At 46.7% G+C, this 143,540-nt stretch overlaps 11 protein-coding genes across 11 annotated transcripts in view; 9 read left to right on the top strand and 2 right to left on the bottom strand.

Moving 5' to 3' along the window:
• The window catches only part of LOC135829953 (alanine--glyoxylate aminotransferase-like), a 16,592-nt gene extending 10,577 nt beyond the window's left edge, over window positions 1–6,015 (bottom strand). The window contains exons 1-3 of the mRNA XM_065342346.1: window positions 5,560–6,015; window positions 2,704–2,878; window positions 157–221 (exon numbers count right to left, since the gene is read on the bottom strand). Of these exons, the coding sequence (XP_065198418.1) occupies window positions 157–221; window positions 2,704–2,878; window positions 5,560–5,736 (417 nt within the window). The 5' untranslated portion in view covers window positions 5,737–6,015. The remainder of the gene's footprint in view (window positions 1–156; window positions 222–2,703; window positions 2,879–5,559) is intronic.
• A 1,035-nt stretch (window positions 6,016–7,050) lies between these two features.
• On the top strand, window positions 7,051–10,361 carry LOC135829429 (protein kinase C-like 1B). The gene has a single exon (XM_065341840.1). It carries the CDS (start codon window positions 7,343–7,345, stop codon window positions 9,248–9,250), a length of 1,908 nt encoding a protein of 635 aa, XP_065197912.1. The 5' UTR covers window positions 7,051–7,342; the 3' UTR covers window positions 9,251–10,361.
• An 11,281-nt stretch (window positions 10,362–21,642) lies between these two features.
• On the top strand, window positions 21,643–22,797 carry LOC135829242 (calcium-independent protein kinase C-like). The gene has a single exon (XM_065341646.1). The coding sequence runs from the start codon at window positions 21,643–21,645 to the stop codon at window positions 22,795–22,797; it is 1,155 nt and encodes a 384-aa protein (XP_065197718.1).
• A 9,607-nt stretch (window positions 22,798–32,404) lies between these two features.
• LOC135829241 (protein kinase C epsilon type-like) lies at window positions 32,405–33,511 on the top strand. The gene has a single exon (XM_065341645.1). It carries the CDS (start codon window positions 32,405–32,407, stop codon window positions 33,509–33,511), a length of 1,107 nt encoding a protein of 368 aa, XP_065197717.1.
• Window positions 33,512–41,766: 8,255 nt separating this feature from the next.
• Window positions 41,767–43,867, top strand: LOC135829948 (calcium-independent protein kinase C-like). Its single transcript, XM_065342339.1, has one exon. The coding sequence runs from the start codon at window positions 41,848–41,850 to the stop codon at window positions 42,952–42,954; it is 1,107 nt and encodes a 368-aa protein (XP_065198411.1). The 5' UTR covers window positions 41,767–41,847; the 3' UTR covers window positions 42,955–43,867.
• A 17,220-nt stretch (window positions 43,868–61,087) lies between these two features.
• LOC135829795 (protein kinase C epsilon type-like) lies at window positions 61,088–64,417 on the top strand. The gene has a single exon (XM_065342180.1). It carries the CDS (start codon window positions 61,228–61,230, stop codon window positions 62,332–62,334), a length of 1,107 nt encoding a protein of 368 aa, XP_065198252.1. The 5' UTR covers window positions 61,088–61,227; the 3' UTR covers window positions 62,335–64,417.
• A 16,240-nt stretch (window positions 64,418–80,657) lies between these two features.
• LOC135829240 (calcium-independent protein kinase C-like) lies at window positions 80,658–81,984 on the top strand. Its single transcript, XM_065341644.1, has one exon. The coding sequence runs from the start codon at window positions 80,854–80,856 to the stop codon at window positions 81,982–81,984; it is 1,131 nt and encodes a 376-aa protein (XP_065197716.1). The 5' UTR covers window positions 80,658–80,853.
• A 1,354-nt stretch (window positions 81,985–83,338) lies between these two features.
• On the top strand, window positions 83,339–94,018 carry LOC135829239 (calcium-independent protein kinase C-like). The gene is made up of 2 exons (XM_065341643.1): window positions 83,339–83,759; window positions 92,358–94,018. The coding sequence occupies exons 1-2, from the start codon at window positions 83,339–83,341 to the stop codon at window positions 93,329–93,331; spliced, it is 1,395 nt and encodes a 464-aa protein (XP_065197715.1). The 3' UTR covers window positions 93,332–94,018.
• Window positions 94,019–110,926: 16,908 nt separating this feature from the next.
• Window positions 110,927–112,963, bottom strand: LOC135829615 (uncharacterized). Its single transcript, XM_065342014.1, has 2 exons — window positions 111,505–112,963; window positions 110,927–111,303 (listed from the first exon to the last, which is right to left on the bottom strand). Exons 1-2 carry the CDS (start codon window positions 112,886–112,888, stop codon window positions 111,041–111,043), a joined length of 1,647 nt encoding a protein of 548 aa, XP_065198086.1. The 5' UTR covers window positions 112,889–112,963; the 3' UTR covers window positions 110,927–111,040.
• A 10,078-nt stretch (window positions 112,964–123,041) lies between these two features.
• Window positions 123,042–124,614, top strand: LOC135829238 (calcium-independent protein kinase C-like). Its single transcript, XM_065341642.1, has 2 exons — window positions 123,042–123,249; window positions 124,010–124,614. Exons 1-2 carry the CDS (start codon window positions 123,042–123,044, stop codon window positions 124,612–124,614), a joined length of 813 nt encoding a protein of 270 aa, XP_065197714.1.
• An 8,135-nt stretch (window positions 124,615–132,749) lies between these two features.
• LOC135829237 (protein kinase C epsilon type-like) lies at window positions 132,750–133,745 on the top strand. Its single transcript, XM_065341641.1, has one exon. It carries the CDS (start codon window positions 132,819–132,821, stop codon window positions 133,743–133,745), a length of 927 nt encoding a protein of 308 aa, XP_065197713.1. The 5' UTR covers window positions 132,750–132,818.
• The last annotated feature ends 9,795 nt before the right edge of the window (window positions 133,746–143,540 follow it).

Raw genomic sequence — 143,540 nt, 5'->3', positions numbered from 1 at the left:
GAATAATGTATATCTACCAAAAAGTAGGGTAAATGTGCTTCACACTGAACTGTTTTACTGTACTGGGCAGAATAACAACACCAAAACACCATAACATCACAACACTACAATGCTGCAATACCACACGCTTGCAATCATCTCAAGTCAACAACATACCGTCTCGACCTCGTCCGCACTAAAAACTTCGCCGACGGGCTTGGTAAGTTGCTTCGGAACGCCTCCTGAAAGACGCACACACATGTCCCCAAACACACACACACACACACACACACACACACACCTGTCCTGTCCTGTCCTGTAGAGTCACTGCCGCAAAAGGGTCACGTGATCCCATCACTGGGAAACTTGAGAAGAGAGAGAGAGAGGACACGACGCTCGATGACGCTCCAGGTGCACGGGTAGTCGCATCCGCTTGCCGCATATGCACACGTGCTGGAAGGCTGAGCGCTCCGCTGCTGTTGGTCTATGAGCCACCCTTGAACAGCGATGCCTTCCCCGTCCCCGGACACCGCGAAAGCAGCGACCACACCTGTCACAATGCGCGGCACAACATCCCTCCGCCGGTGCCGACGCTCCGGTAGTTCCAGGTGGCACTGCGGCATCCACCGTTGAGGCACACACATGCCGGACCAAGCCACCGCGGCTTCTCAGCCACCGCCCACACCGCCCGCACTGACTGGCGCCCCGCTGCTCAGACACAGGCCGCGCACGCTCCTCCAGACACTTATGCCGAGCCATGTCTCCTTTCCGTGCAAAATCCCGTCCGCATACCGTACATACCACTCGGGGCGGAGGCTCAGGCACATTGTCAGGCTCTTGGTAGGTGCTGCGCCACTCCGCGCGAGACTCACATGCAACATCATACCATGATGCCTCCACGCCACGGGCACGTAGATCTCGGACAGCACAGTCCTTCCATCTGCGGCGTGGGCCATGTGCTGGGCGACGCTGCAAGAAGGAGCCAAACAGTACCTGTTTTGGGATGCGGTTGTCCGGCATCCGCGCCACATGCCCCAACCACTCCAACCGCCGATGTGCAATTTTGTCTTTAATCGTCTCGGAGTCTCCCCAGCGCACCAGTAGCTCTTCATTGGTGATGTGTTCGTCCCACATCCGGCTTCGAGAGACCCCGAGGATGGATCGGATGCACCTCATGCTGAAGGTTGAGAGCTTCTGTAGGTCATGCTGAAGGGGCGTCCAGCACTCAGAGCCATACAACAGCAGGGACAGAACGCAAGCATTGAATACGCACCGCTTGGTGTGCATCAGCAGATGTGGATTGGAGAATACAGACCTCCGAAGAGCACCGCAGGCCCTGGAGGCTTGGGCAATCCTTGCGGCGATGTCCCGAGACGAACGGCAACCGCTGTCCACTACAGAACCGAGGTATTTGAAATGCGGTACGCATTCCACCTCCGCTTGACCAAGTTGGAGGGGAGCGCGGTCAGTAAGCGTGATGCCGGGGCCAACAACTACAAACTGAGTCTTCGTTGCACTGATGGTCAAGCCGAATCCCGACGCCACCTCGTGAAGACAGCACAATGCTGCCCCCGCTCCAGACCGAGTCGTAGCGAATAAACAAGAGTCGTCAGCAAACTGGGAATCTGTTAGGCAATGGTGTTGGTCGTCACGGCGGGGTTTACGGTATAAATCGCTGCTGTATGCTGAGCGGAGCTCGAAGCCAACCCCGTCAACTCTCTTGACGCGGTGTTGCCACTGGGTCATCACGGCCCACATAAAGATATTAAAAAGGACCGGCGCCATAGAGCACCCCTGGCGAAGACCATTGCCAATGCTGAACGGGTCTGATAATATGTTGTTGAACTGCACCGATGCTGACATGGGGTCGTGGAACGACCGGATGATGTTGACAAGCTTTTCTGGTACTCCCGCACGGCCGAGGACCTGCCACAGACACCCCCTGGGCACTGAATCATAGGCCTTCTTCAGGTCGATAAACACAAAAAATCCCTTGGCCTGATGTTCGATTGACTTTTCCATGAGCTGTCGGACGGTGAAGATCATGTCAGAGCAGCCACGCCCTCGCCGGAACCCGCACTGGGACTCAGGGAGAAATTCCTCTGCGAATACCTGCAGTCTTCTCTGAAGGACACTCGCCAAGACCTTGCCGACCACATCCAGCAACGCAATGCCCCGCCAATTGTCGCACTGCGACAAATCTCCCTTCTTTGGAATGGGGATGAGGGTAGCATCCGCCCACTCCCGCGGAACGCAGCCATCTCGCCACACATCTCCAAACAGCTCCATGAGCTTGTTGTTGAGCTCCTCGCCACCGAACTTTAGCAACTCTGGCTGTATCCTCGATGAACCAGCAGCGGTGCCATTGCGAAGTCGAGAAACACACACACACACACACACACACACACAACCACGAGTAGGCAGGGAGGCAGGCGTACACAAGCACGCAAACAAGAACAAACAGTATGTAACAAAAGCCTGTCACGCCTTTTCGTCAGGTGGAGCATTCGACCATTGGCTATTTCCACTGCAGACCCAAGCACCAAGGAGTTCTTGCTGAAGATGCCAAAACTCCACAACAGACACAGAGATGAAAGTGTACAGACAAGAAGACGAACACACAGACAGACAGACAGACAGAGGGGCGGACAGACAGACCGACATACGCTAACGCACTAGCACACCCACACACAGACACACACACACAAAGGCTCATCCCCTCACCCAATCTAGTCACCAGGTTGCTGGCGCGCTGTCCCCACAAGCCGTTCGTCGCCACCAGCACGACATCCCCGACATCCACCAGGTTACCAAGTGTCACCTCCATCCCGGCATGTCCAGAGCCGTCCACAACGAACGTGATCTCATTCTGAGTCTGGAAAGCGTAGCGCAGACCAGCCTGCAGCAACAACATCCATACCTGCTCATCTCACTATTACATTCCCTCGTCCTGATTTGTTTGACCTTTCTTTCTGGTTAGTGCCAAAGGTGCTGTAGCGGACAGAGAAATCCGTAGGGAAGTCAAGGGGGCCACGGGGTGCTGGCCTTGCAGCCGCGAGCACTGCTGGTCCATTTTTACAATGTGTTTTTGTGAACTACAGTGCATGTACGCGCTAAAAGCAGTAAGGCCCCGGCCGCGGTCATTCCATTGGATTTCAATCTCTACGACAGTATCTATCTGCCTTAGTGCGAATCCCGCTGTGTTTCGTTTCTCGCTACCAGAGCACGCGACTTTGAAGGTACGAGCCAGTTTCAAAACGCTTTGTTGTTCACTACATGTAGAGTGCAGTGTGAGGTCAGTCACCCTGAGCTAAGCTGATGAGACCTGACAAGGTCGCAACGGCTACGCGTTGCTGTACGGAAACCGAGCGCACCTCCATCATACTGTTGGCGGTCTCTGAGCTAGCCGCACACATACTCTTTAACACTCTTCAAACGGTCTCTGGGCTATACCAATAAAAAAAATCGGTTAACTTAATTTTTCAGTGATTGCTGTTGCCCAGAGACCGCTTGCAGAGTGTTGTGTGTGCTTACAATGGATGGGCACAGTGGAGTCTGCGCACGTTGAAAAAGGTCTCTGGGCTACACCAATCAAAGGAAACATACTACACTGTACTGTAAAACATGTCATTTTAGGTGTATTAAAATTTCCGGTGTCGGGAACCTGCCAGGTTTCAGGTGTAATTTAAAATTAGGTGACCAGCATTCCCTGCGCATACAGTGCATACTCTGGTGCCTTTTAGGTGTAATCTAAATGTACAGTCCATTTCAAAACTATAGACGCGTAGGGTTTTGAAATATTTCAAATTTGGCTGGACCTTTTTTGAGAATAGTTTTCGGAATATTGCTCAGGACCGCTCCACAATTACTCTCATATAGTTTCTAAACGATTGGATAACAGACGCCCAATTTGGAAAAAATTATGCACAAAGTGATCACAGATTTTAATGTGGTATAGATGCTGGCATAACGGTTTTTGCCTAGGTACGCGTCTCTAGTTTTGAAATGGACTGTAGGTGCTTGTTTTCTCTGCCGAAATCACCGAAATTAAAGTTACACCGAAAATATCGTATTTTACAGTATTCGTATGTTTAGGCCCGTCAGGCCCAATACATTGGTGTGGTCCACAAACCGTCAAAGAGTGTGATGAAGATGCAGCATGGATATAACGTAAGGCTGCAGTGGAGTCTCGGCATCTTGAGATATACACCAAAACCATGAGCACATTGGATGGCAGTACATATCTGAAGTATGCAGATGCGAGCATGTACACCCCCCCCCCCCGGGACGGACAGTAGCCCAATGTGCCCGAGAGAGTCAATGCTGATTCGATGCAGTGCGCGATGCCGACCTTAATTAATTTGCACCAACTGCTGAGGGTACTGGAGGGATGACAAAAATTTTCTCAATCATATAGTTACAATAATAGAGAGGTTCTGCAAAACGAAAATGTGTACGAATTTTCGCTCTACGTCACGAAGTGAGAAACTTCGCACGAACTTTCGCAACTTTGGACGCGAAACTTGCAGGGAACGCGAAATGAACTTTCGTAGGATGTTTCGTGAGATTGGGTCATGTCGTACGTGCACTTGGCGCGTGCAAACTACGAAAATGTGCAGAACACAAAGTTCGTGCGAAAATTCGTACACATTTTCGCAAGGCCTGTCGCGAGACTTCGTTCGAATTTTCGTTGTGCAGAACCTCTCTAATGACACTGTAGCTTGCCAAAAACTTAAGCAAGCACACGCATACCATCCTCGCATGATTAGTGCCCGTGGGGCACTATTTTTTTCAATATCCATCACAGATGAGACACTATTCAAGAGAGGGCACAAATCAAGAGAGGGCACTATTTTTTTCAATGCTGGTACATTTTACTTCATCCAGCATAAAAACAAAGAAGAGAAAACAGAGCCTACAGTTTGCTGTAAACTATCATGACTCAACATAAACGGCAACATAAACTGCCATTGTGATCTTGAAATCACCAGTGCAATGAGATGGCCAAGTACATTCGCAGAAGAACACCAAACGTGCACATGTAAGGCTTGGCTACAACCGGGGGGGGGGGGGGGGGGGGGGGGGCACTATTCAAGAGAGGGCTTTATTTTCATTGGCTCTTAGAGACCGGCACTATTCAAGAGAGGGCTCTTATCGCGCGCGTACGGTATGGGTACACTCGCGCACGCACATACAGACACAGCAAAAGTCCCCAGCTCCAGACGACCTAAAATCCTGGCAACAAAAATCTTTTCAACGAAAAACGGTCCCAGAAACGTTTCATTGGCATACCGTATTTTCCCAAGTAAAAGGCACACTTCTAAACACACGCAATTCATTCCAAAAAGTCAATGTGGCCTAAGCTAGTCAAATGAATGGTGTGATATACAGGGTGGATGTGGATGTCTATATATATTCCGTGCCAAAAAAACCTGGGCGCGGCTTATTCTCCAGTGCGGCTCATATTCCGGAAAATACGGTAACAAGTGTATTAAATTCCTAGTTGCGGGGAGACCAGTGCCCGATTCCAACCTGCCCAGACAAGGGTGTTTCTACTGTACAGCGTTCTAGTACACCTACCTGCACATCGGACATCACTGTCACGAATTCTCCGTGCAAATGCCCCAGCACGGGGCGAGCGGATGCAGCCAGAACTCTAGGTGGACAGTTAGATGGTCCAGGCCCGAGCAGGGTCTTCTGCGGAATTTCCAGCGGGCGCAGGAGTGCTGGATCCGGCGGACGACAAGAGGAAGACATTTTCGTATTCGTAGTCTTCTTCTGGGCCAAACGTACGTTAGTTATAAAATTCTCAGCGAAAAAAAGGAAATAAAAATTAATAATACCGACAAGCAGAGACAATTGAAGCAATGCTTATCCAACAATCAAGAATCAGCTTGACTGCAACTACACATCAGCTGGCTATGGGCAATTATCACAACACGTTCTTCTTTTTGTTCTTGAGAGCTAGATACAGTAGCTGTTTCAAATACGACTCCCGATCCCTGCAGCTGGTCGCCACGAAAGATAGAAACATTTTTTGACAGGACTCTTTTTGAATCTGGCGGTACCATGCCCATGGCATCAAGAGTACATAACCCCCCAGAGTGTGCAACGGCGATCCAGCTCTGTGTAGGGTCTTGGTCGAGCGGAATCGGATCTTCTGATGTCATGCGTACACTTCACACCCGCGCAAGGCCGGTCTCGAGGCAGGGCACCATTGTTTTTGATCCAAGAGTACCCGCGACTCCCCGGGTTCCCCTCAGATGTGTACGGTATTATGACGCAAAGATCCGATTCCGCTCGACCAAGACCCTATGCAGAGCTGGATCAGGCGTTGCACACTCTGGGGAGTCTGGGGGGTTATGTACTCTTGATGGCATGTATGTGCGTTGATGAATGCAAAGTGTACAGGGAGTCGTCAAATACCGACTCCATGATTTCCAGACGTTCCGCCGCCCAGCAGCAGCCCTTCACAACCCCGAATGCGCACCTGGTAGATCCACCAAGCGCACGATCGATAGTACGTAGAGTCTACGACTCGTACTCGAACCCGAAAGAAATGCTGCAATTTTTGGTTATGTGTATGATGTCGTAGATATCTACGCTCATGTACGTACTTGATCTGTGACCTATTTCATCCGTACCCGTATCGTGACTTTTTTTGGCCAACACGCACTTCTTCTTTGACTTGGTGCTGCAGCAGGTAGAAGGTTACCCGGTAGTTTGCTGCTGGTGTCAACCTTTCGGAATTCGGAAAGATCGGAGCTTTTCTGGATTTTGCGAACCAGGGCAGAGAAGTTTTTCTTGGTTTTTCTGAGTCCGAATCCGAGTCTTTTCAGCGTAGGCGCTATATTTGCACCATGCGGGCTTGAATGATGGCCCTTTTTGAGTTTCGTGGCTATGGCACTCACATATGGGCACGATGTAGCTCCCGCAATGTACCACCGGTGCAAATGAGCGAGCGCTCCCACGTGTTAGCGCTGGTGCGTACGGTACGCATGCACTTGTCTGATGACGTCGAGGAGATACGCGAGCTCGAGCTAGCTCTTGGAAACTCCTGCTGCAATCTTCTTCCTACAACCGTGACAACCGACCCCAAATGCTTGTGTGCGAAGTTTTGCTGCTGGAAGGCCAAAGGTCTGACTCTTTGTTGGAAGGCGCTCATGTGGGCTACCTGTTTGCCAATGCGTGTGCCGTTTTCTTTCGCAGTGTTTCGAGACTAACCTCGTAAGGTTGTAGACTAGAGTTATCTTTTGCCAAGTCCCGAGTCCTGATCCCCTCTTTGTAGCAGAGGCAGTGGTGGATTTTGTTAGTTTCCTTTTCTGCACTGCTTGTCGGAGTACGGGAGCAAAAAGGAACAACAATGGCGAGCAGTGGAGTGTTGAAAGTAAAGATCTGTGAATTGGACGTGTCTGCATCGTCGCCCGCTCTTGGTGTGGTTGTCACGGTCGACGGGCAGTATGTGTCCCAAACTGGCCAGGTTCCGGCCAACAGTGAGGGAAAGTTCATCTTCCAAGAAGAATTCGAGGAAATCATCGACGGCGCCAGTAAGATCGCCTTCCGTGTGATCACGAAATGTGAGAGCTCTCAGTCGGGTGGTGTGGCTGAGGGCAATGCAGAGATCGCCTCGGTCGCGGGAAAGACCACCAAGGTCTCCCTGCAGCCGTCCGGATCGCTGACCATCACGGTGAATCTGGGCCAAATTGAAGGCAGCGTATCGAGAAATTTCAAGGAGCGTGGAGCTGAGCTGGAACGGCGGCGCGGAGCCGTCCGCCGTAAGGTCCACCAGGTCAACGGGCACAAATTCGTGGCTCGGTTTTTCCGCCAGCCCACATACTGCTCGCACTGCCATGAGTTCATCTGGGGTCTTGGAAAGCAGGGTTACCAGTGTGATGTTTGCCTGCAAGCTGTGCACAAGAAGTGCCATGACCAAGTACACACCGTCTGCAAGGAACTCAAGGAGGAGGAGAACGACCCCAGCATGATCAAGGAGCATTCGTTCGTTGCGCACACGTACAAGAGCCCGACGTTCTGCGACCACTGCGGCTCGCTGCTGTACGGCCTGATGAAGCAGGGCGTCAAATGCAAGTTGTGCAAGATCAACATCCACCACCGCTGCATCGAGATCACGCCACAGAACTGCGGCATCAAGCAGGCCGATATCCTGTCCATGCGATCGGACGACGCAGCATCCGTCATGACAGCGGCAACGACAGACTCCGGCGTTGTCGCCTCGCCAACCACCGGCCGCAAGAGCTGCAAATACGGCATCGACGCCTTTAATCTGCTGAAGACTCTGGGCAAGGGCAGTTTCGGCAAGGTGATGCTTGCTGAGATGAAGGGCACCAATGAAGTGTACGCCATCAAGGTGCTGAAAAAGGACGTGGTGATCAACGACGACGACGTCGAGTGCACCATGATCGAGAAACGGGTGCTGGCCATGGCCGGTAACCATCCGTTCTGCACGAAACTGCACAGCTGCTTCCAGAACGCCAGCAGCCTGTTCTTCGTCATGGAGTACATCAACGGTGGCGACCTCATGTTCCACATGCAGCGCTCGCACCGCTTTGACGAGCCGCGCGCCCGCTACTACTCGGCGGAGATCGTGTGCGCGCTGCTGTACCTGCACACGGCGGGCATCATCTACCGCGACCTCAAGCTGGACAACGTCATGCTGAGCTGCGAGGGACACATCAAGATCGCCGACTTTGGCATGTGCAAGGAGAACATCATCGACGGTGCCACCACATCCACGTTCTGCGGCACTCCCGACTACATTGCGCCGGAGATCATTGAGGAGATGGACTACAACGCGTCCGTGGACTGGTGGGCCCTGGGCGTCCTGATGTACGAGATGCTGGCCGGCCAGGCGCCGTTCGAGGGCGACGACGACGACGAGCTCTTCAACAACATCCTGCACGAGCAGGTCCTCTACCCGTCCTGGATCAGCAAGGGGGCCGTGAGCATCCTGCGCGGCTTCCTGACGCGGCCGGTCCACAAGCGTCTCGGCTGCACGCCCGCAGGTGGTGCTGCCATCAAGTCCCATCCGTTCTTCAGCGCCATCAGCTGGGAGCGGCTCGAGAAGGGCGAGATTAAGCCGCCGTTCGTGCCACAGCTCAAGTCCAAGGCCGACACTGGCAACTTCGACACTGATTTCACCAACGAGGCCGCCGCTATCAGCCCCATTGATCAGAGCATCATCGCCTCGATCAACCAGAATGAGTTCAATGGCTTCACCTTCACCAATGCTGATGTCATACTGTCGCAGTAGAGCTGCACTCGTTTATTGAGCCTGCCAGCACTACACACGGTATCCGTGTTTGATTCTGCGGCAGTGCTCTGCGGCCAAGTACTAGTAGTCATTGTGTGAGCCTCACCTTGCCTATCGGTGTGTGTGTGTGCGTATTGGTCTACATGACGGTGGTGTATCTTTGCACCGGTGTGCCGCAGTGAGCTTCAGGTTGCTGAGCAAACATACAGCTGTATCGTAGCAACTTCCTCTCTGTCTGCCTTGCTCTCTGTCGCTGTTTCGTTGTGGTTGTTGTTGTTGTTATTGTTGTTGTTGTTGTTGTTTGTCGGTGTCCTTTTCTCAGCTACTTGTTTTCATACCTCCAATCCTATGCTTGCACAGCTTGTAGATTTGCTGTATTTCTCCTGCCGTTGAGATAATAGAGCCTGGTTTATCGCACTCCATTGCAGGTTGGTTTGTGTATTCTATTTTTTTTAATTCGTTGACCGGTGCTTGCCTGTCAGAACCCTCTGCTGCTTATAGTGGCTGCAGCTCCCCCCCCCCCCCCCCCCCCCCGGTTTGTAGCTCTTTGTAAACGCTGATTTTGAATGCCAGACGTTTGTTCTCCAGCGGCAACTGTCGTCCCGCTCGAGCGTTCCCAGTCTGCCCAGCGGTGATGTTGATCGTATTGCCGCTTCCATGTGCAAGCTACTTTGTCAGCAAAACCTTCTGCTCCACACATCGCTGTGTGCCACATGCGCACACACACTCTCTCTCTCTCTATCTCTCTCTCTCTCTCTCTCTCTCTCTCTCTCTCTCTCTCTCTTCACACTCACACTCATGATAGAAATTTAGTGCCATAACATTATCTCTTTGCTTGATCAATTCCAACTCTCTCCTCCCTCTGTCTATTAAGTATTATACTGCTAATGATGATGTAGCAAGATGACCATTGATTCTGTTAATTTTGTATTTTGAAAGCATTCCATAGATTCTAGAATCACCGACTGAGCATTATTTATTTTGTGAATTCGTCATAGAGTATGTAATTGTAATAATTCAGTATTTTCAAGACTTATCACTTGCACTAGTTCTTGTCCTTTCTATCCGGTATATCCCTGTCAGACGTTACCAGTGTATTTTTTCAACCTGACAGTGACACTTGCCCAGTAATGCTGCATGTTGCACATGGGCGTGCGTCTGTGTGTGTGCGTTTGTGTGTCCGTTTCCAATCGAGAGGTTGCGGACGATCATGGTCCCACACGTCTTCTTCTCTTTCTCAAATTCTCCCTGACTTTTCTTTCATTCTCCTGGGTGGTTACCGGTACCAACAGCCAGTGCATGCCAGAGTACTGTAAAACCCATTATTCTAACGAGGCGCATACGGTATACCGTAACGTCTTGTATAAAAGCCGAACTTGAATAGAAGCCGCAATTTTGGGCCCATCAAATCACACATAAGCCTGGTTTTAGTGTTGACATACATAGAAATACCTGTCTTGTATAGAAGCCTGTCCCATATGGAAGCCTGCAAAATTTCACCAAGAAAGTCATAGAAGCCGCGGCTTTTATACAAGACTTTACGGTATAATTTATAACGATTTCCTAAAATTGACCAGTTTACGTGTACCAAAAGTAACGATTCTCACTCGTTCTCTTATCGACAGAATTCTGCTCGTTAAATTGTTAGAATTAGCACTTTGTTATATCAACGGCTTTTACAGTATGTGGTGTGTGTGTGTCAAAAAAATGAAAAAATGATCTATGAAAAATAGGGATTCACTGGACAGTAAAAGCTGCTTCAATCAGCCGTGTGGGATTTCTTGGGCCACGACTGTACGAGTCTACGGACACACACCTCAGACATCAGCTTCTTTTTGCCCATCGCGGAAGCGATGATGGCGAACAGCTATGTTAGACATAGCGACTTGTGCTGGGATTACACCATTCAACAGCTTGCAAGGCTGATGAATTGACCGCCATTTTAATAATTATTAGCCTGGTCTACACCACAACACGTTTGCTGTTGCCATGTTACACATGTATGCATGCCACTGTCCCCTTGGAAAAACGCGATTCCGCGGCCGCGGCAATTTTCGCAGGAATTGCCATCATCCGCGGAAATTACGGAATCCACACTTTTGCCCGCGGAATCTTAATTTTTTAGGGTAAATTACTAAAATTAATACTCAGAAAGCAGCAGAAAAACTACTTTGCGATCTGTTTGAGCACATTGCTCTTGCCAGTGTAGTTGAGGGCAGGTCTCTCCAAAATTCTTCACTCTAATTCGGTTTGCGAACGCAAAGGATAGTGTGAAAAGTACTCCTCCATGCAACTAGTTGTCATATCCTCTACAAGGACTTGAAGGAGGGTGAAAAACTTGCAGAAAGTGCCGCAGATTTTTAATTTTACTTCAGAAAATGCCGCAGGAAACCCCCCTTTTTCGCCGCGGAATTTGCCGCAGAATTTGGAATTCTTGGCCGTGTTTTGCAAAGGGACAGGATTGCCAGCTGTACTACTGTAGTACAGTGCTCTCTTCAGTCTTTATACTCAGGTAAACTCGGGTGTCAGAAACAAATCCGAGGAGGCCAGAGACCAAGAGTACATAACCCCCAAGAGTGTGCAACTCGACTATGGGTGCTGTCCCGAAAGATTATCAAGCTGACGTCATCTATACGAAGCAATATTGCGCACTGCACAAGGATTATCAGACGAATCCGGAACCTGGACCAAAGGCGGCGGCGGCCCAGGCCCGGCGGAAGCAGCTTTTGATTGGCCCGGCCATGCCATAGTCTTTCATACAGTTTGTGTACATGTATGATATGGAGGGTAGTCACATGACCTCCTCAGCTGTAAACACACGTTGGTGGCCGAAAAAGTTGGTCCGGCCATGGCCTGACCAAACGGACTGGTTCCGCCGCGCCCGAAAGCCCATCTGATCCTGTTCTAATTATTGCAAAGAAAATCGTGCGAGGCGTCGACACCTGTACGCATATTGTAAATCACTGGTGCAAGGAGCATTGCATCATAAAATGATGACGTCAACTTGAAATTCTGTCGGGACAGCAGGGTACTACTGGAACTGAACCATGTAATTTTAGGTGCCTTAAAATTTCGGTGTCAGGGACCTGCAAGGTTTCAGGTGTCATGTAGAATTAGGTGACCAGCATTCCTTTCTCATACAGTGTATACTCTGGTGCCTTTCAGGTGTAATCCAAATTTAGATGCTGGTTTTCTCTACCGAAATCACTGAAATTAAAGTAGTTATACCGAAAATATCGTGTTTTACAGTATGTGGGAGTTACACACTCCTGTGTGTGTGGGGGGGGGGGGGGGGGGGGGGGGTATGTACTGCTACCGACACCAACCAGCGGGGAATGCAGATAGAGAAGAAGAGAATATGTGAATGTGTATTCGTGCTACGCACATTCTGCTGGATTATAAGGCTGTGGTTACATGAGAATTTTCAACCCGGATCGAAAGTCTGCACGATGGAAAAAAAATAGGTGGGTGTTTACATGAAGACAGTTGACCCGGGGAAATTACTGATATGCCGTCAAAAGTCAACTTCTAGAGTCCCTGGTCACGTGAATACTTTCGTGTGAAATTTTCCATGTGCGCTGCTGTTCAAACCTGGCTCAAGTTTCTGCTTCTGCGGAAGCCCACAGTGCAGGCATCCCGTCAGTTGCGATTCTGTGGCACTGTGGTTCAACAATCACCTTGTGCTAAGTAACTTAGCATCATTATTTATTTATTTATGACATTCCGTCAGCAAGTTGGTGCACTCCGGGAGAAGGTGAGTGGAAAGGTGAACGCATTTCGGCGTGGCCCCACCATCTCGACCAATGCAGCCAGGCGCACATTTTATCTCTCTTTTGTCCAGGCTACACTGGAATATGCAAGCAATGCTTATGTACACAGTCTGCAACAACATGAATATGATCCTGTCATCCGCATCTCTCGCCGTTCATTACGTACTTTATTTGGCTACCCGCCCACCGCAGAGGTTCAGTGCATTCTGTCTCGAAACAACCTGACTGCCAGCGCACTTCTATGCCGCCTTTTTTCTCTTGGACTTGCATTGCCACGAGCCTCCGCTCGATTTGGTTCTTCCTCTCTTTCTTTTGTAGGCTCTGACCGCTGGAACTCAGTTCCGGCATCGGTCTTCCGCCTTGCTGCTTCACCAAGCGAGTCCATTTCGTATCGCAACCCTACACTAGTTAGTGTGCCCCGTAAGGAGACCATAGGTCTGTGGATACTGCCCTAGAGAGATATGAATAAATAATAACGAGAGAGAGAGCTTGAAAGCTCAGTGCCCAACGCTATGCTTTTTTGTAGACCTCATCATGCATGTTATTCGAACTGATGAAAGCGTCTTTGGGCTGATGTTAAGGAGGAGAAGTATGCGTTAGAACTGTAGAGGGTGTCAGGTAGAATGAGAGCGAGTCACATTATCTGCCAGAGACGGCGTCTCGTCCGGGCCTGACTCGTCTTCTCCCTCGAACATCCGGACACCCACGGATTGGCCTGCTCGACAAATGCCTGATCGAATCGGGACATAAAACGCTCGAAGGAAGCAAATATCTGGCCTACGGATAACTCTAACTTCTGTAAACGCTCTAACGAAACAGATCTGGATCTACTGGCCGATCTGCGGGCGGATTTCCTACTAACACTTGACTTGGATCCGATATCCGACGCCGCTATACTCAACTCGTTGTCCGTCGCCTGCACAGGATCAGAGAACCCGAAGACATTTCGACGCTGAACAAAGAGACCCTGAATGAAAACATGGACTGAAAATTACTAGCGCCAAGAAAAAAACTTAACACCACTAGAATTTGTGCATGACATCTCACCAAAACCTTTGTGAAATGAAGCTTCTTTTTCATTTCTGCTATTTTTCAAGGCATAACAAGGGATTCAAACCGAAACTATCGCCCTGCATGCCTTCCCCCGATATACTTCGCATACACACACATTCTTCCAAGTTGCTTCAAGTTATGATCGTGCAGTAGAAAGCCCTATTTGAATAAGATGACCAGCTGTCTTTGATTGCACGGTACGGGACGCGTACGGGATACCGCCAGGCATGCCCGATGATGCAGGAAACATTTACGGAATTAAAGCTGTGTGGACCCTGGCTAGCATCAGACGTTACTTTAAGAGTAACGTCTTTTGCATAACTACGGGAATAGTAGAATAGGATACGCACAGAAGTACGATAGACGATTTTAACCCGGGGAGAAATTTCATATTGGGTCAAGGGCAATGCGTCATGCAAACGCGCCAGTCAGTCTGTGTTCATGGCGGGTAGAAACGCCTCATGTAAACTGAGGCTGTGTTTACACAAGAATTTTCAACCCACGTGGTGTTCAGCCCGGGTTGAAAGTCTGTACGCTGAAGAAATGGGTGGGTGTTCACATGAAGACAGTTTACCCGGGGCAATTACTGATATGCCGTCAAAAGTCAACTTCTAGAGTCCTGTACGGTAGGCACCGGCGGATTATGCCGGCATAATTATTGCAGGGATCGATTCACTTTGATTTTTTTGCATAGCAGTCACTGCTACACAGTTTTACAATTGACTAGCAACTCCCAGTATTGATTAGCAGTTTTCCTTCATCAAAAGTTTACATGTATAGCTGTACAATAGCAGGATTTCGTACAGAAGAGGACAATAGCTGCAGTTGCTATTTGCTTTTCCAAGCGAATGTTCGACCTGAATATTTACGTTAGAGTTTTCGCTTGGGCACGTTACATGTTCAGCGTCCATCCGTCTTCGAGTTCTTCACAACACAATGTCTTTCAACAGGGCAGTTCCACTGATTCCTTCGACAAAGAAACCTCAGGAAAGCGCTCAAACGATCGTGACATTTCGTGCAAAGCGCATCGAATTTCGCTTTTCTCCTTTTCTTCATCGAAACGAATCGACATTCCTGGCGCGTCCAGTTCTTTGTCCCTCTTCTGGACAGTGAATCACTGATCAGATTCACTGACATGTTGGCTACATGAGACTAAGAACCATCTACTTCAACTGTGCCTTGTCGAACAGCCTAAAAAACTGAGCTTGACAGTGAAAGAAGAAAGGAGAACATCATGAAAAGTCACCGCCGTGTACAACTTCAGAAGACTGCAGTCATGACTCATGTACGACCAGTGCTAGTGCAGTGTCCAAAATCGAAAGAGCGTGATCCGCGAGTCCGCGACCCGCGCGGACTGAGCAGGACAGGCCAGTTGGTTGGAGTAGTAAAACACTACTCCCTAAATCAGCAGTGTGTACAACAGTCGCATGTAGACTGCACACAACTGGTCTTTGTAGTGCATCGCAGTTTTGGGCGATAAAAAACGAAAAGCGAATCGCAGCCAGTGAATTTTGATTCGCAAACTGCGATGCGAACCCGGATAAATCGATCCCTGTTATTGGCATAATTTGGTGGTTGAAAATTTGGAGCATAAATTGGCATCCTTTCGGAGGTAGGAGCATAACTTCATGATTGTACCACAGTTCTAGTATGTAGGCTACACAATTGTGTACCACAGTTCTAGTATGTAGGCTACACAATTGTGTACCATGCACCTGATCAGTGCTGGTGGTCTGCATGGTAAAGGGTTTGGAAGTCATGGAGATAGTGTTTTCAATGAAAAGCAGTGTAGAAATCATGGCAATGCATTATTTTATGCTCGAACTCCTCTTCCTCAAAGTTCTTTCTCACACTGAACATGTAGCAGAAGATGGAGTGAATCAGCCTTTATCAGGTATCCTGGGGCGGACGAGATAGTGACGATTAGTCCGCAAAACTCTCTGTACATGTACATTACGCATGTTTCGAAGTCACGGCCTCTGGATTTTAGCAGCCATGACTGTGCAGGCTATGGACATTGCTCTAATAATTCAAAAAAGAGGTATACGTGATATTCGGTCATGACTCATGATGGAAGGAGAGGTTGAGACACGGGGGAGATGAGCTGATTATTCACAGGGTGAGGGTGACATCGGCTGTACGAGTATGACGACTACGAAGACAGTTGAAAGGTGCCTATTTAAACTCAAACTAATGTGGCAATTAAATATCATATTAAAAAAGAAGTCAACTAATGCGGAATAGAAGAAATAAGGCTTTCTTTTCCATGGTGATCTCCAGTAGGGTCCAGCGGATAATGCTCCGAAAATGTTCGTATAATGCTAATCATAATGCTCCAAAAACTACCCTGTAATGCTGATTATAATGCTTCAACAAGGGCTATAATGCTCTTGGTTTGAAACAAAAATGGAAGAAATGCTGCACATTGTCAAACTTAATTCCAGAAAAAGGATGCATTTAGCCGATCTGCCTCTGAAGCTGCTACAATATGTCTCACGAACTCCACCACTTCTTAGCACTATAAGACATGATCGCGTCTCCATTGGCTGCTCTCCATTGCAACTTTGATGCAGGGCTGTGGCTGAACAGTTGGTTTATCAAATCTTTCCCCTTGCTTATCCATGTAGTGAGAGGTGAAACCATTATTGCTGGTGATCATTTGCATGCTAGAAGCCTATCATGGGAAGTGGTATTCATGCCTGCAGACAAGCTGTCACTGCTTCCACTCTGTGAAAATGTCTTCATCTGAAACAGCTCACGTGAGGCCAGTTCCTGAGAGCCGGACGATCTCAGATCCAGATCCTCCCATTTGCGGAAATCCTGAAAACACGTGGTCAGAAATTATTTTGCCGCTCTACATCCTCTGCTTGCGCTGTCTTCTTCTCCTGCGGTTCCGTGGAGACAAATGGTTGGCCATAATACTCTTCTTTTCTGATAGCACTTGACTGTACTTGTAGGCCTTGCATTACAATCGTCCACGACAAACTGTATGTGCTTCACCAGGAAAGTAAGACACGCGCTCCTGAGCACTCAAATCGACTTGGTACCGCGTCCATGAGAAATTCTAGTTCTTTTCGAGCCTGCTGAGCTGGACTCGGCAAAGGCAATTGTTTGGAACAAGTTCTTTCTGTTTATAGCCGCTCCTTCATCCAGGTCCAAATTTATCAATGGATCAGTGTTTACTTCAGTATCGCTAGAGAATAGTAGAAATGAGTTTAATAATAATAATAATAAAAATGCTTTGGCCAGAGCCTATGGCATAACAGGAAATCTCGTCTTCGTCTGTTTGATATTTACTTCGCGTACGTCTAGTCTCCTCCATGGCTCTCCACGATTTCTAAAAAGAGAACTCCTCGAAAATCATCGTTACGGATTCTGTTTAACAGCCTCAGTTGCAATTTCGGCATGCTACATCGCCTGTACATTTACCTGACCACATTGCTACATAAAGACTTCATGTAGCAATGGCATTACATGTACCGGTATGTCGTCAGGTAAATGTAGCATTGGTGCCAAAGATGTTACGTGTCTACACAATCACAAAGTCATGTGCCGGTACAATACATGGCGTTGCACCTCATGACTTTAGCCGATTGTTGTCAAAAACCTGATATTTTCCGACATTATCCACTAAGAAACTCGTTATGCCGCTCAAACCTCACATAATGCTCGTCTTGTTCCTTTCTAATGCTCCATAATGCTCTGATGCTCGGATACTCTCATAATGCCGAATATAATGCCGGCATTATCCGCTGGACCCTAATCTCCAGCATGAATGGACACCTTTGCATGGGGATACCGGTACTCATGTATTTTGTTGTACTTATAGCCACTTGCCAGTGCGAAAAAGGCACAATTTTCCGAACTTTGAGGCTCCATAAGTACAAGAAAGTGAATATGTATCACCGCGTGCCGAAGCATTATGAGGATTTTGCGAGCATAATGCGAGAATCCATGAAAGCATAATTCCATGATTTCGCGAGCATAATCCGCCGGAGCCTACTGTATGGTCACGTGAATACTTTTGCGCGGAATTTGCCTCTGCAGTGCTGTTCATGGCGCGAGATACGCACAGACGTACGATAGTACGATTTCAACCCTACCCCTAAGTGGAGTGTTGAAATCAACCCGGGGCGAAATTTCAACCCGGGCGCCATGCGTCATGCAAACGCGCAAGTCTTTTAAAACAACGAAGCTTCGCGATGTTCAAACTTTGCCTGGGCTTATGCGCGAGCATAGGTTTATACGCGAGATTCTACGGTAGTTCTTCTGAGAAAGCTCAGGAGGCAGATTTGTTTGGCCCTCGACTCTTTGGGCGATCAAATGTTCGTTGGAATCTGCAAGAAAAGGAACGCGGGACACGCCGTTGCTGATGCTGGAGTTCACGAAATGAAAACGCATGATGTTCGACTGGCAAAACAAACGTTTTTTTTCAAAAATTCGACATTTGGTGTTCGACAAATGACCGAAGAAGGCCGAACCGAAATTCGGAATGCAAAACCTCACTAATAATAAGGTTCGGACTGTGGCTTAGGACAAGACTAACTTCATACAACAGTATCATCGTTCCAACTCACTTGACCGCGTACCGGACGGATATGCCCCGATATGATGACATATGTTGTACTCGTGTTTCTTCTGACATTTTCATGTTGAGTCTCACGTAGGACTCATCTAACATACTCCTCAGATGATCATCACTGTCGACTAGGAGAACGGTCTTGGGTCCGTAGCGGCTAGCGAAACTCTCTTCATTTCGCCGCGCAACTGCCGACAGAAGCCGATTTCACGAGACGAAACTACCACGCACTCCTCCATGGTCCAGCCGCTGTCTTCCGCCGGTCCGCGGTACATGAAGTAGTAGATCTACCATGCATGCGGAATAGATATCGGCGGGCCTTCAGGTCGACCTTCGTGCCATGCAGCCGCAAGTTTGACTCTGGGATCAAGACGTGGCAACACAGCTCGACTTTCGAGGCCGCCGCATCGCTGGTGTCCTCGCACTTTCGACTGCTCGACGGGCGAGCACTGCTCCCCACAGTTCCGACTTGCGACCGCCTCGCTCTGTTCATTGTTGGGACAGTACCTATTGTTGTTACGTCGTAACGAAAACACACTGAATACTTTGTGTGGAAGCACTCCACAACAACACTCAACAGTTTCAGGTTGAAACCCAACAAGGAAAATAAAAAATGCAGGGTCCAAAGACAAGACTAGACTGTGTGTGTACTAGTGCTATCACTTATCAGGTTCGGCCTCTGTGCTGTGCTGATGTCGTGATCATGGTGACGAGTCCAGAAAGGACAAAACAGTTCTGTACGCAGGTTCAACCGTTGAGTACTACTGTAAGAGTGTAAATGTACATGACTGTATTCCGTATCATTGCTGTTGTTTTAGCTTGTACTGTGTAGCGGGTATGCTGTCAACGACGTGCTGAGAAGTGAGATGCGCCGTTGGTGTTCTCTTCACAGTTTGAACCTAGGCTAAAGTAAAGTACCTACTGTTGTTACGTCGTAAAGAAAACACCGTACTAAGTTAGTCTTGGCCGCGGTCGAGTCCGGTCACACATGAAAAGCTTGCACCGCTTTTGCGGAGGCGGAAAGCGGAACTACCGCAGCCGCTTTGGCGAACCACACGATGCAGCGGTCACACATACATGTAGACTACTGTGCTCCTCAACGCTCCGCTTTGGCGGAGAGAATGCAAATGCAGCACGTCCTATGAAATTTTAGATGTTCTTGTCCGAGTTGAAGCGACCTTCGCTTGTACAAGTAGAGCTATCGTTGATCGCTGACAGGCTAGGCTGCTGAATGTCTCCTGTCAAGTACACTCGTGGATTTGGGGCGCATTCACTGCGGCCCGGTACAGGTGTATTTGAATATTACTAGTTTGGTTTACATCAATATCAAATTCAAATAGTTGTATAGCAGGGTGTCGTTGCCTCCTTCTCGTCCGAGTTGAAGCGACCTTCGCTTGTACAAGTAGAGCTATCGTGGATCGCTGACAGGCTGCTGAATGTCTCCTGTCAAGTACACTCGTGGATTTGGGGCACATTCACTGCGGCCCAGCACGGGTGTATTATTAGTTTAGTTTACATCAATATCAAATTCAAATTGTTTTATAGCAGGGTGTCGTTGCCTCCTCCATGATCCATCATCGACCCAGCGACTGCGTGGATGCCTGCAGTTGCAGTGAGGGTGTGGCAGAGTACTCTACTACTCCCTGGTTGCAGTCCTAGTGTTGCATACTCTGGTGGACGTATTGCTTGGAGAGAGAAAGAGAGAAGGAGAGAGTTCGAGATCGTCCGCGATCGGGGCCAATGAGTTAGAGAGAAAGAGAGAAGGAGAGAGTTCGAGATCGTCCGCGATCGGGGCCAATGAGTTGGGAGACGGATTCCCTCACCAATTATCCACTCATAACGATGCAGTATTGTTTGCGAGATCTCCAGAACGTACAGTTCATTGGCAAAGAAGAACAATATGAAAACTGAATACCAAACGGCAACCAAACAACACCAGAACTCAGTGCAGAAGTAGCACACCAAACTCCAAAGCCATTACCATGCAGGTTCCGCCAAAGCGGATCCGCGAAAGCGGAGGGTCCGCTCGCATTTTTTTGGGGTAGCGAAATCCAAACTTTCCGCCAAAGCGTAACTACTTACGCCTCCGCCGTTGCTGAGGCAACGGCGGAAGCGTAAGTTACGCTTTGGCGGAACCGCCAAAAAAAGTGCATGTGTGACCGGGGCCTTGTTAGTAGATCTACTTCTTTGTGTGGAAGCACTCAACAACAGATGAGTAATCGCACGCTCGCCGATGTATGGAATCGAGCATGAGTACGAGGACGAAAGTGCGGAATCGGAGCCCGACGCGCGCTAGCGCGGAGGGCTCCGATTCTAGCACTTGAGTCCGAGTACGAATGCTTTGATACCATTTCTGACATGCATTGCACGAACTACTTCGTACTACTAGTACTACTACATGTAGTACTTCACACATACCTAGTACCTACTCAAGGCACGCACACTAGACCAGACAAGGAACACAACTACTAGTCGCCAGTTTAGTACTTCAGACATGTTACATAATGACTAATGTAAAAAAAAAGCGGCCTCTGATGGCTGAATCGGAGCACGCCTAGGCGTGCTCCGATTCAATCGGAGCACGCCTGGGCGTGCTCCGATTGGAAAATCGGAGACCTGCAAGCGCTCACAGGTCTTCAGTGGCTGATTCAAAGCACGGCAAGTCGCGCTAGGATTCGCTGTTGCCATGTCGATTGTCATGTGACATGTCAGAAAGAATGTTTGAGCTAGCACTGCAGGATTTATAAAAGCCTGCGACATGGATTTGAGACGAGTTTCCACAGATGCTTGAGATAAGATTCACCGATGTTTAGACCAGGAAGTGTTGACGGAAGCAAGACTTAGGATAATTTTCGTACTGATTGTTATACCGTTTGGCAGTATTGATACAAAACACTGAACAGTGTCAGACGAGAGAGACTGTTTCCCAGAAGATTGTTTACCTTGCAAAGGAAACGCCGTCTGCCACTTTTGCAGTTTCGAAAGGCGCAATGAGCTCAGTAAGAAATCTTGTTACGTTCCCAGCGCTAAGTGAAGTCACAGATGCAGAGTCCGTCCGGTCTCCGATGGAGCGAGATGGTTCTACCTCACAAAAGGCAAGCGGTGGCGACGAATCACACAGGAACGGCATCGAAGCATTCAGTCTGCTGAAGACTCTCGGTAAGGGCAAATACGGCACTGTATATCTCGCTGAGAAGAAGAAGAACAAGGACCAAGTGTACGCTATCAAGGTACTACAGAAGCATACGGCTATCCAGAAGAACACTGTAAGGAGAACAATCAGTGAGAAGAAAGTTCTGGCTATTGCGGGTCGCCATATGTTCTGTGCGAAAATGTTTGAGTGTTTTCAAACCGCCAGCAGGCTTTTCTTCGTCATGGAGTATATCGGCGGCGGAGATCTAAGGTTTCACTTGGAAAAAGAAGGAAGTGGCCGTTTCGGTGAGTCCAAAACTCGCTTCTACTCCGCTCAGATAGTGTGCGCCCTACTTCATCTGCACCGTTCAGGAATCATTCACCGTGATCTGAAACTTGAAAACGTCATGCTGAGCAGTGAGGGACATATAAAAATAACAGACTTCGGTTTGAGCAAAATGAACATGACCCTAGGGGCCACTACAAGAACATTCTGCGGCACGACTGAATACACGGCCCCGGAAATGGTCAGACTGAACGCTTACAACGCGTCTGTTGACTGGTGGGCTCTTGGCGTTCTGATGTTTGAGATGATGTTTGGGTGTCTGCCCTTTAGAGGCGAAACAAAAGAGGCGATGTTCCGAAACATCGAAGCCCAGCCGGTGATATTCCCAGACACCAACTGCAGTAAACATTGCGAAAGCGTGTTGCTGAGTTTGATGCACAAAACTGTTAAGCAGCGTCTGGGATGCACGGCTGGGTCGCAGGTACAAACGCATCCGTTTTTCGAGTCAATACGGTGGGAGGCGCTAGAAAGGGGCGACATCAATCCGCCCTTCATCCCACCGTTTGACTCGAAGACGGACACATCAAACTTTGACACGGAATTTACGGACGAGGTCGCCGTTCTCCGGCCAATTGACGAAAAGATAGTGGCCCGGATCGACAAGTCCAAATTCAAACACTTTGACTTTAAAAACAGATCAGGATTGCATTCAGTGGAGCCAACTTAGGTTGGCCAACTCACGGTTTCGTTACTCAACAGTTCCAGTTGTTATGCAAACTGTGCTTTCTACTGCCTTTTCCTCTGAAAATCTCCGCTGTGTTTGCTATATTCATTGACTGAGAAATATTTGCTGTGTGCCACAGGCTGCCAGGGTGCGATTGGTGTCTTTGCCATTTTAGCGAAGCCACATCTTAATTTGTTGTTGTTGTTGTTGTTGTTGTTGTTGTTGTTGTTGTTGTTGTTGTTGTTGTTGTTGTTGTTGTTGTTGTTGTTGTTGTTGTTGTTGTTGTTGTTGTTGTTGTTGTTGTTGTTGTTGTTGTTGTTGTTGTTGTTGTTGTTGTTGTTGTTGTTGTTGTTTTTTTAAATTATTTATTCTCACGATAGCACCATCACCAATAGGATTGTTGTTATGGTTGTTGTTGTCATCGTCGTCGTCGTCGTTGTCGTTGTTGTTACAAATTATATTGACAATCCAATGTTTTATAATTTTAATAGTATTGTTTCGTTTCATGTCTTTCTTAGTCATTCTTTGAATCTTTGTATAGGCTATTAGTACCGCTGGACTACAACTGTTCATTTCTGTGCACCTTGATCCTGTATTTTTTTTCAAATTAGCTACGGTGCTCATTTCTATGCTTCCACAATGCCATCATGTCATTGGTGACAAGCAACTGATTTTTTCCTTGCTACTACGTCCGCCTGCACGATGATGTTTTCCGTGGCGGGCTGGGTCTAGGGAAATTAATGTCAAAATAGAATCAGTAGCTGTGGTGAGGCTGCCAGCCTGAGCTTCATTCATAGGAAAGGTTTCAGAGTAGACCCGCTCTCTTCCCTTTTACGAGTTCGAGTTTGCAGAGTGAATGGAAAATGATGCCGCCACACTGTGGTGTCCAGTTGAGAAGGTCCCGCGGCGCCCTTTATGGACCTGATTTTGGCACGAACACCGGAACGAGCGATGGATGGCTCTAAAAAGGACAACGAAGAGGTGCTGCAGTGGTACCGTGGGATTTAGAGTGGAAGAGGCGGAGTTGTAGAGTCGAAGCTCGCAATTCTAAGTGGAAATTCCGTACAACCCGGTGTAAGCGACCTCTGGGTTTAGCGACCACCTGATTTTAATGACCCTTTCCCCATGCATGGACAGTTGTACACAGAAACTGTGGGACCTGGTTCTAAAAACCATGCAGGTTTTACTGTATATACGCCATGAATAGTCGCAGTGCGTGAAACTGGGCTTTCATCACGTCTCGGATCGTACGTCTGGCGATCGTAGGTCTATTACGAGTATGAACGAGTTGCACTGCATGTAGTCTTGTCCGCGCACTGTAGCGCGCAAAGTATGGTACACCCATCCAGCGATGAAATGTCTTCGTAGAACTACGCCAGACCGTATTCCACTTACTAGTTCTAGTACTACCTGAGGTGTTCAAAACGTTCTTCAAGAGTTCAAGGGCATAAAACCTACCATCCCATTATGCTTGATTTCACATACGACAAAACAACACACATTAGAGTAATTCAATGTTTGTACCGTGTTCCGGAATTCCAGATTCAATTGTTGAGTTCTGTCGCCTGCCCTGTAATTTACGTACCCGTGTAAGAAACTGATTGGAGCTTCGTTGGATGTCAACAATGCCGAAACCTCTAGTTCACCCTCATGCCACACAAGAGAGACGAGCCCATGGGGTGTCGCAGGTGTTTAAACCAGCATGAATAATCATGAGCCTGTGATCCGTAATAAAGTATGTCGTATATGTACTCAGTATGAGGTCATGATTATTATGATGTACACATATACCCAACGCATATGGCCGATTGGTTTGCAGGCCTGCCTGCGAATCATGAGGTCCCGAGTTCGAGACCCGCGCTGGCAGCAGGGAGCGTGTAAAAAGACTTTTTACGCGTGTTGAACTGCGCCGAAACCCACGGTCAACTGGGTACTCACAGCTCGAGTGAGGATAACAAGGATGCAGTTTACAGGGTTATGGGCCGTTACACGCCCGATTGGTTGAGAGACTCACCTCCTCTCGCCTGACTCACTTGTGAGGTCTGCATTCGCCACTAAGGTGTAAAGGCATAGTGGTGGCCTGCGGAAGCGAAGGCTATAGCTTGTGTGTTTCTGAACATTCAAGTGATGCTAACGCGGATCCCGCGAATATTATTATTATTATTACACATATCACGCATCAGAGAGGCAAGGACAGCAGAAGTGACCCCGCGCCGTCTGAACGGCTGCGTGTACTGCTATGGCAGCGGAACGCTAAATCCTAATACTGAAGTACACATGAATAGTTCAATGGTGCCGATGTGCGTTGCACTATGCGATGCCCATCGGCAGGCAGCACCCGTGCCTACAATAAATGTACCGAGTGGCTTGGGACACGCAGGCTCTAGTAGTGCTGTGGCATGCCTGCGGGCCTACGGATGTGCGTGCGATATGCCCCGCTAGACCAGCGGCCTGCCGCCATCAGGGCATATTCTGGGGCGCCTCGATCCGCTATGTGTGTGGCTCCCCCGGCGCGTAAGGAATGGCTGATGATTCTTGGAGCCAGGACCTAGCACTTTGTGTAGGACAGCATTATGTCGTTTGGCGTAAGATAGCGACCGTCCTGAAACTTGAAGTGGGGAATGGCCCCGGGTTGCTTGCCATTGCTCCATGTGCTGGGAAAAACGTAAGGCTGCAGGGCTCGGACGGGACATAGTGCGGGGTCAGCGTAGCGATTCAGCGCTACCTCTCCTGCCTGTTGTTAGTTGAGACATCTTCATCCTCTGGAGCTGCAGAGAGGCCTCCTGCTGGGCTAGTTCGGGCCTCAGCGTCTTGAGGGCGCCGGGACCGTGGGGTGACAGCGACGTGTACTCACTGACACGTAGTAGGCTGTGGAAGGCTGTCGTCAGAGCAGCCCATTGCATTGGTCTGTCTGCCAGGGAGTACAAGGACAGAACCAAGAACTGGCTGAGAGCCTTAAGCAGGTGGACGGTGATCGCTTGGGGCTGAGTTCGTGCGGACGGGTGACTGGGAAGCAACGCTCTCTCCCTCTCTAATCCCTTGACCAGGGCTGTGATGCGGCTTGAGGATGTAGCCCCGGCCGTGCCTCCCATGCTGAGGAGGTGGTATATGACCGCGGCCAGGTAGACTCTCAGAGTGCTGACGCTGACTGAGTGCGGCATTGCGGCAGCAAACAGCAGAACGTCGTTCTGATCTGGGCGATGTGCGTTGCGGCGCATGCGACCCATGAACTTCAGGAATGCACACCACCCTGGGGCGTATGTGCGCTGTGTGCCAGTGGCTACCGAGTTGGTGATCCGGTGCTCTGCTCTTGCTGAGCGAGCGTCGGCTAGCGAGCCTAGGAGGACACAGGCACAAGCGCATGCAACACAAACGCAGACATGCATAAGCCCGCACAAGCGCACATTCACTAGATGGGCAGCATGGCAAGGCGACCAGACTGCGATGTATGCAGCGCCGGGTCACTGAACGGCAGCCCGCTTCCCGGAACACTTTGGCCTTGCGGTGTGGTTGCGGATTATAAGTAGGGGACCCGTGGGTTCTGCTAGTGGGAGATTTCGCCCCTGACCTCGACCGGTCGTTTCTGTGCTGGGTTGAGGAGGTTCCTCCTCATCCCTGGGGCTAATGCAAATACGACCCGGGAGCCCCCCCCCCCCCCCCCCAGCCCTGCAGGGTGTAAGCCTAGCCAGGTTCCGACAGGGGTGACCCCCATATGTTGCTCTGCTATTGGCCTAAACCATAGGTACTTAGCCTTGCGGATGGACGTATGGGGGTGGCACGTAAGCGTTGGCTCGTGTAGGTGTTGCTGGCATCGGTAGCGTCGGTAAGCGATCCTCCGGCAGGAGGTGGACATCCGGCAGGATGTTATGCGCGCAGCTAGCGAGCCTGGATATACATGCAGAGACCAAGACAGCGAGCACGTCAGGCTCGCGGAGCCGTGCCTTTAGTGCCCTTAGTAGACAAGAACTACCTGCTAGGTAGATTAAACGCCCTCTACAATTTGCCTCGGTAGTAGGGCAACACGGTGCCTGGCCCTTATTTTGTTTGTGCCATGCGGGCCACGCGTGTCGCGTACATATGGAGCGCCCCTGGCACAGGAAAAGTGCGAGCAGGTAGCCCTTTTTTGGCCGGCCCACACATTGATCGAACACCGATGTTCGATGGGGTAGGCATTTTCAAATTATCGAAATTTGGTCCAACCTATAAACCCAAGCATCCAATCTAGTGCAAGATGGCCCAGATTAGGCCAGAACATTCTCTTGTGCTGGGCAGCTAGTGCACGCCAGTCTCACATGCGGTCCCTCGTCCATTCCCGTGTTTCGGCACCACAAAGTTGTTGGAGAACTGTTACTGTCTATTCTCTCTACCACCCCTCTTAGCCCAACACAACACAACAGCGCAACCGGCAGCCTCTTGGTGGAAATGTATAAATACGAAAATGCAAGTTGGCAATGGAGAGAGAACAAGAAAAGAACAGAATATAGAACAAGGATAATGGAAACGGACTACGGATGAAGCTACAATGAGGTAAGAGGCAATGACAGATGGCACCAAAAAAATTACATATTCGTAATGTTTGTATACACATACATTGTATCGTCACATTACACACATTTATCATATAGTTCAAAATAGTTCAAGAATTCTTTCAGGTTGCTATGAGCCCAAGTACTTCCGGTGCATGCGCGGTTACAAGCCATGGCACTCTACTTCAATCCACCGAACACAGCCAAGCCAGGAAGACCTCTGACTACTTTAGTCACCCAGATCCAGCAAGACTGCGTCCACAGACAAACGCCACTCAAGAGGAGCCCGCATCTGCAGAGCCTCCGGCAGAAGGCATCCGACAGGCAAGTGTGAAAGGCCTTCGTAAAAAACGCACAGTGAACACTGACGAAACAGAAGTTGCCCATCCTTCTCAGTGCTATTTGCTTATTGTCGATTTGTAAACCGTACCTTGCAGTCCATGTCTTCCCTTGTAATCATCATAATAGTATAGTTTTGTCTCTCTCCTTCTATTGCTCAGGAACACAGAGGCGGAAAGAGGCTGGTCCTCAAGTACGCGAAACTGTTCATAATAATAATAATAATGCGCGGTTACATCATTCATTTTTCAGGAGCCGGAGGGCCGCAGCTGTACCCCAGAGAGAACCTTTTTTCAATTCTTGATGTTCCAAATGCAATGCATACCTGAAACCCTCGAGTGCCCAATTGCTACATTGTGATTTTCTACTACTACAACAAGGCATCGATGCACATGTGAAACTCACGTGCACTAGCTGCTGTTATGAGCTGCTATGTTAGGTGCCTTATGACTCTTGTTTCACAATGTATTTTGCTATGCATGCTGTGTACACGCTCACCCATGCGCGCGCGTCCGCTTTATGTGTACACCTCTCATGCCGTGCATGTGTCTAGCCACGTGCTTAGCTGCGCTGCATAATTATAATGTCATGTCGGCGGAAAGGCGCGACTGGTCCGCGATCTGCAGTGATGCGTACCTTCCATTGTTTTTGTCACCTTTCAGTTTTTCTTAGTTTTTGTCAGCTGTGTAGCTGCACTTCTTTCTCAGATTGCATGCCCGTCTTTCTGTAGTTCAGTCGATCTTTAGTTCAGTGTGCTTCAGTCTGGTTCTAATAACTTCTATGGCTCTCCCAACTCTCTTGTAAATATAACTCATTCCCTAATCCGAAGTGTTGCGTTAGTGCTGGCTGGTCGAACGTGGGTTCCACTACACTGCCAAGTACAAGAGAAAATTTTGGAACATCTCGCGCTACTGTTGTAGTCCTTGCTGATTTGTTGTTCTGCAGCTGGTTTTCTTTCTCGTCTTGTTGGGCTGTTCTTCAGCAGGTGAAGCTTCGTGGCGGCTTCATTCGAATTTCTGGCTGAGTCATCGATTCGTTCGAGGGACTCGCACGTCTCTAGTCGAAAGTTGGATGGCCAAGCATTATTAGGCAACTTGGATTGGAATGGGGACATAGTCTTGGGTCTGTAGCGGTTAGCGAAACTCTCTTCATTTCGCCGGGCAACTGCCGACATAAGTCGATTTCACGAGACGAAACTACCGCGCATTCCTCCATGGTCCAGCCGCTGTCTTCCACCGTCGGTACATGAAGTACCTAGTAGATCTACCATGCATGCGGAATATCGGCGGACCTTCAGGTCAACCTTCTTGCCATGCAGCGGCAAGTCTGACTCTGGGATCAAACGGCGACACACCTCGACTTTCTAGGCCGTCCGCATCGCTGATGTCCTCGCCCTTTCGACTGCTCGACAGGCGAGTACTGCTCCCCATTCTAGCTTGCGACGGTCTTGCTCGGTTCATTGCTGGTATAGTAACTGTTATTACGTCGTACCCAACACACAACGAATACTCTGTGTGGAAGCAGCCATCTATTCGCAACAGTTTCACCCCGAAATCGAACAAACAAAATGAAAAGTCAAAACAATATTCAGTAAAAAATAAATGTGAAATATGGCCGAAAGCTCTGTCGCAATATTTAATATTCAGTAAAGCAAAAAAAATGCAGTTTGCGCAGACAGGACTAGTCGACTGTGTGTACCATTGCCTTGGAGTACTACTACTAGTAGGTTCTACTAGTGCAAACTGTGTCGACAATTATGCATGTTGGTGCCCGTTTCGCGGTCGCGCTCCCGGTTCCCTTCTACTACTTCTGTTCTACTGCGTGCATCAACACCGGTTACGTCTGTAGAACTAGAAGTTCTAGTTCTACAGTAGTTCTATCTACTACGGTCCACGGACGTTACTGTCTTGGTGTTGATGCATGCAGTGCACTGTAGTCTGTACTGTATGTAGGGCTCAAACGGTCACGGTTTTACCCCTGACGGTTAACTGCTAAGCTAACGGTCGGTTAACCGGTTATAACCTATAAGCCACGGCAATCCTGAGGACTCTTTTTTAACCGTATATTTGACTATACTCATTCAAAAAATGTACCCTATTCAGTACAACGCACACATGTACATTCTCTTGCATGCTCATTCATACATACTCTCACACCAAGAGACTAGATATGACCGAGTTGACAGCCCAGAAATTGCGTACGCGTGCGACAGCCCGCGAAAGTGCACATTTTGCAACGACCTGATACTTGAAAAATTGACTGAAAAGTTACTGCGTAACCGTTATCTTTATCGGTTAACCGTTAATTCTTCGTAACCGGTCTGCAACCGGTTAATCGGACTAATCGTTTGAGCCCTAACTGTATGCCAGTGCAGTTGACTGCAAAGACTTAGTGCTCCTGACCGTTTCGCGGTCACGCTCCCTTCTACTACTTCTATGGACCAGTATGCTCAATAACAGTAATGCGAATACCAGAGAGAGACAAGGAAGAATAGAAGAAGAGCAATCAGCACACGAAGCACAGAAGCCATATAATATTATAATTATTTCGACTAGGCCTTTCATTCCATTACTCTTCAGGTCGGATACAATGTTGATTAACAAGGTAGTAAGCAAGTCCTTATACCCGGCACTTTTGGCGGGCAGAGCAATGAGCATTGACAAACATTAAAAAAAAAAAGTAAATTATCGTGTCCGTTCCCAAAGGGAACTCACGACGGCCGCTAACACCCGATAAACCCTACCCAGGCAGGCACAGTGGGTTGGTCAAAGACCATGATTGAGATACGAGAGGTACCTGGTTCAAGTCCTGCCTGGGAGCGGTTTTTCCAGCCGTGCTGCTACCCACAGTCAACTGGGAACTTGTGGCCAGGCACAAGGGGTACATGGATGCAGCTAATGGGATCGTTTTCGGCACTTGTGCCAGTGGTTGTGAGACTTATCCACTCACCCCCACTGTTAGGCGCTGCATCTGCCGCTAGGGTTTATAGGGTTTATTGACAAAAATAGCACTTGAAAAATAGCGCTAGTGTATTCCACCTGAAGAGTAATGGAATGAAAGGCCTAGTCGAAAAAATTATAATTTAATAATTATGGCTTCTGTGCTTCGTGTGCTGATTTGCTTTCCTCCAACCAAACATCTAAGAAGAGTAATAGGGCTATAGCGGTGAGAGCGCACGTTTCGAGGAAATCAAAGATGAATACTAGTGGGTAGTAGCAGGGAGTGTTAAAATTAGTGCTGAAACAATTATATCGAGAGAGGGGCGCAGGTCGGTCACTGCACTCGAATGACATCCGTGGACAGGCGTGCACGTTCGCAGTTTGGAGCTTTGAGAAGCAAATAAGTAAGTCGTCATCCCATTGTTTACTTTGTCCCTTTGCCTCTGGGTGCATGCTGAGTGATTTTTACGACAATGTTCCTTTTCTCTTTCGTCCACGTGTGGTTCACGCATGCATCACCGCATTTGTTAGCACAGTTCACGCTCCCTGCTGCCAGTGCGGGTCTCGAACTCCTGATTAAAACGTCACCGGCAGGGGTATAATGCACCAACAATGGGATGTCAATTAAAGGGGAAGTCCGGTGAAAAATTTAAATTTCACAGCCTGTAGAGCTCAGTTTGATTTTGATTTTCTCCGATAACCATGGATTCCTGGAGTGGAGGTGCCTCAAGAGCGTAGATTGTTGGAGCTGTGGTTCGAGACCAAGACAAGGCACCAAACTCACGACTCAATTCATTAAGAAAGGTACGAAGAAGAGAGTGGATTGCGAGAGAGTTGAAAAACAGAAACCGGCGGAGTAGAAAGCTCAACATCAGGAGACACCATCACCCGAATCATCGCGTCCATGCACACAGAAGAAATAAAAAGAGCACGAAGTCGCAATTCAGGATCCGGGCTTCCTTTGCTTGTTGTTGTTGTTGTTCTTGTTGTTGTTGTTGTTGTTGTTGTTGTTGTTGATTTTTACTTCTTCATCAAAACTGAACACAAGTTGTAGATCGCCATTGTTCTGCTTTCCGATATCTTGCAAACGGTGTGTTTGGAGATATTCAAAATTTGGCGGGCAAAAAACAAGTCGTTCAGGCTTTGCACTCGATGTCTGGTGTGACCGCTCGACAGGGAGCACAAAAGCCAGCTGAGCGCCAGCGAAACACTCACTCACGTAACCCTCACTCCGAGTCACCCTCACTCCGAGTAACCCTCACCCACGTAACCCTCCCTCCGATCCGAGTAACCCTCACTCGCGTAACCCTCACTCCGATCCGAGTAAGCCTCACTCCGAGTACATGACGATTGTACTACACGTAGTGGTGAGTACCCAGCTGACTATGACGTGATTGTCCGCGCGCAGTTCCTTGTATCTGGTTCACGCATGCATCACCGCATGTGTTAGCACAGTTCACGCTCCCTGCTGCGAGCGCGGGTCTCGAACTCGCGACCTTGTGATTCGCATGCAAGCTTATAACCCCTCGGCTAGGCTAGTACGTGTACTGTAGGGTTTATAAAAGCCTGCGACATAGATTTGAGACCAGTTTCAACTAATGCCTGAGACAAGATTCACCCTTGTTTAAACCGGTGAGTGTCGCTGTACGCTAGCCTTAGGATAAATTTCGTACTGATTGTTATACCGTTTGTCAGTATTGATAATTATAGTGAACAGTATCAGACGAGAGAGACAGCTTCCCGAAGATTGTTTACCCTGCAAGAGAAACGCCGTCTGCTACTCCTGCAGTAGTATCAAAAGGCGCAATGAGTTCAGTAAAAAATCTTGTTACGTTCCCAGCGCTAAGTGAAGTCACAGATGCAGCGGTCCGGTCTCCGATGGAGCGAGATACACAAAAGGCAAGCGATGGCGACGAATCACACGGGAACGGCATCGAAGCATTCAATCTGCTGAAGACTCTCGGTAAGGGCAGTTACGGCACTGTATATCTCGCTGAGAAGAAGAAGAACAAGGACCAAGTGTACGCTATCAAGGTGCTGCAGAAGCATACGGCTATCCAGAAGAACATTGTAAGCAGAACCATCAGTGAGAAGAAAGTTCTGGCTATTGCGGGTCGCCATATGTTTTGTGCGAAAATGTTTGAGTGTTTTCAAACTGCCAGCAGGCTTTTCTTCGTTATGGAGTATATCGGCGGCGGAGATCTATGGTTTCACTCGGGAAAAGAAAGAAGTCGCCGTTTTGGTGAGTCCACAACTCGCTTCTACTCCGCTCAGATAGCGTGCGCCCTACTTCATCTGCACCGTTCAGGAATCATTCACCGTGATCTGAAACTTGAAAACGTCATGCTGAGCAGTGATGGACATATCAAAATAACAGACTTCGGTGGAAGCAAAGTAACCCTGGGAGCCACAACATCAACATTCGTCGGCACGACTGAATATATGGCCCCGGAAATGGTCAGAAGGACAGCTTACAACGCGTCTGTTGACTGGTGGGCTCTTGGCGTTCTGATGTTTGAGATGATGTTTGGCTGTGTGCCCTTTAGAGGCGCAACAAAAAAGGTGATATTCCGAAACATTAAAGCCCAGCCGGTGATATTCCCAGACACCAACTGCAGTAAACATTGCGAAAGCGTGTTGCTGAGTTTGATGCGCAAAACTGTTAAGCAGCGTCTGGGATGCACGGCTGGGTTGCAGGTACAAACGCATCCGTTTTTCGAGTCAATACGGTGGGAGGCGCTAGAAAGGGGCGACATCAATCCGCCCTTTATCCCACCGTTTGACTCGAAGACGGACACATCAAACTTTCACACGGAATTTACGGACGAGGTCGCCGTTCTCGAGCCCATTGACGAAAGGATTGTGGCCCGGATCGACCAGTCTAAATTCAGAGACTTTGACTTAACAGATTAGCATTGCATTCCGTGGAGCCAAATTAGGTTAGCCGACACACGGTTTCGTTACTTAACAGCTCCAGTTGTTATTCAAACTGTGCTCTTTACCGCCTTACCTCGGAAAATCTCCGCTGCATGTGTTTGCTATATTCATTGACTGAGAAATATTTGCTGTGTGCCACAGGCTTCCAGGGTGCGATTGGTGGAAAGTTTGCCATTTTAGCCTGGCCATTTCTTAATCTGTTGCTGATGTTGTTGTTGTTGTCGTCGTCGTCGTCGTCGTCGTCGTTGGTTTTGTTGTTGGTTTTGTTGTCGTTGTTGTTGGTTTTGTTGTCGTTGTTGTTTTTATCGTTTTTGAAGTATTAATTCTCACGATGGCACCATCGCCAATAGGATTTTTGGTATTGTTGTTGTTGTTGTTGTTGTTGTCTTCGTCGCCGTTATGGTAACAAAGATTGGGCATTGGGCATTGGTTTTTTCATTTATCATTGTTTCGATTCATGTCTTTTTCGTTCATTCTTTGATTCTTAGTACTGTATAGGTTAGTATTTTCGCTGGTCTACAGCTCTTCATTTTTGGCCACCTTGATCCTGCTTTTCAACTTAGCTCCGCTGTTCATTTTTATGCTTCCACAATGCCATCTTGTCATTGGTGACAATAAACTGGTTTTCCCCCTGCTACTGCGTCTGCCTGTGCGAGCTATATTTTTTCTAGTCGGTCTGGGTCCAGGGGCATATTTATTCATTAATGTCAAACCAGATTTTGTAGCGGCGGTGAGGATTCCTGCAGCTTCATTCATAAAAAAAGGTTTCAGAGCAGACCCGCTCGCTTCCCTTTTACGAGTTCGAGTTTGCAGAGTTACAGGGAAGAAAGCGGGTCTGCTCTGAAACCTTTTTTTCCTAAATTAAACCTAGCCATAAATAAAAATAAAGCGTCTCCGTGTTGTACTGTATGCTGCCTTGGAACAACTACTGGTAGAGTCAATTAATGTGCAATCAGCTGCTGCAAAGGAACGTCTATTGAGATTTTCAATTGGCTAGTCAGTAATCAATGCGTTCAAGGCGTTGCTAACCTTCCTTATTAATCTTTGGCGTGCTTTGATTTCATTGACCCTTTTTACTAGTAGGCTTTACCCAAGTCAGCCGGCCGAAAACGAGACCGATTGAAAAATGGCTAAGCTTTATATCGCTGATTTTGGAGGATTGCTTTGAGACCCGCCGAAAATCTACCAAATGTTGCAAATTGTGTTTTCGAACGAATGTTGCTTCCAAAATCTCAACTATTTTGAACTCAATATGCCAACAATTCAGTCAGTTTTGAGTCTCACCTGTGTCCCTGCCCTCCCACCCTTCATTTCTGTGCATAATTAATATCTCAACAATCGACGTAATATTGCCGTACTAATTCCATGGAGAACGAGCAGACTAATCTAGTTCCCCTCTCGGAGGCAAGGAGACACAGGAGGAAGCACAAGCACGGCACAGAACAAATCAAGGAGAGGGAAGCGGTGTCGCGAGGAGATGGAGACTGATGATAACGAATACGAGGACGATGGGATGGACGGCGGCATTGGAGTGGAGGTGGAGGATGAGAGTAGTGATGAGGAGGAGTTTGATGTTGACAAGAGGAAGTCTGCAGTGTACAAGCATTTGGTGTCCAGTCCAGAATGTCGTAAGGTGTTTGACGATTCAAGGTTTAGTGTTATTCGAAGCTGTGTATATTCGTACTCGTGACCCTGTGCTATGTAAACAGAAAGAAAACGTTGTATCACTCACACTCTTCAAGTAGTACACAAGCACCATTACATTCATTCACACAGTATCCATTCATCTGCCACTACCTTTCTCACACACACTATATTCACACATTGCAAAGATGCAAACTTCGCTTTTTGTACTTGCTGGCTGCTGTATTTTTACCTGAAACCATATTAGCTACATGCACAAAGTATATAAGTGTGCGTTTTAGTTATTACATTTTATGTGACGGCGTTCCACTGATGACAGTCACAAGAAAACGTTATGGAACTTGACTTTCTTCATTTTTTGCTGTTGTTATGAATGCACAAGTTATCTTATTTATTGCCATATTTAATATCATTGCTTTTTTATCACTTTGTGCCGTGATGTGATTGCCATGCCTACAGGATGCCTAATCGCCATTGGGGATATACACCCGGTTTTTTCCCTCACAACTGCGTCCGTCGGCGCGAGGGTTTTTTCCCGGCTGGCTCGGTCCAGGGAAATTAATCTGACGGTCCCAAGTGGTTCTGCATTATGGCCTATTTCTGCTATCCACTGGCACGCCTATTCTATCTTAGACACTCCGTTCTCAGTCCTTGCTTCCATACCTCACTCTTTATCTGGTTCAAATCTGGCTGAGGCCAACAACCCTTCACTTTGTGTGTTGTCGCTATTGCTGTCTATGTCTCTGTGTGTGCCAGTATATGTGGAGCAAGAAGCTCTGTCGCAATATTTAGTTATTTCACCCATTAGCGCTATATTGATTGCTTATATTTGACTGCTTATGGGTTGCGCAGTTGAACAGTGCCTAGTGCAGCACGATCACTGTATGAGTAGGTGATGGTGCAACGGTTGTGCAATCATGAAACTGGGATTCATGAGGCAATCGCTCTGCAATTTGAAATACCGACTGTTTGTCGTGATAAATCTAATATTGACTTCGTATTTCGTCAGTATAGAAAATAAAAGCCTCGTAAAAAGCCTCGGCTTCGCCTCGGTCTTCTACTCGGCTTTTATTTCCTATATAGACTTCGTAATCAGTCAATATTAGATCCGTAATCTACTCTTGATTTTAGCTATCTTCTTCTTTGCGCTGTTTCATCACGTCGCTACTGTACTTAATCCACTGTTCTTGTTACTTTCCCTTTGCCTGTATTTCACCTGACGAGAAGCCTTGAAAGTATACTTTGTCAAGCTGAACACTTTCAAGATGTTCGTACATGTATTTCGAAGTATGCTCATTGGTATTGACAGTGTCATTGTGTGCTGGCAGCAGTGGCATATTCTGTCAATGAATTGATTGCAATCTCTTATTGGCGATGGTGCCATCGTGAGAATAAATACTTCGAAATAATTCAAGCAAACAAACGAACAATAACGCAAAGTAGTGATAAAAGCGAAGAAAGAGGAAAGATAACGTGAGGTTGTTTGCTATTAATGCTGGATTTCTTTTTCTTCATAGCCTCAACAGTGCAATGTACAATTCCCAAATTTAACGTTGAGAATGGCGGAGAACTCCGTTGCAACATACAAATGTGAAACTCAATAACCTACTGGCTTGGTGGAAAGATGAAATCGGGAAAAGTCTGAAGAAAACATTTACTGTCACCACCAGGACTGAAAAAGGGACCTTCACTTGAAGCCAGCGGTGCTCTAACCACTGAGCTATGGTGTAGCTGTTATCCAAGCAGAGACGGTATCCTCTCTCAATAACTGAACAATGAACACATCATAGTCCTGTGTCTGACTCCTCGAGTATACCCACCATGTGCATGGGGTTGGCTATAATAATTAGGTTGGGCAAAGAGTGCAAATTGCATTGCCAATAATGATGGATAGGTAACTGAATGAATCCTCCGTTGAAAACTATTGTTCTAAGTGTGTTGGTGGATGGTAACCGCCTTCAGAAAACAACTTGAGTTTTCACTATTCACTGGCCATGGTGTGGATAATTACGCAGCAGGGAGTTGTTTCAAATTTTACAGTGAGATCGATAGTAATTTTCTAACGCCCAGGTTTAATAGTAATAAACAGAGTTCGCCATGTAGCCCAAATGAAACATATGGGGTTATCGCACCTGTCTGCAGGACAACGTTTGGTGCAACATTCGAATCTGACGTAAAATTGATAGTAGTCCACATGCCTCTTCGTAGGGCTGTGTTCCCAATAAAAAATTAAAAATAATAAAAAGTAGCTAGTATGGGCTACCTGGACAGATTCACAATTTCTTTGGACCACAATAAATTTGTGAGCCCACTTGGATTTGATCATTTGAAATATTCAACGACTTTCAATGCTAATAACTACGCCATTCCGTGTCAAATCCCGCATATTGCACCCTCAGTTTGCCAGAACAGCGCATGAATCTTTCCGCATGACAACCTCTTCACCAGTACTGTATTCAGTTCTGAAGATGGTTGTTCCCACGAGCTCTAAGTTCGTGTATTCAGTTCATTACTTTTTAAATTGTCTCTGACTTTTACCTATCGACTTCACTGCAATGCGGCGTAGATTCCTCCAAATTTCTACCAAGTGATAATATCCTACAGATTGTTCAGAATGTCTTTACCACACCAAAAATAGGCTATACTAGTATTCATGACTCCTCTACATCATATTATATTAATTTTATTTATTATTATGTACTTTAACATGAAACTCGGGTATTGAGCCAATAATAAAAGTAGAAAGGAAAAGGACATATGGAAACGAGTTAAGAGTAACTCACCACCACTGTGTGTCTAGATACTATATACAGTCAGAAAGTGCAACAACTAGGCACAAAACTGACAGAGTACTGAGACATTCGACGTCCTGACACCTAGCTTCAACACATCTCCGTAGCGCTAACCGACGTACTCTGTCAGTTTTGTGCCTAGTTGTTGCACTTTCTGACTGTATATAGTATCTAGTTACAGTGGTGGAGAGTTACTTTTAACTCGTTTCCATATGTCCTTTTCCTTTCTACTTTAACATGGTTGATAAATATGGTGGTAAAGACACACCTGGCAATATGGCGGTAAACACACGCCTGCCCACACACGCTCTCTAGGCTGCAAAGTTCTGGCACAGAGCTCTCCTTCTCACCACCACCACCATCAGTTCGCTTACCGCCATATTGCCAGGTGTGTCTTTACCACCATATTTATCAACCATAAGTACAGCTGCAGTGGTGTCTTCAACTTCATTCTACTTTAACATGCTTGGACATAGTCTTTGCCTTCCATGGCATTCAAGTACTTCTTGGGGGCTGTGTGTAAGGTGGAATAGGGGAGCGTCCTTGGGGAATCTGATCGCATGACGCTACAGGTTATGCTAGTACGGGAAGCTGTACATGGTCAGAGATGATGATGTACATTGGTGACGCTCCAGACCCCAGATGTGGCTTTGCGTTCACTAATCGCGTCAACTTCGCATAAGTATGTCTTTAGAGACAATTTTCCTTCTGTCAGCGTGCAAAATCAAGTACCCAGAGTTATTTTGCACAGAACCATCATATACATTAGCAGCATATATGTGAGCATAATGCGGCATAATAATATGATAATTTTTAGCATTAAAATAGCATAATTCTGCAATTTTTTCAGCAATGCGAAAAGCATAATTTCACGAAAATATTAGCATAATCCGTCAAGGCCTACAGAGCATTGACAAACATTAAAAAAAAAGTAAATTATCCTGTCCGTTCCCAAAGGGAACTCACGACGCCGCTAACACCCGATAAACCCTACCCAGGCAGGCACAGTGGGTTGGTCAAAGACCATGATTGAGATACGAGAGGTACCTGGTTCAAGTCCTGCCTGGGAGCGGTTTTTCCAGCCGTGCTGCTACCCACAGTCAACTGGGAACTTGTGGCCAGGCACAAGGGGTACATGGATGCAGCTAATGGGGTCGTTTTCGGCACTTGTGCCAGTGGTTGTGAGACTTATCCACTCACCCCCACCGTTAGGCGCTGCATCTGCCGCTAGGGTTTATAGGGTTTATTGACAAACATAGCACTTGAAAAATATATTATTATTATTATTAAAAGCATGTCCGCGTAGGTGGCGGGGGTGCCACTTTCGCTTATGCCATTCAGGATTGATGTCTGAAGAGTAATACGATATAATGAAATGACAGAAGTGACGTCAACAAAAGCCGTTAGCAACAACACAAATATGACTAATGGAAAACTTCATCCAAATTATAAAATAAAATAGAATATGCATACAACATGTATGCATATACAACATGAAAAATAGCGCTAGTGTATTCGACCTGAAGAGTAATGGAATGAAAGGCCTAGTCGAACAAATTAAAATTATGGCTTCTGTGCTTCGTGTGCTGATTTGCTTTCCTCCAACCAAAAATCTAAGAAGAGTAATAGGGCTATAGCGGTGAGAGCGCACGTTTCGAGGAAATCAAAAATGAATACTAGTGGGTAGTAGCAGGGAGTGTTAAAATTATTGCTGAAACAATTATATCGATTACTCGTTACTTACTCGATAAGAAATAGATCGAGCGGTTATTTCGATTTTATTGGCTAAACGAAGCTGGTAAACTTTTCCACCCCAGCTTGAAGTCCATGATTGTATTCCCACTCCCTCACGGAGCCTTAATGGTCAATGTTCTAGTCCCGTGAAGTCCCCTGAAAACGCCCACTTCCCAGCAAACGCCCACCCCAGCGGGTCCGTACTATTTCTGTACTCTTCCTACAAGGCAACATGGGTGCCAGGATTTTCGTGTGTGTGTGTGTGGGGGGGGGGGGGGGGGAGAGGGGCGCAGGTCGGTCACTGCACTCGAATGACATCCGTGGACAGGGGTGCACGTTCGCAGTTTGGAGCTTTGAGAAGCAAATAAGTAAGTCGTCATCCCATTGTTTACTTTTGTCCCTTTGCCTCTGGGTGCATGCTGAGTGATTGTTACGACAATGTTCCTTTTCTCTTTCGTCCACGTGTGGTTCACGCATGCATAACCGCATTTGTTAGCACAGTTCACGCTCCCTGCTGCCAGCGCGGGTCTCGAACTCCTGATTAAAACGTCACCGGCAGGGTTATAATGCACCAACAATGGGATGTCAATTAAAGGGGAAGTCCGGTGAAAAATTTAAATTTCACAGTCTGTAGAGCTCAGTTTGATTTTGATTTTCTCCGATAACCATGGATTCCTGGAGTGGAGGTGCCTCAAGAGCGTAGATTGTTGGAGCTGTGGTTCAAGGCCAAGACAAGGCACCAAACTCACGACTCAATTCATTAAGAAAGGTACGAAGAAGAGAGTGGATTGCGAGAGAGTTGAAGAACAGCAACCGGCGGAGCAGAAATCTCAACATCAGGAGACACCATCACCCGAATCATCGCGTCCATGCACACAGAAGAAATAAAAAGAGCACGAAGTCGCAATTCAGGATCCGGGCTTCCTTTGCTTGTTGTTGTTCTTGTTGTTGTTGTTGTTGTTGTTGTTGTTGTTGTTGTTGTTGTTGTTGTTGTTGTTGTTGTTGTTGTTGTTGTTGTTGTTGTTGTTGTTGTTGTTGTTGTTGTTGTTGTTGTTGTTGTTGTTGTTGTTGTTGTTGTTGTTGTTGTTGTTGTTGTTGTTGTTGTTGTTGTTGTTGTTGTTGTTGTTGTTGTTGTTGTTGTTGTTGTTGTTGTTGTTGTTGTTGTTGATTTTTCTTCTTCATCAAAACTGAACACAAGTTGTAGATCGCCATTGTTCTGCTTTCCGATATCTTGCAAACGGTGTGTTTGGAGATATTCAAAATTTGGTGGGCAAAAAAACAAGCCGTTCAGGCTTTGTACTCGATGTCTGGTGTGACCGCTCGACAGGGAGCACAAAAGCCAGCTGAGCGCCAGCGAAACACTCACTCACGTAACCCTCACTCCGAGTTACCCTCACTCCGAGTAACCCTCACTCACGTAACCCTCCCTCCGATCCGAGTAACCCTCACTCGCGTAACCCTCACTCCGATCCGAGTAAGCCTCACTCCGAGTAACCCTCACTCTAGTAACCCTCCCTCCGATCCGAGTAACCCTCACTCGCGTAACCCTCACTCCGATCCGAGTGAGCCTCACTCCGAGTAAGCCTCACTCACGTAACCCTCCCTCCGATCCGAGTAACCCTCACTCACGTAACCCTCACTCCGATCCGAGTAAGCCTCACTCCGAGTACATGACGATTGTACTACAAGTAGTGGTGAGTACCCAGCTGACTCTGACGTGATTGTACCCGCAGTTCCTTGTATCTGGTTCACGCATGCATCACCGCATGTGTTAGCACAGTTCACGCTCCCTGCTGCGAGCGCGGGTCTCGAACTCGCGACCTTGTGATTCGCAGGCAAGCTGTTATAACCCCTCAGCTGGGCTAGTAGTACTAGCCTACGTGTACAGTAGGGTTTATAAAAGCCTGCGACATAGATTTGAGACCAGTTTCAACTAATGCCTGAGACAAGATTCACCCTTGTTGAAACCAGTGAGTGTCGCTGGACGCTAGCCTTAGGATAAATTTCGTACTGATTGTTCTACCGTTTTGTCAGTATTGATATAGTGAACAGTATCAGAGGAGAGGCACAGCTTCCTAGAAGATTGTTTACCCTGCAAGAGAAACGCCGTCTGCCACTCCTGCAGTAGTATCAAAAGGCGCAATGAGTTCAGTAAAAAATCTTGTTACGTTCCCAGCGCTAAGTGAAGTCACAGATGCAGCGGTCCGGTCTCCGATGGAGCGAGATACACAAAAGGCAAGTGATGGCGACGAATCACACGGGAACGGCATCGAAGCATTCAATCTGCTGAAGACTCTCGGTAAGGGCAGTTACGGCACTGTATATCTCGCTGAGAAGAAGAAGGACAAGGACCAAGTGTACGCTATCAAGGTGCTACAGAAGCATACGGCTATCCAGAAGAACAATGTAAGGAGAACCATCAGTGAGAAGAAAGTTCTGGCTATTGCGGGTCGCCATATGTTTTGTGCGAAAATGTTTGAGTGTTTTCAAACTGCCAGCAGGCTTTTCTTCGTTATGGAGTATATCGGCGGCGGAGATCTATGGTTTCACTTGGAAAAAGAAAGAAGTCGCCGTTTTGGTGAGTCCACAACTCGCTTCTACTCCGCTCAGATAGCGTGCGCCCTACTTCATCTGCACCGTTCAGGAATCATTTACCGCGATCTGAAACTTGAAAACGTCATGCTGAGCAGTGATGGACATATCAAAATAACAGACTTCGGTGCGAGCAAAGTAACCCAAGGAGCCACAACATCAACATTCGTCGGCACGACTGATTATATGGCCCCGGAAATGGTCAGAAGGACAGCTTACAACGCGTCTGTTGACTGGTGGGCTCTTGGCGTTCTGATGTTTGAGATGATGTTTGGCTGTGTGCCCTTTAGAGGCGCAACAAAAAAGGTGATATTCCGAAACATTAAAGCCCAGCCGGTGATATTCCCAGACACCAACTGCAGTAAACATTGCGAAAGCGTGTTGCTGAGTTTGATGCACAAACCTGTTAAGCAGCGTCTGGGATGCACGGCTGGGTCGCAGGTACAAACGCATCCGTTTTTCGAGTCAATACGGTGGGAGGCGCTAGAAAGGGGCGACATCAATCCGCCCTTTATCCCACCGTTTGACTCGAAGACGGACACATCAAACTTTGACACGGAATTTACGGACGAGGTCGCCGTTCTCGAGCCCATTGACGAAGAGATTGTGGCCCGGATCGACCAGTCTAAATTCAGAGACTTTGACTTAACAGATTAGGATTGCATTCAGTGGAGCCAAATTAGGTTAGCCGACACACGGTTTCGTTACTTAACAGCTCCAGTTGCTGTTCAAACTGTGCTCTTTACCGCCTTACCTCGGAAAATCTCCGCCGCATGTGTTTGCTAAATTCATTGACTTAGAAATATTTGCTGTGTGCAACAGGCTTCCAGGGTGCGATTGGTGGAAAGTTTGCCATTTTAGCGTGGCCACTTCTTAATCTGTTGCTGATGTGGTTGTTGTCGTCGTCGTCGTCGTCGACGTTGGTTTTGTTGTTGGTTTTGTTGTCGTTGTTGTTGGTTTTGTTGTCGTTGTTGTTTTTATCGTTTTTGAAGTATTTATTCTTAATGGTGTTATTCGAAGCTGTGTATATTCGTACTCGTGACCCTGTGCTATGTAAACAGAAAGAAAGCGTTGTATCACTCACACTCTTCAAGTAATACACACGCACCATTACATTCATTCACACAGTATCCATTCATCTGCCACTACCTTTCTCACATACACTATATTCACACATTGCAAAGATGCAAACTTCGCTTTTTGTACTTGCTGGCTGCTGTATTTTTACCTGAAACCATATAAGCTTCATGTATATAAGTGTGTGTTTTAGTTATTACATTTTATGTGACGGCGTTCCACTGATGACAGTCACAAGAAAACGTTATGGAACTTAACTTTCTTCATTTTTTGCTGTTGTTATGAATGCACAAGTTATCTTATTTATTGCCATATTTAATATCATTGCTTTTTTATCACTTTGTGCCGTGATGTGATTGCCATGCCTACAGGATGCCTAATCGCCATTGGGGATATACACCCGGTTTTTTCCCTCACAACTGCGTCCGTCGGCGCGAGGGTTTTTTCCCGGCTGGCTCGGTCCAGGGAAATTAATCTGACGGTCCCAAGTGGTTCTGCATTATGGCCTATTTCTTCTATCCACTTGCACGCCTATTCTATTTTAGACACTCCGTTCTCAGTCCTTGCTTCCATACCTCACTCGTTATCCGGTTCAAATCTGGCTGAGGCCAACTACCCTTCACTTTGTGTGTTGTCGCTATTGCTGTCTACGTCTCTGTGTGTGCCAGTATATGTGGAGCAAGAAGCTCTGTCGCAATATTTAGTTATTTCACCCATTAGCGCTATATTGACTGCTTATATTTGACTGCTTATGGGTTGCGCAGTTGAACAGTGCCTAGTGCAGCATTGTCGCTGTATGAGTAGGTGATGGTGCAAGGGTTGTGCAATCATGAAACTGGGATTCATGAGGCAATCGTTCTGCAATTTGAAATACCGACTGTTTGTCGTGATAAATGTAATATTGACTTCGTATTTGGTCAGTATAGGAAATAAAAGCCTCGTTAAAAGCCTCGGCTTCGCCTCGGTCTTGTTCTCGGTGTTTTATTTCCTTTATTGACTTCGTAATCAGTCAATATTAGATACGTAATCTACTCTTGATTTTAGCTATCTTCTTCTTTGCGCTGTTTCATCACGTCGCTACTGTACTTAATCCACTGTTCTTGTTCCTTTCCCTTTGCCTGTATTTCACCTGACGAGAAGCCTTGAAAGTATACTTTGTCGAGCTGAACACTTTCAAGATGTTCGTACATGTATTTCGAAGTATGCTCATTGGTATTGACAGTGTCATTGTGTGCTGGCAGCAGTGGCATATTCTGTCAATGAATTGATTGCAATCTCTGATTGGCGATGGTGCCATCGTGAGAATAAATACTTCGAAATAATTCAAGCAAACAAACGAACAATAACGCAACGTAGTGATAAAAGCGAAGAAAGAGGATAGATAACGTGAGGTTGTTTGCTGTTAATGCTGGATTTCTTTTTCTTCATAGCCTCAACAGTGCAATGTACAATTCCCAAATTTAACGTTGAGAATGGCGGAGAACTCCGTTGCAACATACAAATGTGAAACTCAATAACCTACTGGCTTGGGGGAAAGATGCAAACGGGAAAAGTCTGAAGAAAACATTTACTGTCACCACCAGGACTGAAAAAGGGACCTTCACTTGAAGCCAGCGGTGCTCTAACCACTGAGCTATGGTGTAGCTGTTATCCAAGCAGAGACGGTATCCTCTCTTAATAACTGAAAAATGAACACATCATAGTCCTGTGTCTGACTCTTCGAGTATACCCACCATGTGCATGGGGTTGGCTAGAATAATTAGGTTGGGCAAAGATTGCAAATTGCATTGCCAATAATGATGGGTAGGTAACTGAATGAATTCTCCGTTGAAAACTACTGTTCTAAGTGTGTTGGTGGATGGTAACCGCCTTCAGAAAACGACTTGAATTTTCACTATTCCCTGGCCGTTGTGTGGATAATTACGCAGCAGGGAGTTGTTTCAAATTTTACAGTGAGATCGATATTAATTTTCTAACGCCCAGGTTTAATAGTAATAAACAGAGTTCGCCATGTAGCCCAAATGAAACATATGGGGTTATCGCACCTGTCTGCAGGACAACGTTTGGTGCAACATTCGAATCTGACGTAAAATTGAAAGTAGTCCACATGCCTCTTCGTAGGGCTGTGTTCCCAATAAAAAATAAAAAAAAATAAAAAAGTAGCTAGTATGGGCTACCTGGACAGATTCACAATTTCTTTGGACCACAATAAATTTGTGAGCACACTTGGATTTGATCATTTGAAATATTCAACGACTTTCAATGCTAATAACTACGCCATTCCGTGTCAAATCCCGCATATTGCACCCTCAGTTTGCCAGAACAGCGCATGAATCTTTCCGCGTGACAACCTCTTCACCAGTACTGTATTCAGTTCTGAAGATGGTTGTTCCCACGAGTTCTAAGTTCGTGTATTCAGTTCATTACTTTTAAAAATTGTCTCTAACTATTTCCTATCCACTTCACTGCAATGCGGCGTAGATTCCTCCAAATTTCTACCAAGTGATAATATCCTACAGATTGTTCAGAATGTCTTCACCACCCCAAAAATAGGCTATACTAGTATTCATGACTCCTCTAAATCATCTTATATTATTTATTTTATTTATTATTACAAACTATCCGAGGTGTACAACGGCAGTGACATTGGACTCTACCGCGACGATGGGCTGGCAGTGGTCCGGAACGTATCGGGACCGGAAGTGGACAAGATCAGAAAGGACATGACCAAAGTTTTCAACAGCCTAGGACTAAAAATTACCATCCAGGCAAACCTGAAATCAGTCGACTTCCTAGACATCACGCTGGACCTACGCACTGGCAAATACCGTCCATATCGGAAACCCAACGACCGGCCACTGTATGTCCATCACAAATCCAACCACCCACCAATCATCATCCAGAACTTGCCCTCTTCCATCAGCCGACGACTAACGGACATATCAACGGATGAGGAGACATTCCAGGACGCATCTCAAATGTACAACAATGCGCTCAGAGACAGCGGGTACAATGAGACCGTCCAGTTCTTGGAGGAACGGAAGAGTGGGAAAAGGAAGAGACAAAGGAAGAGACACCGGAATATCACATGGTTTAACCCACCGTTCAGTAAGAATGTGTCCACGAACATTGGTCAGCGATTCCTGCAACTCGTCAGCAAGCACTTCCACAAGGGTTGCAAATTATACAAGATATTTAACCGGAACACGCTAAAGTTCAGTTACAGTTGCATGCCAAATGTCGCCACCATCATCAAGCAACACAACAATAGTATCCTCCGCAGCGACCACCAGAATAAGACCAAGGACGTGAGAACCTGCAACTGCTGTGTCAAAAATGATTGCCCCTTGGAAGGAAACTGTCTAGCATCGAGCATTGTGTACAGGGCACATGTAACCGGCAGCGACATGAAGGAGTACACTGGATTAACGGAAGGGACATTCAAGACACGATTCAATGGTCATCAACATACTATTCGCCACAAGAAGCACGAGACCTCAACGAGACTGTCCAGACACATCTGGAGACTGAAGGATGAAAACAAACCTTACAGTATCAGGTGGTCCGTTGTGAGGAGAGCCGCACCATACTCTAACATCTCGAAGCGCTGCAACCTGTGTCTGGCCGAGAAACTGGAGATTGCCTGGGCCAACAAGACCCGTTCCCTCAACAAGACGTCAGAGCTTGTGTCCAAGTGCCGTCATGAAAACAAGTTCTACCTCTGTAACTTTGCGCGCAAGGTCAAGTGAATCTAGCTGGTAGTCCCGCTGCCAAGTGTGTGTGTGTGTGTGTGTGAGTGTGAGCGCGCATGTGTGTGTGTGTGTGTGTTTGTGTGCATTCGTGAGAAAGAGAGTGCGTGTAGGTGATTGGATAAGTGCGGGTGCAAGTATGTGTGCGGTAGGTGTGAGAATGAAATGATGAGTATTGTGGCCGTGTGTGTGTGTGTGTGTGTGTGTGTGTGTGTGTGTGTGAGAGAGAGAGAGAGAGAGAGACAGAATGTTTGTGTGAGATTTGGAGAATGTGTGTGTGTGTATGTAAGATTTAGAGAATGTGTGTGTGAGATTTGGAGAATGCGTGTGTGTGTGTGTGATATAGAGAATGAATGTGTGTGTGAGTGTGCATGTGTGAGATATAGAGAATGAATGTGTATGTGTGTGTGTGTGTGTGTGTGTGTGTGTGTGTGTGAGTGAGAGAGAGAGAGATTTAGAGAATGTGTGTGCGGACGCGCGTGTGAGTGTATGTGTATGTGAGAAAAGGGAGAGAGTGTGGGTGTATGTTTGTGTTGTGGTGTGGGCATGTGTGGATTTGGCATTTGCCCCCAGCTCTATTCTATATCATTCATGCCGGAACTACTGCTGCATAGCCCCAAGTCTGAAGACTTGGCAACTTCACGCCTGCACCTGACTCTTGCGCTATGATACGCGTCGCCTATGACACCCCTCGGAATTTCCCACCTTGCTCCCCCTTATGTTCTGGCTGCCCGTTTTAGATCCATCAGTTGCCTGATGATCGTAGAGATACGTGAAACTCGGAGTTGTGACAAAGCTTCCAAACTCTCTCTTGTGTTTTATTTATTATTATGTACTTTAACATGAAACTCGGGTATTGAGCCAATAATAAAAGTAGAAAGGAAAAGGACATATGGAAACGAGTTAAGAGTAACTCTCCACCACTGTAACTAGATACTATATACAGTCAGAAAGTGCAACAACTAGGCACAAAACTGACAGAGTACTGAGACATTCGACGTCCTGACACCTAGCTTCAACACATCTCCGTAGCGCTAACCGACGTACTCTGTCAGTTTTGTGCCTAGTTGTTGCACTTTCTGACTGTATATAGTATCTAGTTACAGTGGTGGAGAGTTACTCTTAACTCGTTTCCATATGTCCTTTTCCTTTCTACTTTAACATGGTTGATAAATATGGTGGTAAAGACACACCTGGCAATATGGCGGTAAACACACGCCTGCCCACACACGCTCTCTAGGCTGCAAAGTTCTGGCACAGAGCTCTCCTTCTCGCCACCACCACCATCAGTTCGCTTACCCCCATATTGCCAGGTGTGTCTTTACCACCATATTTATCAACCATAAGTACAGCTGCAGTGGTGTCTTCAACTTCATTCTACTTTAACATGCTTGGACATAGTCTTTGCCTTCCATGGCATTCAAGTACTTCTTGGGTGCTGTGTGTAAGGTGGAATAGGGAAGCGTCCTTGGGGAATCTGATCGCATGACGCTACAGGTTATGCTAGTACGGGAAGCTGTACATGGTCAGAGATGATGATGTACATTGGTGACGCTCCAGACCCCAGATGTGGCTTTGCGTTCACTAATCGCGTCAACTTCGCGGCTCGCGGCCAAGGGGATCGGATTTCAGTTGTCAGCACTGCACGTAATGTACTTACGCACTAGTATGCACTATACAATGTGACAGTATATCGTCAGTCAGTGAGTGATATAATTATTATACGGTCATGTACATGTAGGAGAAGAGAGCTTGAAGCCAGCGCAGGAAGTTGGCAGTAGCGCTAGCATTGGCAATCCTCAACGACTGCCGAGGTACGACTCGAGTTCTGCAAGACGGTTGAGCAGCAGGAAGAGTTGAAAGCGCACCACAGCGCGTTGGTGAACGTTAGCAATCCTCAACGAATGCCGAATTACGACTCGAGTTCTGCAAGACGGTTGAGCAGCAGGGAGAGTTGAAAGCGCACCACAGCGCGTTGGTGAAAATGCGAAGCGTGTGGATGTGCTTGTACGACTCTTTTCACGGCATAATGCCTAATGGAGGTCGCGGGTTGGAACAACTGAATAATTATAGTCGACACCGATTCGTACACAGCTCTAGAGATGAAGAGGACGTAGCCAAAGTCCAGCATCGGATCATCACTGCAGGTGACAAGAATCTGAACGAAATGCGAGCAGAAGCAGCGACTGTTGGCGATGTGGATTCAGCGTCGTCAGGTGACAATAGTGAGGTTTTGCATTCCGAAATTCGGCAAAAAGATTCGGCACGCGGGAGCGAGGTCGAAAGTGCACACGAAGATTCGGCATGTTTCTTCTGAAAAAGCCCACTTTGCCGAAAACATTTTTCGGATGAATTTTCTTGTAGATGAGCGCTAGCGCTTGATTTATTCAAAGAGGTTTCTTATCTCGGCATCGCTTCGCAGGCGTCTTGGGCGACATGAGCATCGCCAGCTACCTCTGATTGCTCCTCTCCACTGCCTGTCTACTCTCTATCGCCTGGAGTGTCCTCACCGTCATCTGTGTGGCTGAAAAGACTATGGCGGTACGCATAAAATTTGACTTGGCTTGGCCATGGAGTTGGTTCTTCTGAGGCGACTGAGGAGGCAGGTTTGGCCCTCGACTCTTTGGGCGATCAAAGTTCGTTGGAATCAGCAAGAAAGGGAGCACGGGACAGGACATTGGTTGGTTGGTTGGTATATTTTATTTTACTTCGCCAGAATGAACAGGCATTGCTGGCTTCTTGCCTGGACAAGTGGATTGTCCAAGCTCTCACAAAAAGACGAAGAAAGGAAAGAAATATTACATGAGAGTGTGAAGCATGCAATCTTATAAAATAAAAAATAAAATAAAAATTTCCATTAGAGTGTGACGCATGCATGATGAGAGAGGAGAGATAGATATAGATAGAGAGAGAAAGAGAGAGAGAGAGAGAGAGAGAGAGAGAGAGAGACTGCTTTATTGCCTGGACAAGTGAACTGTCCAAGCTCTTACAAAATGACCAACAACAACAACAACAGCAACGGCAACAACAACAGCGACAGCGACAAGAACAACAGACCAACAACAACAGCAACGGCAACACCACAGCAGCAGCAACAACAACAAGAGAGAGAGAGAGAGAGAGAGAGAGAGAGAGAAAGAGAGAGAGGGAGAGAGAGAGAGAGAGAGAGAGAGAGAGAGAGAGAGAAAGAGAGAGAGGGAGAGAGAGAGAGAGAGAGAGAGAGAGAGAGAGAGAGAGAGAGAGAGAGAGAGAGAGAGAGAGGAGAGGAGAGAGACGCTTTACTACCTGGACAGGGAATTGTACAAGCTGTCACAAAATGACCAACAACAACAACAACAACAACAACAACAACAACAACAACAACAACAACAACAACAACAACAACAACAACAACAACAACAACAATAACAACAACTGAGAGAGATAGATAGATAGAGGGAGAGAGAGAGAGAGAGAGAGAGAGAGAGAGAGTGTGTGTGTGTGTGTCAGAGACAGAGAGAGAGAGGGGGGGGGGGGAGGAGGAGAGATATGCGGATTGTTAAAATGGATTTCGACATAAAGTTAGGTACAGAGAATGTTAATATGGGTAAAGGCTGGGCAAGTCGAGAGCCGTGGCTAGAGCTTTAAATGTCTGCCAATCACCTTCCGTACGGACTGCAACTGGGAGAGAATTCCACAGAATGCTGCTAACAAACTGAATTGAACGACGTCCAGCAGGACCAGGGAGGAACGGAACTCTCAGCAGGCTTGACACTTGACCCCGTGTCGTCCTCAGCTGAGGTGTGGCAGGGTCGTTGATCGGCACGAACAGATTCTTTAACAGGGGACTTGTCTTGTCATTTAAACATTTGAAAACGAAGATGGCAAGCTTCTGGAAGAGAAGCTGTGGCAAGCTTGGCACACCCAGTAGCTCGAGAAGGGGGGCAGTCGGGACCAGAGTCCTTTGCTGCAGGGTCGCTCTGACACCGGATTTTGACAGGCGGTGGAGTTTATCCAGGAGCTGCTTGGAAAGACTGGAGAAGAAACAGTTGGATCCGTAGGACAGATGAGCCTGTATCATGCTGACATACCAGATTTGGCGTGCTCTTAGGCTCAGGGACCTGCCGTGTCGCCATAGCTGTCCAATTACTGGCCCGATCTTGCGTGTTACATGGCTGATATGTGGCTGCCAGGAGAGGTCATTGTCGATTACAACACCCAGGTATTTCGCAGATGTTGTTGATTCCAGGGATTGTCCTGGACAACGTACGTGTTCTTGAACATCAGCACCGCCTCTTGGCTTTACAAACAGAACTTGGGTTTTCTGGGCATTCAGAAGTAGGCCGATGTCATCTAGCCACTTGGCGAGGTTGGTCACTGCAGACGACAGAGACTCGCAGACTTGCTTGGGACACGCGTTGGAGCAATCGAGAGCGATGTCATCAGCGAATTCCTGATCTGCCACATCCGGAGGCATCGTTGACTTGACGCCAGCAGTGTAAATTACAAACAGGAGTGGGCCTAAGACACTGCCCTGCGGAACACCGCGAGAGCAAGGAACAGTCCCTGACAACTGATCCTGCAATTTGATCTGCTGTGTCCGACCAGACAGGTAACTGCAGAACCAGTTGAGTGCAGTTCCCGAGATGCCTAGCTTAAACAGTTCGGTAACGAGTCGCTCATGCCTGACTCGGTCAAAGGCCTTTGACATGTCGACAAACACGATGCCGGTATACTTGCGCTCTGCCCGTGCCATTTGCCATCGATCAACAGCATACGTTAAGGCATCTTCTGTGGAGTGAAGCTTTCGGTAGGCGAACTGAGTAGGCGGAAGAAGTTGCTTGGAGTCCAAGTACTGCGTGATCTGATTTTTTACAAATGCTTCTGTGATGCGGGAGATAACTGGGAGCAGTGACACAGGGCGGTAGTTCTTTGGCAAAGTTGGGTCTCCACTCTTGAAGAGCGGACTGACGTGGGACAACTTGAAGGACAGGGGGAACTCACCGGAGGACAGGGATATATTAATGATGCGTGTAAGTGTGGGGGCAATGGTTGGATAACACTTTTGCAGGATGATGCTTGGAACTTGGTCACTGCCTGTTGCCTTCAAAGGGTTGACAGATTTCAAACTGCTTGCCACATCCTCGACTGTCACTACACTGAAGTCGGTAAATGCCCCTTCCGCCATTGGACCAGAGGGAGAACAGAGCTGAGGAGGACGCTGGGGATCATGGACAACGTCACCAAACAGCTTGCTAAGATCCGATATGGGTACTTGAGCAGTGTGCGATTGTTTCTTCCGGCCAACCACAGTATTGATGACTGACCAAAGTTTACGTTGGTCAGAAGTCTGGCACTGCTGGATGAAATACGTGTTCTTCAGGCTCCTGTCCAGCTTCCTGGCCTTGGCACGAGCAGTGCGGTGTTGACTGCGACATTGCTGATGCTGGGGCTCACGAAATGAAAACACATCATTTTCGACTTGCAAAACAAACGTTGGTGCGAAAATTCGACATTTTGATGTTCGACAAATGACCGAAGAACGCCGAACCGAAATTCGGAATGCAAAACCTCACTATTGACATGAGCGACGAAGACTCTGAAAAAACTCAATCTCATTCGTCTGAGTTGCTTTTTTCTTTGTATATAGCTTGTAAACAGGTTAGACAATGCCATGAGTGTTATTCCGAGTCAAACGGAACAATTCCAGGGCTGTGCGCAGCTTTCAAAAAAAAGTCACGAAGTTTTTGTATACGGAGGAAGTACTCTTCCTACAATGCAACATTGGTGCCAGGATTTTCGTGTGTGTAAGGCGGGGGAGGGGGGGGGGAGTGGTGGAGAGAGAGGGGCGCAGGTTGGTCACTGCACTCGAATGACATCCGTGGACAGGCGTGCATGTTCGCAGTTTGGAGCTTTGAGAGGCAAATAAGTAAGTTGTCATCTCATTGTTTACGCTTACCCCTTTGCTTCTGGGTTCCTGCTGAGTGATTGTTGCGACAATGTTCCTTTTCTCTTTCGTCCACGTGTGGTTCACGCATGCATCACCGCATTTGTTAGCACAGTTCACGCTCCCTGCTGCCAGTGCGGGTCTCGAACTCCTGATTAAAACGTCACCGGCAGGGTTAAAATGCACCAACAATGGGATGTCAATTAAAGGGGAAGTCCGGTGAAAAATTTAAATTTCACAGTCTGTAGAGCTCAGTTTGATTTTGATTTTTCTCCGATGACCATGGATTCCTGGAGTGCCGGTGCCTCTAGAGCGTAGATTGTTGGAGCTGTGGTTCGCCGCCAAGACAAGGCACCAAATTCACGACTGAATTCATGAAGAAAGGTACGAAGAAGAGACTGGATTGCGAGGGAGTTGAAGAACAGCCACCGGCGGAGCAGAAAGCTCAACATCAGGAGACACAATCACCCGAATCATCACGTCCATGTACACCGAAGAAATAGAAAGAGCAGGAAGTTGCAATTCAGGATCCGGGCTTCCTTTGCTTTTTGTTGTTGTTGTTGTTGTTGTTGTTGTTGTTGTTGTTGTTGTTGTTGTTGTTGTTGTTGTTGTTGTTGTTGTTGTTGTTGTTGTTGTTGTTGTTGTTGTTATTGGTGTTGTTGTTGTTGTTGTTGTTGTTGATTTTTGCTTCTTCATAGGGACCGGCGGATTATGCTGGAAAAGGTGGCAGATTCTGCTCGAAGAGCAGTGAAATTGGCAGAACCATGCAAACCTTATGGCAGGCAATTCCTCGAATTCTGCTCCATTTCTTTATCCACATACCAAACATGCATGAAACTTACCAGAAAATGTACCGAATTCTGCCAATTTTTCCGCCGGCAGAATCCGTCGGACCCTACTTCTCCATCAAAACTGAACACAAGTTGTACATCGCCATTGTTCTGCTTTCCGATATCTTGCAAACGTTGGTGTGTTTGGAGAGCGGGCAAAAATACAAGCCGTTCAAGCTTTGCACTCGATGTCTGGTGTGCCCCTACGACAGGGAGCACACAAGCCAGCAGAGCGCCAGCGATAACAAGGCCAAAGACTAAGTGGCTTTGTGACCAGAGCCTAATTAACTGGATTGCGCGTACCTGCGGTTACTTCGTCAACCCTTTGGGCTCCCTGGCACATCAGTACAGTCGACCTACCCTTTGGGCTCCCTGGTATGCCCGCTCTAAGACTCCCTCACTCCCGCACTTGGCCTACATGTACTGTACTACGTCACGTGTCATTGCTGTTGTTTTACATGTAGCTTGTAGAGGTGGAATCCTGATAATTCGAACTTGAAAATGCCATTCGCTTGTACTTGTAGATCTACTACTTTTTGCAGTGGGTATGCTGCGAACGTAATGAGATGCGCCGTTTGGGTTCTCTTCAGAGTTTGAACCTAGACTCTAAAAGTAAATTATAGCAATAAAAACTGCTTTATGGCAGTTTTCTAAAAAAAGTTATTGTTTTCTAGTCCATGGACCCCGTCTAAAAAGTAAGAAATTACCGAAATGTGATAGCTGAAAATTAAAATTTCACCCAAAACCTCACAATAATCACAACACTTGAAATGCTGCTTTCAACTTTACCTTGCACTGCACCAACAATTGGCAACATGTATGCATAGGAAAGAGGATCACGAGGGGGAAAAGGTCTTCTACATGTAGCTTTTAATTCGGTGTGTGATTATTGTGAGGTTTTGTGTGAAATTTTAATTTTCAGCTATCACATTTCGGTAATTTCTTACTTTTTAGACGGGGTCCATGGACTAGAACACAATAACTTTTTTTTAGAAAACTGCCATAAAGCAGTTTTTATTGCTATAATTTCTTTTGTTTTTTTCTGTCACCAATCAATGGAATGCCCTATGTCAAGAGTACATAACCCCGGGGTTATGTACTCTTGCCTATATCAATAATTATGTAAATGTTGGCCTTCACATCATATCAAGAGGTTTATGTACTCTTGATCATATCAATACCGTATTATACGCATTGATGTGCAAGCCTTTTCTTGCAGAAAATGGCACTAGCATGATAATGCATGTTCTCCTGCGGGGAACACGTCAGTAGTACGTATAGTGGTGGTTATACTTTTTTTATACGGAGTTCACTCTGTGCATGTTGCTGTTGCAGAATTTCATGACTCTGTCCTAAATTTATCTTGCCTTTCAGATATTTTAGATTTCCCCACCCTCGATCAGATTTATTTGAGAAATGTAGCCATGCGCCAGGTGCGTGTCGCAGATGTTTTTTTGATTCTGTGTTTATAATGGTTTATAATCATGGGTTATCGTGATAAGGTCATCCACCATCATATTGCACTGAAATCGTAATCCTGTTGATGTCGATACAACTTTTGGAAGTAGTTCAATGACTTCAAACTGTTAGTCCACGATTTTCTAAAACAACACAGCAAAGGAGGAACAATAAACATGTATTAAAATGTAAACAAATACATTGCTGAGTCCGACACCTCGTTCCAACAACTACACTGATCCCGAGGATAAAAGGGTCAAGGCTATGGTTGGAGGTACTGATACTGAGAGATAAACAAGGCACTCCATGATAATAAAATCTTACACATCTTTTGGTGAGTATGAATGATATCCAGTCGAACCTCTTTAGGACGAACACCAAGGGACCGATGGTATTTATTCTGTGAGTTTGTCTTAACCTATTTTATAACGAGTGAATACAATTATTTCTCAAATAGACATATGAATAGATTTATTCTACAGCGAAAGATTCTAAGCCACACCGACTCATTGACTCGTCTCGTATGAAACAAAAGAGTCACTAGAGAGGTTCTGCAAAACGAAAATGCGTACAAACTTTCCCTCAACATCATGAGGTGCGAAACTTCGCACGAACTTTCGCAACTTTGGAAGCGAAACTTGCAGGGAACACGAAATGAACTGTCGTAGGAAATTTCGTGAGATCGGGTCATGGCGTACGTGCACTTGGCTCGCGCAAACTACGAAAATGTGCAAAACGCAAAGTTCGTGCAAAAATTCGTACACACTTTCGCAAGGACTGTCGCGAAACTACGTTCGAATTTTCGTTTTGCAGAACCTCTCTACTGAATCTTTCTTTAGCAACATGACGGCAACTGAAACAGCAACAGAGAAAGTACGATACATGTACTGCACATTCTTGCAGGTACTACAAACAGATTGCAGATCGTAATTCTTGCTTTGGCGGCACGAAACTTTATTTGGGGCAGTGCAATCTCGGCGGTACTCACAAATCAAACAGCCCAGACTCGAGTAAACAAATGCAATCATACAACTTTACAAGTACACAGAGGGTGTGCGCCTTAACCTGCAATAGTGCTCAAATGCCCGGAATGGGCAGAGCGTAGTTGTCTGATGATTGGTTTTTGCCATGAAACTCTGAGTTACAACAAAAAACAGCCCTATATACTTCCTTTTGTGTACCTCTTGCGCAACTTTACAAGTACGAGATTTTCACGAGACGAGACTGCACCCATTGGCTTGTTTCGTATGAAGCAAACAAGTTACTGAACCTCTCCACAATGGAGATTTCCCCTGATATGCGAATTTATTTGGCAAACTCGGTCAATGAGTCCTTGAACCTTTCCCTCCAGATTGGGAACTGCCAACGATAGTATGCCACTGACCAGTGCCTTACTTGTAACGTACTAATGTGCAATGAATATGAGTATTTCGACAACACATCTTTACTTATAAAGAAGAGGCACCTGTGACGTGTGTCTGTGTGTTACGCACAGGCCATCCTGCGGAGCAGCGCTGCCCTGATCTGAGCACGCGAAGCGTGCGAACAGTGTAGCTAGCGGCCGCAGAAGCACTGAGCACGCGAAGCGTGCGAATCGTGTAGCTAGCGGAAGCAGCCACAGAAGCACTGAGCACGCGAAGCGTGCGAATCGTGTAGCCACCACCACGTGCTGAGCACGTGTGCTGTTCATGCCACGTTCTAGCTAGGCCATACTATACTAAAGAAGAGGCACCTGTGACGTGTGTGTGTGTGTAGGTAGCAGACAAGATCAGTACGAGTAGCAGTAGCAGCCGCGCGCAGAAGCACTGAGCACGCGAAGCGTGCGAATCATGTAGCCACCTAGCCTAGGCCATAGGTACCGGTAGCACTAGCAGCCGCGCAAGCGCTGCGGACCACGTGAACCGTTCTCTGCAAATAGAAACATCTGCAACAAAAGGATACGAAAGATCTGCACTGACTGCACTCTGCATCTGATCTGCAGTGAAGAGCGCATCGCACTTTTGTTCGTAATTTTATGAATTTTTTGAGCCGCTTCATCCGCCACCAGGTGATGGACAACCCTGACCAGCCTCCCGAAGGCGTAACAGACGTCCCTCCTTCTCCTTCCAACGATGAAGAACCTCCCTCACCAGGACTTCAGCGGTCTGGCCACCACCACGTGCTGAGCACGTGTGCTGTTCATGTACTTGCTTCACCGGCATGCCACGTTCGGCCAGGCAACGCTGGCCGGGGGTGCTGCTAGTCTAACATAAGCCTTACCGTCAAGAAGGTGAACTCGCGTTCTTCGCACACTGTAGGCAAGGGCAAAGAGATAAAAATCGATCTAAATCCGAATAAAATCAGCACACGTTTCCGTAAATGAAAGGGTGAGCATAAGCAAATGAATCGAAGGAAACTGGTCAACTTTCAAGCCATTTGGTTTGTCTCTTTGAGTGCCGGAATTGTGCTGCCCGGTACGTTGGTAGGACTCTTCAACACCTGAAATCACGTATCAGACAACATGTGCCGTTGCACTTATTACCACCAGCAGCCAGAGCAAAGAGGCCAAAGCGTGGTAGACCGTGTAAGAACCCAGTTAGCTCAGTAGACAAACACGCTGCGCCGACAGCGCCGCCTGTTCCCGTGTCACCACCGGCCCCACCACCTGGGGTGCCGTGGGTGGCTGGGGCTGGGGTGGGTTTGCCATCATTGACCTGGCCACCACTTCTCGACCCACTGCAAACGGCAGCGGAGCCTACTCTAGCACAACATCATCGTCCTGGAATGGAGGAGGAGCCACCGAGACACACTGAACCTTCACCTCGGCAGTTGCCCTTGCCTCCGCCTGAGCCACCCCCTTTACCTTTGGTGACTACCGAGACGGTGGTCCCCCGGTGCTGGGATCCACGGTGCCGACTGTGTCTGGACAGAGAGGGAGATCATCGACAAACCAAAATGAAACCAATATCCTCACCCATAGACCCAGAAGAAGCACAGCAAACTATTCACTTGAAATTTATGCACGGAATGGACTTGGCCCACGCAAAATGGACAGTGGAAATGGGTGTGCAGTAGCAGAGAACCCAGCAACGGTGACGCGGAGCAGCGGTCAAACGACTTGTGATGCTGGTGGAGATGATGGAGCCATGTTGGAGGCAGATAAGGAGTGCAGTGAGACTGAGCATCAAACGGATGATGAGGAAGTGACTGATGATGATGATGGTGGTGATGAGGACGATGATGATGAAGATGAGACGGAGGACGAGGATAAGGCGGAGGAGGTCGAAGGAAAGGAGCGGGATGAGACGGAAGAGAGCGACGTGAGCAAAAAGTCAGCTGTATTTTGTCACTTGTTATCACGTCCAGATTGTCTTGGTGTGTACGATGATTCTCACTTTTCTGTTTTGTGCCGTGCAAGTTATGTTAAGCAGTTGAAGGTTCTGGAAGCTGTATGTATTCGTGTGCATAATCCTGTTCTTTGTAAACAAAAGAAGCATGTAGTCGCGCTAAAGTTGTTCTCGTAGCTGGTTATCAGATGTAAATGTTGTGTCATGTTGCACTGTATCACCTCTTGCTTTGTGGCTGCACTCAGTTATATACGTTAGCACTATGTTTGACACCTATTATGTAATGCTGTAGCACTTCCTTTGTTGTTCACACTTTTAATTAATTTTGCTGTTATAAAATGTTCTATTGTTGTACACAGTACCCTCAGTTCCGATACTATTCACTGATGAGCGGAACACGAAAATCGATTTTGAATAACATAAAAATCCTTAAAAATTCCATGAACTCGTTGTTGTCTGGCCATGTCTGCATCGATTATACTCCTAATTGCACTAAAAAAAAAAAAAGGAAATTATCGTGTCCGTTCCCAAAGGGAACTCACGACGGCCGCTAACACCCGATAAACCCTACCCAGGCAGGCACAGTGGGTTGGTCAAAGACCATGGTTGAGATACGAGAGGTACCTGGTTCAAGTCCTGCCTGGGAGCGGTTTTTCCAGCCGTGCTGCTACCCACAGTCAACTGGGAACATGTGGCCAGGCACAAGGGGTACATGGATGCAGCTAATGGGGTCGTTTTCGGCACTTGTGCCAGTGGTTGTGAGACTTATCCACTCACCCCCACCGTTAGGCGCTGCATCTGCCGCTAGGGTTTATAGGGTTTATTGACAAAAATAGCACTTGAAAAATAACGCTAGTGTATTCGACCTGAAGAGTAATGGAATGAAAGGCCTAGTCGAAAAAATTATAATTTAATATGGCTTCTGTGCTTCGTGTGCTGATTTGCTTTCCTCCAACCAAAAATCTAAGAAGAGTAATAAGGCTAAAGCGGTGAGAGCGCATGTTTCGAGGAAATCAAAAATGAATACTAGTGGGTAGTAGCAGGGAGTGTTAAAATTAGTGCTGAAACAATTATATCGAGAGAGGGGCGCAGGTTGGTCACTGCACTCGAATGACATCCGTGGACAGGCGTGCACGTTCGCAGTTTGGAGCTTTGAGAAGCAAATAAGTAAGTCGTCATCCCATTGTTTACTTTTGTCCCTTTGCCTCTGGGTGCATGCTAAGTGATTGTTACGACAATGTTCCTTTTCTCTTTCGTCCACGTGTGGTTCACGCATGCATCACCGCATTTGTTAGTACAGTTCACGCTCCTTGCTGCCAGTGCGGGTCTCGAACTCCTGATTATCACGTAACCGGCAGGGTTAAAAAGCACCAACAATGGGATGTCACTTAAAGGGGAAGTGCGGTGAAAAATTTAAATTTCACAGCCTGTAGAGCTCAGTTTGATTTTGATTTTCTCCGATAACCATGGATTCCTGGAGCGGAGGTGCCTCTAGAGCGTAGATTGTTGGAGCTGTGGTTCGAGGCCAAGACAAGGCACCAAACTCACGACTCAATTCATTAAGAAAGGTACGAAGAAGAGAGTGGATTGCGAGAGAGTTGAAGAACAGCAACCGGCGGAACAGAAAGCTCAACATCAGGAGACACCATCACCCGAATCATCGCGTCCATGCACACAGAAGAAATAAAAAGAGCACGAAGTCGCAATTCAGGACCCGGGCTTCCTTTGCTTATTGTTGTTGTTGTTGTTGTTGTTGTTGTTGTTGTTGTTGTTGTTGTTGTTGTTGTTGTTGTTGTTGTTGTTGGTGTTGTTGTTGATTTTTACTTCTTCATCAAAACTGAACACAAGTTGTAGATCGCCATTGTTCTGCTTTCCGATATCTTGCAAACGGTGTGTTTGGAGATATTCAAAATTTGGCGGGCAAAAAACAAGCCGTTCAGGCTTTGCACTCGATGTCTGGTGTGACCGCTCGACAGGGAGCACAAAAGCCTGCTGAGCGCCAGCGAAACACTCACTCACGTAACCCTCACTCCGAGTTACCCTCACTCCGAGTAAGCCTCACTCACGTGACCCTCACTCCGATCCGAGTAAGCCTCACTCCGAGTACATGACAATTGTACTATATGTAGTGGTGAGTACCCAGCTGACTCTGACGTGATTGTCCGCGCAGTTCCTTGTATCTGGTTCACGCATGCATCACCGCATGTGTTAGCACAGTTCACGCTCCCTGCTGCGAGCGCGGGTCTCGAACTCGCGACCTTGTGATTCGCAGGCAAGCTTATAACCCCTCGGCTAGGCTAGTACGTGTACTGTAGGGTTTATAAAAGCCTGCGACATAGATTTGAGACCAGTTTCAACTAATGCCTGAGACAAGATTCACCGTTGTTTACCAGTGAGTGTCGCTGGACGCTAGCCTTAGGATAAATTTCGTACTGATTGTTATACCGTTTTGTCAGTATTGATATAGTGAACAGTATCAGAGGAGAGGCACAGCTTCCCAGAAGATTGTTTACCCTGCAAGAGAAACGCCGTCTGCCACTCCTGCAGTAGTATCAAAAGGCGCAATGAGTTCAGTAAAAAATCTTGTTACGTTCCCAGCGCTAAGTGAAGTCACAGATGCAGCGGTCCGGTCTCCGATGGAGCGAGATACACAAAAGGCAAGTGATGGCGACGAATCACACGGGAACGGCATCGAAGCATTCAATCTGCTGAAGACTCTCGGTAAGGGCAGTTACGGCACTGTATATCTCGCTGAGAAGAAGAAGAACAAGGACCAAGTGTACGCTATCAAGGTGCTACAGAAGCATACGGCTATCGAGAAGAATATTGTAAGGAGAACCATCAGTGAGAAGAAAGTTCTGGCTATTGCGGGTCGCCATATGTTTTGTGCGAAAATGTTTGAGTGTTTTCAAACTGCCAGCAGGCTTTTCTTCGTTATGGAGTATATCGGCGGCGGAGATCTATGGTTTCACTTGGAAAAAGAAAGAAGTCGCCGTTTTGGTGAGTCCACAACTCGCTTCTACTCCGCTCAGATAGCGTGCGCCCTACTTCATCTGCACCGTTCAGGAATCATTTACCGTGATCTGAAACTTGAAAACGTCATGCTGAGCAGTGATGGACATATCAAAATAACAGACTTCGGTGGGAGCAAAGTAACCCTGGGAGCCACAACATCAACATTCGTCGGCACGACTGAATATATGGCCCCGGAAATGGTCAGAAGGACAGCTTACAACGCGTCTGTTGACTGGTGGGCTCTTGGCGTTCTGATGTTTGAGATGATGTTTGGCTGTGTGCCCTTTAGAGGCGCAACAACAGAGGTGATATTCCGAAACATTGAAGCCCAGCCGGTGATATTCCCAGACACCAACTGCAGTAAACATTGCGAAAGCGTGTTGCTGAGTTTGATGCACAAAACTGTTAAGCAGCGTCTGGGATGCACGGCTGGGTCGCAGGTACAAACGCATCCGTTTTTCGAGTCAATACGGTGGGAGGCGCTAGAAAGGGGCGACATCAATCCGCCCTTTATCCCACCGTTTGACTCGAAGACGGACACATCAAACTTTGACACGGAATTTACGGACGAGGTCGCCGTTCTCGAGCCCATTGACGAATGGATTGTGGCCCGGATCGACCAGTCTAAATTCAGAGACTTTGACTTAAGAGATTAGCATTGCATTCCGTGGAGCCAAATTAGGTTAGCCGACACACGGTTTCGTTACTTAACAGCTCCAGTTGTTATTCAAACTGTGCTCTTTACCGCCTTACCTAGGAAAATCTCCGCTGCATGTGTTTGCTATATTCATTGACTGAGAAATATTTGCTGTGTGCCACAGGCTTCCAGGGTGCGATTGGTGGAAAGTTTGCCATTTTAGCGTGGCCATTTCTTAATCTGTTGCTGATGTTGTTGTTGTTGTCGTCGTCGTCGTTGTCGTCGTCGTTGGTTTTGTTGTTGGTTTTGTTGTCGTTGTTGTTGGTTTTGTTGTCGTTGTTGTTTTTATCGTTTTTGAAGTATTAATTCTCACGATGGCACCATCGCCAATAGGATTTTTGGTATTGTTGTTGTTGTTGTTGTTGTTGTTGTTGTTGTTGTTGTTGTCTTCGTCGCCGTTATGGTAACAAAGATTGGGCATTGGGCATTGTTTTTTTTCATTTATCATTGTTTCGATTCATGTCTTTTTCGTTCATTCTTTGATTCTTAGTACTGTATAGGTTAGTATTTTCGCTGGTCTACAGCTCTTCATTTTTGGCCACCGTGATCCTGCTTTTCAACTTAGCTCCGCTGTTCATTTTTATGCTTCCACAATACCATCTTGTCATTGGTGACAAAAAACTGGTTTTCTCCCTGCTACTGCGTCTGCCTGTGCGAGCTATATTTTTTCTAGGCGGTCTGGGTCCAGGGGCATAATTATGTGCAATCAGCTGCTGCAAAGGAACGTCTATTGAGATTTTCAAGTGGCTAGTCACTAATCAATGCGTTCATGGCGTTGCTAACCTTCCTTCATCTTTGGCGTGCTTTGATTTCATTGACCCTTTTTACTAGTAGGCTTTACCCAAGTCAGCCGGCCGAAAACGAGACCGATTGAAAAATGGCTAAGCTTTATATCGCTAATTTTAGAGGATTGCTTTGAGACCCGCCGAAAATCTACCAAATGTTGCAAATTGTGTTTTCGAACGAATGTTGCTTCCAAAATCTCAACTATTTTGAACTCAATATGCCAACAATTTAGTCAGTTTTGAGTGTCACCTGTGTCCCTGCCCTCCCACCCTTCATTTCTGTGCATAATTAATATCTCAACAATCGACGTAATATTGCCGTACTAATTCCATGGAGAACGAGCAGACTAATCTAGTTCCCCTCTCGGAGGCAAGGAGAGACAGGAGGAAGCACAAGCACGGCACAGAACAAATCAAGGAGAGGGAAGCGGTGTCGCGAGGAGATGGAGACTGATGATAACGAATACGAGGACGATGGGATGGACGGCGGCATTGGAGTGGAGGTGGAGGATGAGATAAGTGATGAGGAGGTGTTTGATGTTGACAAGAGGAAGTCTGCAGTGTACAAGTATTTGGTGTCCAGTCCAGAATGTCGTAAGGTGTTTCACAATTCAAGGTTTAGTGTTAATCGAAGCTGTGTATATTCTTACTCGGACCCTGTGCTATGTAAACAGAAAGAAAACGTTGTATCACTCACACTCTTCAAGTAATACACACGCACCATTACATTCATTCACACAGTATCCATTCATCTGCCACTACCTTTCTCACACACACTATATTCACACATTGCAAAGATGCAAACTTCGCTTTTTGTACTTGCTGGCTGCTGTATGTTTACATGAAACCATATTAGCTACATGTATATAAGTGTGCGTTTTAGTTATTACATTTTATGTGACGGCGTTCCACTGATGACAGTCACAAGAAAACGGTATGGAACTTAACTTTCTTCAATTTTTGCTGTTGTTATGAATGCACAAGTTATCTTATTTATCGCCATTCTTAATATCATTGCTTTTTTATCACTTTGTGCCGTGATGTGATTGCCATGCCTACAGGATGCCTAATCGCCATTGGGGATATACACCCGGTTTTTTCCCTCACAACTGCGTCCGTCGGCGCGAGGGTTTTTTCCCGGCTGGCTCGGTCCAGGGAAATTAATCTGACGGTCCCAAGTGGTTCTGCATTATTGCCTATTTCTGCCATCCACTGGCACGCCTATTCTATCTTAGACACTGCGTTCTCAGTCCTTGCTTCCATGCCTCACTCGTTATCTGGTTCACATCTGGCTGAGGCCAACTACCATTCACTTTGTGTGTTGTCGCTATTGCTGTCTATGTCTCTGTGTGTGCCAGTATATGTGGAGCAAGAAGCTCTGTCGCAATATTTAGTTATTTCACCCATTAGCACTATATTGATTGCTTATATTTGACTGCTTATGGGTTGCGCAGTTGAACAGTGCCTAGTGCAGCATGGTCACTGTATGAGTAGGTGTTGGTGCAACGGTTGTGCAATCATGAAACTGGGATTCATGAGGCAATCGTTCTGCAATTTGAAATACCGACTGTTTGTCGTGATAAATCTAATATTGACTTCGTATTTGGTCAGTATAGGAATAAAAAGCCTCGTAAAAAGCCTCGGCTTCGCCTCGGTCTTCTACTCGGCTTTTATTTCCTATATAGACTTCGTAATCAGTCAATATTAGATACGTAATCTACTCTTGATTTTAGCTATCTTCTTCTTTGCGCTGTTTCATCACGTCGCTACTGTACTTAATCCACTGTTCTTGTTAGTTTTCCTTTGCCTGTATTTCACCTGACGAGAAGCCTTGAAAGTATACTTTGTCAAGCTGAACACTTTCAAGATGTTCGTACATGTATTTCGAAGTATGCTCATTGGTATTGACAGTGTCATTGTGTGCTGGCAGCAGTGGCATATTCTGTCAATGAATTGATTGCAATCTCTTATTGCCGATGGTGCAATCGTGAGAATAAATACTTCGAAATAATTCAAGCAAACAAACGAACAATAACGCAAAGTTGTGATAAAAGCGAAGAAAGAGGATAGATAACGTGAGGTTGTTTGCTGTTAATGCTGGATTTCTTTTTCTTCATAGCCTCAACAGTGCAATGTACAATTCCCAAATTTAACATTGAGAATGGCGGAGAACTCCGTTGCAACATACAAATGTGAAACTCAATAACCTACTGGCTTGGGGGAAAGATGCAAACAGGAAAAGTCTGAAGAAAACATTTACTGTCACCACCAGGACTGAAAAAGGGACCTTCAATTGAAGCCAGCGGTGCTCTAACCACTGAGCTATGGTGTAGCTGTTATCCAAGCAGAGACGGTATCCTCTCTTAATAACTGAAAACTGAACACATCATAGTCCTGTGTCTGACTCCTCGAGTATACCCACCATGTGCATGTGGTTGGCTATAACAATTAGGTTGGGCAAAGATTGCAAATTGCATTGCCAATAATGATGGGTAGGTAACTGAATGAATTCTCCGTTGAAAACTATTGTTCTAAGTGTGTTGGTGGATGGTAACCGCCTTCAGAAAACAACTTGAGTTTTCACTATTCCCTGGCCATGGTGTGGATAATTACGCAGCAGGGAGTTGTTTCAAATTTTACAGTGAGATCGATATTAATTTTCTAACGCCCAGGTTTAATAGTAATAAACAGAGTTCGCCATGTAGCCCAAATGAAACATATGGGGTTATCGCACCTGTCTGCAGGACAACGTTTGGTGCAACATTCGAATCTGACGTAAAATTGAAAGTAGTCCACATGCCTCTTCGTAGGGCTGTGTTCCCAAAAAAAAATAAAAAATAAAATAAAAAGTAGCTAGTATGGGCTACCTGGACAGATTCACAATTTCTTTGGACCACAATAAATTTGTGAGCACACTTGGATTTGATCATTTGAAATATTCAACGACTTTCAATGCTAATAACTACGCCATTCCGTGTCAAATCCCGCATATTGCACCCTCAGTTTGCCAGAACAGCGCATGAATCTTTCCGCGTGACAACCTCTTCACCAGTACTGTATTCAGTTCTGAAGATGGTTGTTCCCACGAGCTCTAAGTTCGTGTATTCAGTTCATTACTTTGAAAAATTGTCTCTAACTATTACCTATCCACTTCACTGCAATGCGGCGTAGATTCCTCCAAATTTCTACCAAGTGATAATATCCTACAGATTGTTCAGAATGTCTTCACCATACCAAAAATAGGCTATACTAGTATTCATGACTCCTCTAAATCATCTTATATTATTATTTTTTTTATTATTATGTACTTTAACATGAAACTTGGGTATTGAGCCAATAATAAAAGTAGAAAGGAAAAGGACATATGGAAACGAGTTAAGAGTAACTCTCCACCACTGTAACTAGATACTATATACTGTCAGAAAGTGCAACAACTAGGCACAAAACTGACAGAGTACTGAGGCATTCGACGTCCTGACACCTAGCTTCGACACATCTCCGTAGCGCTAACCGACGTACTCTGTCAGTTTTGTGCCTAGTTGTTGCACTTTCTGACTGTATATAGTATCTACTTGGTCCGTTTCATCGCAATTGTCGCTTATCTATCGCAACTAAGAACAAGAGTTATTTTATCGCTCTGTAAAATTTCCAATACGCATAGTGAAGAAGCATGATACAGGATGCCTGTCCGCCACAATAAAAATTATTCAGCGATGGAATCTGATGAAGCAAGTCGAGAAAGGAAGCAAGGTTACAAAAATGTACAAAATAAAACAGCGACGGAGCGCGTTCTTGCACTCACGCTTTAGTTTATCCGACTCTGGCTCTGTATCACTCGAGCTGATGTCACTTGAGCTGACATTCGCTGGTGTGTATAGCTGCTGGCGCCATGGCGTAGAGTATATCTTGCTTTCTCCGCTTTGCGTATGGCAGCGATGGGAAAGGAACAATCGTGGCTGTCACTCTGGCACTTGGAGGAACGTGGGCAGCGTGACCCGTGTGTCACCACTGTGTGTTTCAACAATGTTTTTGAATCAGGCACACATCCCTCACCAGACAGCTGTCATACGCTCTGCTGGATACGCTGACCACGACTCTTGTACTGCAGCTGCCAGGTCGGACAATGTCTTCTTTGCCACCAATTCGCCATCAGTTTGCAGGCTTGCAAAGAGTGCCAGGTCGTCGCACTTGCAGTTCAAACGTGGCGACTGAGCTGGCAGGCCTGGCCGTGACTGTCACGCTCTCAAGGTCAGGATGTCGATTTCCCCTGCTACAGTTCCGGTCTTTGAGCTGCGTTTGGCTTTTCGCTGCAGCGAATGTGTGCATTCACTGCAGCGAAAAGTTCCCCACTTTCCCAACACAATCGTACGAATCGCGATGCCACTGGCGCTAGTCGCGATGGTTTTTTCTTTCTGGTCTCCTTTGATCTTGCCTTCACAACCTCCCAAACAAATGGGAGTTAGATATCGAGATCGGGCTGGGATTTACCTGTCAAAAGGTGCTTGGGAGATAAGCGACAATTGCGATGAAACGGACCAAGTAGTTACAGTGGTGGAGAGTTACTCTTAACTCGTTTCCATATGTCCTTTTCCTTTCTACTTTAACATGGTTGATAAATATGGTGGTAAAGACACACCTGGCAATATGGCGGTAAACACACGCCTGCCCACACACGCTCTCTAGGCTGCAAAGTTCTGGCACAGAGCTCTCCTTCTCGCCACCACCACCATCAGTTCGCTTACCCCCATATTGCCAGGTGTGTCTTTACCACCATATTTATCAACCATAAGTACAGCTGCAGTGGTGTCTTCAACTTCATTCTACTTTAACATGCTTGGACATAGTCTTTGCCTTCCATGGCATTCAAGTACTTCTTGGGTGCTGTGTGTAAGGTGGAATAGGGAAGCGTCCTTGGGGAATCTGATCGCATGACGCTACAGGTTATGCTAGTACGGGAAGCTGTACATGGTCAGAGATGATGATGTACATTGGTGACGCTCCAGACCCCAGATGTGGCTTTGCGTTCACTAATCGCGTCAACTTCGCATAAGTATGTCTTTGGAGACAATTTTTCTTCTGTCAGCGTGCAAAATCAAGTACCCAGAGAACTTTTTCTTCTCAGAGGCAACCCGTGATGATTGTGCCAGGTTCAAACCGAATTTATGCATTTGACTTGCATTGTAAGCGCTCTGTTGGTCGACTCTGCAACGTACATTCCTACATGTACAGTGTTGACAACTGAAATCCGAACCCCTTGCCGGTGCGGCGCCCCGCCAAGGGGGTCGGATTTCAGTTGTCAACACTGTACGTAATTATAGCAATAAAAACTGCTTTATGGCAGTTTTCTAAAAAAGATTATTGTGTTCTAGTCCATGGACCCCGTCTAAAAAGTAAGAAATTAACGAAATGTGATAGCCGAAAATTAAAATTTCACACAAAACCTCACAATAATCACAACACTTGAAATGCTGCTTTCAACACTAAACTTGTACTGCACCAACAATTGGCAACATGCATGCATAGGAAAGAGGATCACGAGGAGAAAAGGTCTTCTACGGTACATGTAGCTTTTCATTCTGTGTGTGATTATTGTGAGGTTTTGTGTGAAATTTGAATTTTCGGCTATCACATTTCGTTAATTTCTTACTTTTTAGACGGGGTCCATGGACTAGAACACAATAACCTTTTTTAGAAAACTGCCATAAAGCAGTTTTTATTGCTATAATTTCTTTTGTTTTTTCTGTCACCAATCAATGGAATGCCCTATCATTAGGCTATCAATAGTGATGGCCTTAACATCATATCAATACCGTATTTATACGCATGATGTGCAAGCCTCTTCTTGCAGAAAATGGCACTAGCATAATGCATGTTCTTCTGCGGGGAAACATGCGAGTCATGGTCTGGTGGTGGTACTTTTTTATACGGAGGTCATTCTGAGCATGTTGCAACTTGCTGTTGCAGAATTTCATGACCCTGTCATAAAAATTGTCTTGCCTTTCAGATATTTCAGATTTCCCCACCCTCGATCAGATTTATTTGAGAAATGTAGCCAGGTGCGTGTCGCAGATGTTTTTGTTGATTCTTTGTTTATAATGGTTTATAATCATGGGGTATCGTGATAAGGTCATCCTGCAACATATTGCACTGCAATGGTAATCCTGTTGATGCCGATACAACTTTTGGAAGTAGTTTAATGACTTCAAACTGTTAGTCCACGATTTTCTAAAACAACACAGCAAAGGAGAAACAATAAACATGTATTAAAATGTAAACAGATAAATTGCTGAGTCCAAAACCTCGTTCCAACAACTACACTGATCCTGAGGATAAAAGGGGCAAGGCTATGGTTGGTTATCTTTTGGTGAGTATGAATGATATCCAGTCGAACCTCTTTAGGACGAACACCAAGGGACCGATGGTATTTATTCTGTGAGTTTGTCTTAACCTATTTTATAACCAGTGAATACAATTATTTCTCCAATAGACATACGAATAGATTTCTTCTACAGCGAAAGATTCTAAGCCACACCGACTCATTGACTCGTCTCGTATGAAACAATTGAGTCACTGAACCTTTCTTTAGCAACATGACGGCAACTGAAACAGCAACAGAGAAAGTACGATACATCTACTCCACATTCTTACAGGTACTACAAACAGATTGCAGATCGTAATTCTTGCTTTGGCGGCACGAAACTTTATTTGGGGCAGTGCAATCTCGGCGTCACTCACAAATCAAACAGCCCAGACTCGAGTAAACAAATCCAATCATACAAGTACGAGATTTTCACGAGACGAGACTGCACCCATTGGATTGTTTCGTATGAAACAAATAAGTTACTGCACCTCTCCACAATAGAGATTTTCCCTGATATGCGAATTTATTTTGCAAACTCGGTCAATTGGTACTTGAACCTTTCCCTCCAGATTGGGAACTGCCAACGATAGTATGCCACTGACCAGTGCCTTACTTGTAACGTACCAATGTACAATGAATATGAGTATTTCGACAACACATCTAACATAAACCTTACCGTCAAGAAGGTGAACTCGCGTTCTTCGCACACTGTAGACAAGGGCAAAGAGATAAAAATGGATCTAAATCCGAATAAAATCAGCACACGTTTCCGTAAATGAAAGGGTGAACATAAGCAAATGAATCGAAGGAAACCGGTCAACTCAGAGATCACCTGTCATCGAGTATTCCGTAAAAGGAGGCCTCGGCAACAGAAAAGCAAAATTTAGAAAAGAGATCCTGTCAACTTTTCCATTATTTATTGCATTCCGCCCCAAAATCAGCACACTTTTCGTGAATGAAAGAGTCAACACAAGCAAATGAATCAAAGGCAACTGGTCAACTCACCTGTCATTGAGTAATATTCCGCGAAAGGAGGTCTCAGCAGCGCCGAAACGAAATAAGCCAGGCCATGAGACGAAATATCCGAAACAGCTCATGCAAGGAGCAGTTCAAAAGAAGGAAGTTCCTCGCGCATGCACATATCCGAACACGGATCCGCGGACTGCATGCATGCACTGAACACAATGTCTGCCGTGCACGTGCACAGCACACGACTACCACGCGTTGGTAGATTTAATACCGAGCACCTTACGTAGAGACTTACGTAGCCTAAGTGAAATACCGAGCACCTTACGTAGAAACTTACGTAGCATAGCGGTGTCGTTTTTCTTGCCATGTGAACACAATAATAGAAAAGCTGACAGGATCGCTTTTCTAAATGTACTTACGCACTAGTATGCACTATACAATGTGACAGTATATCGTCAGTCAGTGAGTGATATATATATATATTATACGGTCATGTACATGTAGGAGAAGAGAGCTTGAAGCCAGCGCAGGAAGTTGGCAATAGCGCTAGCATTGGCAATCCTCAACGACTGCCGAGGTACGACTCGAGTTCTGCAAGACGGTTGAGCAGCAGGAAGAGTTGAAAGCGCACCACAGCGCAATGGCGAACGTTAGCAATCCTCAACGACTGCCGAGTTACGACTCGAGTTCTGCAAGACGGTTGAGCAGCAGGGAGAGTTGAAAGCGCACCACAGCGCGTTGGTGAACGTTAGCAATCCTCAACGACTGCCGAGTTACGACTCGAGTTCTGCAAGACGGTTGAGCAGCAGGGAGAGTTGAAAGCGCACCACAGCGCGTTGGTGAACGTTAGCAGTCCTCAACGAATGCCGAATTACGACTCGAGTTCTGCAAGACGGTTGAGCAGCAGAGGGAGTTGAAAGCGCACCACAGCGCGTTGGTGAAAATGCGAAGCGTGTGGATGTGCTTGTACGACTCTTTTCCCGGCATAATGCCTAATGGAGGTCGCGGGTTGGAACAACTGAATAATTATAGTCGACACCGATTCGTACACAGCTCTAGTGATGAAGAGGACGTAGCCAAAGTCCAGCATCGGATCATCACTGGAGGTGACAAGAATCTGAACGAAATGCGAGCAGAAGCAGCGACTGTTGGCGATGCGGAGTCAGCGTCGTCAGGTGACAATAGTGAGGTTTTGCATTCCGAAATTCGGCAAAAAGATTCGGCACGCGGGAGCGAGGTCGAAAGTGCACACGAAGATTCGGCATGTTTCTTCTGAAAAAGCCCACTTTGCCGAAAACATTTTTCGGATGAATTTTCTTGTAGAAGAGCGCTAGCGCTTGATTTATTCAAAGAGGTTTCTTATCTCGGCATCGCTTCGCAGGCGTCTTGGGCGACATCAGCATCGCCAGCTACCTCTGATTGCTCCTCTCCACTGCCTGTCTACTCTCTAACGCCTGGAGTGTCCTCACCGTCATCTGTGTGGCTGAAAAGACTATGGCGGTACGCATAAAATTTGACTTGGCTTGGCCATGGAGTTGGTTCTTCTGAGGCGACTGAGGAGGCAGGTTTGGCCCTCGACTCTTTGGGCGATCAAAGTTCGTTGGAATCAGCAAGAAAGGGAGCACGGGACAGGACATTGCTGATGCTGGGGCTCACGAAATGAAAACACATCATTTTCGACTTGCAAAACAAACGTTGGTGCGAAAATTCGACATTTTGATGTTCGACAAATGACCGAAGAACGCCGAACCGAAATTCGGAATGCAAAACCTCACTATTGACATGAGCGACGAAGACTCTGAAAAAACTCAATCTCATTCGTCTGAGTTGCTTTTTTCTTTGTATATAGCTTGTAAACAGGTTAGACAATGCCATGAGTGTTATTCCGAGTCAAACTTAACAATTCCAGGGCTGTGCGCAGCTTTCAAAAAAAGTCACGAAGTTTTTGTATACGGAGGAAGTACTCTTCCTACAATGCAACATTGGTGCCAGGATTTTCGCGTGTGTGTGGCGGGGGAGGGGGGGGGGGAGTGGTGGAGAGAGAGAGGGGCGCAGGTTGGTCACTGCACTCGAATGACATCCGTGGACAGGCGTGCATGTTCGCAGTTTGGAGCTTTGAGAGGCAAATAAGTAAGTTGTCATCTCATTGTTTACGCTTACCCCTTTGCTTCTGGGTTCCTGCTGAGTGATTGTTGCGACAATGTTCCTTTTCTCTTTCGTCCACGTGTGGTTCACGCATGCATCACCGCATTTGTTAGCACAGTTCACGCTCCCTGCTGCCAGCGCGGGTCTCGAACTCCTGATTAAAACGTCACCGGCAGTGTTATAATGCACCAACAATGGGATGTCAATTAATGGGGAAGTCCGGTGAAAAATTTAAATTTCACAGTCTGTAGAGCTCAGTTTGATTTTGATTTTTCTCCGATGACCATGGATTCCTGGAGTGCCGGTGCCTCTAGAGCGTAGATTGTTGGAGCTGTGGTTCGCCGCCAAGACAAGGCACCAAATTCACGACTGAATTCATGAAGAAAGGTACGAAGAAGAGAGTGGATTGCGAGGGAGTTGAAGAACAGCCACCGGCGGAGCAGAAAGCTCAACATCAGGAGACACAATCACCCGAATCATCACGTCCATGTACACCGAAGAAATAGCAAGAGCAGGAAGTTGCAATTCAGGATCCGGGTTTCCTTTGCTTGTTGTTGTTGTTGTTGTTGTTGTTGTTGTTGTTGTTGTTGTTGTTGTTGTTGTTATTGTTGTTGTTGTTGTTGTTGTTGTTGTTGTTGTTGTTGTTGTTGTTGTTGTTGTTGTTGTTGTTGTTGTTGTTGTTGTTGTTGTTGTTGTTGTTGTTGTTGTTGTTGTTGTTGTTGTTGTTGATTTTTGCTTCTTCATAGGGACCGGCGGATTATGCTCGAAAAGGTGGCAGATTCTGGTCGAAGAGCAGTGAAATTGGCAGAACCATGCAAACCTTATGGCAGGCAATTCCTCGAATTCTGCTCCATTGCTTTATCCACATACCAAACATGCATGAAACTTACCAGAAAAAGTACCGAATTCTGCCAATTTTTCCGCCGGAAGAATCCGTCGGACCCTACTTCTCCATCAAAACTGAACACAAGTTGTACATCGCCATTGTTCTGCTTTCCGATATCTTGCAAACGTTGGTGTGTTTGGAGAGCGGGCAAAAATACAAGCCGTTCAAGCTTTGCACTCGATGTCTGGTGTGCCCCTACGAAAGGGAGCACACAAGCCAGCTGAGCGCCAGCGATAACGAGCCCAAAGACTAAGTGGCTTTGTGACCAGGGCCTAATTATCTGGATTGCGCGTACCTGCGGTTACTTCGTCAACCCTTTGGGCTCCCTAGCACATCAGTACAGTCGACCTACCCTTTGGGCTCCCTGGTATGCCCGCTCTAAGACTCCCTCACTCCCGCACTTGGCCTACATGTACTGTACTACGTCACGTGTCATTGCTGTTGTTTTACATGTAGCTTGTAGAGGTGGAATCCTGATAATTCGAACTTTAAAATGCCATTCGCTTGTACTTGTAGATCTACTAGATTTTGCAGTGGGTATGCTGCCAACGTAATGAGATGCGCCGCTTGGGTTCTCTTCAGAGTTTGAACCTAGACTCTAAAAGTAAAGTAGGGGTGTCAGCGAGTAGTAGGGTACACGTGCTACCTGTAATTATTTGATCGGGTAGTAGGGTGGGATGGGATGTTTAGTCCTACGTAATCCGTGGGTACTTTCCGCGTGTGTACCACGTGACACTCAGTGTGCCACGTACAGACGTTTTCTGATTCACAACATACCGTGTAATAGTTTTACCTTGACACTTCTTGCTTGTCTTATGGTAACACCTTGTGTTCCTACTATTCTCACTCCTGCGGTTCTCACCTTTCTTTTGCTTTATAACCTCTGGTTTGAACATCATTCGACGAATTCTCCAATCAATCAAGTCTATACTGTTACACTGGTAGCTTGAGGATGGTTGAGATCATCGTTTGCCCTTTGACGTGCCTTGTGCTCCTGGCCGCTACTGCTCTGCTATACGCCGCTTTCCGTGAGATCCGCCGCGCTCGGGACAACGTGGCTGCTACAGTTGGACGACATCAATTACCTGCTACATCAAGCTCAAGTCCTCCGGATCTAGCCCCGTGTCGATCGCGTTCTCTCTCCCAGACAAGCCCGAGCGTCAAACGCGTTACCAGAGAACCGAATGTTTTCCATGGCAACCCTTCCGAGTTCAAAGAATGGGTATTTACGGTCGAGTTAGCCTTGAAGTGCTCACCTCAAGGTGACCCGGAGAGCCAAGTTAACTTTGCGGCTAGCTACCACGCTGGGAATGCGCGTCTTTGGCTAATTTCTTCCCTGGAAGCAGGTGAGCAATTTTCGGATTGGCATTCTTTGAAAAGCGCCCTAGCGCGAGTGTATGGCCCGCACTATGATGGGGAAAGAGTGCGGTTGGATATGTTCTCTATCCAACAGCGTGGGTCAATTGAATCGTACGTAACGGAGTTTTCTCGGCTAAGTTTACAGGTGCCGGAACTTGACGAACTCTCCAGAGCCTTGCTATTTGTCAACGGCCTGCACGGTAACATGCGGACCTTGGTAGTGAAGGAACACCCCACTACACTGTCAGCCGCCGTTCAGTCAGCGCTAGCAGTCGCCTCAGACAGCCGATTTCAGCGCAGACCACCACTGGCGACCGCGCCGGGATTCGCACCACCATCAGGTAGCAAAAAGCTAACAAAACTAAGCCCCGAGGAACGTGAGACATTACGAGCCCAAGGGGGCTGCTTCGCATGTCGTCGACCAGGCCATATGGCCCAGAATTGCCCGCAGCATCGAGATCACCCAAACGGTGGACGTCAGTAAGGCCGATGCGATTACTGACGCAGCAAGAAAAGGCATCACCTGCGTGTAGTGTGTGCTCCGTCTCTACCCGTAACCGATTCAGTAGCCTCGCTGTGGAGGATGTTGACGATGATGCTGAATGCTCCGAAGCCAATTTCAAGCGAGATGTTACACCAACTATTGAGGCCCAGGTTACCAGCGTCAATGTGGAAACGGAACATGAGCTCCTGCGTGTAGAAGGCAAAATCAACGGTCGTCGCGCGCTTATGTTAATAGATTCGGGCTCGACCCATGATTTCATTGCCGAACAGTTTGCCAGGAGAGTTAACCTGCCAACCGAAATTGGCTCGGAAAACCTGAATGTCACGCTGGCTGATGGAGCATCAAGCTCGTTTCCCATGGAGACGACCCATGAATTGAAGGTTATCGTAGGCGACTTCAGCGATAACCAAACCTTCACGGTGTTCCCCCTTCATCGCTATGACGCTATATTGGGGAAACCTTGGTTAACGCGTAACAATCCAGACATAAACTTCCGGACGAATGAAGTCAGGTTGAACTCGAATGGTTTGCCTTGTGCGTCGCCCAGTCAAAGCGAACCGACCGCTCCTGTGGAGGCGATGTTCATATCTGGTCGTCAGGCTAGGCATGCCCTTAGGAGTGGAGACGAAGGTGTTCTGGCGTGGGTCAGCGTAGAAGACGGCATTGGCAAGGAACCTCCCGACAAATCCACTCAGAACGAGCACCCAGATCTCAAGGCCATGTTCCGTGACTATGACGATCTTTTCCCGGATGATCTGCCAGCTAGACTCCCACCAGAGAGGTCTGTAGACCACGAAATCCGCCTGGAGGAAGGCTCATCACCCCCATCGCGACCTGCCTATCGCCTGCCCAGGCCAGAAATGGAGGAATTGAAGAAACAGCTCACAGAACTCTTGAAAAAGGGTTTCGTAGAACCAAGTAAGTCCCCCTTTGGTGCACCGGTGTTTTTTGTCAAGAAAGCTGATGGTTCGTTACGCATGGTCTGCGATTGGAGGGAGCTAAACAAGATAACTGTTAAGAACAAGGCGTGCTTGCCCAATGTGGATGATTTATTCGATACCGTACAGGGCGCTAGGTACTTCACGAAACTAGACCTCCGATCAGGGTATAATCAGATTCGCATTCAAGCTGAGGACGTGCCCAAAACCGCGATTAACACTCCCTTTGGGCATTACCAATTTAGGGTCATGGGATTTGGTCTCACCAATGCACCGGCAACATTTCAATCCATGATGAATACGATTCTTCAACCATATCTGAGGGAGTTCGTAGTCGTGTTCCTAGATGACATACTCATCTTCAGCAAAACGTGGTCGGAGCATATGCAGCATGTCCGGTCGGTATTGAGCGTGCTCCGGGACAACCAGTTATTTTGCAAACGGTCAAAATGTGAATTTGGCGTGGAGAGTGTGCGGTTCCTGGGACATTGCATCGATGGACTGCACATCGCCCCTGACCCAGACAAGATTGCCGCAGTAAAGGTCTGGCCCGCTCCGACTTCCGTCACAGAGGTGAGGCAATTTCTTGGATTTACGAATTATTTTAGGCGATTCATAGATCAATACTCATCGCTCTCTAAGAACTTAGAGGAGATAACGGGAAAACATGCACGATTCGAGTGGAACAGCTCTCGGCAACATGCCTTTGAATCGCTAAAGCATGCCTTGTTGAATGCGCCCCTATTGCGGCTGGCTGATGTGAACCGACCATTCAGAGTGGTAACAGATGCAAGCGATTTCGCCTTGGGATGTGTTCTTCTCCAAGAACTAGAGGAAGATGCCTGGCATCCAGTGGCTTATGCTAGCCGAAAATTGTCTGCTGCGGAACAGAATTATACAGCTACAGAAAGAGAAACATTGGCCGTAGTGTTTGCGCTAAAGACCTGGCGCATCTACCTCTTTCAACACTTTGAGGTCATTACAGACAACATGGCGGTAGTTTATCTGAAAACAAAACCAAGCATTACAAAGAGAGAGGCGCGATGGGTTGAATTCCTAGCTGACTATAACTACACAGTCCGTCACAGACCCGGCAGAGAGAACCCTGCAGATCCCCTTTCGCGTCGCCCAGATCTCCATGAGAGTAACCTCGTGGAGAATGCAGTACCACGTTTGAATGCTATTGAGTATGCTTTAGCAATGAATGATGACGTGTCCAATACAATATCAGATGCCTACCAGAGAGACAAAGAGCTAACTCCCATCATAGAAAGATTGAAGCATTCTCTCCGAGATAATTTGCATGATCGCTATTATTGGGACGAATCCACTGATCGCTTGTACCTCAAGGCATCCCCCAATAACCGGTTGTGCATACCACAGTGCGGTGTCCGGTTAAAGCTCATTCAAGAACACCATGAGTGTGCAACGGCTGGCCACCCGGGTCGTGATCGAACGTACTTCCGCCTAGCACGTTTTTTCTACTGGCCCCGAATGGGTCTCGATATCAAGAGATTTGTCAAAACCTGTGATCTCTGCCAGCGAACGAAGGGAGGTCAGCCACGAACAGGGCTTCTCCAGTCACTTCCAATACCTAATAGTCCTTGGCAGGATATCTCAATGGATTTTATTGTTGGATTGCCCCTTACTTCTCGTGGCTTCGACGCAATTTACACCTTTGTGGACCGACTTACGAAATGCGTACATCTTGTTCCAACAAACTCGAAGATTGATGCTAAGGGCAGCGCTCAACTGTACATTCAAAACGTGTTTCGTCTGCACGGGCTGAGCTCAACCATTGTTTCCGATCGCGATCCACGATTCACTGCAGCTTTTTTCAAAGAAGTATTCTCTCAGCTAGGAACTAAATTGGCATTCAGCACTGCTAACCACCCTCAAACGGATGGTTTGACAGAGAGAGTTAACCGGCAAGTGGGAGATGTTCTAAGAGCATTTGTGAACTTGAGACAGGACAATTGGGATTCGCTTCTACCACTCTGCGAGTTTGCAATAAATAGTTCACAACAGTCATCTGTAGCTAATACACCGTTCTATCTGAACTATGGGTTTGACCCTAAGTCCCCGCCCGAATTCATTCTTACGGGAGGGGAAAGGAGTGATTCGGTCAATTGGCTTCATGAGCAGGAAGCCGCACTAAGGATAGCTCGAGATGCTATGCTCGACGCCCAGGCAAGGCAAGCTCTATACGCAGACCAGACGAGAACGCCCAGTGATTTGAAGGTTGGTGATAGCGTTCTTGTCTACAGAGACTTTCTACTGACCCCGGAAGCTCGTGGCCAGCCCTCTCGGAAGTTGCAACCCAAGTGGTTTGGTCCGTATCGTATCCAGGCTAAGATTGGAGCGAATGCTTTTCGCTTGGAACTACCCCGTGAACTTCGCTGCCATCCCGTGTTTAATGTCACTGCTCTTAAACGCTACGAAGAGAACACGATTCCTGGAAGACACCAACCCCCGCCTCCGCCCTTCACAGATCTAGATGGACACACACGCTATGTTGTCGAAGCCGTTTTGAATCACAGACACCGCAGTGGTGAGCAACACTTCCTGGTGCATTGGAAGGGTTACCCCAGCAGCGAAGCTACGTGGGAGCCCGCTGGCAACCTATGTGATGAGTCTGGTCGGAATATTAAACCGCTGCAGAACTATCTAGCCTCACAACGACAGCAGCCTTGATCTAACTGGGCTGAGCCATATGCATCTCTTACTGAGATAGTTAATAATTATGTTATAGACTGATATAGTTTTGCGTCATCTCCTTGTGAGAGTGATGAAGTTGAGTTGGATTACACTTCAATGTGGTTATGCATGTGCATGAGTGATTATTTAATATTCCCCTTTCCACAATTGCATCTCCTAACTGGATTGTGTTATCTAATGGAACCTTGGGCTTCCTATGGGGCCGGGAGAGTGTAATAGTTTTACCTTGACACTTCTTGCTTGTCTTATGGTAACACCTTGTGTTCCTACTATTCTCACTCCTGCGGTTCTCACCTTTCTTTTGCTTTATAACCTCTGGTTTGAACATCATTCGACGAATTCTCCAATCAATCAAGTCTATACTGTTACATACCGTGTATGGCCATGGAGGCTCACCCACGTAAATCGTTCCGCCAGAACATCAGAATGGAGCGCATTGTGCGAGCTGTGAGCGTGCTCATCGGAAGAAGTTTCCAAAGCACGAAATCAAAATATTCGACGAGCTTCTAAGCTTCGTGTTTGACCAGGTTTGGGCCTTTCGCTTCATGCTTTTGTTTGTTCCGTGTGACTAACCACAACATTGCAAACGTGGGTCCATTGCAGGAACTTTACGCGTGTATCACCCACGTTCCCGTATCCGTTACGTGGGACTAAACCTCCCTAATTGCTCCTGAGAACCCGATCGGTTAGTTGGAGTACGGTGTTTTTGCAACGGTGCATGTAATTAGCACGGCTACTATACATGCTTACCGTACACTTTCTATGTAGTGGAAGTGCACACTCACAGTACAACTGTGTATAGACATACCCGATAGGTACCCGTGCTACCGTTATAAAATTACCCGGACTGTGCTACCCTGACAAAACTACCTGAACCGTGCTACCCGGACATAAATACCCGAACCCGTTACTCGACGAAACCCCTACCAGTTGCAGCGCTAAAGTAAAGTGCAGGTACTCGCACGCTCGGCGAAAGAACTTGTGAGCTAGTACTGTTAAACAAAAAGAAGTGAATTTCGCACGTCCGCTTCACAAACGGCTATATGCATTGAGGAACACAACCAGCTGCTTGGAAGTTTCGCTCGTGCCAGGGCACCACCATGCCTGTGATACCAGGGTGGCAGATCCAGCGCCTAACCGCGAGGGTGAGATGGTAACAAAAATTGGTAAGTCTCACAAGCAATGCCCGACAAAGGAGAACCTCGTAACGTTAGCTGCATCCACGTAACTCTCACTCACCTAACCCTCACTCCGATCCGATCGAGTAACCCTCATTCACGACTCACGTATCCCTCTCGATCAAGTAACCCTCACTCCGATCTTAGTCGAGTAACCCTCACTCCGAGTACATGTACTACATGTAGTGGTGAGTACCCAGCTGCCTCTGACGTGATTGTCCGCGCGCAGTTCCTTGTATCTGGTTCACGCATGCATCACCGCATGTGTTAGCACAGTTCACGCTCCCTGCTGCGAGCGCGGGTCTCGAACTCGCGACCTTGTGATTCGCAGGCAAGCTTATAACCCCTCGGCTAGGCTAGTACTAGGTCTACGTGGACTGAAGGGTTTATAAAAGCCTGCGACATAGATTTGAGCCCAGTTTCAACTAATGCCTAAGACAAGATTCACCCTTGTTTAAACCAGTGAGTGTCGCTGGACGCTAGCCTTAGGATAAATTTCGTACTGATTGTTATACCGTTTTGTCAGTATTGATATAGTGAACAGTATCAGACGAGAGGCACAGCTTCCCAGAAGGTTGTTTACCCTGCAAGAGAAACGCCGTCTGCCACTCCTGCAGTAGTATCAAAAGGCGCAATGAGTTCAGTAAAAAATCTTGTTACGTTCCCAGCGCTAAGTGAAGTCACAGATGCAGCGGTCCGGTCTCCGATGGAGCGAGATACACAAAAGGCAAGCGATGGCGACGAATCACACGGGAACGGCATCGAAGCATTCAATCTGCTGAAGACTCTCGGTAAGGGCAGTTACGGCACTGTATATCTCGCTGAGAAGAAGAAGAACAAGGACCAAGTGTACGCTATCAAGGTGCTGCAGAAGGATACGGCTATCCAGAAGAACATTGTAAGCAGAACCATCAGTGAGAAGAAAGTTCTGGCTATTGCGGGTCGCCATATGTTTTGTGCGAAAATGTTTGAGTGTTTTCAAACTGCCAGCAGGCTTTTCTTCGTTATGGAGTATATCGGCGGCGGAGATCTATGGTTTCACTCGGGAAAAGAAAGAAGTCGCCGTTTTGGTGAGTCCACAACTCGCTTCTACTCCGCTCAGATAGCGTGCGCCCTACTTCATCTGCACCGTTCAGGAATCATTCACCGTGACCTGAAACTTGAAAACGTCATGCTGAGCAGTGATGGACATATCAAAATAACAGACTTCGGTGGGAGCAAAGTAACCCTGGGAGCCACAACATCAACATTCGTCGGCACGACTGAATATATGGCCCCGGAAATGGTCAGAAGGACAGCTTACAACGCGTCTGTTGACTGGTGGGCTCTTGGCGTTCTGATGTTTGAGATGATGTTTGGCTGTGTGCCCTTTAGAGGCGCAACAACAGAGGTGATATTCCGAAACATTAAAGCCCAGCCGGTGATATTCCCAGACACCAACTGCAGTAAACATTGCGAAAGCGTGTTGCTGAGTTTGATGCACAAAACTGTTAAGCAGCGTCTGGGATGCACGGCTGGGTCGCAGGTACAAACGCATCCGTTTTTCGAGTCAATACGGTGGGAGGCGCTAGAAAGGGGCGACATCAATCCGCCCTTTATCCCACCGTTTGACTCGAAGACGGACACATCAAACTTTGACACGGAATTTACGGACGAGGTCGCCGTTCTCGAGCCCATTGACGAAAGGATTGTGGCCCGGATCGACCAGTCTAAATTCCGAGACTTTGCATTTAGCATTACATTCCCTGGAGCCAAATTAGGTTAGCCGACACACGGTTTCGTTACTTAACAGCTCCAGTTGTTATTCAAACTGTGCTCTTTACCGCCTTACCTCGGAAAATCTCCGCTGCATGTGTTTGCTATATTCATTGACTGAGAAATATTTGCTGTGTGCCACAGGCTTCCAGGGTGCGATTGGTGGAAAGTTTGCCATTTTAGCCTGGCCATTTCTTAATCTGTTGCTGATGTTGTTTTTGTTGTCGTCGTCGTCGTCGTCGTTGGTTTTGTTGTTGGTTTTGTTGTCGTTGTTGTTGGTTTTGTTGTCGTTGTTGTTTTTATCGTTTTTGAAGTATTAATTCTCACGATGGCACCATCGCCAATAGAATTTTTGGTATTGTTGTTGTTGTTGTTGTTGTCTTCGTCGCCGTTATGGTAACAAAGATTGGGCATTGGGCATTGGTTTTTTCATTTATCATTGTTTCGATTCATGTCTTTTTCGTTCATTCTTTGATTCTTAGTACTGTATAGGTTAGTATTTTCGCTGGTCTACAGCTCTTCATTTTTGGCCACCTTGATCCTGCTTTTCAACTTAGCTCCGCTGTTCATTTTTATGCTTCACAATGCCATCTTGTCATTAGTGACAATAAACTGGTTTTCCCCCTGCTACTGCGTCTGCCTGTGCGAGCTATATTTTTTCTAGTCGTTCTGGGTCCAGGGGCATAATTATTTATTAATGTCAAACCAGATTTTGTAGCGGCGGTGAGGATTCCTGCAGCTTCATTCATAAAAAAGGTTTCAGAGCAGACCCGCTCACTTCCCTTTTACGAGTTCGAGTTTGCAGAGTGACAAGGAAGAGAGCGGGTCTGCTCTGAAACCTTTTTTCCTAAATTAAACCAAGCCATAAATAAAAATAAAGCGTCTCCGTGTTGTACTGTATGCTGCCTTGGAACAACTACTGGTAGAGTCAATTAATGTGCAATCAGCTGCTGCAAAGGAACGTCTATTGAGATTTTCAAGTGCCGAGTCAGTAATCAATGCGTTCAAGGCGTTGCTAACCTTCCTTATTTATCTTTGGCGTGCTTTGATTTCATTGACCCTTTTTACTAGTAGGCTTTACCCAAGTCAGCCGGCCGAAAACGAGACCGATCGAAAAATGGCTACGCTTTATAATTTTATATCGCTGATTTTGGAGGATTGCTTTGAGACCCGCCGAAAATCTACCAAATGTTGCAAATTGTGTTTTCGAACGAATGTTGCTTCCAAAATCTCAACTATTTTGAACTAAATATGCCAACAATTTAGTCAGTTTTGAGTCTCACCTGTGTCCCTACCCTCCCACCCTTCATTTCTGTGCATAATTAATATCTCAACAATCGACGTAATACTGCCGTACTAATTCCATGGAGAACGACCAGACTAATCTGGTTCTCCTCTCGGAAACCGGACCACGGCAAGGGAGGCCGCCGGACGGTCGCTCTTCGACAAACCATGTTGCTACAACGGTAATAGCGGAAGGGGAACAAATTGAAAACAGAGCAGAACCGAGGAGAAGCAAGAGACTAGCAGAGGCACGACTGAGACAAGTGGAGAACACAAGGCAAGGAGACACAGGAGGAAGCACAAGCACGGCACGGAACAAATCAAGGAGATGGAAGCGGTGTCGCGAGGAGATGGAGACTGATGATAACGAATACGAGGACGATGGGATGGACGGCGGCATTGGAGTGGAGGTGGAGAATGAGAGTAGTGATAAGGAGGAGTTTGATGTTGACAAGAGGAAGTCTGCAGTGTACGAGCATTTGGTGTCCAGTCCAGAATGTCGTAAGGTGTTTGACGATTCAAGGTTTAGTGTTATTCGAAGCTGTGTATATTCGTACTCGTGACCCTGTGCTATGTAAACAGAAAGAAAACGTTGTATCACTCACACTCTTCAAGTAATACACACGCACCATTACATTCATTCACACAGTATCCATTCATCTGCCACTACCTTTCTCACATACATTATTCACACATTGCAAAGATGCAAACTTCGCTTTTTGTACTTGCTGGCTGCTGTATTTTTACCTGAAACCATAATACATGTATATAAGTGTGTGTTTTAGTTATTACATTTTATGTGACGGCGTTCCACTGATGACAGTCACAAGAAAACGTTATGGAACTTAACTTTCTTCATTTTGCTGTTGTTATGAATGCACAAGTTATCTTATTTATTGGCATATTTAATATCATTGCTTTTTTATCACTTTGTGCCGTGATGTGATTGCCATGCCTACAGGATGCCTAATCGCCATTGGGGATATACACCCGGTTTTTTCCCTCACAACTGCGTCCGTCGGCGCGAGGGTTTTTTCCCGGCTGGCTCGGTCCAGGGAAATTAATCTGACGGTCCCAAGTGGTTCTGCATTATGGCCTATTTCTGCTATCCACTGGCACGCCTATTCTATCTTAGACACTCCGTTCTCAGTCCTTGCTTCCATACCTCACTCGTTATCTGGTTCACATCTGGCTGAGGCCAACTACCCTTCACTTTGTGTGTTGTCGCTATTGCTGTCTATGTCTCTGTGTGTGCCAGTATATGTGGAGCAAGAAGCTCTGTCGCAATATTTAGTTTCACCCATTAGCGCTATATTGATTGCTTATATTTGACTGCTGATGGGTTGCGCAGTTGAACAGTGAGCCTAGTGCAGCATGGTCACTGTATGAGTAGGTGATGGTGCAACGGTTGTGCAATCATGAAACTGGGATTCATGAGGCAATCGTTCTGCAATTTGAAATACCGACTGTCTGTCGTGATAAATCTAATATTGACTTCGTATTTGGTCAGTATAGGAAATAAAAGCCTCGTAAAAAGCCTCGGCTTCGCCTCGGTCTTCTACCCGGCTTTTATTTCCTATATAGACTTCGTAATCAGTCACTATTAGATACGTAATCTACTCTTGATTTTAGCTATCTTCTTCTTTGCGCTGTTTCATCACGTCGCTACTGTACTTAATCCACTGTTCTTGTTACTTTCCCTTTGCCTGTATTTCACCTGACGAGAAGCCTTGAAAGTATACTTTGTCGAGCTGAACACTTTCAAGATGTTCGTACATGTATTTCGAAGTATGGTCATTGGTATTGACAGTGTCATTGTGTGCTGGCAGCAGTGGCATATTCTGTCAATGAATTGTTTGCAATCTCTTATTGGCGATGGTGCAATCGTGAGAATAAATACTTCGAAATAATTCAAGCAAACAAACGAACAATAACGCAAAGTAGTGATAAAAGCGAAGAAAGAGGATAGATAACGTGAGGTTGTTTGCTGTTAATGCTGGATTTCTTTTTCTTCTTAGCCTCAACAGTGCAATGTACAATTCCCAAATTTAACATTGAGAATGGCCGAGAACTCCGTTGCAACATACAAATGTGAAACTCAATAACCTACTGGCTTGGGGAAAAGATGCAAACGGGAAAAGTCTGAAGAAAACATTTACTGTGACCACCAGGACTGAAAAAGGGACCTTCACTTGAAGCCAGCGGTGCTCTAACCACTGAGCTATGGTGTAGCTGTTATCCAAGCAGAGACGGTATCCTCACTTAATAACTGAAAAATGAACACATCATAGTCCTGTGTCTGACTCCTCGAGTATACCCACCATGTGCATGTGGTTGGCTAGAATAATTAGGTTGGGAAAAGAGTGCAAATTGCATTGCCAATAATGATGGATAAGTAACTGAATGAATCCTCCGTAGAAAACTATTGTTCTAAGTGTGTTGGTGGATGGTAACCGCCTTCAGAAAACAACTTGAGTTTTCACTATTCCCTGGCCATGGTGTGGATAATTACGCAGCAGGGAGTTGTTTCAATTTTTACAGTGAGATCGATAGTAATTTTCTAACGCCCAGGTTTAATGGTAATAAACAGAGTTCGCCATGTAGCCCAAATGAAACATATGGGGTTATCGCACCTGTCTGCAGGACAACGTTTGGTGCAACATTCGAATCTGACGTAAAATTGATAGTATGCCTCTTCGTAGGGCTGTGTTCCCAATAAAAAATAAAAAATAATAAAAAGTAGCTAGTATGGGCTACCTGGACAGATTCACAATTTCTTTGGACCACAATAAATTTGTGAGCACACTTGGATTTGATCATTTGAAATATTCAACGACTTTCAATGCTAATAACTACGCCATTCCGTGTCAAATCCCGCATATTGCACACTCAGTTTGCCAGAACAGCGCATGAATCTTTCCGCGTGACAACCTCTTCACCAGTACTGTATTCAGTTCTCAAGATGGTTGTTGCCACGAGCTCTAAGTTCGTGTATTCAGTTCATTACTTTTAAAAATTGTCTCTAACTATTACCTATCCACTTCACTGCAATGCGGCGTAGATTCCTCCAAATTTCTACGAAGTGATAATATCCTACAGATTGTTCAGAATGTCTTCACCACACCAAAAATAGGCTATACTAGTATTCATGACTCCTCTAAATCATCTTATATTATTTATTTTATTTATTATTATGTACTTTAACATGAAACTCGGGTACTGAGCCAATAATAAAAGTAGAAAGGAAAAGGACATATGGAAACGAGTTAAGAGTAACTCTCCACCACTGTAACTAGATACTATATACAGTCAGAAAGTGCAACAACTAGGCACAAAACTGACAGAGTACTGAGACATTCGACGTCCTGACACCTAGCTTCAACACATCTCCGTAGCGCTAACCGACGTGCTCTGTCAGTTTTGTGCCTAGTTGTTGCACTTTCTGACTGTATATAGTATCTAGTTACAGTGGTGGAGAGTTACTCTTAACTCGTTTCCATATGTCCTTTTCCTTTCTACTTTAACATGGTTGATAAATATGGTGGTAAAGACACACCTGGCAATATGGCGGTAAACACACGCCTGCCCACACACGCTCTCTAGGCTGCAAAGTTCTGGCACAGAGCTCTCCTTCTCACCACCACCACCATCAGTTCGCTTACCGCCATATTGCCAGGTGTGTCTTTACCACCATATTTATCAACCATAAGTACAGCTGCAGTGGTGTCTTCAACTTCATTCTACTTTAACATGCTTGGACATAGTCTTTGCCTTCCATGGCATTCAAGTACTTCTTGGGGCCTGTGTGTAAGGTGGAATTGGGGAGCGTCCTTGGGGAATCTGATCGCATGACGCTACAGGTTATGCTAGTACGGGAAGCTGTACATGGTCAGAGATGATGATGTACATTGGTGACGCTCCAGACCCCAGATGTGGCTTTGCGTTCACTAATCGCGTCAACTTCGCATAAGTATGTCTTTAGAGACAATTTTCCTTCTGTCAGCGTGCAAAATCAAGTACCCAGAGAACTTTTTCTTCTCAGAGGCAACCCGTGATGATTGTGCCAGGTTCAAACCGAATTAATGCATTTGACTTGCATTGTAAGCGCTCTGTTGGTCGACTCTGCAACGTACATTCCTACATGTACAGTGCTGACAACTGAAATCCGACCCCCTTGCCGGTGCGGCGCCCCGCCAAGGGGGTCGGATTTCAGTTGTCAACACTGTACGTAATGTACTTACGCACTAGTATGCACTATACAATGTGACAGTATATCGTCAGTCAGTGAGTGATATATATATATATATATATATATACTCAATCTGCGGACAGCATGCTGTTTCGTTCTTTGTGAACTCGTCAGCGCAGCACAGAGGAAATGAGGCCGAACCTGATAGCAATGGAAATAAAAATTTCCAATCAGGCCCGAACGTACCTTGCCAGAGTGCTCAAACTGACAAGTCAGTGAGCCCTGCATAACGCAAACAGCAAAGGCACTACCCCACGCAAGAGTGCTCAACTGCTACAAGAGCAGGAGCGAAATACTCAATCTGCGGACAGCATGCTGTTTCGTTCTTTGTGAACTCGTCAGCGCAGCACAGAGGAAATGAGGCCGAACCTGATAGCAATGGAAATAAAAATTTCCAATCAGGCCCGAACGTACCTTGCCAGAGTGCTCAAACTGACAAGTCAGTGAGCCCTGCATAACGCAAACAGCAAAGGCACTACCCCACGCAAGAGTGCTCAACTGCTACAAGAGCAGGAGCGAAATACTCAATCTGCGGACAGCATGCTGTTTCGTTCTTTGTGAACTCGTCAGCGCAGCACAGAGGAAATGAGGCCGAACCTGATAGCAATGGAAATAAAAATTTCCAATCAGGCCCGAACGTACCTTGCCAGAGTGCTCAAACTGACAAGTCAGTGAGCCCTGCATAACGCAAACAGCAAAGGCACTACCCCACGCAAGAGTGCTCAACTGCTACATGACCGTAAAATATATATATAATTATATAGTGCCTTTGCTGTTTGCGTTATGCAGAGCTCACTGACTTGTCAGTTTGAGCACTCTGGCAAGGTACGTTCGGACCTGATTGGAAATTTTTATTTCCATTGCTATCAGGTTCGGCCTCATTTCCTCTGTGCTGCGCTGACGAGTCCACAAAGGACGAAACAGTTCTGTCCGCAGATTGAGTATATAATTATATATATATATTATACGGTCATGTACATGTAGGAGAAGAGAGCTTGAAGCCAGCGCAGGAAGTTGGCAGTAGCGCTAGCATTGGCAATCCTCAACGACTGCCGAGGTACGACTCGAGTTCTGCAAGACGGTTGAGCAGCAGGAAGAGTTGAAAGCGCACCACAGCGCAATGGCGAACGTTAGCAATCCTCAACGACTGCCGAGTTACGACTCGAGTTCTGCAAGACGGTTGAGCAGCAGGGAGAGTTGAAAGCGCACCACAGCGCGTTGGTGAACGTTAGCAATCCTTAACGAATGCCGAATTACGACTCGAGTTCTGCAAGACGGTTGAGCAGCAGGGAGAGTTGAAAGCGCACCACAGCGCGTTGGTGAAAATGCGAAGCGTGTGGATGTGCTTGTACGACTCTTTTCACGGCATAATGCCTAATGGAGGTCGCGGGTTGGAACAACTGAATAATTATAGTCGACACCGATTCGTACACAGCTCTAGAGATGAAGAGGACGTAGCCAAAGTCCAGCATCGGATCATCACTGCAGGTGACAAGAATCTGAACGAAATGCGAGCAGAAGCAGCGACTGTTGGCGATGCGGAGTCAGCGTCGTCAGGTGACGATAGTGAGGTTTTGCATTCCGAAATTCGGCAAAAAGATTCGGCACGCGGGAGCGAGGTCGAAAGTGCCCACGAAGATTCGGCATGTTTCTTCTGAAAAAACCCACTTTGCCGAAAACATTTTTCGGATGAATTTTCTTGTAGAAGAGCGCTAGCGCTTGATTTATTCAAAGAGGTTTCTTATATCGGCATCGCTTCGCAGGCGTCTTGGGCGACATCAGCATCGCCAGCTACCTCTGATTGCTCCTCTCCACTGCCTGTCTACTCTCTATCGCCTGGAGTGTCCTCACCGTCATCTGTGTGGCTGAAAAGACTATGGCGGTACGCATAAAATTTGACTTGGCTTGGCCATGGAGTTGGTTCTTCTGAGGCGACTGAGGAGGCAGGTTTGGCCCTCGACTCTTTGGGCGATCAAAGTTCGTTGGAATCAGCAAGAAAGGGAGCACGGGACAGGACATTGCTGATGCTGGGGCTCACGAAATGAAAACACATCATTTTCGACTTGCAAAACAAACGTTGGTGCGAAAATTCGACATTTTGATGTTCGACAAATGACCGAAGAACGCCGAACCGAAATTCGGAATGCAAAACCTCACTATTGACATGAGCGACGAAGACTCTGAAAAAACTCAATCTCATTCGTCTGAGTTGCTTTTTTCTTTGTATATAGCTTGTAAACAGGTTAGACAATGCCATGAGTGTTATTCCGAGTCAAACGGAACAATTCCAGGGCTGTGCGCAGCTTTAAAAAAAAGTCACGAAGTTTTTGTATACGGAGGAAGTACTCTTCCTACAATGCAACATTGGTGCCAGGATTTTCGTGTGTGTGTGGCGGGGGAGGGGGGGGGGGGGAGTGGTGGAGAGAGAGGGGCGCAGGTTGGTCACTGCACTCGAGTGACATCCGTGGACAGGCGTGCACGTTCGCAGTTTGGAGCTTTGAGAAGCAAATAAGTAAGTCGTCATACCATTGTTTACTTTTGTCCCTTTGCCTCTGGGTGCATGCTGAGTGATTGTTACGACAATGTTCCTTTTCTCTTTCGTCCACGTGTGGTTCACGCATGCATCACCGCTTTTGTTAGCACAGTTCACGCTCCCTGCTGCCAGTGCGGGTCTCGAACTCCTGATTAAAACGTCACCGGCAGGGTTATAATGCACCAACAATGGGATGTCAATTAAATTAAAGGGGAAGTCCGGTGAAAAATTTAAATTTCACAGCCTGTAGAGCTCAGTTTGATTTTGATTTTCTCCGATAACCATGGATTCCTGGAGTGGAGGTGCCTCTAGAGCGTAGATTGTTGGAGCTGTGGTTCGAGGCCAAGACAAGGCACCAAACTCACGACTCAATTCATTAAGAAAGGTACGAAGAAGAGAGTGGATTGCGAGAGAGTTGAAGAACAGCAACCGGCGGAGCAGAAAGCTCAACATCAGGAGACACCATCACCCGAATCATCGCGTCCATGCACACAGAAGAAATAAAAAGAGCACGAAGTCGCAATTCAGGATCCGGGCTTCCTTTGCTTGTTGTTGTTGTTGTTGTTGTTGTTGTTGTTGTTGTTGTTGTTGTTGTTGTTGATTTTTACTTCTTCATCAAAACTGAACACAAGTTGTAGATCGCCATTGTTCTGCTTTCCGATATCTTGCAAACGGTGTGTTTGGAGATATTCAAAATTTGGCGGGCAAAAAAACAAGCCGTTCAGGCTTTGAACTTGATGTCTGGTGTGACCGCTCGACAGGGAGCACAAAAGCCAGCTGAGCGCCAGCGAAATACTCACTCACGTAACCCTCACTCCGAGTTACCCTCACTCCGAGTAACCCTAACTCACGTAACCCTCACTACGATCCGAGTAAGCCTCACTCCGAGTAACCCTCACTCACGTAACCCTCCCTCCGATCCGAGTAACCCTCACTCGCGTAACCCTCACTCCGATCCGAGTAAGCCTCACTCCGAGTAACCCTCACTCACGTAACCCTCCCTCCGATCCGAGTAACCCTCACTCGCGTAACCCTCACTCCGATCCGAGTAAGCCTCTCTCCGAGTAACCCTCACTCACGTAACCCTCCCTCCGATCCGAGTAACCCTCACTCGCGTAACCCTCACTCCGATCCGAGTAAGCCTCACTCCGAGTAACCCTCACTCACGTAACCCTCCCTCCGATCCGAGTAACCCTCACTCGCGTAACCCTCACTCCGATCCGAGTAAGCCTCACTCCGAGTAACCCTCACTCACGTAACCCTCCCTCCGATCCGAGTAACCCTCACTCGCGTAACCCTCACTCCGATCCGAGTAAGCCTCACTCCGAGTAACCCCCACTCGCGTAACCCTCACTCCGATCCGAGTAAGCCTCACTCGCGTAACCCTCACTCCGATCCGAGTAAGCCTCACTCCGAGTAACCCTCACTCGCGTAACCCTCACTCCGATCGGAGTAAGCCTCACTCGCGTAACCCTCACTCGCGTAACCCTCACTCCGATCCGAGTAAGCCTCACTCGCGTAACCCTCACTCGCGTAACCCTCACTCCGATCCGAGTAAGCCTCACTCCGAGTAACCCTCACTCGCGTAACCCTCACTCCGATCCGAGTAAGCCTCACTCGCGTAACCCTCACTCCGATCCGAGTAAGCCTCACTCCGAGTAACCCTCACTCGCGTAACCCTCACTCCGATCCGAGTAAGCCTCACTCGCGTAACCCTCACTCCGATCCGAGTAAGCCTCACTCCGAGTACATGACGATTGTACTACATGTAGTGGTGAGTAGCCAGCTGACTCTGACGTGTTTGTCCGCGCATTTCCTTGTATCTGGTTCACGCATGCATCACCGCATGTGTTAGCACAGTTCACGCTCCCTGCTGCGAGCGCGGGTCTCGAACTCGCGACCTTGTGATTCGCAGGCAAGCTTATAACCCCTCGGCTAGGCTAGTTCGTGTACTGTAGGGTTTATAAAAGCCTGCAGCATAGATTTGAGACCAGTTTCAACTAATGCCCGAGACAAGATTCACCCTTGTTTAAACCAGTGAGTGTCGCTGGACGCTAGCCTTAGGATAAATTTCGTACTGATTGTTATACCGTTTTGTCAGTATTGATATAGTGAACAGTATCAGACGAGAGGCACAGCTTCCGAGAAGATTGTTTACCCTGCAAGAGAAACGCCGTCTGCTACTCCTGCAGTAGCATCAAAAGGCGCAATGAGTTCAGTAAAAAATCTTGTTACGTTCCCAGCGCTAAGTGAAGTCACAGATGCAGCGGTCCGGTCTCCGATGGAGCGAGATACACAAAAGGCAAGTGATGGCGACGAATCACACGGGAACGGCATCTCGGTAAGGGCAGTTACGGCACTGTATATCTCGCTGAGAAGAAGAAGAACAAGGACCAAGTGTACGCTATCAAGGTGCTACAGAAGCATACGGCTATCCAGAAGAACATTGTAAGGAGAACCATCAGTGAGAAGAAAGTTCTGGCTATTGCGGGTCGCCATATGTTTTGTGCGAAAATGTTTGAGTGTTTTCAAAATGCCAGCAGGCTTTTCTTCGTTATGGAGTATATCGGCGGCGGAGATCTATGGTTTCACTCGGGAAAAGAAAGAAGTCGCCGTTTTGGTGAGTCCACAACTCGATTATACTCCGCTCAGATAGCGTGCGCCCTACTTCATCTGCACCGTTCAGGAATCATTCACCGTGACCTGAAACTTGAAAACGTCATGCTGAGCAGTGATGGACATATCAAAATAACAGACTTCGGTGGGAGCAAAGTAACCCTGGGAGCCACAACATCAACATTCGTCGGCACGACTGAATATATGGCCCCGGAAATGGTCAGAAGGACAGCTTACAACGCGTCTGTTGACTGGTGGGCTCTTGGCGTTCTGATGTTTGAGATGATGTTTGGCTGTGTGCCCTTTAGAGGCGCAACAACAGAGGTGATATTCCGAAACATTAAAGCCCAGCCGGTGATATTCCCAGACACCAACTGCAGTAAACATTGCGAAAGCGTGTTGCTGAGTTTGATGCACAAAACTGTTAAGCAGCGTCTGGGATGCACGGCTGGGTCGCAGGTACAAACGCATCCGTTTTTCGAGTCAATACGGTGGGAGGCGCTAGAAAGGGGCGACATCAATCCGCCCTTTATCCCACCGTTTGACTCGAAGACGGACACATCAAACTTTGACACGGAATTTACGGACGAGGTCGCCGTTCTCGAGCCCATTGACGAAAGGATTGTGGCCCGGATCGACCAGTCTAAATTCAGAGACTTTGACTTAACAGATTAGCATTGCATTCCGTGGAGCCAAATTAGGTTAGCCGACACACGGTTTCGTTACTTAACACCTCCAGTTGTTATTCAAACTGTGCTATTTACCGCCTTACCTCGGAAAATCTCCGCTGCATTGTTTGCTATATTCATGGACTGAGAAATATTTGCTGTGTGCCACAGGCTTCCAGGGTGCGATTGGTGGAAAGTTTGCCATTTTAGCGTGGCCATTTCTTAATCTGTTGCTGATGTTGTTGTTGTTGTCGTCGTCGTCGTCGTTGGTTTTGTTGTTGGTTTTGTTGTCGTTGTTGTTTTTATCGTTTTTGAAGTATTAATTCTCACGATGGCACCTCCCCCAATAGGATTTTTGGTATTGTTGTTGTTGTTGTCTTCGTCGCCGTTATGGTAACAAAGATTGGGCATTGGGCATTGGTTTTTTCATTTATCATTGTTTCGATTCATGTCTTTTTCGTTCATTCTTTGATTCTTAGTACTGTATAGGTTAGTATTTTCGCTGGTCTACAGCTCTTCATTTTTGGCCACCTTGATCCTGCTTTTCAACTTAGCTCCGCTGTTCATTTTTATGCTTCCACAATGCCATCTTGTCATTCGTGACAATAAACTGGTTTTCCCCCTGCTACTGCGTCTGCCTGTGCGAGCTATATTTTTTCTAGTCGGTCTGGGTCCAGGGGCATCATTATTTATTAATGTCAAACCAGATTTTGTAGCGGCGGTGAGGATTCCTGCAGCTTCATTCATAAAAAAGGTTTCAGAGCAGACCCGCTCACTTCCCTTTTAGGAGTTCGAGTTTGCAGAGTGACAGGGAAGAGAGCGGGTCTGCTCTGAAACCTTTTTTTCCTAAATTAAACCTAGCCATAAACAAAAATCAAGCGTCTCCGTGTTGTACTGTATGCTGCCTTGGAACAACTACTGGTAGAGTCAATTAATGTGCAATCAGCTGCTGCAAACGAACGTCTATTGAGATTTTCAAGTGGCTAGTCAGTAATCAATGCGTTCAAGGCGTTGCTAACCTTCCTTATTGATCTTTGGCGTGCTTTGATTTCATTGACCCTTTTTACTAGTAGGCTTTACCCAAGTCAGCCGGCCGAAAACGAGACCGATTGAAAAATGGCTAAGCTTTCTATCGCTGATTTTGGAGGATTGCTTTGAGACCCGCCGAAAATCTACCAAATGTTGCATATTGTGTTTTCGAACGAATGTTGCTTCCAAAATCTCAACTATTTTGAACTCAATACGCCAACAATTCAGTCAGTTTTGAGTCTCACCTGTGTCCCTGCCCTCCCACCCTTCATTTCTGTGCATAATTAATATCTCAACAATCGACGTTATATTGCCGTACTAATTCCATGGAGAACGAGCAGACTAATCTAGTTCCCCTCTCGGAGGCAAGGAGACACAGGAGGAAGCACAAGTACGGCACAGAACAAATCAATGAGAGGGAAGCGGTGTCGCGAGGAGATGGAGACTGATGATAACGAATACGAGGACGATGGGATGGACGGCGGCATTGGAGTGGAGGTGGAGGATGAGAGTAGTGATGAGGAGGAGTTTGATGTTGACAAGAGGAAGTCTGCAGTGTACAAACAAGCATTTGGTGTCCAGTCCAGAATGTCGTAAGGTGTTTCACGATTCAAGGTTTAGTGTTATTCGAAGCTGTGTATATTCGTACTCGTGACCCTGTGCTATGTAAACAGAAAGAAAACGTTGTATCACTCACACTCTTCAAGTAATACACACGCACCATTACATTCATTCACACAGTATCCATTCATCTGCCACTACCTTTCTCACACACACTATATTCACACATTCCAAAGATGCAAACTTCGCTTTTTGTACTTGCTGGCTGCTGTATGTTTACCTGAAACCATATTAGCTACATGTATATAAGTGTGCGTTTTAGTTATTACATTTTATGTGACGGCGTTCCACTGATGACAGTCACAAGAAAACGTTATGGAACTTAACTTTTTTGACTGGTTTTGAGGGAAAGTGACAAACGGGAAAAGGCTGAAGAAAAAATTGACTGTCACCACCAGAACTTAACTTTCTTCATTTTTTGCTGTTGTTATGAATGCACAAGTTATCTTATTTATTGCCATATTTAATATCATTGCTTTTTATCACTTTGTGCCGTGATGTGATTGCCATGCCTACAGGATGCCTAATCGCCATTGGGGATATACACCCGGTTTTTTCCCTCACAACTGCGTCCGTCGGCGCGAGGGTTTTTTCCCGGCTGGCTCGGTCCAGGGAAATTAATCTGACGGTCCCAAGTGGTTCTGCATTATGGCCTATTTCTGCTATCCACTGGCACGCCTATTCTATCTTAGACACTCCGTTCTCAGTCCTTGCTTCCATACCTCACTCGTTATCTGGTTCACATCTGGCTGAGGCCAACTACCCTTCACTTTGTGTGTTGTCGCTATTGCTGTCTATGTCTCTGTGTGTGCCAGTATATGTAGAGCAAGAAGCTCTGTCGCAATATTTAGTTATTTCACCCATCAGCGCTATATTGATTGCTTATATTTGACTGCTTATGGGTTGCGCAGTTGAACAGTGCCTAGTGCAGCATGGTCACTGTATGAGTAGGTGATGGTGCAACGGTTGTGCAATCATGAAACTGGGATTCATGAGGCAATCGTTCTGCAATTTGAAATACCGACTGTTTGTCGTGATAAATCTAATATTAGCTATCTTCTTCTTTGCGCTGTTTCATCACGTCGCTACTGTACTTAATCCACTGTTCTTGTTAGTTTCCCTTTGCCTGTATTTCACCTGACGAGAAGCCTTGAAAGTATACTTTGTCAAGCTGAACACTTTCAAGATGTTCGTACATGTATTTCGAAGTATGCTCACTGGTATTGTCAGAGTCATTGTGTGCTGACAGCAGTGGCATATTCTGTCAATGAATTGATTTCAATCTCTTATTGGCGATAGTGCCATCGTGAGAATAAATACTTCGAAATAATTCAAGCAAACAAACGAACAATAACGCAAAGTAGTGATAAAAGTGAAGAAAGAGGATAGATAACGTGAGGTTGTTTGCTGTTAATGCTGGATTTCTTTTTCTTCATAGCCGCAACAGTGCAATGTACAATTCCCAAATTTAACGTTGAGAATGGCGGAGAACTCCGTTGCAACATACAAATGTGAAACTCAATAACGTACTGGCTTGGGGGAAAGATGCAAACGGGAAAAGTCTGAAGAAAACATTTACTGTCACCACCAGGACTGAAAAAGGGACCTTCACTTGAAGCCAGCGGTGCTCTAACCACTGAGCTATGGTGTAGCTGTTATCCAAGCAGAGACGGTATCCTCTCTTAATAACTGAGAAATGAACACATCATAGTCCTGTGTCTGACTCCTCGAGTATACCCACCATGTGCATGTGGTTGGCTATAATAATTAGGTTGGGCAAAGAGTGCAAATTGCATTGCCAATAATGATTGATAGGTAACTGAATGAATCCTCCGTTGAAAACTATTGTTCTAAGTGTGCTGGTGGATGGTAACCGCCTTCAGAAAACAACTTGAGTTTTCACTATTCCCTGGCCACGGTGTGGATAATTACGCAGCAGGGAGTTGTTTCAAATTTTACATTGAGATCGATATTAATTTTCTAACGCCCAGGTTTAATGGTAATAAACAGAGTTCGCCATGTAGCCCAAATGAAACATATGGGCTACCTGGACAGATTCACAATTTCTTTGGACCACAATAAATTTGTGAGCACACTTGGATTTGATCATTTGAAATATTCAACGACTTTCAATGCTAATAACTACGCCATTCCGTGTCAAATCCCGCGTATTGCACCCTCAGTTTGCCAGAACAGCGCATGAATCTTTCCGCGTGACAACCTCTTCACCAGTACTGTATTCAGTTCTGAAGATGGTTGTTCCCACGAGCTCTAAGTTCGTGTATTCAGTTCATTACTTTGAAAAATTGTCTTTAACTATTACCTATCCACTTCACTGCAATGCGGCGTAGATTCCTCCAAATTTCTACGAAGTGATAATATCCTACAGATTGTTCAGAATGTCTTCACCACACCAAAAATAGGCTATACTAGTATTCATGACTCCTCTAAATCATCTTTTATTATTTATTTTATTTATTATTATTATGTACTTTAACATGAAACTCGGGTATTGAGCCAATAATAAAAGTAGAAAGGAAAAGGACATATGGAAACGAGTTCAGAGTAACTCTCCACCACGGTAACTAGATACTATATACAGTCAGAAAGTGCAACAACTAGGCACAAAACTGACAGAGTACTGAGACATTCGACGTCCTGACACCTAGCTTCAACACATCTCCGTAGCGCTAACCGACGTACTCCGTCAGTTTTGTGCCTAGTTGTTGCACTTTCTGACTGTATATAGTATCTAGTTACAGTGGTGGAGAGTTACTCTTAACTCGTTTCCATATGTCCTTTTCCTTTCTACGTTAACATGGTTGATAAATATGGTGGTAAAGACACACCTGGCAATATGGCGGTAAACACACGCCTGCCCACACACGCTCTCTAGGCTGCAAAGTTCTGGCATAGAGCTCTCCTTCTCACCACCACCACCATCAGTTCGCTTACCGCTATATTGCCAGGTGTGTCTTTACCACCATATTTATCAACCATAAGTACAGCTGCAGTGGTGTCTTCAACTTCATTCTACTTTAAAGGGGAAGTTAAGGCAAAAATTAAAATTTCACCAGTTGTAGTCTTCGGGGGTGCTGAGTCGAATGGTCTTGGTCCGAGGAAGCTGAGACGCTCCCTTCCTACTTGAATCCCAATCGAACTCGCGCACTTCCACCGAAACTGGGTGACTGTGCGCTACTAGATGGGGATTTGTATGCAAAATGTCACTAAAAGCGCCATTTCGTTCTTATAAAAGCACGGATGACCGCGATTGGCCCATATGTTGTACTCTTTTGGACGCTGAGTCGACTGGTTTTGGTCCGAAAAGGCTGCGATGCAGCGTTCCTCCTTTATTCCCAATCGAACATGGTTGAACAAGCGGTCACCCGCTCCTGGGTGCCCAAATCACCTGGTCACCACGCCAGCAGGCGACAACTTTCACACCAAGGTTCAACTCGAGTGACAGGACTGCACCCAAAAAAGGTCAAACAGGCTAGTAAAATGTACCCTGCAGGCACGGTGACCAGGTGACTGGCGTACGCAGGAGCACGTGACCGCTTGTTCAACCATGTTCGATTGGGAATAAAGGAGGAACGCTGCATCGCAGCCTTTTCGGACTAAACCCAGTCGACTCAGCATCCAAAAGACTACAACATATGGGCCAATCGCGGTCATCCGTGCTTTTATAAGAACGAAATGGCGCTTTTAGTGACATTTTGCATACAAATCCCCATCTAGTAGGGCGCAGTCACCCAGTTTCGGTGGAAGTGCGCGAGTTCGATTGGGATTCAAGTAGGAAGGGAGCGTCTCAGCTTTCTCGGACCAAGACCATTCGACTCAGCACCCCGAAGACTACAACTGGTGAAATTTTAATTTTTGCCTTAACTTCCCCTTTAACATGCTTGGACATAGTCTTTGCCTTCCATGGCATTCAAGTACTTCTTGGGTGCTGTAAGGTGGAATAGGGAAGCGTCCTTGGGGAATCTGATCGCATGACGCTACAGGTTATGCTAGTACGGGAAGCTGTACATGGTCAGAGATGATGATGTACATTGGTGACGCTCCAGACCCCAGATGTGGCTTTGCGTTCACTAATCGCGTCAACTTCGCATAAGTATGTCTTTAGAGACAATTTTCCTTCTGTCAGCGTGCAAAATCAAGTACCCAGAGAACTTTTTCTTCTCAGAGGCAACCCGTGATGATTGTGCCAGGTTCAAACCGAATTTATGCATTTGACTTGCATTGTAAGCGCTCTGTTGGTCGACTCTGCAACGTACATTCCTACATGTACAGTGCTGACAACTAAAATGAAATCCGACCCAGTTGCCGGTGCGGCGCCCCGCCAAGGGGGTCGGATTTCAGTTGTCAGCAGTGTACGTAATGTACTTACGCACTAGTATGCACTATACAATGTGACAGTATATCGTCAGTCAGTGAGTGATCTATATATTATACGGTCATGTACATGTAGGAGAAGAGAGCTTGAAGCCAGCGCAGGAAGTTGGCAGTAGCGCTAGCATTGGCAATCCTCAACGACTGCCGAGGTACGACTCGAGTTCTGCAAGACGGTTGAGCAGCAGGAAGAGTTGAAAGCGCACCACAGCGCAATGGCGAACGTTAGCAATCCTCAACGACTGCCGAGTTACGACTCGAGTTCTGCAAGACGGTTGAGCAGCAGGGAGAGTTGAAAGCGCACCACAGCGCAATGGCGAACGTTAGCAATCCTCAACGACTGCCGAGTTACGACTCGAGTTCTGCAAGACGGTTGAGCAGCAGGGAGAGTTGAAAGCGCACCACAGCGCGTTGGTGAACGTTAGCAATCCTCAACGACTGCCGAGTTACGACTCGAGTTCTGCAAGACGGTTGAGCAGCAGGGAGAGTTGAAAGCGCACCACAGCGCGTTGGTGAACGTTAGCAATCCTCAACGAATGCCGAATTACGACTCGAGTTCTGCAAGACGGTTGAGCAGCAGGGAGAGTTGAAAGCGCACCACAGCGCGTTGGTGAAAATGCGAAGCGTGTAGATGTGCTTGTACGACTCTTTTCACGGCATAATGCCTAATGGAGGTCGCGGGTTGGAACAACTGAATAATTATAGTCGACACCGATTCGAACACAGCTCTAGAGATGAAGAGGACGTAGCCAAAGTCCAGCATCGGATCATCACTGCAGGTGACAAGAATCTGAACGAAATGCGAGCAGAAGCAGCGACTGTTGGCGATGCGGAGTCAGCGTCGTCAGGTGACAATAGTGAGGTTTTGCATTCCGAAATTCGGCAAAAAGATTCGGCACGCGGGAGCGAGGTCGAAAGGGCACACGAAGATTCGGCATGTTTCTTCTGAAAAAGCCCACTTTGCCGAAAACATTTTTCGGATGAATTTTCTTGTAGAAGAGCGCTAGCGCTTGATTTATTCAAAGAGGTTTCTTATCTCGGCATCGCTTCGCAGGCGTCTTGGGCGACATGAGCATCGCCAGCTACCTCTGATTGCTCCTCTCCACTGTCTGTCTACTCTCTATCGCCTGGAGTGTCCTCACCGTCATCTGTGTGGCTGAAAAGACTATGGCGGTACGCATAAAATTTGACTTGGCTTGGCCATGGAGTTGGTTCTTCTGAGGCGAATGAGGAAGCAGGTTTGGCCCTCGACTCTTTGGGCGATCAAAGTTCGTTGGAATCAGCAAGAAAGGGAGCACGGGACAGGACATTGCTGATGCTGGGGCTCACGAAATGAAAACACATCATTTTCGACTTGCAAAACAAACGTTGGTGCAAAAATTCGACATTTTGATGTTCGACAAATGACCGAAGAACGCCGAACCGAAATTCGGAATGCAAAACCTCACTATTGACATGAGCGACGAAGACTCTGAAAAAACTCAATCTCATTCGTCTGAGTTGCTTTTTTCTTTGTATATAGCTTGTAAACAGGTTAGACAATGCCATGAGTGTTATTCCGAGTCAAACGGAACAATTCCAGGGCTGTGCGCAGCTTTCAAAAAAAGTCACGAAGTTTTTGTATACGGAGGAAGTACTCTTCCTACAATGCAACATTCTGTCCCCGGGGAAAATTGCGGAAAAAAATCGCAAAAAACGCGGGGAAAAACGCGGCATAATATGGCATAATTTGCGGTGAATTTGCGGTAAATATGCGGTAAATATGCGGTGAATAATATTGATGTGCGGCAATTTTCAGTGAGTATGTAGTGAAATCAATCAGTTACAAGTCTCTGGTGTAAACACTCGTCATATTTGAGTAAAAAGCCGCCACGATGAGACGTTGCTGACCGAACAGTGCACTGTGTGGTGGCCAAAAACGGAGAAACTCCCACCTCTCCCCACCAGAGGCTGGAGACCTGAAGAGATCAAACGGATCTGCGCCACAACATGACCTACATGGTCACCAATGAAGCGCTTCCTCAGGCTCCTACTCACCAATGCTTTTGGCCTAAAGTCAAAGCTTGGTGAACTTGCACATGTTGCAAAGTGCTCCTCACCTGATGTCATCGCTGTTACGGAGACAAAATTCTCAACCGCAAAGGTCACTGACAGTGAGGTCTGTCTGTCCGGATACGCTCCCCCAATCCGACATGACAGAAACGCTCATGGAGGCGGAGTTGCCATCTGGGTGAAATCAAACATGGCCTTCCAGTACCTGGACCGGTTCAGCACGGAACACCACGAAGTGATATGGATATCTGTATCAACAGCTAGCCGGTCCAAGATTGTTTTCTGTGCACTCTACCGATCAGGCTCCACAGCCGGGACGGGGACAGACACCGAGCTGATCGAATACCTTGATACCCACCTAGATGAGGCCCGCAGCCACGGTGACTATGTTATCCTCGCAGGGGACTTCAATGTCCACAATGCAGCATGGCTAGGGAGCACCGAGACTACCTCGGCAGGAGAAGCAGCCGAGGAACTCTGCTATGTTCATGGCCTGGAGCAACATGTCAACATCCCCACACGTGGAGACAACACCCTGGACCTTGTGATGTCTGACTTCAGTGAACCGGTTCAGGTGAAATGCCATGCCCCACTGGGGTCCTCTGACCACGCTGTCCTCACCATGGACTTCCCTATCTCTGCGTTCCGTGAACCAAAAACCACACGCACTGTCTGGCGGTACAACCAAGCAGACTGGAACCGCCTCTGTCACTTTTTCCTAGCCTATGACTGGTCAACTGCCTTCACCACCAGCGCTGATGAGTCGTGCGCCAACATCACCGAAGTTATCCTCCACGGTATGTCACGTTTCATCCCATCCCGGCAACTCACATCCCGGCCGACGGATCCAGCTTGGTGGACCCCTGAGTGCACGGATGCCATAAAAGCAAAAGAGAGGGCTTGGGCTACTGCCAGACGGCAGAAGTCAACAGCAGCGCGGCAGACAGCCTCAGCAGCCACTCTACGTTGTAATGACATCCTCCAGCATGCCAAGGTGGCCCGCCTGGCTACCCTGCGTACTAAGCTCTCCAAAGCTAGCCTGAGTGACCGCTCGTGGTGGTCTACCATCAAGCAAGCAGGTGGCAGCAGCAGAAACACGTCCATCCCAACTCTTACGCCGCAGCCTGGTTTGGAATGCGTATCGAATGCCGAAAAAGCTGAGTGTTTTGGGCAGTATTTCGCCTCAAAGTGCAGCCTGGGCGCCGACGACTTCCCCGCCAACCAACCAGCGACTGATTTCCCCCACGTTGCTCAGCGCACGGCTGAAAAGCTCTCAACGGTTCGGTTCCGCCCTGCCACTGTCAAGAGAGAACTCCGGCGCCTAAATACATCGAAAGCTACTGGACCGGATTGCATTCCCGCGCGAGTTCTGAAGATGTGTGCCGACCCCCTAAGTAAGCCACTCTCCAAACTGTTCTCCCTTAGCTTCTACAGCATGGTTATGCCGACATCCTGGAAGACAGCTAGAGTCACACCCATTCACAAGAAGAAATCCAAGAACCTGCCTCAACACTACAGACCTGTGTCTCTGCTGTTTATCATATCCAAAGTGATGGAAACAATTGTCAATCGTCAGATAACCAGTTTCGTGGAGTCCCACAATGTCATCTCTGCGAAACAGTTCGGGTTCAGAAAGGGCCTGAGCACAGCCGACGTCTTAACCAAGCTCCACTGTGAATGGTCCCGAGCAGCCGGCCTAGGAGGAGCCGCCCATGTTTTGGCGATAGACATAGCAGGCGCCTTTGATAAAGTCAGCCATGCTGGCCTGCTGCATAAGGCTTCCGTGTACGGTCTAGACGGCCCGCTTCTCGGATGGCTGGAAAGCTACCTGCACAACCGGCGCCTGCAGGCTGTTGTGGGCGGCCAAGAGTCCTCCCTGCACCATATCCAAGCAGGGGTACCACAAGGTAGCATCCTTGGACCAACGTTATTCCTCCTGTACGTAAATGACTGCGAGGACACCTTGCCTGCTGGTGCTGAGCTTGCCACGTATGCAGATGACACGACACTGTATCAGTGCATCTCTGCCACCGCCAGCATATCCGACTCTGCAGCACAACTCCAGGAAGCAGTGGACGCCGTCTCCCACTGGGGTTCCAAGTGGAAGGTCACCTTCGAGCCATCCAAATCTCAGGCCCTCATCATCGACCACCGCAAGCCTCCCCCAGCGTTCCCACCAGTGCTCTTCAATGGAGTGACTGTTCCTGAAGAGAAGGAAATTAAACTTCTGGGCATAGCATTCGACTCGCAACTGTCCTACGCAGCACACCTCCGGGCCGTGGCCTCAAAGGCTGCCCAACGCCTACACTTCCTGAGAAAGGTTGCGCCCCTGTTGGACTCCAGCGGCCGCACGGCAGTCTACAAAGGCTTCGTGCGGCCAACAATGGAATACTGCTGCCTGGTGTGGATGGGGTCAGGTACATCCAGACTGGACAAAATCCAGCACAAGGCACTGAAGGTGATTGGCCCAGGCGCCTGGCTCCCCAGCCTGAAACACCGCCGACTGGTTGCTGCGCTTTCGTTCACGTTCAAGCTGTCTTACCTTCCAACAACAAGCCCCCTGAAGCCCATCCTCCCACCTCCAGCCAATCCCCGCCCAGTGGGTGGTCGATCCACTAGGTTAGCCACGGAGACTGCCCACTGCCACCCGCTCCAGCTCAAGTCGACGCTGCCCGTGCGCATTCGTAGCAGCCTCCAGGGTTCCTACCCAGACTGCATTATTCCCTTGTGGAACAGCCTACCAGCGACCATTCTACCAGCACGGCCGCAACCCAGCCAGCTCCAATCATTCAAAGAAAAATGCAACAAGTATCTGCTGCACCTGAACTGGCAAGCAGCCACCGACGCCCTATGAAACGGTTTAGACCAGTGCCTCACTAGCATCCTCCCCCCCGCCCCCCCCCTTACCACAATGTGACGTTATCTTTCACTCTGCTTCTCTCACGACCATCTACCCATTGTCCTTGTTTCTCACTATTATTCATTTCCCCTCTTCCTCCTCTCTACATGGTTTTACTGCATTATGGCGCGCTTTGTCTGCGTAGACGCCCAGACCTTTGAGGTCGGCAGAGCAGTCTGGCCCCGCCACCACTTGTCGAACATATTCGGGAATATAGTGGACTTTCGTATAAAAAAAACAAAAAACAAAACACGTTCTATGGTCTTTTGAAATCAAACCGCGACCATTACAATAATGCGATCTAAACCATAATGAGCGTTAGCATGCTAACGCAAGTTAGCAGGCAGCCCAGCGAGCTGGCCCGACCTGCACGCATGCGCGAGTCACATGGTCATGCGCCCTCCAAGATCCTGTACAATGTCTCTTGCATGTCATTGCTGTTTTCGACTTTCGAGCATGCAACTTGCGGAACATGCGTTCCCAAACAATTTCCTCCACAATTGTGCTCGCCCCGGTGTATCTTGCTAAGCTCAATGTTAAAAGTGCATTCTGCCGAATTCCCGTCCGCCGGGAGGATTTGTCCTTGTCGATCCGCTGGCAGGATCAATACTTTTATGAGAGTGCCCTGCCCTTCAGACTGTATTACGCTCCAGTCCAGCTATATGGAACTCTGTTGCATCCGCCAGTGAATGGATTATGTGCTAGCAGTTCGCACTCACACGCCTGTTGCATTACGGGGGATACCTCAACTAACGTTACTTCCTTAGTGCATGCTCTGGACTTGTGTTAGCTTGCCAGCAATTCGCTATTCTGCTCCGAGCGTTTACATACTTCGATGTTTCTCTGGCCCCAGCAAAAGTGGAGGGTCCTGCTCAAGTCCTGACGTTATTGGCATCATCCCATTACGGGGAGTACCTCGACTAACGTTTCTGTCTCCATGCATGCTCTGAACTTGTGTTAGCTCGCCAGAAACTCGCTACTCGGCGCCGCGCGTTCACATACCTCGGTGTTTCTCTGGCGTCAGTAAAAGTGCTTCCTCAATGCATGCACTGGACCTGTGTTAGCTCGCCAGCAACTCGCTACTCGGCGCCGCGCGTTTACATACCTCGGTGTTTTCTCTGGCATCAGCAAAAGTGGAGGGTCCAGCCCACGTCCTAATGTTTATCGGCGTCATCCTGGACACCCGCCGCGCTAACATCAGTATGCCTATGGACGAACTTGCCGAGCTTCGTGATCTCCTTCGGGCCACTCTTCACACAGCTTCAACTACCCAATGTCAACTCGAGTCTCTTCTGGGAAAGCTCCCGTTTGCTACAAGAGTGATAGCCCCTGGATGCAAATTGCAGATTGTGGTCACTTGCCAACTGGTACCGGCAGCCGTGTTACCTGATCAAGCTCTCCAAAGAGTGCCTCAAAGATCTTCGCTGATGGCCTGAGCTCCTGGATTAGCGGAACGGCCGGTCCTTCTTCCTACACCCTAAATGGACGCCGTCCCCCGACTTGCTGGTATTCACTGATGCAAGTGGTGCACTTGGCCGGTGCTCGTACAATTGCCACCGGGGATAGGGCGATGGACAGTCAATCAAGCAGAGCAGCAACCGCAAAGGGTTGTTTGCAATTGTGGCAGCCCGCAGCACCTGGGAAAACTAGCGGCATCAGCTGCGAATGCCAATCGATGGGCATTTACAGCAACTGCGAGGATATTGCTCATCAGTTGTGGCTTTGGCCTGGCGTTGTACACCGGCCACTCGTTTCGAATCAGCTGCGGGACTCGATATTCAGAGAGGCGGGAAGGTGGAAAGCGATGTCTGCCCGAGTAACATTCGGACGCCACCTGCAGCCAAAGTATGGGTGGCTGCGGCAATGGCCTCAGCCCATGATATCAAGTTCTGACAGTCTTTACCTAGCTTGCACCGCTTACAGATTGCACGGGTAGCTGCACTTTGTGATCCGCTCCGGGAGTGCCGATTTATGGAATATATGCTCTCAACTGGTTATGCATACCAAATTACCAATATATTAGCATTTGGAGGCTCTACTCAGAGTCATTGGCGGCTCTACTCAGAGTCATTGGCGGCTCCATGCGGAGTCATTGGCGGCTTCATGTGGAGTCATTGGCGGCTCCATGCGGAGTCATTGGCGGCTCCAAGCGGAGTCATTGGCGGCTCCATGCGGAGTCAATTTGCGGCTCCATGCGGGGTCATTTGGCGGCTCCATGCGGGGTCATTCGGCGGCTCCATGCAGAGTCATTCGGCGGCTCCATGCGGAGTCATTTGACGGCTCCAAGCGGAGTCATTTGCCGGCTCAGCTGCGAGCCATCTAGTGGCTCCAAGCAGAGCCATCATACCAGTTGCTCGAATCGGCACTCCCAGCTTAATCCAAAACTCGGTTGCTCTGTTGTGAGGTGGGGGGGGGATGCTTAGGAATGGGTTTGCTCCCCACACTGGAGCTCGCACTATTCCGTCGACTTGACACTTGACGGACTCACGACTGCCATCCAGAGTCGCCACCACTATTTCTAAACCATACGGCTAATTATTTTAGTTAGCTATCCACTTACCGGCACAGTAAAACCTGTGACTATATACCACCCCTTGGTGCCAGCAAAAGCGGTCTTTAGTAGCAGTTGGTCTTTAGTTAGAGGTTTGCACCGCGTGACCATATGTGGATCCCATTATATGATAATTATGTATGTCAAAATGCAGCTAATACAATTCCCCAGGACTTGCGCAATGTCAGAAAGACGGAGAGATGGAGAGAGAGAGAAGATTAATTTTTTGCAGACTTCAAATTCAGCTGCTACTTCTGAAGCCAGGAGTCAAACGTTCCCTGGGGAAGTTTCGTTTCGCGCTGGGCTTCAAATTTGTTCATGCGATCAATCATACCGACTGTCCTTGTTGTGACTTCTCGATTGCTTGAACGCGATCCTTCAGCATCAGGACCTTGTGGTGCTGCTTTGTTTCTGGATTCCTTGATGCCATCGTCGATCCGTCTGTATGACTGGGGTGACAGAGCCGCCCAGTCTTCGTTTCTCCTCCGAGTAGTAACATCGATCAGAGAGCGCTTTCGATGCGCTCTCCAAGACGTTTCCTATCATGTTTTTTCTTGACAGCGCTTGAAATTTTGACAGGTGTAGTGCAGTCCACACCGACTCCACAGCCCAAATTACCTGCATTCATTTGTTCAGCTGTAGTATCGAAAGATTCTTTTCAGGACCATGGAAAATCAGTAAAATTTCAAGAAGGAGCTTCGAGCAACATTTGATTTCCTACATCGCGGTCGCTAGTTACGGGTCAATAATTGTGTTTGGGACAGGAAAAGGCGGTCGCTGGTCGCGTTCAGAAGGTAGTCGCTAGTCACAGTGCATTTTGAATGTGAGACCTTCCGTGCCTGGCGAAGTGGCTGGTAGTACAAGGCTGGTCGCTAGTGACGGTGGTCTTTAGTTACAGGTTTTACTGTATATCCCTTACTGAAATTGTATTCTTGAACGCAATATTCTTCTTTCTTTTTCTTCTACTCCGTTCCATCAGCACTCGGCCGATGGCAGGAGATTGGTACCCACTGGGCTAGCATGCAGCAGCCAAAGCTGGGGCCTTTTCTTACTCCGTCAAACCCACTTCTTAAAACGAAACTGACGTGCATATTCACATTGCATGTTGTGAATGTCCCCATATTTGCCCCGACATCTTAGCTCGTACAGCGCTCCAGATACATCTATGCTACGGTGCGCACCGCATACTCGAATTACGGTACGGGACACATACGGGATACTGCACCAACCATGGCATGCCACGTGAACCACCCTACCAGGCACCGTGACACGCACCGAATTACAGCGGTGTGGATACTGGCTACATGTAGCGCCAGATGCTACTAAAGTACAACTGAATAGCGTCTTTTGCATAGCTACGGGAATAATCTCATATCCCAAGCATTGCAGCTCTGCTAATAGAATAATTCAGGTTACTCCCACTCCATTTCTCTAGTGCTTATTTTTCTGAAAAAATATCATCTTTGGCACCAGAATGCTGCCACCAAGAGTACATTAACCAGAGTGTGCAGCCCAAAGAGAATCATCCCACGGCAAAGTTTATTGTTTAGGGCATAGACTCGCAATAACAGGCTCACCTTTGCTGCATCTCACACCGCTTCACACGGTCATCTACTCTATCACCATGGTAATTTCTGTGGCACATTGCTGCTTGTTTAACAAAAACGTAGAAAACACACCGAATTTCCAGGTAATTACCATGGTGATACGGTACTTTAGCTTGAACCTATTGTATGCAGCCTGTCAGTGGCGGTATACCCTCGAAGTATAAAAAAGTATAGTACTCGACAGGACTTCCGACCGGGTCGCAGGTAACCCAGTGTTCTTTTTCCAAAAGGTCCAAGTACTCACAAACAGGGCCACTGACCTGGCTCTGGAGCAGACACTGGTAATCTAGGTCCAAGTTTGCTCGATTATGTTCTGACGCTTCATGTGCTTTCATAGCCAAGGTTTCTCACTTTCTTCGCAAGCTCTTTTAGTCTTGAGAGTTGACAACTGCTTATGGTTGTGTTGGCAGAAAACATGTCAGCTAATCTGACAACCGTCCAACCCCATTTTACTGGTAAGTAGTCAGCGAGTGGCTTTGATGGGGCCATACTATATTTGTGCTTCCTTTTTGAAAACACGTTCTCGCTCGAAGGGTTTCTAAACTTTATCCCTGCGCTCATTGATGGAGTTCATCGATGGAGTTGCCAGCGGCACTCTACAGAAGAACAATGTTGTCAAGTTTTTTATGAAAATTGTCAAAACATTTTCAAATTGCTATAAATTTGGTTAGGGTCGGGTTCCACTGCGGCTCCGCAGCTCCGCTGCTCCACGGTACTTGGCTGCATGCAGCAGAGCGGAGCGGTTCCAGTGACACTCGCCATTCACGGTACCGCGATCGTGCTCGACGTTTTTTGATGACATTTAGCCTGCCTGCGCGCGCGTGAAATCCAAAAAATCCTCGTGTTCTGGCCTGTGCAACGAATTAAAATCCCCCCGAATAAAACAATTAAGTGCGGGAAACAATGCAAGCCGTGACCGCGGCTTGCATTTTTTTGTGTCAAGCAGCGAAGCGAAAGCTGGTGATGAGCCGCGGCCTCGCTGGACCAGCTCGTAATGATGACGTTTCATGCCGTGGATGATGTGCGGCGGAGCGGCGGTGGAACCCAGCCCTTAGGCAAAGGAAATTTGTCATTAATTTGTTTATGCTGCATAGATGGAGAGCTGCACACTCTGGCTTATGGACTCTCGCCTACAGTGTAGTCGTACTGCTAGTGTACTGGCATTACAGAAGACACGAAAAACGAGAACATAATTATGGCGAGAAAGTAATTACTGGCTAAGAATTGCCCTAAGACTTACCGCTTCTCAGTGCTCCATACCAGGAAGTAGTACAATACCTACTCCCTGCTCCATACGAGTGTTTTCTCCTCACTCCAAGTTCTCTGCATCCTTTACCCCAGGAGTCTCGTCCATTTAGCGGCTCAAATGCTTGAGCTCCGGATAGCGGAAAATAGCTCGTCGTCCATTAGCGGCTCTAATAGCACCTGGTCTGAAGTGTCGCAGTCTAGCAACTATGATTTTTTCCAGGAGGGTAAGGGTTGCAAACCCAAAGAGACCCCAAGCTTCGTCTATCAAACAAAACAATTGCCCTAAAAAATGGAAGAGGAAAAAGAGTGAGCGAGCTGGTCTGAGCGCGCTACTTTTCAAAAAATAGAAGCTGAAAGCCATCAAAGTCAAAGCATTCTGGCTAGCGCGTTTGTGTATGTCACGAGCGCTAGCGCGCTAGTCGCAGCAAACGCTCGCAGGCCAGAGTTAGCGCTATTTGGGCTGTTTGCCGCACGCGGCAGGTGGATGGATCACGTGATCCAAGCTGACAAATAAGGTCCGATGGTTCAGCTACATTGAGCCACAAGCGTTGGTGCCCGTTTCGCGGTCACGCTCCCGGATCCCTTCTACTACTTCTGTTCTACTGCGTGCATCAACACCGGTTACCATGGTTACGACTGTAGAACTAGACGTTCTAGTTCTAGAAGTTCTACTTCTACAGTACAGTTCTATCTACTACGATCCACGATCCACGGACATTATAGTCCGCAGTCCAGGGTTCAAAAATATGACTTTTCGTTCGCCATGCAAGGGCACCAAGGTTTGACATGACCAAATGAAAGACCAAGAGCAGGGCTTTCTAGGCATGTGTCTCTTGATTAGCTGTGTTGGGGCTTTGTTGACCAAATCGCCGAAATTGTTTTTCCTCGCGTTGCCATGGCAACTGAATCATGAATTTGAATTTTGAGGCTATTGCAAGCATTATAGCGATGTTTGTTGACTGGATTCATGACACAAAGGTTGAGGAGAGCCAGCATACGAAAAATTACTGAATTTGGATGAGGTATAGGCATGTAGAGAGGAGAAATAGTACTGCACAGTATGACACTATATGCGACACAATACGGTCATGTAATACTAGTAGGTATCTTGCATTGTGCACCTACAAACATACTAGCGCCTAAGCGATGAGTTTAGAGCAATAAAACTAACAATTCTATGTTCTAGAATTACATATGCTGATGAGACGAGTCCCAGACAACTAATTAGAAAGATGAACAGAGGGAATGAAACTAGTTCAACTCTTCAGCATTGCAAGTAGCTGCCATGCGTTAAGGTAAACAGTTGAGCTTGATAGCTTACTCATCCACTGAGTCCGCTAACGGCGCATCTTCGTTTTCACATGCAGCGAGTTCCTCCATACAGTTTGTGCAGGCCACTGGGGAATTGTGGCGACATCCGCATGCATCCGTGCACGGCAATGCATGACGTCGGCACGAGCAGCTTCCTCCACTGCAACCAGTCTTGCACCCACATCGCAGAAACTCTAGAATAGAGCGAGGTGCAGGTGGCAGGTCGGTCCAATCTATAGTCAAACATCCATCGCTCCTGAGTTGCCATCCTTAGGAAATAAGAGTAACATGAAAAGTAAAAGTTCATTCATCTTACTGGACTGCCGGACTTGATTCCATGGAAAATCTAGAAACCTAAAAGTACCTAGCATGCATCCTTAGCTTATCCAAACACAATCCAAACAGTGACTGAAAGCATGCGACTCTGAGCTCATGCAGGTCATCTTAATAATTATGGTGTAGAGTCTCACCTTGACCATCCTGGTGTGCTGACAGAATGTCCACGGGACTAGCAACAAGGCACCGCCTCCATACACCAGCTTGATAATTGGCCCGCGAGCAGTGCCTCAGGAATGCATCCCTGCATGGAGGCAGCTGGCTTGACTGGAGGCTCCTGGTGCAGAACAGCTGGTACCTTGCATCATTGACGCTGCTACACTGTGTTGCATTATAGAGCATGCAGGTGTACTTCTCCAGGGTGGCAATATGCTCAGCTGGAAGAGCCTCAAATTTGTTGCCTACAGCCACGAACGCACTGCGGGCGAGTACTGACACTGGCTTGTCAGAGCATAGAAGTTTGAAGGCTGCCTTCTTGCCGCGGCCAGCAAATGCACTAGTCGTATCGCACCCGGTGAAGGCATGGAACCCAGGAAGTGCGCTGCTGACTTCTTGCCCCAACTTGTTGCTTGCAGCATTGACGTTTATTCGGCGGAGTCTTGACCCTGCTCCGATGAGGAGACTCAGGCGCGATGCAATAGACCTGCAGAACGCAGTGGCCAGTACTGCCACATCAGTGTCGGGCGTCTTAATTGTAACGTGAGAACAACCGGCGCAGGCAGCATGCTTTGCATGAAGAAGCAGACGTGTATCGGCCTCTTCGTGAGTGCAGACGAGATCTGGAAGCGGCTGCGAAGCTGGCGATGCATCATTGTTCTTGATCATCACACAAGAGCTTCCGGAAGTGACAACAAGTTCCTTCTGGGCAGGAACTGTTGACATCAATTCTGGTGTTTGCCATTGGGTGAAGAAAAACTCCAGTAGTTCACTCTTGTTCTCTCCAACGGCCAAGAACTTGGAGAATTGGCGCGGCAGACGCTGAATGGAGCCAGTGATGTGCTGCCGGAGTGCTCCAGCACTCATCCGTGACGTTCTCTCCAGGTTTGTAATAGAGACTTGGCGGTACGTGTCGACAACAAAGTCCACCCTCTTGTACGAACTCATGAAACGGCAGAGACGGGACAACACAAGCGCTGCAAATTCTCCGTACGTCGATGGCAATTCATTAACCTTCATAGCTCTGAGAAGTGCCATTGCGTCAACAATCAGAGCTCCATCACCAGCATTGTCTGTAGTCTCTGACCCAGAGTTGTCATCAAAGAGCAGAGGAAGGAGTGCTGACTTGCTCGTCTTGATCAATGTGCCCGATGTAGTAGAAAGTGACCACGGCAAAGGGCCAAGCGGATATGACAACACCTCTCGCATGTCCATCTGCCGGGTTTGAGCGACCAGAGCGATACGAGAGAATGTCGACCGGTCTGAATGGAGAATACCCACAGGATCATTCTCAGGCTTCTTCTTGCGTTTGATGGTGAAGGTTCTCAGGCTGAGCTTTTTCAGCGTATCATGAAACCCCATCGAGTCCGTGATTAGCCGCTGGTCAACAAACTCGTGGAGGGATTTGATTCCGCGCTCTTCAGCATGCAGAAGATCTTCAGCATGCAGAAGATCTTCAGCTGCTTCGCTTGATGCCTCTGTACCTGATGCCAAGTGCATGAGCTGGTCACTTGGCTGGAGAGATGCTGGCTGGAACGGATTCATGAATTTGGTCACGGTGTCTATGACCAACAACACATCCTTCTCATCACGCTTCATTCTTGTTGTCTGGCACTCTTTATGGAAATGGTGCTTCTCCTCCGAGCTATCATCCAATCCACAGTGCTGCATACAAACATCAGTGATAGCAGCTCGATCGTGCGCAGACAGGACCCAACGTTGCACTGTTCCAGGATGACGGCTGAAACCGACTATACCGCCAGTGGTTTTCGTCGCACGGTTTATTGACTGCTCGATTGCTTGATCGGAGGGCACCTGGGCGAAGGAGTTCTCTGATCTCTGCACAGAAAAGCCACCCTGACGTAAGAACACATCAGCTTCTGGATGTGTGCGACCCAGCTGCATCATTTGAACCAAATAGTGTGACATATAGCGTGCATAATTGAGCCGGTCATAGGCGAAACACCATGGCAAGATGCGGGCAATGCAGGATAGATGCAGCTCCCAGTCTGCAGTACGACTTGAACGGAGGAAAGCAAGCAGCAAGTTCACCATGTCGAGGTACGAAGACCAGAACTTGAAATTGGCATGGTCTTGGCTGCAGCAGAACTCTTCATACTTGGCATACAGGTCCTGCAGCTCGGATGATGACGCTACCTGCGAGAGGTTGTCGTCCGTGATGCATGACTGAAGGTCATCCAAAGACGTGCCAATGGCAGCTTGCTTTGCTGCAACGTAGTCTGGGTCCAGAGTATCTGCAAATTGCTTCCATCGCATTCTTTGCAGGGCTTCAGCGGTGACTTTGTGGAACCTCACAGCTCTGTTATACTGCTTTCCGGCGAGTGCAGAAGCAGCGGCAGCAGGACCAGCAATTCCCGATTCGATGAGGATGTCGAGGAGTCCTGCATCACCAAATCGCTTGCCGATAACTGACATGAGCGTGCAGGCGACATGAAAAGCACCGAGTCTGAGAACAACAGAAGAGAACTCCGATGTTCGCTGTGATATAACATCTAGGGCCTTCGCGTAGATGGCTTGGTCAAAGACGATCAATGTGAAGGCCATGCTTGCACTGCGACACCTCTCAACACATTTCGTCAGAATGCCATACACTGTGGAGAGCTCGGTGGGCGACGCATTGATGACTGGACAATAGGCGACTGTTGAACGTGGAGGGACATTGCTTCGTGCTGCTAGGCTGTTGAAAGCTGTCCATGACGGTACTCGCTGCTCAGGAATCCCTGTGCTTTCCTCAAGAACAGGATTGAACAAACGACCATCTCGGCATGCTCTGGATAGCCACCAAGCGAAATCGGCAAAAGTAACAGTTATCACTCCCCCCTCACGTGACCGCGGACTCCTGCATATACACTCACACAATAACCACACAACTGTTTGGGGATAGCGCGCTTATTGTATTATGCCAAACTTGACACGCTGAGTCCAGCTTGACTCAGCTGAGTCCCTAACTGCAATTTACTGCTCTAACATGAAGCCGTGCCTGGAAGAAGGGAAAGAGCGAAAAAAGAAAAGAAAAAATTCTGGCCTTCTGCAAGCAATAGCAAGTAATGAGTGACGGCTGTGTAAAGTCGCACAACCATGCAGTCGACCGGATGATGGTGAGTGTCCCGCACACATCTTGCTCTGCTGCTCCACCTGCGCATACCTGATACGGTGGTGCGCTTACGGGCGGGCTGCCTGGGCCCCAGATGCCTCCTTGATGCGCCACGGAGTGCCGTCGAAGCACCTGTATCACTTCGGTGATCCAAATGCGAATGCAGCCTTGCCGGTCGCCCGCCGGCCTGCCGCCTACGCGACCAGCCTGAGACTGGCCCTGCCTCATTTGGCGCTTCTAAACGCTGCGATCCGTTAGACAGCTCACTGGGCTGCCAAATACGTGACTGGCTTGAGGACAGTTCCATACTGGGCAGGGCGCCCAGCTCAGGTCGCACGCCGTAGCGGCGTGAGCTGGGCGCGGTGAGGGTTGGTGATAACTACAGTTTCCTCCTTCCTCCTCCGGAAACTTCCATCTCTGTCACACACTCCGATGCAGCGCAGGTCGTCCAATGTGAAAGAGAGGAAACGCTCTGGTTGCACTCTTGCTCGGCCGACAAAATCAGGAAGTGGCTCGTGCTGGATAGCATATGATCGCTTTCGTTTTTTCCTATTCTCCACACTGGCCAGATTACCAAGGTTTGATGGTTCTGGCGGTTGTGGCGCTGCTGCTGCGGCTGCTGGTGCTGCTGCTGGTGCCAGTGCTGCTGCTGGTGCCAGTGCTGCTACTGCTGCTGCTGCTGCTGCTGCTGCTGATGCTGGTGCTGCTACTGCTGCTGCTGCTGCTGCTGCTGCTGGTGCTGCTACTGCTGCTGCTGCTGATGATGCTGGTGCTGCTACTGCAACTGCTGCTGCTGCTGCTGCTGGTGCTGCTACTGCTGCTGCTGCTGCTGCTGCTGGTGCTGCTGGTGCTGCTGCTGTAGCTGATGGCGTCACACGATTCTGCAGGGCTGGCTGGATGATGATAGTATTCGTACAATGAGTAGTGCCTTTTCCGTCGACAGTCTCTTCGTTGAGATCATTGTTGTCTGCTACATGGTAGAAGGGGAGAGATCGATCCACCGCCAAAGGTAGTCCATCAGGTACTTGACCACCACGCAAATTCCTTTCGACAATACATGCTTCACGTTCGAGCACTTGTGGATATGCCACGCAGTGGCCAAACCGGTTGAGCACGGTGACAAGTTTCTCGCTCCTGAATAAGTGGTGAAGGGCAAGTCCCAGTGCTACATGTTTTGGTGGAACCATTGGTGTAACACGGTACATAACATCCTGACCAAGGGACAGCACTTGCCTGGTGATGCCTGCATCGTGCGTCTTTATGCGCTGCTTGCTGACAACATCATCGTAGTCGTCTGCAAGCAGCCACAAGAGAAAGTTGTGCAATAAGCCGGGCAGTGATTCCACGGCAGCTTCCACGCTCGTGACATTCACCATTTCCGAGGGGACTCTACGTGTGCGAGCATGTTCAATGCACAAGCGCCTTAACATCCTTGCAGCATGGTACACAAGTCGCACATTGTCTTGCTCCACAAGCAGCTCATCGGCAGTTGGTTTAGCACTGTTCCTTGTCTGACCACCCACCACACCGACACCGGTGCCGTCAACACCACCACCACCACCATCATCATCGCCGTCACTTTCGCCAGAAGTTGCATCTTCACCAGGTTCCTCATCACTGCTACTATCAGACACAGCACTGTCTCTATCAAACAGCTCAGCAATTATGCTGGCTGCGTGTTCCGTGGCGTAAACTAGTTCCGGAGTATTGCGGGCTGCCCGTCGCACAAAAGTTACCGTGTCACCGAACTTCTTCAGAACAAGCCTTTTCACCTTCTTGTTGTCACAAGTCGCTGTTGAACCAAGCACCTTGCAATATAACCGGGTTAGTTCCGCAGCAGACACAACAGCACAATCATCAAACAGTAGACTGCCTACCGCAGAGAAGAAATCATCCTCAGATGACTCAATCGATGAGGCATTGAGATCAGCGGTGCAGGTAGTGTCCGTCTTTTGCCTGTTTGCAACAATCCTTGCGAGAGTCTCTGCTCGAGTGTAGGAATGGTAGCAAGACTTGTGGTAGTGCACTTCTCTAGCGATCAGGTTGCCTGAACTAATCGCTGTCAAAATCCTCTGATCTTGACGTGTGGCAGCAGCATCCCGCAATTTATTTTCTGCTTCCACTGTCACGAGTTGAGATGTCGCCTGCTTCGTTGTACTACTCGCCAATTTTTTTTTCAGTGTGCCCCAAAACAAGCAGTTCTTGCGTCCTGGTTCAACAACAGGAGCTCTTAGCGACTGCCGAGTGTTCCTCCTGTCAGTGGAAGACTCCTGTGTTGCCATGCAGGCTGTCAAAATAGTTTGGCACTTGTAAAAACCACTTTCATTGTGTGAAGACACTTCGGAGTTCTCTTATTTTGGGTTCCGGCACAAAGGAGATGGCACCTGGCCCTGTGCACCAACAAGTAAGTGTCCGCACTGCAGTGTCCGCACTGTAGAGGCCAGTTGCGGACACTTTCATGTGTCACCAAAAGACTATTATGTACGCGGGACCACTGAGCGCACTCAAGGGCCCTAAAATTCTGAAGCGTGTTGTGATCTCGAACTCGGCAGCATTGAACAGATTTTATGGGGAAGGCTAGACAGTCAGTATGTCTCTAGACATCAATAGCTATTGTGAGAAAAGCCGGTCAATGGCACAAAAGAGTGAAGTCAACCATAACCAGATAACACAGTCAGTCTTCATTGCCTTCAGACAACCATGAGAGGCATACAGATGCATAATAAAAACGCACCACGTGGCGCTCCACGTGTGCGAGATTTCAAATTTGACATCTTTGAACTTTTGAGCAGGTACGACGCGTTCTCAAACTCACGCTGGGCGAAACTTGTGCATGGAATTGCCCCGAAGAAATTCGCCCCTATCGAGAGAACGCCCCAGACCCAGAAGCAGTTGTCGACTTTTTTGGGCACCCCAAGGGGTCCTCTTTCAGGCCCCCACATCGAACCTTGGTGCCCCGTCGAGGCGAACGGAATTTTTTTAGAGACACATTTTGAGCACTTGGACTGCGGACTATTACTTGGTGTTGATGAACGCAGTGCAGTGTGCACTGGGTCTGTAGTCTGTAGTCTGTACTGTATGCCAGTGCAGTTGACTGCAAAGACTTTAGTGCTCCTGACCGTTTCTCGGTCACGCTTCCTTCTACTACTTCTATGGACCAGTATGCCCAATAACAGTAATGCGAATACCAGAGAGAGACAAGGAAGAATAGAAGAAGAGCAATCAGCACACGAAGCACAGAAGCCATATAATATTATATAATTATTTCGACTAGGCCTTTCATTACTCTTCAGGTCGGATACAATGTTGATTAACAAGGTAGTAAGCAAGTCCTTATACCCGGCACTTTTGGCGGGCAGAGCATTAGGCCTTGACGGATTATGCTAGGATAATTTTTCGCATAATTCCTACCAAAATTGAATAAGTAAATAATCGACGCGGAGACAACAATTTTATAATAGCTATAAAGAGAACAAATTCTGCTGTCATCGCCACACTACAACAAAGTCATGAAGGTTTACCAAAATCGATTTTCTTGTCACAATCATCAGTGGAAAGCCGTGACTGAAGAGTAACCATGCTGAATCAATGATTAATATACATTCAATAATGTGTTACGAGAACAAAACAAAGTGCTAAAATAGAATGAGGGAAGGTGAGACAATAGAAGTGAAGTGAGAGCTAAGTGCAACAGGGGTGAGGAACTAATTACAACGCTAGGACTGTGTATTGAGACAAACAATCATGCTGTGCACCTACGAAAACAATCTTAACGCAACTACATGTTTCTTCTGCTTACAAAGATCAGGCTTATGCAAACGAATACAAACAGCCTCAAGTACTTTCAACTGACTAGCGTACCGTGCACGACAAAGAACAGAAAAACTAAAATCATCATACACCTGCAGACACTTAGGGTGAGACAACAGATGAAGAAAAACGGCAGACTTCAAAGCTGAAGGGAACGGAATTCAACAGAGAAAACAACACGATCAACATTCAAAGACCTAGACGTTCAACGGCTAATTATTCAATGAATTATTACAGTACTGGATGTCAAGCACCGGCGAAGACACTGGGAACAGAAGATTTAACAACAACAGGAACAACAACAATAACAACAACAACAATGGTAACAAAGTACCATCAAGATCAAAGGAGGAGTCAACGAACAGAGGTTAAGCAACATGAAGCGAGCCTGGGACCGATCGGTGTGGATGAGGAGAATGACACGGGGGACGACACTGAGGACGAGTTGGAAGATGAGACGGAGGACACGAGGTTGCGGTTGGTGGAGACGAGGAATCGGATGGTGATTGTGATCGTAATTTACCCCTTTGTGGACGGACTGTACGAGTTTCGATCTAATAAGATCGAAACTTTGTAACTTCGTAACTCCATCGTTTCTTGAGCAAATTCCACAATCGAAGGGTCTGCGTGGTAGCAGGAACTCCAAGCTGTCCAATGCAACAATCGCCGAAGAGTTACAATGTCGGACGCCAGAGATATCGCGCGCCGTATTCTTACCTCGGCAAATTCAAATTTTTGATCGATCATTTCGCCATTTTGGGGGAAAATCCCTTTTCGCGTGCTCTTTGAGCGACTGAGCACATGATAATGACGTAGCCGGCTGAAGTTTGAATCGTCTCAAACAGATTTGAGCGTTCTGCGATGAAGGAGAGTGGAATGGCGTTGATGGGACGAATTTGCTTGCATATCAGGCTTGGAGACGACTTTGCTGTGTTACCGCGCCTGATTTGTGGCGGCCGGATAATGGAGATTGGTACCCTGACGTAGCTCGCGCCAAGAGCTTTCCAATGAGCCCTTGATTGTGAAAATCAAGTGAAGGACACCAAAGGTATGACATGGAAAAGTGGAAAATTGTACTGACATTTTGTAATTCTGGTGCATACTGTGCTAGTAATCCGTCCATAAAGGGATCGTAAGAAGTCTGCCGTTTTTCTTCATCTGTTGTCTCACCCTAAGTGTCTGCAGGTGTATGATGATTTTAGTTTTTCTGTTCTTTGTCGTGCACGGTACGCTAGTCAGTTGAAAGTACTTGAGGCTGTTTGTATTCGTTTGCATAAGCCTGATCTTTGTAAGCAGAAGAAACATGTAGTTGCGTTAAGATTGTTTTCGTAGGTGCACAGCATGATTGTTTGTCTCAATACACAGTTCTAGCGTTGTAATTAGTTCCTCACCCCTGTTGCACTCAGCTCTCACTTCACTTCTATTGTCTCACCTTCCCTCATTCTATTTTAGCACTTTGTTTTGTTCTCGTAACACATTATTGAATGTATATTAATCATTGATTCAGCATGGTTACTCTTCAGTCACGGCTTTTCACTGATGATTGTGACAAGAAAATCGATTTTGGTAAACCTTCATGACTTTGTTGTAGTGTGGCGATGACAGCAGAATTTGTTCTCTTTATAGCTATTATAAAATTGAATAATCGCATAATTCGAGGCAAATTGCATACGAATCGCACAAATAATGGAATATTCCGCCTGTTCGCACCAAATTCCATAGAGTTGTACATGTTCTACAAGTACCGTACAAGTAGATACACCAGGAAGTCGTAGGTTTACGACTCCCTTGATAACATGTCCAGTCCATTACAATCAGTGATGGTCGTAGCTACAATTGTAGGTCGGACGGTGCGTTGACCCCGTTGAACTTTTGCTACTAGTACTACAGTACAACGCCCTACAAAACAATTCCCCTGTTATTTTGCACAGAACCATCATATACATTAGCTGCATATATGTGAGCATAATGCGGCATAATATGATAACTTTTAGCATAAAAATAGCATAATTCTGCAATTTTTTCAGCAATGCGAAAAGCATAATTTCACGAAAATATTAGCATAATCCGTCAAGGCCTACAGAGCATTGACAAACATTAAAAAAAAGAAAAAAAAGTAAATTATCGTGTCCGTTCCCAAAGGGAACTCACGACGGCCGCTAACACCCGATAAACCCTACCCAGGCAGGCACAGTGGGTTGGTCAAAGACCATGATTGAGATACGAGAGGTACCTGGTTCAAGTCCTGCCTGGGAGCGGTTTTTCCAGCCGTGCTGCTACCCACAGTCAACTGGGAACTTGTGGCCAGGCACAAGGGGTACATGGATGCAGCTAATGGGATCGTTTTCGGCACTTGTGCCAGTGGTTGTGAGACTTATCCACTCACCCCCACCGTTAGGCGCTGCATCTGCCGCTAGGGTTTATAGGGTTTATTGACAAACATAGCACTTGAAAAATAGCGCTAGTGTATTCGACCTGAAGAGTAATGGAATGAAAGGCCTAGTCGAAAAAATTATAATTTAATAATTATGGCTTCTGTGCTTCGTGTGCTGATTTGCTTTCCTCCAACCAAAAATCTAAGAAGAGTAATAGGGCTATAGCGGTGAGAGCGCACGTTTCGAGGAAATCAAAAATGAATACTAGTGGGTAGTAGCAGGGAGTGTTAAAATTAGTGCTGAAACAATTATATCGATTACTCGTTACTTACTCGATAAGAAATAGATCGAGCGGTTATTTCGATTTTATTGGCTAAACGAAGCTGGTAAACCTTTCCACCCCAGCTTGAAGTCCATGATTGTATTCCCACTCCCTCACGGAGCCTTAATGGTCAATGTTCTAATCCCGTGAAGTCCGCTGAAAACGCCCACTTCCCAGCAAACGCCCACCCCAGCGGGTCCGTACTATTTCTGTACTCTTCCTACAAGGCAACATGGGTGCCAGGATTTTCGTGTGTGTGTGGGGGGGGGGGAGGGGGGGGGGGGGGGGAGAGGGGCGCAGGTCGGTCACTGCACTCGAATGACATCCGTGGACAGGCGTGCACGTTCGCAGTTTGGAGCTTTGAGAAGCAAATAAGTAAGTCGTCATCCCATTGTTTACTTTTGTCCCTTTGCCTCTGGGCGCATGCTGAGTTATTGTTACGACAATGTTCCTTTTCTCTTTCGTCCAGGTGTGGTTCACGCATGCATAACCGCATTTGTTAGCACAGTTCACGCTCCCTGCTGCCAGTGCGGGTCTCGAACTCCTGATTAAAACGTCACCGGCAGGGTTAAAATGCACCAACAATGGGATGTCAATTAAAGGGGAAGTGCGGTGAAAAATTTAAATTTCACAGCCTGCAGAGCTCAGTTTGATTTTGATTTTCTCCGATAACCATGGATTCCTGGAGTGGAGGTGCCTCTAGAGCGTAGATTGTTGGAGCTGTGGTTCGAGGCCAAGACAAGGCACCAAACTCACGACTCAATTCATTAAGAAAGGTACGAAGAAGAGAGTGGATTGCGAGAGAGTTGAAGAACAGCAACCGGCGGAGCAGAAAGCTCAACATCAGGAGACACCATCACCCGAATCATCGCGTCCATGCACACAGAAGAAATAAAAAGAGCACGAAGTCGCAATTCAGGATCCGGGCTTCCTTTGCTTGTTGTTGTTATTGTTGTTGTTGTTGTGGTTGTTGTTGTTGTTGTTGTTGATTTTTACTTCTTCATCAAAACTGAACACAAGTTGTAGATCGCCATTGTTCTGCTTTCCGATATCTTGCAAACGGTTTGTTTGGAGATATTCAAAATTTGGCGGGCAAAAAAACAAGCCGTTCAGGCTTTGCACTCGATGTCTGGTGTGACCGCTCGACAGGGAGCACAAAAGCCAGCTGAGCGCCAGCGAAACACTCACTCACGTAACCCTCACTCCGAGTTACCCTCACTCCGAGTAACCCTCACTCACGTAACCCTCACTCCGATCCGAGTAAGCCTCACTCCGAGTAACCCTCACTCACGTAACCCTCACTCCGATCCGAGTAAGCCTCACTCCGATCCGAGTAAGCCTCACTCCGAGTACATGACAATTGTACTACATGTAGTGGTGAGTACCCAGCTGACTCTGACGTGATTGTCCGCGCAGTTCCTTGTATCTGGTTCACGCATGCATCACCGCATGTGTTAGCACAGTTCACGCTCCCTGCTGCGAGCGCGGGTCTCGAACTCGCGACCTTGTGATTCGCAGGCAAGCTTATAACCCCTCGGCTAGGCTAGTACTAGGTCTACGTGTACTGTAGGGTTTATAAAAGCCTGCGACATAGATTTGAGACCAGTTTCAACTAATGCCTGAGACAAGATTCACCCTTGTTTAAACCAGTGAGTGTCGCTGGACGCTAGCCTTAGGATAAATTCCGTACTGATTGTTATACCGTTTTGTCAGTATTGATATAGTGAACAGTATCAGACGAGAGGCACAGCTTCCCAGAAGATTGTTTACCCTGCAAGAGAAACGCCGTCTGCCACTCCTGCAGTAGTATCAAAAGGCGCAATGAGTTCAGTAAAAAATCTTGTTACGTTCCCAGCGCTAAGTGAAGTCACAGATGCAGCGGTCCGGTCTCCGATGGAGCGAAATACACAAAAGGCAAGCGATGGCGACGAATCACACGGGAACGGCATCGAAGCATTCAATCTGCTGAAGACTCTCGGTAAGGGCAGTTACGGCACTGTATATCTCGCTGAGAAGAAGAAGAACAAGGACCAAGTGTACGCTATCAAGGTGCTGCAGAAGGATACGGCTATCCAGAAGAACATTGTAAGCAGAACCATCAGTGAGAAGAAAGTTCTGGCTATTGCGGGTCGCCATATGTTTTGTGCGAAAATGTTTGAGTGTTTTCAAACTGCCAGCAGGCTTTTCTTCGTTATGGAGTACAGTCCGTATCGCCTATAAGGTTGGCGGCTATAGTAATATACCGGATATAGTGATCAATTTCTCAAATTCATTTTCATTTGCCATAACTAAGTATACACAGTTATCGCGTATAGTAATAATCGTCTATAGTAATATATCGCCTATAGTGATCAAATTCTTATTTCAAAAGACCTTTATTACATTATGTTTGCATCGGTTATAGTGATTGATGTAAAAGCAAGCGATGTTAGAGGAGAACAGGGTGTTACTTCTTCGTGAAGAACTTGTCCAGTGAGTGTTGTTTGGTGAGTTTTGTTCGCACAAGTTGCCAAAATATGCCTCCATCGTGAGGAAATGCTGATTTTCTGTGTCAGGAGCTACAGCCAGCTACATGACATTGTACATGTACATGTATGTAGTGCGTATGTGCACGGCGCGCTGAGTCGTTTGACACCCCACTCGCATACATTGCATGCAGTATCGGTCATAGTAATATATCGCTTATAGTGATAAAATGCTCAAAATCAAACACCAACGCTATAGGCGATACTGACTGTATATCGGCGGCGGAGATCTATGGTTTCACTCGGGAAAAGAAAGAAATCGCCGTTTTGGTGAGTCCACAACTCGCTTATACTCCGCTCAGATAGCGTGCGCCCTACTTCATCTGCACCGTTCAGGAATCATTCACCGTGATCTGAAACTTGAAAACGTCATGCTGAGCAGTGATGGACATATCAAAATAACAGACTTCGGTGGGAGCAAAGTAACCCTGGGAGCCACAACATCAACATTCGTCGGCACGACTGAATATATGGCCCCGGAAATGGTCAGAAGGACAGCTTACAACGCGTCTGTTGACTGGTGGGCTCTTGGCGTTCTGATGTTTGAGATGATGTTTGGCTGTGTGCCCTTTAGAGGCGCAGCAAAAAAGGTGATATTCCGAAACATTAAAGCCCAGCCGGTGATATTCCCAGACACCAACTGCAGTAAACACTGCGAAAGCGTGTTGCTGAGTTTGATGCACAAAACTGTTAAGCAGCGTCTGGGATGCACGGCTGGGTCGCAGGTACAAACGCATCCGTTTTTCGAGTCAATACGGTGGGAGGCGCTAGAAAGGGGCGACATCAATCCGCCCTTTATCCCACCGTTTGACTCGAAGACGGACACATCAAACTTTCACACGGAATTTACGGACGAGGTCGCCGTTCTCGAGCCCATTGACGAAAGGATTGTGGCCCGGATCGACCAGTCTAAATTCAGAGACTTTGACTTAACAGATTAGCATTGCATTCCGTGGAGCCAAATAAGGTTAGCCGACACACGGTTTCGTTACTTAACAGCTCCAGTTGTTATTCAAACTGTGCTCTTTACCGCCTTACCTCGGAAAATCTCCGCTGCATGTGTTTGCTATATTCATTGACTGAGAAATATTTGCTGTGTGCCACAGGCTTCCAGGGTGCGATTGGTGGAAAGTTTGCCATTTTAGCCTGGCCATTTCTTAATCTGTTGCTGATGTTGTTGTTGTCGTCGTCGTCGTCGTCGTCGTCGTCGTTGGTTTTGTTGCTGGTTTTGTTGTCGTTGTTGTTGGTTTTGTTGTCGTTGTTGTTTTTATCGTTTTTGAAGTATTAATTCTCACGATGGCACCATCGCCAATAGGATTTTTGGTATTGTTGTTGTTGTTGTTGTTGTTGTTGTTGTTGTTGTTGTTGTTGTTGTTGTTGTTGTTGTTGTTGTTGTCTTCGTCGCCGTTATGGTAACAAAGATTGGGCATTGGGCATTGGTTTTTTTATTTATCATTGTTTCGATTCATGTCTTTTTCGTTCATTCTTTGATTCTTAGTACTGTATAGGTTAGTATTTTCGCTGGTCTACAGCTCTTCATTTTTGGCCACCTTGATCCTGCTTTTCAACTTAGCTCCGCTGTTCATTTTTATGCTTCCACAATGCCATCTTGTCATTGGTGACAATAAACTGGTTTTCCCCCTGCTACTGCGTCTGCCTGTGCGAGCTATATTTTTTCTAGTCGGTCTGGGTCCAGGGTCATATTTATTTATTAATGTCAAACCAGATGTTGTAGCGGCGGTGAGGATTCCTGCAGCTTCATTCATAAAAAAAGGTTTCAGAGCAGACCCGCTCGCTTCCCTTTTACGAGTTCGAGTTTGCAGAGTTACAGGGAAGAAAGCGGGTCTGCTCTGAAACCTTTTTTTCCTAAATTAAACCTAGCCATAAATAAAAATAAAGCGTCTCCGTGTTGTACTGTATGCTGCCTTGGAACAACTACTGGTAGAGTCAATTAATGTGCAATCAGCTGCTGCAAAGGAACGTCTATTGAGATTTTCAAGTGGCTAGTCAGTAATCAATGCGTTCAAGGCGTTGCTAACCTTCCTTATTAATCTTTGGCGTGCTTTGATTTCATTGACCCTTTTTACTATTAGGCTTTACCCAAGTCAGCCGGCCGAAAACGAGACGGATTGAAAAATGGCTAAGCTTTGTATCGCTGATTTTGGAGGATTGCTTTGAGACCCGCCGAAAATCTACCAAATTTTGAAAATTGTGTTTTCGAACGAATGTTGCTTCCAAAATCTCAACTATTTTGAACTCACTATGCCAACAATTCAGTCAGTTTTGAGTCTCACCCGTGTCCCTGCCCTCCCACCCTTCATTTCTGTGCATAATTAATATCTCAACAATCGACGTAATATTGCCGTACTAATTCCATGGAGAACGAGCAGACTAATCTAGTTCCCCTCTCGGAGGCAAGGAGACACAGGAGGAAGCACAAGCACGGCACAGAACAAATCAAGGAGAGGGAAGCGGTGTCGCGAGGAGATGGAGACTGATGATAACGAATACGAGGACGACGGGATGGACGGCGGCATTGGAGTGGAGGTGGAGGATGAGAGTAGTGATGAGGAGGAGTTTGATGTTGACAAGAGGAAGTCTGCAGTGTACAAGCATTTGGTGTCCAGTCCAGAATGTCGTAAGGTGTTTGACGATTCAAGGTTTAGTGTTATTCGAAGCTGTGTATATTCGTACTCGTGACCCTGTGCTATGTAAACAGAAAGAAAACGTTGTATCACTCACACTCTTCAAGTAGTACACAAGCACCATTACATTCATTCACACAGTATCCATTCATCTGCCACTACCTTTCTCACACACACTATATTCACACATTGCAAAGATGCAAACTTCGCTTTTTGTACTTGCTGGCTGCTGTATTTTTACCTGAAACCATATTAGCTACATGTACAAAGTATATAAGTGTGCGTTTTAGTTATTACATTTTATGTGACGGCGTTCCACTGATGACAGTCACAAGAAAACGTTATGGAACTTAACTTTCTTCATTTTTTGCTGTTGTTATGAATGCACAAGTTATCTTATTTATTGCCATATTTAATATCATTGCTTTTTTTATCACTTTGTGCCGTGATGTGATTGCCATGCCTACAGGATGCCTAATCGCCATTGGGGATATACACCCGGTTTTTTCCCTCACAACTGCGTCCGTCGGCGCGAGGGTTTTTTCCCGGCTGGCTCGGTCCAGGGAAATTAATCAGACGGTCCCAAGTGGTTCTGCATTATGGCCTATTTCTGCTATCCACTGGCACGCCTATTCTATCTTAGACACTCCGTTCTCAGTCCTTGCTTCCATACCTCACTCTTTATCTGGTTCACATCTGGCTGAGGCCAACAACCCTTCACTTTGTGTGTTGTCGCTATTGCTGTCTATGCCTCTGTGTGTGTGCCACTATATGTGGAGCAAGAAGCTCTGTCGCAATATTTAGTTATTTCACCCATTAGCGCTATGTTGATTGCTTATATTTGACTGCTTATGGGTTGCGCAGTTGAACAGTGCCTAGTGCAGCACGGTCACTGTATGAGTAGGTGATGGTGCAACGGTTGTGCAATCATGAAACTGGGATTCATGAGGCAATCGTTCTGCAATTTGAAATACCGACTGTTTGTCGTGATAAATCTAATATTGACTTCGTATTTGGTCAGTATAGGAAATAAAAGCCTCGTAAAAAGCCTCGGCTTCGCCTCGGTCTTCTACTCGGCTTTTATTTCCTATATAGACTTCGTAACCAGTCAATATTAGATACGTAATCTACTCTTGATTTTAGCTATGTTCTTCTTTGCGCTGTTTCATCACGTCGCTACTGTACTTAATCCACTGTTCTTGTTACTTTCCCTTTGCCTGTATTTCACCTGACGAGAAGCCTTGAAAGTATACTTTGTCAAGCTGAACACTTTCAAGATGTTCGTACATGTATTTCGAAGTATGCTCATTGGTATTGACAGTGTCATTGTGTGCTTGCAGCAGTGGCATATTCTGTCAATGAATTGATTGCAATCTCTTATTGGCGATGGTGCCATCGTGAGAATAAATACTTCGAAATAATTCAAGCAAACAAACGAACAATAACGCAAAGTAGTGATAAAAGCGAAGAAAGAGGAAAGATAACGCGAGGTTGTTTGCTATTAATGCTGGATTTCTTTTTCTTCATAGCCTCAACAGTGCAATGTACAATTCCCAAATTTAACGTTGAGAATGGCGGAGAACTCCGTTGCAACATACAAATGTGAAACTCAATAACCTACTGGCTTGGGGGAAAGATGCAAACGGGAAAAGTCTGAAGAAAACATTTACTGTCACCACCAGGACTGAAAAAGGGACCTTCACTTGAAGCCAGCGGTGCTCTAACCACTGAACTATGGTGTAGCTGTTATCCAAGCAGAGACGGTATCCTCTCTTAATAACTGAAAAAGGAACACATCATAGTCCTGTGTCTGACTCCTCGAGTATACCCACCATGTGCATGTGGTTGGCTAGAATAATTAGGTTGGGCAAAGAGTGCAAATTGCATTGCCAATAATGATGGATAGGTAACTGAATGAATCCTCCGTTGAAAACTATTGTTCTAAGTGTGTTGGTGGATGGTAGCCGCCTTCAGAAAACAACTTGAGTTTTCACTATTCCCTGGCCATGGTGTGGATAATTACGCAGCAGGGAGTTGTTTCAAATTTTACAGTGAGATCGATAGTAATTTTCTAACGCCCAGGTTTAATGGTAATAAACAGAGTTCGCCATGTAGCCCAAATGAAACATATGGGGTTATCGCACCTGTCTGCAGGACAACGTTTGGTGCAACATTCGAATCTGACGTAAAATTGATAGTATGCCTCTTCGTAGGGCTGTGTTCCCAATAAAAAATATAAAAAATAATAAAAAAGTAGCTAGTATGGGCTACCTGGACAGATTCACAATTTCTTTGGACCACAATAAATTTGTGAGCACACTTGGATTTGATCATTTGAAATATTCAACGACTTTCAATGCTAATAACTACGCCATTCCGTGTTAAATCCCGCATATTGCACCCTCAGTTTGCCAGAACAGCGCATGAATCTTTCCGCGTGACAACCTCTTCACCAGTACTGTATTCAGTTCTGAAGATGGTTGTTCCCACGAGCTCTAAGTTCGTGTATTCAGTTCATTACTTTTAAAAATTGTCTCTAACTATTACCTATCCACTTCACTGCAATGCGGCGTAGATTCCTCCAAATTTCTACCAAGTGATAATATCCTACAGATTGTTCAGAATGTCTTCACCACACCAAAAATAGGCTATACTAGTATTCATGACTCCTCTAAATCATCTTATATTATTTATTTTATTTATTATTATGTACTTTAACATGAAACTCGGGTATTGAGCCAATAATAAAAGTAGAAAGGAAAAGGACATATGGAAACGAGTTGAGAGTAACTCTCCACCACTGTAACTAGATACTATATACAGTCAGAAAGTGCAACAACTAGGCACAAAACTGACAGAGTACTGAGACATTCGACGTCCTGACACCTAGCTTCAACACATCTCCGTAGCGCTAACCGACGTATTCTGTCAGTTTTGTGCCTAGTTGTTGCACTTTCTGACTGTATATAGTATCTAGTTACAGTGGTGGAGAGTTACTCTTAACTCGTTTCCATATGTCCTTTTCCTTTCTACTTTAACATGGCTGATAAATATGGTGGTAAAGACACACCTGGCAATATGGCGGTAAACACACGCCTGCCCACACACGCTCTCTAGGCTGCAAAGTTCTGGCACAGAGCTCTCCTTCTCACCACCACCACCATCAGTTCGCTTACCGCCATATTGCCAGGTGTGGCTTTACCACCATATTTATCAACCATAAGTACAGCTGCAGTGGTGTCTTCAACTTCATTCTACTTTAACATGCTTGGACATAGTCTTTGCCTTCCATGGCATTCAAGTACTTCTTGGGTGCTGTGTGTAAGGTGGAATAGGGGAGCGTCCTTGGGGAATCTGATCGCATGACGCTACAGGTTATGCTAGTACGGGAAGCTGTACATGGTCAGAGATGATGATGTACATTGGTGACGCTCCAGACCCCAGATGTGGCTTTGCGTTCACTAATCGCGTCAACTTCGCATAAGTATGTCTTTAGAGACAATTTTCCTTCTGTCAGCGTGCAAAATCAAGTACCCAGAGTTATTTTGCACAGAACCATCATATACATTAGCAGCATATATGTGAGCATAATGCGGCATAATAATATGATAATTTTTAGCATAAAAATAGCATAATTCTGCAATTTTTTCAGCAATGCGAAAAGCATAATTTCACGAAAATATTAGCATAATCCGTCAAGGCCTACAGAGCATTGACAAACATTAAAAAAAAGAAAAAAAAGAAAGTAAATTATCGTGTCCGTTCCCAAAGGGAACTCACGACGGCCGCTAACACCCGATAAACCCTACCCAGGCAGGCACAGTGGGTTGGTCAAAGACCATGATTGAAATATGAGAGGTACCTGGTTCAAGTCCTGCCTGGGAGCGGTTTTTCCAGCCGTGCTGCTACCCACAGTCAACTGGGAACTTGTGGCCAGGCACAAGGGGTACATGGATGCAGCTAATGGGGTCGTTTTCGGCACTTGTGCCAGTGGTTGTGAGACTTATCCACTCATTCCCACCGTTAGGCGCTGCATCTGCCGCTAGGGTTTATAGGGTTTATTGACAAACATAGCACTTGAAAAATATATTATTATTATTATTAAAAGCATGTCGGCGTAGGTGCCACTTTCGCTTATGCCATTCAGGATTGATGTCTGAAGAGTAATACGATATAATGAAATGACAGAAGTGACGTCAACAAAAGCCGTTAGCAACAACACAAATATGACTAATGGAAAACTTCATCCAAATTATAAAATAAAATAGAATATGCATACAACATGTATGCATATACAACATGAAAAATAGCGCTAGTGTATTCGACCTGAAGAGTAATGGAATGAAAGGCCTAGTCGAACAAATTAAAATTATGGCTTCTGTGCTTCGTGTGCTGATTTGCTTTCCTCCAACCAAAAATCTAAGAAGAGTAATAGGGCTATAGCGGTGAGAGCGCACGTTTCGAGGAAATCAAAAATGAATACTAGTGGGTAGTAGCAGGGAGTGTTAAAATTATTGCTGAAACAATTATATCGATTACTCGTTACTTACTCGATAAGAAATAGATCGAGCGGTTATTTCGATTTTATTGGCTAAACGAAGCGGGTAAACCTTTTCCACCCCAGCTTGAAGTCCATGATTGTATTCCCACTCCCTCACGGAGCCTTAATGGTCAATGTTCTAGTCCCGCGAAGTCCCCTGAAAACGCCCACTTCCCAGCAAACGCCCACCCCAGCGGGTCCGTACTATTTCTGTACTCTTCCTACAAGGCAACATGGGTGCCAGGATTTTCGTGTGTGTGTGTGTGGGGGGGGGGGGGGAGAGAGGGGCGCAGGTCGGTCACTGCACTCGAATGACATCCGTGGACAGGCGTGCACGTTCGCAGTTTGGAGCTTTGAGAAGCAAATAAGTAAGTCGTCATCCCATTGTTTACTTTTGTCCCTTTGCCTCTGGGTGCATGCTGAGTGATTGTTACGACAATGTTCCTTTTCTCTTTCGTCCACGTGTGGTTCACGCATGCATAACCGCATTTGTTAGCACAGTTCACGCTCCCTGCTGCCAGCGCGGGTCTCGAACTCCTGATTAAAACGTCACCGGCAGGGTTATAATGCACCAACAATGGGATGTCAATTAAAGGGGAAGTCCGGTGAAAAATTTAAATTTCACAGTCTGTAGAGCTCAGTTTGATTTTGATTTTCTCCGATAACCATGGATTCCTGGAGTGGAGGTGCCTCTAGAGCGTAGATTGTTGGAGCTGTGGTTCAAGGCCAAGACAAGGCACCAAACTCACGACTCAATTCATTAAGAAAGGTACGAAGAAGAGAGTGGATTGCGAGAGAGTTGAAGAACAGCAACCGGCGGAGCAGAAAGCTCAACATCAGGAGACACCATCACCCGAATCATCGCGTCCATGCACACAGAAGAAATAAAAAGAGCACGAAGTCGCAATTCAGGATCCGGGCTTCCTTTGCTTGTTGTTGTTCTTGTTGTTGTTGTTGTTGTTGTTGTTGTTGATTTTTCTTCTTCATCAAAACTGAACACAAGTTGTAGATCGCCATTGTTCTGCTTTCCGATATCTTGCAAACGGTGTGTTTGGAGATATTCAAAATTTGGTGGGCAAAAAAACAAGCCGTTCAGGCTTTGTACTCGATGTCTGGTGTGACCGCTCGACAGGGAGCACAAAAGCCAGCTGAGCGCCAGCGAAACACTCACTCACGTAACCCTCACTCCGAGTTACCCTCACTCCGAGTAACCCTCACTCACGTAACCCTCACTCCGATCCGAGTAAGCCTCACTCCGAGTAACCCTCACTCACGTAACCCTCCCTCCGATCCGAGTAACCCTCACTCGCGTAACCCTCACTCCGATCCGAGTAAGCCTCACTCCGAGTAACCCTCACTCACGTAACCCTCCCTCCGATCCGAGTAACCCTCACTCGCGTAACCCTCACTCCGATCCGAGTAAGCCTCACTCCGAGTAACCCTCACTCACGTAACCCTCCCTCCGATCCGAGTAACCCTCACTCACGTAACCCTCACTCCGATCCGAGTAAGCCTCACTCCGAGTACATGACGATTGTACTACAAGTAGTGGTGAGTACCCAGCTGACTCTGACGTGATTGTACCCGCAGTTCCTTGTATCTGGTTCACGCATGCATCACCGCATGTGTTAGCACAGTTCACGCTCCCTGCTGCGAGCGCGGGTCTCGAACTCGCGACCTTGTGATTCGCAGGCAAGCTGTTATAACCCCTCGGCTAGGCTAGTAGTACTAGCCTACGTGTACTGTAGGGTTTATAAAAGCCTGCGACAAAGATTTGAGACCAGTTTCAACTAATGCCTGAGACAAGATTCACCCTTGTTGAAACCAGTGAGTGTCGCTGGACGCTAGCCTTAGGATAAATTTCGTACTGATTGTTCTACCGTTTTGTCAGTATTGATATAGTGAACAGTATCAGACGAGAGACACAGCTTCCCAGAAGATTGTTTACCCTGCAAGAGAAATGCCGTCTGCTACTCCTGCAGTAGTATCAAAAGGCGCAATGAGTTCAGTAAAAAATCTTGTTACGTTCCCAGCGCTAAGTGAAGTCACAGATGCAGCGGTCCGGTCTCCGATGGAGCGAGATACACAAAAGGCAAGTGATGGCGACGAATCACACGGGAACGGCATCGAAGCATTCAATCTGCTGAAGACTCTCGGTAAGGGCAGTTACGGCACTGTATATCTCGCTGAGAAGAAGGAGGACAAGGACCAAGTGTACGCTATCAAGGTGCTACAGAAGCATACGGCTATCCAGAAGAACAATGTAAGGAGAACCATCAGTGAGAAGAAAGTTCTGGCTATTGCGGGTCGCCATATGTTTTGTGCGAAAATGTTTGAGTGTTTTCAAACTGCCAGCAGGCTTTTCTTCGTTATGGAGTATATCGGCGGCGGAGATCTATGGTTTCACTTGGAAAAAGAAAGAAGTCGCCGTTTTGGTGAGTCCACAACTCGCTTCTACTCCGCTCAGATAGCGTGCGCCCTACTTCATCTGCACCGTTCAGGAATCATTTACCGTGATCTGAAACTTGAAAATGTCATGCTGAGCAGTGATGGACATATCAAAATAACAGACTTCGGTGCGAGCAAAGTAACCCTAGGAGCCACAACATCAACATTCGTCGGCACGACTGATTATATGGCCCCGGAAATGGTCAGAAGGACAGCTTACAACGCGTCTGTTGACTGGTGGGCTCTTGGCGTTCTGATGTTTGAGATGATGTTTGGCTGTGTGCCCTTTAGAGGAGCAACAAAAAAGGTGATATTCCGAAACATTAAAGCCCAGCCGGTGATATTCCCAGACACCAACTGCAGTAAACATTGCGAAAGCGTGTTGCTGAGTTTGATGCACAAACCTGTTAAGCAGCGTCTGGGATGCACGGCTGGGTAGCAGGTACAAACGCATCCGTGTTTCGAGTCAATACGGTGGGAGGCGCTAGAAAGGGGCGACATCAATCCGCCCTTTATCCCACCGTTTGACTCGAAGACGGACACATCAAACTTTGACACGGAATTTACGGACGAGGTCGCCGTTCTCGAGCCCATTGATGAAAGGATTGTGGCCCGGATCGACCAGTCTAAATTCAGAGACTTTGACTGAACAGATTAGGATTGCATTCAGTGGAGCCAAATTAGGTTAGCCGACTCACGGTTTCGTTACTTAACAGCTCCAGTTGTTATTCAAACTGTGCTCTTCACCGCCTTACCTCGGAAAATCTCCGCCGCATGTGTTTGCTTTATTCATTGACTGAGAAATATTTGCTGTGTGCCACAGGCTTCCAGGGTGCGATTGGTGGAAAGTTTGCCATTTTAGCCTGGCCACTTATTGATCTGTTGCTGATGTTGTTGTTGTCGTCGTCGTCGTCGTCGTCGTCGTCGTCATCGTCGTTGGTTTTGTTGTTGGTTTTGTTGTCGTTGTTATTGGTTTTGTTGTCGTTGTTGTTTTTATCGTTTTTGAAGTATTTATTCTCACGATGGCACCATCGCCAATAGGATTTTTGGTATTGTTGTTGTTGTTGTCTTCGTAGCCGTTATGGTAACAAAGATTGGGCATCCAATGTTTTTTTCATTTATCATTGTTTCGATTCATGTCTTTTTCGTTCATTTTTTGATTCTTAGTACTGTAAAGGTTAGTATTTCCGCTGGTCTACAGCTCTTCATTTTTGGCCACCTTGATCCTGCTTTTCAACTTAACTCCGCTGTTCATTTTTCTGCTTCCACAATGCCACCTTGTCATTGGTGACAATAAACTGGTTGTCCTCTTGCTACTGCGTCTGCCTGTGCGAGGTATATTTTTTCTAGTCGGTCTGGTTCCAGGGACATAATTATTTTATTAATGTCAAACCAGATTTTGTAGCGGCGGTGAGGATTCCTGCAGCTTCATTCATAGAAAAAGGTTTCAGAGCAGACCCACTCACTTCCCTTTTACGAGTTCGAGTTTGCAGAGTGCCAGGGAAGAGAGCGGGTCTGCTCTGAAACCTTTTTTTCCAAAATTAAACCTAGCCATGAATAAAAATAAAGCGTCTCCGTGATGTACTGTATGCTGCCTTGGAACAACTACTGGTAGAGTCAATTAATGTGCAATCAGCTGCTGCAAAGGAACGTCTATTGAGATTTTCAAGTGGCGAGTCAGTAATCAATGCGTTCAAGGCGTTGCTAACCTTCCTTATTAATCTTTGGCGTGCTTTGATTTCATTGACCCTTTTTACTAGTAGGCTTTACCAAAGTCAGCCGGCCGAAAACGAGACCGGTTGAAAAATGGCTAAGCTTTATATCGCTGATTTTGGAGGATTGCTTTGAGACCCGCCGAAAATCTACCAAATGTTGCAAATTGTGTTTTCGAACGAATGTTGCTTCCAAAATCTCAACTATTTTGAACTCAATATGCCAACAATTCAGTCAGTTTTGAGTCTCACCTGTGTCCCTGCCCTCCCACCCTTCATTTCTGTGCATAATTAATATCTCAACAATCGACGTAATAATTGCCGTACTAATTCCATGGAGAACGAGCAGACTAATCTAGTTCCCCTCTCGGAGGCAAGGAGAGACAGGAGGAAGCACAAGCACGGCACAGAACAAATCAAGGAGAGGGAAGCGGTGTCGCGAGGAGATGGAGACTGATGATAACGAATACGAGGACGATGGGATGGACGGCGGCATTGGAGTGGAGGTAGAGGATGAGAGTAGTGATGAGGAGGTGTTTGATGTTGACAAGAGGAAGTCTGCAGTGTACAAGTATTTGGTGTCCAGTCCAGAATGTCGTAAGGTGTTTCACGATTCAAGGTTTAGTGTTATTCGAAGCTGTGTATATTCGTACTCGTGACCCTGTGCTATGTAAACAGAAAGAAAACGTTGTATCACTCACACTCTTTAAGTAATACACACGCACTATTACATTCATTCACACAGTATCCATTCATCTGCCACTACCTTTCTCACACACACTATATTCACACATTGCGAAGATGCAAACTTCGCTTTTTGTACTTGCTGGCTGCTGTATGTTTACCTGAAACCATATTAGCTACATGTACAAAGTATATAAGTGTGTGTTTTAGTTATTACATTTTATGTGACGGCGTTCCACTGATGACAGTCACAAGAAAACGTTATGGAACTTAACTTTCTTCATTTTTTGCTGTTGTTATGAATGCACAAGTTATCTTATTTATCGCCATATTTAATATCATTGGTTTTTTATCACTTTGTGCCGTGATGTGATTGCCATGCCTACAGGATGCCTAATCGCCATTGGGGATATGCACCCGGTTTTTTCCCTCACAACTGCGTCCGTCGGCGCGAGGGTTTTTTCCCGGCTGGCTCGGTCCAGGGAAATTAATCTGACGGTCCCAAGTGGTTCTGCATTATGGCCTATTTCTGCTATCCACTGGCACGCCTATTCTATCTTAGACACTCTGTTCTCAGTCCTTGCTTCCATACCTCACTCGGTATCCGGTTCACATCTTGCTGAGGCCAACAACCCTTCACTTTGTGTGTTGTCGCTATTGCTGCCTATGTCTCTGTGTGTGCCAGTATATGTGGAGCAAGAAGCTCTGTCGCAATATTTAGTTATTTCACCCATTAGCACTATATTGACTGCTTATATTTGACTGCTTATGGGTTGCGCAGTTGAACAGTGCCTAGTGCAGCATGGTCACTGTATGAGTAGGTGATGGTGCAACGGTTGTGCAATCATGAAACAGGGATTCATGAGGCAATCGTTCTGCAATTTGAAATACCGACTGTTTGTCGTGATAAATCTAATATTGACTTCGTATTTGGACAGTATAGGAAATAAAAGCCTCGTAAAAAGCCTCGGCTTCACCTCGGTCTTCTACTCGGCTTTTATTTCCTATATAGACTTCGTAATCAGTCAATATTAGATACGTAATCTACTCTTGATTTTAGCTATCTTCTTCTTTGCGCTGTTTCATCACGTCGCTACTGTACTTAATCCACTGTTCTTGTTACTTTCCCTTTGCCTGTATTTCACCTGACGAGAAGCCTTGAAAGTATACTTTGTCAAGCTGAACACTTTCAAGATGTTCGTACTTGTATTTCGAAGTATGCTCATTGGTATTGACAGTGTCATTGTGTGCTGGCAGCAGTGGCATATTCTGTCAATGAATTGATTGCAATCTCTTATTGGCGATGGTGCCATCGTGAGAATAAATACTTCGAAATAATTCAAGCAAACAAACGAACAATAACGCAAAGTAGTGATAAAAGCAAAGAAAGAGGAAAGATAACGTGAGGTTGTTTGCTATTAATGCTGGATTTCTTTTTCTTCATAGCCTCAACAGTGCAATGTACAATTCCCAAATTTAACGTTGAGAATGGCGGAGAACTCCGTTGCAACATACAAATGTGAAACTCAATAACCTACTGGCTTGGTGGAAAGATGAAAACGGGAAAAGTCTGAAGAAAACATTTACTGTCACCACCAGGACTGAAAAAGGGACCTTCACTTGAAGCCAGCGGTGCTCTAACCACTGAGCTATGGTGTAGCTGTTATCCAAGCAGAGACGGTATCCTCTCTTAATAACTGAACAATGAACACATCATAGTCCTGTGTCTGACTCCTCGAGTATACCCACCATGTGCATGTGGTTGGCTAGAATAATTAGGTTGGGCAAAGAGTGCAAATTGCATTGCCAATAATGATTGATAGGTAACTGAATGAATCCTCCGTTGAAAACTATTGTTCTAAGCGTGTTGGTGGATGGTAACCGCCTTCAGAAAACAACTTGAGTTTTCACTATTCCCTGGCCATGGTGTGGATAATTACGCAGCAGGGAGTTGTTTCAATTTTTACAGTGAGATCGATATTGATTTTCTAACGCCCAGGTTTAATAGTAATAAACAGAGTTCGCCATGTAGCCCAAATGAAACATATGGGGTTATCGCACCTGTCTGCAGGACAACGTTTGGTGCAACATTCGAATCTGACGTAAAATTGATAGTATGCCTCTTCGTAGGGCTGTGTTCCCAATAAAAAATAAAAAATAATAAAAAGTAGCTAGTATGGGCTACCTGGACAGATTCACAATTTCTTTGGACCACAAAATATTTGTGAGCCCACTTGGATTTGATCATTTGAAATATTCAATGACTTTCAATGCTAATAACTACGCCATTCCGTGTCAAATCCCGCATATTGCACCCTCAGTTTGCCAGAACAGCGCATGAATCTTTCCGCATGACAACCTCTTCACCAGTACTGTATTCAGTTCTGAAGATGGTTGTTCCCACGAGCTCTAAGTTCGTGTATTCAGTTCATTACTTTTAAAATTGTCTCTGACTTTTACCTATCCACTTCACTGCAATGCGGCGTAGATTCCTCCAAATTTCTACCAAGTGATAATATCCTACAGATTGTTCAGAATGTCTTTACCACACCAAAAATAGGCTATACTAGTATTCATGGCTCCTCTACATCATATTATATTAATTTTATTTATTATTATGTACTTTAACATGAAACTCGGGTATTGAGCCAATAATAAAAGTAGAAAGGAAAAGGACATATGGAAACGAGTTAAGAGTAACTCTCCACCACTGTGTGTCTAGATACTATATACAGTCAGAAAGTGCAACAACTAGGCACAAAACTGACAGAGTACTGAGACATTCGACGTCCTGACACCTAGCTTCAACACATCTCCGTAGCGCTAACCGACGTACTCTGTCAGTTTTGTGCCTAGTTGTTGCACTTTCTGACTGTATATAGTATCTAGTTACAGTGGTGGAGAGTTACTCTTAACTCGTTTCCATATGTCCTTTTCCTTTCTACTTTAACATGGTTGATAAATATGGTGGTAAAGACACACCTGGCAATATGGCGGTAAACACACGGCTGCCCACACACGCTCTCTAGGCTGCAAAGTTCTGGCACAGAGCTCTCCTTCTCACCACCACCACCATCAGTTCGCTTACCGCCATATTGCCAGGTGTGTCTTTACCACCATATTTATCAACCATAAGTACAGCTGCAGTGGTGTCTTCAACTTCATTCTACTTTAACATGCTTGGACATAGTCTTGGCCTTCCATGGCATTCAAGTACAGGTTATGCTAGTACGGGAAGCTGTACATGGTCAGAGATGATGATGTACAATGTACATTGGTGACGCTCCAGACCCCAGATGTGGCTTTGCGTTCACTAATCGCGTCAACTTCGCATAAGTATGTCTTTAGAGACAATTTTCCTTCTGTCAGCGTGAAAAATCAAGTACCCAGAGTTATTTTGCACAGAACCATCATATACATTAGCAGCATATATGTGAGCATAATGCGGCATAATAATATGATAATTTTTAGCATAAAAATAGCATAATTCTGCAATTTTTTCAGCAATGCGAAAAGCATAATTTCACGAAAATATTAGCATAATCCGTCAAGGCCTACAGAGCATTGACAAACATTAAAAAAAAAAAAGTAAATTATCGTGTCCGTTCCCAAAGGGAACTCACGACGGCCGCTAACACCCGATAAACCCTACCCAGGCAGGCACAGTGGGTTGGTCAAAGACCATGATTGAGATACGAGAGGTACCTGGTTCAAGTCCTGCCTGGGAGCGGTTTTTCCAGCCGTGCTGCTACCCACAGTCAACTGGAAACTTGTGGCCAGGCACAAGGGGTACATGGATGCAGCTAATGGGGTCGTTTTCGGCACTTGTGCCAGTGATTGTGAGACTTATCCACTCACCCCCACCGTTAGGCGCTGCATCTGCCGCTAGGGTTTATAGGGTTTATTGACAAACATAGCACTTGAAAAATATATTATTATTATTATTATTAAAAGCATGCCCGCGTAGGTGGCGGGGGTGCCACTTTCGCTTATGCCATTCAGGATTGATGTCTGAAGAGTAATACGATACAATGAAATGACAGAAGTGACGTCAACAAAAGCCGTTAGCAACAACACAAATATGACTAATGGAAAACTTCATCCAAAGTATAAAATAAAATAGAATATGCATACAACATGTATGCATATACAACTTGAAAAATAGCGCTAGTGTATTCGACCTGAAGATTAATAGAATGAAAGGCCTAGTCGAACAAATTAAAATTATGGCTTCTGTGCTTCGTGTGCTGATTTGCTTTCCTCCAACCAAAAATCTAAGAAGAGTAATAGGGCTATAGCGGTGAGAGCGCACGTTTCGAGGAAATCAAAAATGAATACTAGTGGGTAGTAGCAGGGAGTGTTAAAATTATTGCTGAAACAATTATATCGATTACTCGTTACTTACTCGATAAGAAATAGATCGAGCGGTTATTTCGATTTTATTGGCTAAACGAAGCTGGTAAACCTTTTCCACCCCAGCTTGAAGTCCATGATTGTATTCCCACTCCCTCACGGAGCCTTAATGGTCAATGTTCTAGTCCCGTGAAGTCCCCTGAAAACGCCCACTTCCCAGCAAACGCCCACCCCAGCGGGTCCGTACAATTTCTGTACTCTTCCTACAAGGCAACATGGGTGCCAGGATTTTCGTGTGTGTGTGTGGGGGGGGGGAGAGGGGCGCAGGTCGGTCACTGCACTCGAATGACATCCGTGGACAGGCGTGCACGTTCGCAGTTTGGAGCTTTGAGAAGCAAATAAGTAAGTCGTCATCCCATTGTTTACTTTTGTCCCTTTGCCTCTGGGTGCATGCTGAGTGATTGTTACGACAATGTTCCTTTTCTCTTTCGTCCACGTGTGGTTCACGCATGCATAACCGCATTTGTTAGCACAGTTCACGCTCCCTGCTGCCAGCGCGGGTCTCGAACTCCTGATTAAAACGTCACCGGCAGGGTTATAATGCACTAACAATGGGATGTCAATTAAAGGGGAAGTCCGGTGAAAAATTTAAATTTCACAGTCTGTAGAGCTCAGTTTGATTTTGATTTTCTCCGATAACCATGGATTCCTGGAGTGGAGGTGCCTCTAGAGCGTAGATTGTTCGAGCTGTGGTTCAAGGCCAAGACAAGGCACCAAACTCACGACTCAATTCATTAAGAAAGGTACGAAGAAGAGAGTGGATTGCGAGAGAGTTGAAGAACAGCAACCGGCGGAGCAGAAAGCTCAACATCAGGAGACACCATCACCCGAATCATCGCGTCCATGCACACAGAAGAAATCAAAAGAGCACGAAGTCGCAATTCAGGATCCGGGCTTCCTTTGCTTGTTGTTGTTCTTGTTGTTGTTGTTGTTGTTGTTGTTGTTGTTGATTTTTCTTCTTCATCAAAACTGAACACAAGTTGTAGATCGCCATTGTTCTGCTTTCCGATATCTTGCAAACGGTGTGTTTGGAGATATTCAAAATTTGGTGGGCAAAAAAACAAGCCGTTCAGGCTTTGTACTCGATGTCTGGTGTGACCTCTCGACAGGGAGCACAAAAGCCAGCTGAGCGCCAGCGAAACACTCACTCACGTAACCCTCACTCCGAGTTACCCTCACTCCGAGTAACCCTCACTCACGTAACCCTCACTCCGATCCGAGTAAGCCTCACTCCGAGTAACCCTCACTCACGTAACCCTCCCTCCGATCCGAGTAACCCTCACTCGCGTAACCCTCACTCCGATCCGAGTAAGCCTCACTCCGAGTAACCCTCACTCACGTAACCCTCCCTCCGATCCGAGTAACCCTCACTCGCGTAACCCTCACTCCGATCCGAGTAAGCCTCACTCCGAGTAACCCTCACTCACGTAACCCTCCCTCCGATCCGAGTAACCCTCACTCACGTAACCCTCACTCCGATCCGAGTAAGCCTGACTCCGAGTACATGACGATTGTACTACAAGTAGTGGTGAGTACCCAGCTGACTCTGACGTGATTGTACCCGCAGTTCATTGTATCTGGTTCACGCATGCATCACCGCATGTGTTAGCACAGTTCACGCTCCCTGCTGCGAGCGCGGGTCTCGAACTCGCGACCTTGTGATTCGCAGGCAAGCTGTTATAACCCCTCGGCTAGGCTAGTAGTACTAGCCTACGTGTACTGTAGGGTTTATAAAAGCCTGCGACATAGATTTGAGACCAGTTTCAACTAATGCCTGAGACAAGATTCACCCTTGTTGAAACCAGTGAGTGTCGCTGGACGCTAGCCTTAGGATAAATTTCGTACTGATTGTTCTACCGTTTTGTCAGTATTGATATAGTGAACAGTATCAGAGGAGAGGCACAGCTTCCCAGAAGATTGTTTACCCTGCAAGAGAAACGCCGTCTGCCACTCCTGCAGTAGTATCAAAAGGCGCAATGAGTTCAGTAAAAAATCTTGTTACGTTCCCAGCGCTAAGTGAAGTCACAGATGCAGCGGTCCGGTCTCCGATGGAGCGAGATACACAAAAGGCAAGTGATGGCGACGAATCACACGGGAACGGCATCGAAGCATTCAATCTGCTGAAGACTCTCGGTAAGGGCAGTTACGGCACTGTATATCTCGCTGAGAAGAAGAAGGACAAGGACCAAGTGTACGCTATCAAGGTGCTACAGAAGCATACGGCTATCCAGAAGAACAATGTAAGGAGAACCATCAGTGAGAAGAAAGTTCTGGCTATTGCGGGTCGCCATATGTTTTGTGCGAAAATGTTTGAGTGTTTTCAAACTGCCAGCAGGCTTTTCTTCGTTATGGAGTATATCGGCGGCGGAGATCTATGGTTTCACTTGGAAAAAGAAAGAAGTCGCCGTTTTGGTGAGTCCACAACTCGCTTCTACTCCGCTCAGATAGCGTGCGCCCTACTTCATCTGCACCGTTCAGGAATCATTTACCGTGATCTGAAACTTGAAAATGTCATGCTGAGCAGTGATGGACATATCAAAATAACAGACTTCGGTGCGAGCAAAGTAACCCTAGGAGCCACAACATCAACATTCGTCGGCACGACTGATTATATGGCCCCGGAAATGGTCAAAAGGACAGCTTACAACGCGTCTGTTGACTGGTGGGCTCTTGGCGTTCTGATGTTTGAGATGATGTTTGGCTGTGTGCCCTTTAGAGGAGCAACAAAAAGGTGATATTCCGAAACATTAAAGCCCAGCCGGTGATATTCCCAGACACCAACTGCAGTAAACATTGCGAAAGCGTGTTGCTGAGTTTGATGCACAAACCTGTTAAGCAGCGTCTGGGATGCACGGCTGGGTCGCAGGTACAAACGCATCCGTTTTTCGAGTCAATACGGTGGGAGGCGCTAGAAAGGGGCGACATCAATCCGCCCTTTATCCCACCGTTTGACTCGAAGACGGACACATCAAACTTTGACACGGAATTTACGGACGAGGTCGCCGTTCTCGAGCCCATTGACGAAAGGATTGTGGCCCGGATCGACCAGTCTAAATTCAGAGACTTTGACCTAACAGATTAGGATTGCGTTCAGTGGAGCCAAATTAGGTTAGCCGACACACGGTTTCGTTACTTAACAGCTCCAGTTGCTGTTCAAACTGTGCTCTTTACCGCCTTACCTCGGAAAATCTCCGCCGCATGTGTTTGCTAAATTCATTGACTGAGAAATATTTGCTGTGTGCAACAGGCTTCCAGGGTGCGATTGGTGGAAAGTTTGCCATTTTAGCGTGGCCACTTCTTAATCTGTTGCTGATGTTGTTGTTGTCGTCGTCGTCGTCGTCGTTGGTTTTGTTGTTGGTTTTGTTGTCGTTGTTGTTGGTTTTGTTGTCGTTGTTGTTTTTATCGTTTTTGAAGTATTTATTCTT

The sequence above is a fragment of the Sycon ciliatum genome, chromosome 13, assembly GCF_964019385.1.
Source record: "Sycon ciliatum chromosome 13, ocSycCili1.1, whole genome shotgun sequence".
Taxonomy (NCBI): Eukaryota; Metazoa; Porifera; class Calcarea; order Leucosolenida; family Sycettidae; genus Sycon; species Sycon ciliatum.
This window is presented reverse-complemented; position numbering and strand designations above follow the sequence as displayed.

Coding starts and splice junctions, on each gene's coding strand:
- LOC135829429 (XM_065341840.1), top strand. CDS start 7,343: ATGGCGAGCAGTGGAGTGTTGAAAGTAAAGATCTGTGAATTGGACGTG.
- LOC135829242 (XM_065341646.1), top strand. CDS start 21,643: ATGAGCTCAGTAAGAAATCTTGTTACGTTCCCAGCGCTAAGTGAAGTC.
- LOC135829241 (XM_065341645.1), top strand. CDS start 32,405: ATGAGTTCAGTAAAAAATCTTGTTACGTTCCCAGCGCTAAGTGAAGTC.
- LOC135829948 (XM_065342339.1), top strand. CDS start 41,848: ATGAGTTCAGTAAAAAATCTTGTTACGTTCCCAGCGCTAAGTGAAGTC.
- LOC135829795 (XM_065342180.1), top strand. CDS start 61,228: ATGAGTTCAGTAAAAAATCTTGTTACGTTCCCAGCGCTAAGTGAAGTC.
- LOC135829240 (XM_065341644.1), top strand. CDS start 80,854: ATGAGTTCAGTAAAAAATCTTGTTACGTTCCCAGCGCTAAGTGAAGTC.
- LOC135829239 (XM_065341643.1), top strand. CDS start 83,339: ATGGAGAACGACCAGACTAATCTGGTTCTCCTCTCGGAAACCGGACCA. Junction 83,760..92,357: donor GGTGTCCAGTCCAGAATGTC/GTAAGGTGTTTG, acceptor AGTGATGGCGAC/GAATCACACGGGAACGGCAT.
- LOC135829615 (XM_065342014.1), bottom strand. CDS start 112,888: ATGGGGTTTCATGATACGCTGAAAAAGCTCAGCCTGAGAACCTTCACC. Junction 111,304..111,504: donor AGCACACCAGGATGGTCAAG/GTGAGACTCTAC, acceptor TTATTTCCTAAG/GATGGCAACTCAGGAGCGAT.
- LOC135829238 (XM_065341642.1), top strand. CDS start 123,042: ATGGAGCGAAATACACAAAAGGCAAGCGATGGCGACGAATCACACGGG. Junction 123,250..124,009: donor CATTGTAAGCAGAACCATCA/GTGAGAAGAAAG, acceptor TGCACCGTTCAG/GAATCATTCACCGTGATCTG.
- LOC135829237 (XM_065341641.1), top strand. CDS start 132,819: ATGCCGTCTGCTACTCCTGCAGTAGTATCAAAAGGCGCAATGAGTTCA.